The sequence below is a fragment of the Prunus persica genome, chromosome G3 (genome assembly GCF_000346465.2).
Source record: "Prunus persica cultivar Lovell chromosome G3, Prunus_persica_NCBIv2, whole genome shotgun sequence".
Taxonomy (NCBI): domain Eukaryota; kingdom Viridiplantae; phylum Streptophyta; class Magnoliopsida; order Rosales; family Rosaceae; genus Prunus; species Prunus persica.
Genome location: NC_034011.1, coordinates 2,991,496 through 3,120,887, shown reverse-complemented (window position 1 = coordinate 3,120,887; position 129,392 = coordinate 2,991,496). Strand labels below are relative to the sequence as shown.

At 36.1% G+C, this 129,392-nt stretch overlaps 17 protein-coding genes and 1 pseudogene across 36 annotated transcripts; 11 read left to right on the top strand and 7 right to left on the bottom strand.

The window, feature by feature from the left end:
* On the top strand, positions 9,561–13,773 carry LOC18783445 (protein Brevis radix-like 2). The gene is made up of 5 exons (XM_007215502.2): positions 9,561–10,078; positions 10,428–10,807; positions 11,996–12,131; positions 12,546–12,931; positions 13,319–13,773. Exons 1-5 carry the CDS (start codon positions 9,953–9,955, stop codon positions 13,395–13,397), a joined length of 1,107 nt encoding a protein of 368 aa, XP_007215564.1. The 5' UTR covers positions 9,561–9,952; the 3' UTR covers positions 13,398–13,773.
* LOC18781696 (polygalacturonase ADPG1) lies at positions 15,556–16,489 on the bottom strand. The gene is made up of 2 exons (XM_020559269.1): positions 16,323–16,489; positions 15,556–16,222 (listed from the first exon to the last, which is right to left on the bottom strand). The coding sequence occupies exons 1-2, from the start codon at positions 16,487–16,489 to the stop codon at positions 15,556–15,558; spliced, it is 834 nt and encodes a 277-aa protein (XP_020414858.1).
* On the top strand, positions 21,528–30,893 carry LOC18782117. 6 transcript variants are annotated; one of them, XM_020559569.1, is made up of 10 exons: positions 21,528–22,052; positions 22,835–22,890; positions 23,678–23,810; positions 26,148–26,277; positions 26,913–27,484; positions 27,981–28,314; positions 28,674–28,941; positions 29,226–29,318; positions 29,695–30,144; positions 30,391–30,893. In XM_020559569.1, the coding sequence occupies exons 1-10, from the start codon at positions 21,878–21,880 to the stop codon at positions 30,727–30,729; spliced, it is 2,550 nt and encodes an 849-aa protein (XP_020415158.1). In that variant the 5' UTR covers positions 21,528–21,877; the 3' UTR covers positions 30,730–30,893. The 6 variants fall into 6 exon arrangements, with proteins under 6 accessions (XP_020415158.1, XP_020415156.1, XP_020415157.1 ...); XM_020559567.1 differs by having other exon boundaries at positions 21,531–22,052; positions 29,223–29,318; XM_020559568.1 differs by having other exon boundaries at positions 21,613–22,052; positions 23,684–23,810; positions 26,142–26,277; positions 29,223–29,318.
* Positions 37,284–39,444, top strand: LOC18782743 (protein BIG GRAIN 1-like A). Its single transcript, XM_020558830.1, has one exon. The coding sequence runs from the start codon at positions 37,935–37,937 to the stop codon at positions 39,312–39,314; it is 1,380 nt and encodes a 459-aa protein (XP_020414419.1). The 5' UTR covers positions 37,284–37,934; the 3' UTR covers positions 39,315–39,444.
* Positions 48,959–49,486, bottom strand: LOC18782592 (RING-H2 finger protein ATL52). The gene has a single exon (XM_007216034.1). It carries the CDS (start codon positions 49,484–49,486, stop codon positions 48,959–48,961), a length of 528 nt encoding a protein of 175 aa, XP_007216096.1.
* Positions 51,485–54,194, top strand: LOC18782180 (omega-amidase, chloroplastic). 4 transcript variants are annotated; one of them, XM_020558742.1, is made up of 11 exons: positions 51,485–51,580; positions 51,664–51,734; positions 51,925–52,041; positions 52,152–52,373; positions 52,468–52,561; positions 52,674–52,748; positions 52,829–52,907; positions 53,435–53,450; positions 53,538–53,618; positions 53,712–53,794; positions 53,869–54,194. In XM_020558742.1, the coding sequence occupies exons 2-11, from the start codon at positions 51,690–51,692 to the stop codon at positions 53,942–53,944; spliced, it is 888 nt and encodes a 295-aa protein (XP_020414331.1). In that variant the 5' UTR covers positions 51,485–51,580; positions 51,664–51,689; the 3' UTR covers positions 53,945–54,194. The 4 variants fall into 4 exon arrangements, with proteins under 4 accessions (XP_020414331.1, XP_020414328.1, XP_007215938.2 ...); XM_020558739.1 differs by having other exon boundaries at positions 51,525–51,734; XM_020558740.1 differs by lacking the exon at positions 51,485–51,580 and having other exon boundaries at positions 51,587–51,734; positions 52,677–52,748.
* LOC109947802 (putative pentatricopeptide repeat-containing protein At5g37570) lies at positions 54,868–56,907 on the top strand. Its single transcript, XM_020558919.1, has 2 exons — positions 54,868–56,127; positions 56,243–56,907. The coding sequence occupies exons 1-2, from the start codon at positions 55,080–55,082 to the stop codon at positions 56,890–56,892; spliced, it is 1,698 nt and encodes a 565-aa protein (XP_020414508.1). The 5' UTR covers positions 54,868–55,079; the 3' UTR covers positions 56,893–56,907.
* Positions 56,888–61,072, bottom strand: LOC18783788 (developmentally-regulated G-protein 2). Its single transcript, XM_007215425.2, has 12 exons — positions 60,764–61,072; positions 60,407–60,504; positions 60,229–60,296; positions 59,937–60,013; positions 59,654–59,834; positions 59,375–59,431; positions 59,046–59,120; positions 58,762–58,881; positions 58,406–58,576; positions 58,002–58,115; positions 57,708–57,878; positions 56,888–57,430 (listed from the first exon to the last, which is right to left on the bottom strand). The coding sequence occupies exons 2-12, from the start codon at positions 60,474–60,476 to the stop codon at positions 57,335–57,337; spliced, it is 1,200 nt and encodes a 399-aa protein (XP_007215487.1). The 5' UTR covers positions 60,477–60,504; positions 60,764–61,072; the 3' UTR covers positions 56,888–57,334.
* On the bottom strand, positions 61,619–67,740 carry LOC18783461. 2 transcript variants are annotated; one of them, XM_020558918.1, is made up of 9 exons: positions 67,467–67,740; positions 66,844–67,006; positions 65,978–66,149; positions 65,333–65,388; positions 63,923–64,912; positions 63,537–63,674; positions 62,593–62,883; positions 62,419–62,475; positions 61,619–62,060 (listed from the first exon to the last, which is right to left on the bottom strand). In XM_020558918.1, exons 2-9 carry the CDS (start codon positions 66,970–66,972, stop codon positions 61,899–61,901), a joined length of 1,995 nt encoding a protein of 664 aa, XP_020414507.1. In that variant the 5' UTR covers positions 66,973–67,006; positions 67,467–67,740; the 3' UTR covers positions 61,619–61,898. The 2 variants fall into 2 exon arrangements, with proteins under 2 accessions (XP_020414507.1, XP_007217148.1); XM_007217086.2 differs by having other exon boundaries at positions 63,923–64,744.
* On the bottom strand, positions 68,960–74,147 carry LOC18782698 (annotated as a pseudogene).
* LOC18781884 lies at positions 74,694–77,564 on the top strand. Of its 2 annotated transcripts, XM_007215989.2 has the most exons (9): positions 74,695–74,952; positions 75,089–75,175; positions 75,271–75,329; positions 75,724–75,819; positions 75,934–76,011; positions 76,400–76,462; positions 76,588–76,761; positions 76,935–77,030; positions 77,174–77,564. In XM_007215989.2, the coding sequence occupies exons 1-9, from the start codon at positions 74,775–74,777 to the stop codon at positions 77,255–77,257; spliced, it is 915 nt and encodes a 304-aa protein (XP_007216051.1). In that variant the 5' UTR covers positions 74,695–74,774; the 3' UTR covers positions 77,258–77,564. The 2 variants fall into 2 exon arrangements, with proteins under 2 accessions (XP_020414552.1, XP_007216051.1); XM_020558963.1 differs by lacking the exon at positions 75,934–76,011 and having other exon boundaries at positions 74,694–74,952.
* On the bottom strand, positions 80,753–82,727 carry LOC18783734 (protein ELF4-LIKE 4). 2 transcript variants are annotated; one of them, XM_020560808.1, is made up of 3 exons: positions 82,432–82,727; positions 81,547–81,725; positions 80,753–81,345 (listed from the first exon to the last, which is right to left on the bottom strand). In XM_020560808.1, exon 3 carries the CDS (start codon positions 81,309–81,311, stop codon positions 80,967–80,969), a length of 345 nt encoding a protein of 114 aa, XP_020416397.1. In that variant the 5' UTR covers positions 81,312–81,345; positions 81,547–81,725; positions 82,432–82,727; the 3' UTR covers positions 80,753–80,966. The 2 variants fall into 2 exon arrangements, with proteins under 2 accessions (XP_020416397.1, XP_007215169.1); XM_007215107.2 differs by lacking the exon at positions 81,547–81,725 and having other exon boundaries at positions 82,432–82,725.
* On the top strand, positions 84,071–96,853 carry LOC18783623. 4 transcript variants are annotated; one of them, XM_020560487.1, is made up of 18 exons: positions 84,071–84,754; positions 85,558–85,939; positions 86,047–86,121; positions 86,230–86,292; positions 86,793–87,011; positions 87,440–88,042; positions 88,147–88,902; positions 89,546–89,830; positions 90,265–90,420; positions 90,571–90,723; positions 90,871–91,019; positions 92,098–92,578; positions 92,926–93,252; positions 93,467–94,241; positions 94,351–94,409; positions 94,985–95,440; positions 96,160–96,198; positions 96,332–96,853. In XM_020560487.1, the coding sequence occupies exons 1-18, from the start codon at positions 84,381–84,383 to the stop codon at positions 96,515–96,517; spliced, it is 5,538 nt and encodes a 1,845-aa protein (XP_020416076.1). In that variant the 5' UTR covers positions 84,071–84,380; the 3' UTR covers positions 96,518–96,853. The 4 variants fall into 4 exon arrangements, with proteins under 4 accessions (XP_020416076.1, XP_007217094.2, XP_020416077.1 ...); XM_020560488.1 differs by having other exon boundaries at positions 84,072–84,754; positions 87,440–87,491; positions 87,663–88,042; positions 90,571–91,019; XM_007217032.2 differs by having other exon boundaries at positions 90,571–91,019.
* Positions 98,398–104,462, top strand: LOC18783895 (transcription initiation factor TFIID subunit 12b). The gene is made up of 9 exons (XM_007216917.2): positions 98,398–99,283; positions 99,816–100,037; positions 101,302–101,865; positions 101,975–102,049; positions 102,311–102,389; positions 103,057–103,121; positions 103,398–103,433; positions 103,530–103,765; positions 104,106–104,462. The coding sequence occupies exons 1-8, from the start codon at positions 98,594–98,596 to the stop codon at positions 103,704–103,706; spliced, it is 1,908 nt and encodes a 635-aa protein (XP_007216979.1). The 5' UTR covers positions 98,398–98,593; the 3' UTR covers positions 103,707–103,765; positions 104,106–104,462.
* LOC18783352 (myb-related protein 308) lies at positions 108,290–109,838 on the top strand. Its single transcript, XM_020560486.1, has 3 exons — positions 108,290–108,514; positions 108,626–108,755; positions 108,946–109,838. Exons 1-3 carry the CDS (start codon positions 108,379–108,381, stop codon positions 109,547–109,549), a joined length of 870 nt encoding a protein of 289 aa, XP_020416075.1. The 5' UTR covers positions 108,290–108,378; the 3' UTR covers positions 109,550–109,838.
* On the top strand, positions 114,104–116,665 carry LOC18783112 (ubiquitin-like protein ATG12). Of its 4 annotated transcripts, XR_002270567.1 has the most exons (7): positions 114,158–114,324; positions 114,478–114,536; positions 115,206–115,274; positions 115,358–115,420; positions 115,681–115,775; positions 116,008–116,107; positions 116,266–116,665. XR_002270567.1 is itself a non-coding variant. In XM_007216646.2 (6 exons), exons 1-5 carry the CDS (start codon positions 114,288–114,290, stop codon positions 115,738–115,740), a joined length of 288 nt encoding a protein of 95 aa, XP_007216708.2. In that variant the 5' UTR covers positions 114,104–114,287; the 3' UTR covers positions 115,741–115,775; positions 116,008–116,282. The 4 variants fall into 4 exon arrangements, 2 of the variants coding, with proteins under 2 accessions (XP_007216708.2, XP_020414452.1); XM_007216646.2 differs by having other exon boundaries at positions 114,104–114,324; positions 116,008–116,282; XM_020558863.1 differs by lacking the exon at positions 114,478–114,536 and having other exon boundaries at positions 114,156–114,324; positions 115,201–115,274; positions 116,008–116,282.
* LOC18782829 (transcription factor MYB114) lies at positions 119,705–121,218 on the bottom strand. 2 transcript variants are annotated; one of them, XM_020560828.1, is made up of 4 exons: positions 120,964–121,218; positions 120,727–120,931; positions 120,482–120,611; positions 119,705–120,393 (listed from the first exon to the last, which is right to left on the bottom strand). In XM_020560828.1, exons 2-4 carry the CDS (start codon positions 120,899–120,901, stop codon positions 120,030–120,032), a joined length of 669 nt encoding a protein of 222 aa, XP_020416417.1. In that variant the 5' UTR covers positions 120,902–120,931; positions 120,964–121,218; the 3' UTR covers positions 119,705–120,029. The 2 variants fall into 2 exon arrangements, with proteins under 2 accessions (XP_020416417.1, XP_007216465.2); XM_007216403.2 differs by having other exon boundaries at positions 120,727–120,924; positions 121,052–121,218.
* LOC18782725 (AP2-like ethylene-responsive transcription factor AIL1) lies at positions 125,514–129,106 on the top strand. Of its 2 annotated transcripts, XM_020560827.1 has the most exons (9): positions 125,834–126,038; positions 126,161–126,761; positions 126,876–126,958; positions 127,154–127,162; positions 127,376–127,464; positions 127,664–127,737; positions 127,880–127,930; positions 128,155–128,231; positions 128,361–129,096. In XM_020560827.1, exons 1-9 carry the CDS (start codon positions 125,834–125,836, stop codon positions 128,927–128,929), a joined length of 1,758 nt encoding a protein of 585 aa, XP_020416416.1. In that variant the 3' UTR covers positions 128,930–129,096. The 2 variants fall into 2 exon arrangements, with proteins under 2 accessions (XP_020416415.1, XP_020416416.1); XM_020560826.1 differs by having other exon boundaries at positions 125,514–126,038; positions 126,876–127,162; positions 128,361–129,106.

Below are 129,392 nucleotides of genomic sequence, written 5' to 3'. Positions count from 1 at the left end.
TCCTTCTCTTGTGTGTGTATTGTTACAAATGGAGAAGCCCTATTTATAGGCATCAGGAAGGTCTTCATTGGTGGAAGAAAAAGATGGAAGCTTTGAAGAATTTCTCAGCTGGTATTTTAGAGAAGTCCTCGTGCTGATAACGTGTTATAAACTAGAGAATTTGGAGAGGAAATTGAGAGAGATTTTAGATGGAGAGAGAGAGAAGTTTTTCTCTTCTTATGTGTGTTCTCCTTCTCTTGTGTGTGTATTGTTACAAATGGAGAAGCCCTATTTATAGGCATTTGGGCTCCACATTTACAACAGGAAGTATATTGTTGGCTTATTTTTTCAAATTGTCTTTCGTCTTTTCATATAGTCTACTGAAGTGAAGAAGAAGTGGGAGAACACTCTTGGGGTAGGAAACTGATTCAATGAGGGGAGATAGGTTTTTATTTAAATGCTCTCTGGGATATGTTTGCGATATTTTCCTTTTCTATTCAATGACAAACTCATAAATGGCTAATTATTATCACCTAAATTACTATTACCTGATTCAAGGCATAATGGGCAACATTGGAACAAAAAATAATTTTAAAAAATAAAAATAAAAATATTATATCATAAAATATTTAAAAAATGAATGTAATTCTATGTGGCATAAGAGTCAAAAGATTTATATCAAAGTCGCCAAATCCGATGATTAAACCCAACTTCTCAATGAAAATTTGGATCTATATCAACTTTTGTTCCGTCGTCTTTGGGCGAAATAAGTCATTGCACAACTTCTTCGAGGATTATAGGTTTGAGTTAAAATTGTAGAAATAAGTCATTGCAAAATGCTAGCATCCGTCATCTTTGGGCATGTGGCACATTTCCAGCATTAAATGATTGTGATTTGATCTGCTTGTCAGTTTAAAGTGAAAAATGTGTCGATCCAATAATATAATTGCGATTTTAAACAAACAAGAATCATATTAATGAAAAACTCTCCAAGACGAAGAGGAGGACTGAGGTTGGATCATAATCAGCATCAACTTCTTTTTTTTCCAAAGTTAAGAAAGTGGGAGGTAATTTTTTCACACACATTGCTAAGGTGTCATTAGAGTTCGAACATATGACCACACTAGTCCGCAAGCCAAATTTTTTTTCAACTGGATTAGATCTTGTTGGCCAAATTCAACATGTTAGACAGCATATATCCAATTGAAACTGCCGCTACCTAATTGTGATGAGTTAGAAAGAGATCTTCCTTTCCCTTAGGTAAATAATGTATATATCTTCCTTTTTCTTAGGTAAGTAATTCATGTTCCATTTATGTACGGATGCATCTCCAAGACTTCCAATTCATAATTGGACGGTATTCCTAAAGTTGGTCAATAGAAAAAGAAAATGTCACAAGGAGATTAATACGCGTTTGGAAAGAGAGTGGAGAAATGTTTTTGGGTTTTCCAACCACCTTTTAAAAAAGGCATTAAAAGCTAAAGCACTTGAGCAAAGATAAGGCAGCTCCCAACACTTGCCCCTCCACATGGCATTTAATACATTAGTGCCATCTGCCATGGCTTCCATTGTTAAATAAACTAAAACCGGTGTCAATTTTAGTTTAATTTTCTAATTGAGGGTCGCAATTAAAAACAATCACATAGCCTTCCAAAATCTCCAAGAGTTATTGTTTTAAAATATTTGGCTTGTAATGTTTGAATTAGAACCAAGCTTCAATTTTCAAGACACAAAATTTTAGAGTTGCTTGTCTTGATCTAACAAATTAAATAACGATAATATTTTCAAAATTCGCTAATTGATGTTTTGTAATAACACACAAAAACTCAATTAAAAATTATTATCTATATATAGTTTCTTCAAAGATGCAATTTAGCACTTATAGATAAGTATATGTTTCTATTTCATGACTTTCTGATTGAGAATATGAAACCTTAAAATGACTAAATCTAGTATAAAGACTCAAAACTAGAATTTTTATTTAAATTGCTTGAATTGTGATAATTTAGAAAATTTTAATCTAATTACAAGTAAAGGCCGACAACATAATATCCGAATTGTATTTCTCTTGCCCCTTCACTAATATTTAAATCTAACACTTCACTTACATGAAAACTACACTTTAATTAAACTTAAAATCCAGATCAAAGAAATTGTATAGACTAGAGTGCAATACTAATTAGTAGCCAGAGCATTTGAGCATTAGATTATATTAGATTATATTAAACTTAATTATCACATGATAAAATAAGAAGAAAAATAATGGAAGGGCAGAGATTAGTACCATTCTTTCAGTGACCAAAATTCCCATCTTACAAGCGACAAACCCACCCAACCTATGTCCAAGGGCATTGTTGTCATTTTAACGTATTAATTAGTTAATATACTTCTTTTTTTCTGCCTTCATTGTAGGAAGATAATTACTTTTTTTTTCTTTTTTTTTTTTGAGAGAAGGAAGATAATTACATTTTATATAAGCTGAACATGGTCTTACCTTCCATTGATATATATTTATTTCCACTATAATGACAAGCATCATCTTCAAAAACATATTTAATTGAGGGTATTTAAGTCAAAAGATTACTAATTTTAGTATTTTACACCTCATTTTTCCTTGTGGCACTCTGAGTCATATACCCAATAGAGAGAAAATCATAATAAAAGATTCTCCATCCGATGCATCAAGTAAGTTTTTAATTCTTATAAAACAAGTATTTATTAATTAACGAGGTCTATCTCATGTTCGAACCTCTATAATACAATGATAGTCTTTGTAGGTTAAACTATCATATGTATTCAGAAATAAAATTCTAATTGATCAGTTAAATTTTTATTTCAATAATGTTATTCAAATAAACAAAAGAGAGTTTTTGAATAATAGAAAATTCATTAGTTTAATGATAAACGCCAAGGAATCTAACATAAACCAACCAATATAAAATATTGTCTGCCCCCCAAAAAGAGAAGATAAAATACAGGGTTTTCTTAATCAACTTTCTAAAACAGAAATTCATTTTAAATTAGGGCTTATGGGTTATGGCCATCCGTCATTTGGACAACTAATCAACACGTCGCATGCTGATTCTTTGTGAATATAAATTTTAGCAGTAATCAAATCATTTGATTATTGAAATATTATTGTTGCTCCTTATCATTTCCAATCGCTTTGGGTTAACAGGGAGACCTCGTATACATAGAAATTATGTACGATGAAACCGGGCAAGTCAAAAGGAGCAGAGGTCTAGGTCAAGAGATGGAGTAATTTCACCAATGATTATGCAAAAATTTTAGAGTAAATTGCTCTTAACGGTATAATTAGAATTGAGAGAGACATGAAAAGATATGCAAATGAGAGGGCAAGAGATGAAGCATTTGCAAGAGAAATAGAGTATACACACAAACAAGACAAGGACAAGAAGAATTGGACCAATTGATACGAGTCATTTGTCATAGATGGACCTAGCAACACCAATTGATTAAATGATGATAACCATTAGGTTGTATTGAGAAGAGTTGGCATTCATTAATTAGTTGTATAGCTTGTCTTTTATTTAAATATTGACACGTGGCAACCGAGAATCTTATTTGAAATTTGAAATGTGAATTTTATAATAAATATAGATACGTGTCAACTGAAAATTTTATCCAAAATATGAGATGTGAATTTTATAATAAATATTGACACGTGGCAACCGAAATCTTATCTAAATTAATCATTTAAGTATTTAAACTAAAATAAGCTTTTTGCAATGGCTGGCACTATTCACATGAATAATAACAGCCATTGCCTCCCCTGATTCTTTACCATGGCAAATGAGTAGAAATGCTCTTATGTCACTCAAGAAGACATCACAAAAGACAGATAGAAAGATAGATTTTGAGAGAAAGTGACAAAAATTATTAGCTGTTGCCAAAAACCTAAAATAAAATAAAATAAAGTTGTATCACGTTGCATTTGTTTTTAGGATTATGTGCTAATTGATTCCATCCAAGAAAAATTAGTATCTTAATCACATTTGATATTGCGAGTGAAAGATACAAGAATTGAGAATTTGGTAGTGATGTTGGCCTCATGATTGGGTCTCAAATGACATGACAAAATTATCCCATAATTATATCTTTTTTTTAATTGATTCTTGTTAGTTTTTAATAGACAGCTTAAGAAAGTAAGACATGGAGGCAGAAACTTCCTTGGAACTTGGAAGGAGGTGGATTGGTGGTGTTCCCCATAACCTATAAGGACCAAGAGTTAGTCTGTATCAATGTTTTTATTTTATTTGTAGTTTGTTGATATGAATTAGAAAGCGATACGTAGTTAGATTAATTAAGTATCTCTCAATTGCATATAATTGAATGTCACATAAAGAAAGATACGGAAGGAGAAAACAATACAATCGAAATAATTAACTCTCTCCATGCGTATTAGAAGTTTCCATTACCTCTAAAGACATTGCGTAAGCATTGAAGATAGGATGTTTTCTCCAAAGATGCATTTAATACTTGAAAAATCCAAATTAATCTGGATTGGATTGAGCAAGAAACATAAATCTATCTTCAAAAATATCCATTAGCAAAATAAATCAGTAGCGACAAGTCCAGTGACACAGGCCTGACCCTTTATATAGGCCAGGAGGATCCAATCCAGTTTCATTGTCCAATGAGATGTGCTCAACCCAGCACAAAGGCCTCCCAAATTCCAACCCAAAATAAAAAATCTCACCAACTATGAAAAGCCCTAACCCAATTAATCATCCATTATTGAACGCACTAATTAAATCCACTTTCTTTCTTTTGGGCTGCTATATGCTTGTCCCAAATTAATACAAAGCCCTGATAGACTGCTTTTTGGTTTATAGAATAAAATAAACATGCAAGGATTTTTTTCATTTACTTTTTCATACCAGTGATATTGGGAGAGGAGAAAATCGAACCCAGAATTTCGGATGGGGGCGAGTGCGAAAGTAAATGCTCTGAACCACTTGAACTACATATCCTTTACATAAAAAATACAAGTTTTGTGAAGGCAAAAAGCAAAAAGTTCACTTGTTGTTTGTGCTTTTTAGGACTGGTTCTGTGCTACCACTCTGCATTGTGTTTTATGATCTCACTCTCACACAATGCAAGAAAAGCATATATATGATCCTGCAATATTGTTTCCATTTAAATATACAAAGTGTTGCCCACAAAGCACAAACACATAAAGTTGTTAGGCCTGCATAAAATACATATATATATATATATATATATCTCCCACCACAAACAATCCAAAACTTGGGTTACAAGGAGACAGAAAGGCACTCTACAATAGGCTTAGTTGGAAAACTACTTTTCCCTGCATCATATTATACTCCGAGTCTAGCCTCTTTTGTGGAGGAACAATAGGGACTTTCCACATCGGAAGGGGAACACGGTTGGTTTGTTGTCACCATAAAGAAAAGCACATGTACAACACAATAATGGAGCTTTCTCTGCACTCAATGCCATAGGCTTCTAGACTTCAACTCCACAAATTTGCATGTTACGAATCATTTCATTTGGGGTACATAAACTTATGGGTATGTATATAATAATATTATTCGGACTACATTTAGTAACTAATACACTAGATCGATTTTAACAAAAACAATAACAAAATTGACGGCAATGACAAAAGTGAAATACAAGAAAAAGTTCGAGAAATATAGAGTTCAAAAAACCAATTCATGGATTAAAAGACTCGAATAATAGTTCATGGACTATTGATATAATTTCTTCATTTTTATTGCAGGTTTGAGTACATGTGCTTTTAGTTGCTAATTCAGAAATTTTAATCATTTTTTGGGTTGTGCATATTCTCTACAGGTCAATTCAGCTTGTTGTTGCGTTTGGTAATTAGAGAAATTATATTCATATTTGGCACCTTAATTTCTTTATATTTATTTTTATTTATCTTATTAATAAAATACTATCACTTTTTTATAAAATAAATAATAATAATAAGTAACAATTTCCCAAATGGAGCCTAGAATTTGTATGGTTGAATTGTATGTTTCTCGGAAATGAGAAGTCCTATTTGGATGGCATGGTGTGCATGTCGGAAATTTGTTCCACAGTTATACTTGTCGAAGGTTAAAGTTATGAGAGCATGCATGATATTGTGAGCACACATAATTGAGACGTGAATCATTAAAGGGCAACAAGGGAACATGCATGTCGTTTTTGGGGGGCTCCTACACAACATCATAACTTCCCAGCATTGCTTCATCCTGCATGTGTCCTAATTAATGAAGACCATGAATGATTTTTGTTTATGTACACCACGTATGTCGGGATGAGTGACATAAAAACATAACACGTGTTACAAAATCTAAATTACAAAAAAATATGTAATGCAAGTTATGTTAAACTGGACAGTACACATCCAGGGACAGACTCATAAATCTTACCTCATAGGGTTATAGTGTAAAAGTTCGAAATTTTTTTTCAATCAAAATAACATTAGAAATGAAACGTTCATTCATAATCCACATTAAAAAAAACAACATTACAAGCTACAATTGTCCACGACGAGGTTTTATATTTTGAAATCGTAGCATTATAGCTTCATTTTTAATACAAGCACAAAACATCATTCTCAACGTAAACAAGCAAATTATCACTCAACTATTGATCTTCCATTTTATTTCAAAGTAATAACTCATATCAATTAAAGAAAACACCAAATTTATACCAATTAACTACAAAAAATTCATAAATGAAACATCCAATAAATCAAAACAAAATAATAAAATCATAATTTCAACTCTATTAATTTAGGCTTAGAGTTAGAATTTACTTGAATTATGAGGTGGTGGACGCGGCGCCAACAATGGAGGAGATGGGGGTTAAAGGTTTTTTTTTGGGGGGGGGGGAGAGGAATGATTGGGGATTTAGGGTTCAGGACAAAAGAATTAGGGTTTTGGGAGTTGCTGGGATGGGTGGAGGGGTTTTAGAATAGCTGGGGTTGTTTTAATTTTTTTTTTTAAAAGACTTGGACAAAAACGACGTCGTTTTGATCAGGTCATTAAAAAAAATTTATTTGGGCTAAAAAGACGTCGTTTTGGCCAATTCATTTTTTAAAAAAAACTTGCTAGGCCAAAACGACGTCTTCGTTGTGCAGCAGCCATTTTGTTCAGGCCAAACAACAAGCAAGTGGAGGGCATCTATGGGGTCGCATATTCAGCTTAAGGGGACCTTCAAGCTTATTTTCATGGAGTTCATAGGGTTGTTTGACCCCATTGACCCCACTATGAATCTATCCTTGTACACGTCACCCATCTTATTCTGTGACTAGAAAGTTTCTATCCAAAATTTTCACCATCATATGAGGCTCGAACAAGATGAGAAAATAAACTAAGAAAAAAGTTGGGTTCTATAAACTTATTTTGTCTGAATTTTTCTTTTTAACGTTACGTCATATATTCACCTTAATAGAGAAGAAGATTAAAAGAAGAATATTAAATTAGCTTAGGCTCTGTTTTTTTTTTCTTTCTCCAAATTAGCTTAAGCCTTAAGACAGGTAGACAGGACCAATGGGGTCCTCCCAACATGTGATAAGGTAAACTTGAACCTTTTCTTTTCTTTTCTTTCTCTAAATAAATTAATGTAAACTTGTTGATTAAGAAAGTGTTAGGCTCACGTGACATTGTGGTTGTAATTTGCGAGTTGTGAGACGAATCTTGCAAAATTATAGCATGGATTTTCTATCCGTACTGCTTTTCTACAAGCGTGCTCACTATTGACCAAACACAGAATCAAATTTGCTTTCGTTGAAGTTTGGTCGTTAAGCACTTCCTTTTGATCATCTGCTTTTTTCAAGAAGACACCAATTTTTGTTGGCAAGAAAAGAATTGATCTCTATGTACTAAACAATATCACTTTTGACATAAATTAGATTCTAAATTGACATCCTAATGTGTGTTTTGATGCCCTATTTAAAGATCATATGTGTAAAAAAATCAACCAAATTAAAAATTGTTTAGGTGTCTGACTGTTAACAAAATGGACAAACTAATCGAATAATAGTGTGTTTGATTATGAATTTAACATCGATAAACTTAATACCAACAGTATATTTAGCGGTTTAGGTCTTAATCCGACCCAAACCGCACCACACCCACCCAGACAATACCTTTATATGGTCTAAATGAGTAATTGTTTCTTTACAAATCAATCCACTGTTGCAAAACATTCCTTGCCATCCCATCTCATGTCATGACTAAATTTATTCTTGTCATAATTGCTAGATATTTGCGAGTTATATAGCTCACGAGCATTAACTTTTCAAATGAATGCTCTCACGTAAATTGCATACAAACCTACATACACCAAAAATTGAAAAGGTCTAATAATAATGTCCCTCTATATCAATAGGGTCTAACTTAATGAAAAAAAACATTAATTTAGAGCTCATTAATTTAGGACATTAATTTAGGGTTCGTTCGCTTAACAATTACAGCAAAAGACACTGTAGTGAGACATGCTTTGATGAGGAGAATCCAATCACTAGCAAAACCCATTTTTTCCATAAGAACAAACAAAAAGTCTCACTTAATATGATCATAAGCTTTGTTCATGTCAATTTTTATACCCGCTTCAAAAACACCACCAGTTTTTTTCTTCTTTAAATAATGAAAGGCTTCGTGAGCTACAAGGATATTATCTTGGATTTGCCTTCCTGGTACAAAGGCATTTTGATTACCCGAGATAATATCCGGATGAATCATCTTCAACCTGTTTGCCATCTCATTTGCTAAAATCTTGTAAGAGCTATTGCAAAATCCAATTTGTATTAATTATAAAAATAAAATAAAATAAGTATCCCAAAAAAAGATGAGTAGGAAATGTAGCAAAAGTGATAAAACTCGAGGACAAGGGCGTGAGAGAGAGAGAGAGAGAGAGAGAGAGAGAGAGAGAGAGAGAGAGAGAGAGAGTCAGAGCGCTAGCGTCTGGTTTCCACCTTTTTCGCTCGTTTAGGGTGGCGCTGGGGGCGCACGCATGACGCAGACACACACAATGGCCCACACCCATAGGGCCAGCTAGGCTACATTAATTACTATAATAATAATAATAATAATTTTCATTCTATTATTGTTATTATTTTTATTATTATTGTTATTATTGCTGCTTGAGCCCTCACCACCAGTTTTGCAATTTGCCATTGCCCAAATCTCAATGTACCCAAGACACCCCCAGAATCAAGCAAACAGAAAGAAAGAGAGTGACAGATACTCATTCTCTATTTTTATTTATTTTAATATTTGTTTTATGGCAACAAATCACAATTTGCCAATTTTATCATTTTAGACATCATAGTTTCAATTTTATTATACATTTTTAAGTTCAAGTAATCTAGAAACATGGTACAAATTCGGTCAAATTCAATCTAATTATGTTTCGTTTTTAGCATGAGATTTGACATAACAACAAAATTAGAAGGATTTTACAAATCTTTAAAGCGTTCATAAATTGCTAAAATTTAAAATTATATAGATAAAATTTAGAAAATTAAAACTACGGGGACTATAAAGTGATGCATAGATGAAAATGACTTTTTGCCTTTCTTCTAAGAAGGGAATGGGGTTTTGTTTTGTAGGTAATAGGTATAAACTTTACAAGTCATTCGGATCCAAAAGAAAACACACCCTTGCAAATCGCCACTATCACACACACCCTTCCTTGGCCTCTTTCCTTCATTAACGGTCACCTCCTATCCTCTCTCTCTCTCTCTCTCTCTCTCTCTCACTCTGTTCAGTGTACCAACCAGAGCCCATAAGGTATTGCCATTTTTCCATGTGGAGGTTCTGTGGGATTGAATTCACTGAAGAACGAGATCTTCAGCTTGTTGCTTATCGGGTTGGCTGTGATTGTTCAGTGGGGCTAGCTTGGCACTTGGCAGAGGCTATCTGATCCAAATTCTTGTTCTATTCATTTATTTTTCGATTGAGAATCGGAGATGCTTACTTGTATACCCTGCTCCAAGCAGCTCAACAATGGATCTCTCCACCATCAACAAGACGAAGACGATGCCGTGGCTGGGACTCCTAGAACCAAGCAAGCCATCAAAGCTCTCACTGCTCAGGTAATCTCGTAACTCGTAAGTTTTTATACTTCTGTTTGGTTTCACAGAAAATGTAGAGAGAAAAAAAAAAGGAGTTCAATATTGCTTTGTTGAGCCTAATTGACATTTGGGTGATGTGTTAAGAAAGACCCAGAACCTGTTTTTTTCTCTAATTCTCCCTTCATTTTCTCAGGAACCAAACAGAGAGTAAGGTTTCTGTTCTGTTCTCAATCTTTGTAAATAAAACAGTGGGAGTGTAAAAGATTTAATTCAGCTGAAACTTCACAGTTCTGTGAACAAAACCATGGAATAAGTAAGACCCAGATTTTATTTTTCCAGCATTTTCTAAGAACTACTTATCTTTTTTCAGATCAAGGACATGGCATTGAAGGCCTCAGGAGCCTACAAAAACTGCAAGCCATGTTCACGGTCCTGCAATGACAACCGGAACCGGAACTATGCTGAATCCGATACCAACTCGGAGTCGGCGAGGTTCCACTACTCATACCGGAGAACAATGGGGAGCTCGAATTCGACACCCAGGCTATGGGGGAAGGAGATGGACAGTAGGCTTAAAGCCCTATCCAGCGGGGAAGGGACGCCGGCGTCAGTGAGTGGACGGACGGAGTCTATTGTTTTAATGGAGGAAGATGAGCCTAAAGAATGGGTGGCACAAGTGGAGCCTGGTGTGATCATCACTTTTGTTTCTTTGCCCCAAGGAGGAAATGATCTCAAGCGTATTCGGTTCAGGTACTTTCTCTTGTTTGGAGTTGATATGATGGTGAAGATTCTGATTTTGGTGGAGTGTGAATGTGAATGTGTGACCACATGCTTTTGCTATGGTGCTGCCGTTTGAACCACTGTATCTTTTTGTCCATTGTGTTTTGATCTTTTTCTGTTTGTTCTTGATCTGGAAGTATAGCTTCTGATTCTTTGAATGTGACTACTTGTTTTTAGTATGGGAATGTTGATTGGGGTTGGTCTATCGTCACATTGTCCATTGTAGTTGGACTTTTAACAACATAATGAGAGTGTGGGATTGTAGCAGGTAAGTTGCATGTGAACTGTCATTTCTCACTCATTTGTGTGGTAGGTGGCCCTAGATTAAGAACCAGCTGATACTCTTCAACGGTTTGAGCTGTCAAAGAGTTTTATTTTGTTTTTAGGATCTTAACATTCTACCATATTCCCAAGACCTGACGTCCTCATCATCAGCCCACCCTATTGACACTTATCTGGTGGTACTCTCTCCTTTCATGGGTAGCTTTACTCATGGTGTATTCAATGACTTAACATCACGCCAAACATAATACCAGTGTATATTAATCCATTCTATGAGATCGTTCCGTGCTAACCCGAGTGTTGGATGTGGTGTGTGTCAAAGAGAGAAAGACTTCATTGATGAGACTTTAGAATTGTAACACACTTTGTATGGGTCTTAAATATGGGGGAGGCCTACATGTCTATAGCGTTGTTTAATTTCCATTAAGTTTTGCTAGTGATTACAAAGTGGTTAAAAGCAACTCATATGAATATCTCGCCTTTATAAAGAAATAGACGTACAGTAGCTCCACATTATGTGAACTTATGTCCTGTACAGATATACTATTAACTATTTGTTAGGGGACAAACATTATGTGAACTTATGTCCTGTACAGATATACTATTAACTATTTGTTAGGTGACAAGTAAGAGTTCCAAATCAGCAAAAGAATAGTCCCAGTCTTGAATCAATGTCCTCTAATTATATGTTGACATCTTGATCAGTCTTGTTCCGCGGTCATAATCAGCAGGATTTGGTGCTTATCCCAAAGTTCTGTTTGCTTGAGTGAACTCTTATTCACCCTGTGATATATGCCCTACTTGTTTATCTTGTTCTTGTTGATCATGTTGTGAATTTACTAAATCTACTAATCACTGTCTTGTAAATTTGATCAGTCGTGAAATGTTTAACAAATGGCAAGCTCAAAGGTGGTGGGCAGAAAATTATGACAAGGTCATGGAACTGTACAATGTCCAAAGGTTCAATCACCAAGCAGTCCCACTTCCAACTCCACCTAGATCTGAAGACGAGGTGAGCTCATCCCCAATGTAATTATGCAAATATTTTCTTGATGTTGGTAACCAAAGGTAAGTAAAGGTCAGATAAATTTTATTTATCAAGTATGCATTATTGATTCTAGAAGGATCAACCAGAGAACTTCATCTGTCGTAATTTGGGCATGAGGTTGAGACATTTTTTATCACCAGCCAAGGTTGTAATATGGAACATTTTGTTATCTGTTGTATCTCAGATCAATTTAGTTATAATATGTTGCCTACCTCCATCCCTTTCTTTCTCACTAAGTTACTTTGATTCATGAATTACCTTGCTATCCTAACAACATCAACTTTGGTGATCAATTTTGTATGATTGGAATCACATTCTAGCGTTGATGATGTACATTTCTAATGTTTAAAAGTACTTTTTTTCTTCCCCCTCTTCCAGAACTCAAAGGTTGAATCTGCTAGGGAAAGTCCTGTGACTCCCCCACTGAGCAAAGAGCGCTTGCCGCGCAACTTCCACAGACCAATGGGAATGGGGTACTCTTCATCCGATTCACTTGACCACCATCCAATGCAATCCCGTCCTTTCTGTGACACCAGTGGTCTAGCTTCAACACCTAAACTTTCCAGCATCAGTGGGGTGAATGAATCATCATCAATAGATGGTTCTGTAAGGACTAGTTCAGAGGCAGATCGCTCAGGAGAGTTTTCAGTTAGCAACGCTAGTGATATGGAGACTGAGTGGGTTGAACAGGACGAACCAGGAGTGTACATCACTATAAGAGCATTGCCAGGTGGCACTAGGGAGCTTAGACGTGTCCGGTTCAGGTAACTAGGTTTCTATATTGTGAATAGTTATTTTGAGTTGATTTTTGCTAAGTTGTATTTTGCACTGCCTTGCTTGTGGCAATAGTGATTGTTTTGTTCTCCACTGCTGTCTGAAATAGTGAGAACATAGACCGGGTCAGTACATTTTGTAGTTTTCTTTTTTACATTCCGGTGAAGTGTGGATTGTGACACCATTTCCCTATGGATGGTATCACATGCAAACCAAAGCCTTCCTGTTCTTTTACTGTTATTTTTTTTGTTTGACTTGCAAAGTTGGACCTTAATTCCACAATGAAGTGAGGCTTTTCAAGTATACCAATTTATCTTTTGCACTGGTCAAATTGGCTTGAATATGAAACTTATTTTCTGTATCCTTTGCTTATGCAGCCGGGAAAAGTTTGGTGAAATGCATGCCAGATTGTGGTGGGAAGAGAATAGGGCAAGGATTCAAGAGCAGTACTTATGACTTGGAAGTTAGCACATCTTTCAGATGGTGGTGGCTCATGGAAATTGCATTTCCTCTTGAAAATTACATTAAACAGCTGTATGTTCTTAGGCTCAATCTCCTCAACAAAGCTTTCATTTATCGACTGTGCCCCAGTTATTAACTTAGGTTAAATATATCTCTGTGAATTCTGGAATTTCTTTTTTCAATTTCGGGTGGATAATGTTGTTGGTTTCATGGGAATTTGGTAAATGGGTGCATAAAATGGGGATATTGAGAAATGTTTACAAGAATGAAATTTGATCTATAGTGGACATATACTTTTCATTTTACTCAAAATGTAAACTGCTCTCAGTTTCTTAATCTGAAATGCAATGTTCTTGGTTGGTAAAAAGTATTCATGTTTTGTGCTCCTATCAACAGGCTATTACATTTGCTTGAAATTAGTGTGTGGCTTTCTTGAAGAGTTGTCATTCACTTCCCCCCTCCTAAAAGCAAAATGAAGTTTCTTCCTTTATCATCCTCTAAGCATCATAAATTGATGGGTTTATACTTCCATAAAAATGTAGATAAATAAATTGATTTTAGGCCAAATAAATAAATAAACATTAGTGCAAACAGAAAGGCCGAATGCTCATTTTAGTCCTGGGACTTTCACCTCCCAAGCATGGATTTCATTCAATCAATAGGAAGGATAACAAAATAGCGTTGACATGTAAACTGTGGCCTCGTTATAATCTTCCCGAAGAAAACCACATAGGACAAAACCGGAGTAGTCTTTAAAGTTCCTGGAATTTCTCAAATTCTGTTTTAAAATTTGCCAAACATGTTACTCTGACCATATGGGACTTTCAAATTCCACATACCCCAAATCCCATCTGAAAGTCCCTCAAAAATTTTGGCAAAAAAAAAAAAAAAAAGAAAAGGCGCGAGATGTGACGACCCTGGTCTAGCAATATACCAATCACACAGCGACAACTGTCCGTCTGTTCATATAAATTCATTCTTTGTTTTCTTACTTGATTTCCCCTCCAGTCTGAAATTTCGAATTTCGTTGCTGCCATGGACCCAAACCAAGGCGGAAAGAAGAAACGGAAAAGAAAGAGAAATAGCCTGAAAGAATTGGCGGGGGCTCTGGCTGCACCATGCGAGCAGTGGCGGAGCGCCATTATAATTTAGAGAGAGAGAGAGAGAGAGAGCAGTGGGAGGTCCACTTCCTCCTCCGGCTACCTCCACTTCACCACGTGTCCCGATCTCGTGCCTCTGGATCCAAGTACAGAAAGCGATGGCCATTTGAAAGATGGATCTCGATTCTCTTCCAACTCAGACGTCGTCCTCACCGTCTGTTTCACTGGCAAGATTCTGGTGAGTCTACTCTGCCTGTCTCGATTACCTTCTCGTCTTGTTGATTTAATTTGCTATGTGAAATTGTCTTTCAACTGTTTATTTGCGTTTCGTTGCTGTTGCTGAGAAAATCAAGGGAAAGCGAATTGAACTAGTAGTACGATTGAAATTCTAGTATCTTTCATAGCACGTCTCCACCGTGACTAAATTCTAGTGCTGAGAATTTTTCTGATTTTTTTTTTTATTTTTTTGTGTGAAGAATTTATTTGAATTTGAATGGCGTGAGCAAAATGATATAATGAAGAAAATTTGTTACTTGTGTCAAATGTTTCGATCCTTCTGGAAATATCCTTTGATTCAATTTTCTATATTAATTTATCACAAGATTTTACTATCGATTTCGGAAAAAAACTGTACGGAGGGAGTTGTCTTTTTACATTTCCTGGTTATTGGAAGCATTGCATTATTTAACGATCTGACTGATAATCACAATTTGTTATTGAAAAGGTAGTGGTGAGGAATTTTGAGAATTGACAAGTACAATGATGAAGAAAATGATAACTTGAGGCTTACATAACTCAGTTGACAAGTATTTACATCAGTAGCTTACAGTAACTCTTTTTTGGATGAAATTCTTAGATAGGTCTATAATTATTTTTTTAGTACTTTTGGAAGTTATCTAATTGTTGGTGATTACAAGTAGTGAAAAGAATAAAAAAATTTCTATATTTACAACAAGTGAAAGCGATTCGTTTACCCAAATATCTCAAACAGTAGTTTCTGTAACACATACACGATCGCTAATTGATACCAAATATAGTGTTTCTTATGTAGTTTAGTAGCTCCAGATGTGAAGTACATATCTGCCACTCCTGGTTCCCCTGTGAAGGACATTTGTGCTGTTGCTGGCAGAGCTGGTGAAGGAGGAAATGGTGGAGGCGTAGTTGCCGGCATAGGTGAAGATGGCGGAGGTAGAGGCAGAGAGAGAGAGAGGCGGAGATGGCGGAGGTGGAGGCTTATCTGACAGGGGCAGAGCTGGCGGAGGCGTAACTGGCAAGGGCGGAGGTGGAAAAATCAGAGCTATTGGAGGTGTAGTCAGCACAGGCGGAGATGGCGGAGGCGTAACGGGCAAAGGCGGAGCTGATGGAGGCGTAGCTGACAGAGAAGTAGTTGGTTTGTCCCGACTTGAGGCAAGGTACATTGTAGTGCCAAGGGAAGTTCCAATATCATTATTGCAGGAGGCATAAATCTTCTTGCCAAGAACCGCAGAAGTGATATTGATGCAGTCCATTATAATGTTGTGGCAACCTGAATTCTGGTCACAATCTAACTTGATCGCCTCCTCACTCGCAGAAGTTCCTTCAAAATCAATGTACTTCACATAATCCACCGACAAAGCCGAGGGCTGACTTTTGCAGTCGTGATCACGGTCACAATAAAACTGGTCAATGATGATAGGATTTTTAGTTGCATCGAGTGTGATCTTCTCAAAGGTTATGTTCCTAGCATACCCCGATCCGCCCTTGCAGAATAAAATTTTAAGTTAATATGATATTATAAGCGAAACTTTTTCAATAAGGATTTGTGTTAAGGACTACGTACCTTATACCATGGCCTGGCCCGCACTCGATGTTGGCGATATTGAGATCGGAGCAGCCACCATTGATGGCTATACAGTCATCGCCGTCATTTTCTCCTGAACCATCGATCAAGAGATTGCCCACATTCAAAAATTGGAGCCAATCATCACACCCTTTCCATGTATCCATCGTTTTGGGTGCCACCAGTTTGCCCAGCTCCTGCCATGTCTTGATTGGTTTCACTCCAAAATTAATTGGCAATGGGGGGAGTAACTTAACTTCTTATAAGCTCTTGTTAGGTTTTTCAACTTTCCAATGTGGGACTTTTTACATTTACATTCTTACACGCCCCCGCACGTGTGGTGAATGCCCCTGCACGTGTGGTGAATTTTCAAGCCTAACACGTGTACAACACATATTGGGTGACGTGGAGCACGTGTGGCCGTTGGGCTTTCACACGTGGGTAACGTGGCTCTGATACCATGAAGGAAGTTGAGGTTCCATCCCAAAACCAATTGGCAATGGGGGGAGTAACCCAACTCCTTATAAGCCCTTGCTAGGTTTCTCAATTTTCTAATGTGGGACTTTTTATCTTCACATTCTCACAATTGGCTTCATCAACTGCTCCACATAACTCTCCCCGAGCTGTTACAAAAGCCTGTATGACTATGTGGTTTAAAATTCAAAGTTTGATAATATTAACACATCAAGCTAATCTAACAAATGAACATTACTCGAAAAAACTAGACGCATTTGTTACGATAAGTTAATTACCTTGGAATCATCAGTTCTTCCATCTCCAACAGCACCATACTTGAAAACATCAAATATTCTTTGGCTATACACCAAACCAATCAACTGAGATGAAGCAATGTAGAGTATTAACAAGCATGTTCTTATTGTTCACGAAACAATGAAGAAGAAACCAGAAAGATGGCAAAGTCGCTAAAGCTCTCGGGCTCTAGAACAAAGTGATCCTAATAGCAATAACTATATATGATAGTAGGGCCTAGTATATATAATATTCCCAAAGGGGCTACTAATTATAATAAGTTTTGTTTTCCAATTAGGAAATAGGGTTGTTTTAAAGGTTCAAAAGACCTACATGCTTTGAGTTTTGCATGCATTAATTAGACTGCCTTTCCAAAAATAAAATAAACCAATATCTAACCAGGAATTGGATTAGCAATCAGCCTTGTTTTTAAAGCTTCTTTGGTTGTTCTTTAGAGAAAACAACAATATTTTCTAAATTCTAAGTCCGCAAATATTTTATAAATAAAAAATAAAAAATTACAGTAACACATTGTTTAAATAATTTCTTTTAACGAGTATTTTCTAAGAAATTAAAGTTTAATTCAACAAAAAAATATGCAAGCCACCTTACATAATACGATGGTGTACAAGTCTTACTTGCCAAATACCAACCTAATTAAATTGAGATTGGAACTAATACTTACCTATTTTTGCTCAAAATTTGGCTAGGAAATTGCTAATTTTTCTGTGTTGCACTAATAGTGACTAGTAGAACCCTTTCCGCTCAATAATACTGCAAGCATTATAACAATGGGTCATGGGTATAATGGTCTTTTTATTCAACTATTCATTAGTTGTAGATTCGACGTGTCATCGTAATACTACTATCTGGTGTTACTAAATCAAATCTATGGGTGAGACCGGTTTATATTTTAAATAAAATATACATGTGTTATAATGTAAATAAATTAATAATACAACGTGACAATATTACGGTCATCTAAAAATTTCTCTCGATCAGACCTCAAAACAAGTTGATTTCTTATCTCTTAAAAAGAAACAATCTTTAGACCCATCCATTCATAACCTATGCCACTAAAAACTGCTCCAAGAAAATGGGTTTTCATGTTATTTGGTCACGGACTGTTACATTGATAAGTTTTTCTTATTCTAGTTCGTATTTTGTTAAAAAGAAGTCATGATTCAATGAGAAATGAGAACCAATATGGAATATATTTTTATTTTATTTTAATTATTTTAATCTATAGGTTTGTTGAGGGATTACATAATTTTGTGTAGAATCAAATGATTGTCCAAAAAGTACAGAAACATTCATATGTCTAGATTCTTGTTTTCTGAATGATATAAAAGTAATGTAGCAAACACCAAAACAAATCCCACCAACAAAATAATTTGCCACTTTACTAATCTTATCACTTTGTAGTTATGCACTTTAAAATCTCATTCCCTCACTTTCAAAATCTCATCACTTTAAAGTCTCATCACTTCAAAATCCTTTATCCTCACTTCTAAGTGAATTGAGCGAATTTAGTGTTGTGTATGGATTTAGCATTAGGTCCAAAAGAAAATTTTCTATGTATTTTTTTTTCTTTCGTAGTGGTTCTATAGTTAATAAAATACGGTGCAATGCTAGAAACACCAAAATGCCATAAGTTTTTTTTCTTCTTCTCAACATTGGAAATTAAGTTATTATGCGATAAAAAGAAAACTCATTGATTACAATAACAATATATTTATGCAAATAAACATAACTTTACTCATTCTTATATAAAATACTAAATATTCACCTTAAACGTATTGAATAAAATAATTTGAAAAAGAGAAAATAAGACTAGTACATAGTAATAATCACACATTGTTTTACTTCCAAATTGGTTCATAAATTCGATTCGTTGCATGGACCTCAATTTATTTATTCTAATTCTAACTCTCATCAAGTTAAATGTACCTTAAAATATTTTTGTTATTAAAAAAAAAAAAGAACTTTGGAAAAGGCTAAAAGAGGGAGAAATTTTTTAAAAGAAGCCAAAATAGACAAAATTGCCCTTATTTATTTTTGGATTTCCTAAGGAATCCTTTACATTTGCATGTCTTTGGTTTGAAAATTGAAAGGTTTTTCTGTCTTTTTTGAAAAATCTTTAGCTTTTTTCAAAAGTAAAAGTTTGTTTTTTGCTAAAACCTAAGGCCCCGTTCGTTTATGTTTTGAGAGCCCATTTTCATTTTGAGAGAACAAAAACAAACAGAAAACCTGTTCGGTGGGCAAAAACAAAGAACAGGGAGAACGTTTTATGAAAACAAGAACAACTTCACGTCTACTTGTAGAAAACAGAAAAAAAACTGTTTTCATTCTCACAGGAAACAAACTCTGAAAACATGTTGCTTCTCTGGCTCAATCTTCTCTCCCCGTCAGACCAAAACCAGCGTCAAAAGTTGGCAGCAGAGAACCACACGCAGAGCTTAAACCACCACAATCACCCAATCAAAATCACCATCGCCCCATCGAACTAGATTGACATCACTGCCACTCAATCAAACCTAACAGAATCTCTACACAATTGAATTGAACCACCATCATTGAACAAGTAATTGCCGAATCAATTTTCAGTCCAAGAAAAGGAAAAGGAGCTGGGAAGCTATTGGAAGATGAGGTTGCATTGAGAGAGAGACAGAGAGAGGGTGCAGCAGCATGAAGAGAAAGTGGAAAAGATGGGGGTTGGTCTGATTCTTCAATTTTGAAGAGAGAGAGAGAGAGAATGAGAGAGGTATCTAGAGGGGAAGGGAGAGAGAGAGATAGAGGGAAGTGATAGAATTGGGGTGGGTTTGCAGAGAGTGAAAGATAAGGTTGGGTTGAGGTTTCATTTTAATTTAAATAAAAAAAAAGATAATTCTAGTTTTATACTTTAGAATTTTATTCTATTTTTAAATGATATTCTTTTAGATGATTAAAAAAAATACTTTTTAAAAATAATATACGTACTAATTTTTTTTTGAAACTCACATATTGATTACATAATGTTGTATTAAAAAAGCATAATGCATTTTAATTAAAGTTACATATTCATTGTTTTTGTCATTTTCACATATTTCTGCCAGACGCGTTTTCACTGTTTTTGTTCTCTGAGAACAGTTTTCAACTAAGCTACCAGACGAGTTTTTGTTCTTTGAAAATGCGTTTTCATTCTATGAAAACATTCTCTGAAAATGCTCTCTAAAAACATTACCAAACGGGCCCTAAATTTACTATAAAAAATAAATAACTCTCATCATTGTATGTAATAATAAAGTTTTTTTTTTTTTTGGGTTCATTCACTATGGAAGGGATGAGGAGTATTATATTGGGTTGACTTAAGAACACTTCCAATGAAAGGGTTTGCTCAGGCAAAAGGCCCCCCTGGTCTCCCAAAACCCATCCCAGCAGTGCCATCTAGCCCTGGCAAAAGCTGGGCCCAACCAAGCCCGGGCACACCCAAAGACAAGACTTGTCTGGTGGGCTGCTGCCCATGTAAGTTGACGTCAACGGTCAATTTAAATATAAAGAAATTTGAAAAAAAAGGAAAAAAAAAAAAAGCCATGTTCTTTACTTCCCATACCAAAACTTCATATAAATTCCTCTCATCATATCTCATGTGAATAGTGGTTGCCCTTAAGTTGTCATGACAATGGGTGAGAATGCATCATAGGGCAATCAATATTAACGTGAATAATAACTCCCCTTGCCTCCCCTTGTATTTTGCCATTGCAAATGGGCGGAAATGCTCTAAGGTTGTCTTCCTAGGTGAATCAAACCCAGATACACTTTTTTTCGGGGGGAGGAGGCGGAGGGGGAGAGTTTGCCCACTTTTTCACTTTGGTGCCACCCATGTGCATGTGTAATTATAAAGCTTGTGTGTCAATATATCCCTGAAGTTAATCCAAAACTAAACGACGTTTTTATCATAATAGGATTGAGAAATCCAAGTGCTATTTGAAAAAGCCAAAAACACTTAGGTTCGTCAAAAAGTGCTTCTATAATCCATAAGCACTTCCTTATTTGTTCATCAAACGCTATTAGAAGCACTTAACCCTTTTAAAAGCACTCCCAAACAGGCCTAGCCCAAAATATGTGAGTGTGGCACAAGTAATTGTTAAATAACTATATAGATACAAGATATATTGGGAGAAAGGAAAATCAAATATAAGACCTCGTGTGCAGAGATAAATGCTCTTTACAACTTGAGTTAGTGCCTTGGTCAACTAACTGTGTCTGCCAAAGTTACACTTTTTGGTGTAACCTATTTGAACGATTCAGACCTTTTTTACCGACTGCTAAATACAATGTGCAAATTTAAAACTACAGAGACAATACCTAAAATTATACAAACCAAATTTGTAATTTATTCTAACAATAATAGAGAATTAATTAATGCAAAATTTTAAATTAGTTAACACCACGACCCAGCCACTAGTGTAGTGGGATAACTTAGAAGGAAAATTGGGGTTTAAATTCCAAGCCGTACAGTCGGCTGTCTCGTAATTTAACCTAAACATCAAGGGCAACTCCTTCAAATCTCAAAATTTCAGGATTTTGAAGTCTTTGAGTGGTAAAACGTTTTCAAAACCCTCTCTTTCACTCTCTCCCTTTTCTCATCGGATGCTCACAAAACCCTAGCCCTGGCTTCTCTCTCCCGCCCTCTGCTACATTAGGGTTTTGATTCCCTATAAATATTGCATTATATAACGTATATTTATCATATAATATTTGGGTTTTTCTATTTTTCCCTTTTTTGTTTTGAATTTTAATTTGGGACGAAGTAGAGTTTAGAGATGGTCTCTGGTTCGCGAATCGAAGGTGGGACTCAGATAATCTCTGCGGGAGTGAGAAAAACCATTCAATCCATCAAAGAAATAGTGCGTAATCACTCCGATATTGATATTTATTGGGCTCTCAAAGAAACCGACATGGATCCTAATGAAACCGCCCAGAAATTGCTGAACCAAGGTATCTGCCTTTGACTCTGTGATGCATAGTTTTGTAGCTCCGTGGCTTTGTGCGGTGGCTTTTTTTGCCATGTTTTGGGTTTTGTTTGTTTTTGTTATTTTTGAGGTTGGTATTTTCCTTATTGAGAGGTTACGTGGTGCTCACTGAGGCTTTTATTTTGCTTTCTACCGAGTTTAAATTGTCAACGGTTTGGGTTATTTTAGTTAAGTATCTAGTTTGTGAGTTGTTTTGTGGAATGTAGAACTAATGTTTGTGTTATTGAGGTTATGCCAGTCTAAAAATTTCATCTTGAGCTCAGTTTCATGAGCCTAATCATTGAACAGTTTAGTTTTCAGGCTGAATTTTAGTGACTGGGAGTGGTAAACCAATAACTTTTTGGAAAGAAGTAGTGGTTTTCAATCTCCTAGGCGTTTATTCCTTCATTATACTAGTATCTCTTTCAGTTGTGATTATTTTCTCATGGAGTTGGTACTTTGCTTTGCTGAAACCCATAGATAGGTCAACTAAGATTTTGATTTTTGGTGGCTTCTAATGTTGCTTTTTGAGAATCTCCTCCCATTAAAAGTTTCTCTTTAGCTTTATTATACGTACATATTTATATGCTTGCATTACACTTTTGAGACTGTTTTGGAAATTGTATTAGTTTTGCTTTATTTTTGTAGAACCTGTCAACACAAATTTTCTTCGTTGATTGTGTTATACCTTTTTTGCTTGCAGTTTTCTTGTACTATATATTAGTGCAGTTTTCTTACTATGATTATTCTCACTTGTTTTTTATTCAGACCCATTTCATTTGGTGAAGAGAAAAAGAGATAAAAGGAAGGAGGTATCCTCTAATGTAAGTTTTGGTTTGGCTTTGAATTATCATTTATTTTCTTTGTGGATCATTCTTTTCCCACCTTTAGCTTTACGTGACATTATATCTTAACATCATACATGTGAACAACTGGACAGTAGTTTCTTGTTCTGTATGAAGATCTTAAGTCTTTTCAAAATAAGGGTGTAATGAGCTTTTTAGACTACCGAGACATGCATGGGTGGTTTTATACTTTTGGTGTTTTGGCTTCCTGAATAATACAAGTCATCAGTCAATAGTGACAGAGACACACTACTGTACCGCTAATCTACTGGTTTTTATTTGACTTATTAAATTCACAGTCTTCTTGGCATAATGATCCCCAGAAATTCAGTAACTAGCGTATGCTCTTATCAAGGAATTTATGTTTTGTGGAATCAATGGCCCACCATAAAAATGCAACCAATTAATCGATTGTGATATGATGAGCCTTGGTAATCAATTAATGAACTCTGGAGTAATTCAACAATGTGTGTTTCAATTCTTCGAGAAACTTCTTGGTGCTCCTAACTGAGCTTGTTAGTGGACTTCACTTGAATTTTAGATAAATTGTAAATGCTTTCGAATGATCACATTGTGCAAAAGTTATCGTTATATGATTTCTCATTTGTAGTTTAATTATTTGGAGAGAGTCATAAAGTTGTAGGACTCCCTAAGTTCTTATTTGCAATTAATATTATTGTAACTTTTTTAATGTTAAATCATTTTAAATTGTTGCAAGGGGAACTTATTATAAAGCAAAAGTTTTACTGCTTTAGTGTATTTGTAGCTTCAGAGTATGGGGCACACGGTTTCTGTGGAGCCAAGAAGACATTTTGAGAGTGCAGGTCAAGGACCGAAATCAAATACATCTGCTGATCGTAATGTTAGAAGAGGAGGTTATGCTCGCAGTGGTGTAACTGGTAATTCATTTATGCCTGAATTTATTTACAATTTTGTTTATATTTCTCCTGCTATATTCTTTTTTACTAATATTTTTTAATTGGTTGCTTTGTTCAACCCTGCTATTTGAGTTCATGTACCTAGTTGGTAAAGAAAGATAAATTCTTGAAATGGCTTTGACCAATACTTTATCGCGTTTGTTATCTGGTGTCAACTGGGTTCATTACATTTAAAAAAATGTGTGCAGTCTTATGCCTCATTGTTCATCAAGAAACATTGTTTTTTTTTCTTCTGGGAAGTTAGTTACTGCTTTGTGGAATTTTGTTGTATTGGTTTCTTGAGTTGCTAATGTGCTCTATTTGGATGTTTTTGTTTAGTGCAACACCTTTTCACCTTTAATGTAAATTTAATTAAGCTATGAATAGGTTTTTTCTATATTTCCTATAAAAAAGTAAGTATTGAAGAATATGGATGCATGATGGATTGGTGGGCTATGTATTGGAACATTGTGTGATTTAACTAATGTAAAACAAGTGGCCCTTTACTTGGCTGAAAGGAAATCTGTATCTAGATTTAGGAAGTCCAGGGTCTATTTTTCTAGGTTTTATGCTTCTTATATTCCCAAAGCGTAAGGGATTGGGGAACCACAAACTATACAGTGACTATGAAGCGCAGCATAAGGTTTTCATGTTGCAAGTGGATCAAGAATCGTTGAGAGTATCTAGTAAGATTACTGAAATAAATGGATTGTGAAGTTTTTTGATAAATGTAGTTTTAGGAATGGCTTAGGAGTTGAAGGAAAGTTTGAGAGAAGCGGAGATAAGGATTAGAGAGCTTCAAGTTAATGATTCGAAACTGGAAAAGACTTGAATAAAAGAGCCTAGTAGCTGGAAGTAGTGATATTAGATGCGTAATAGATACTATATCATATTTCCAAGAGGTAATGATGCGACGAAACTTAAATGCTGTGAAATTAATGAATGCAATTCTGGCTGGAGAGCGTAATACATTTCAACAATCTCAGAGAAACATAATCAGAGATGTGACTAGGAAAACTAGGTACAATACTATAAAAATGGATAACAAATTTGCTGTCTCTTATGCGATGGTAGTTGGTCTCGCCTTGAACAGAGAGCATACAAAAGATTCCCGTACGTTACGGCAGCGGGTCAGTTGAATCTTTCAAAGCTGGAGAAAGTAGTGTTTGTGAAGAGTGACAGATGGGACTATGCTGGTCTGTGAGAAGATGAAATGGCGTGGTTCATGGTACCAATTACAGTGGTCCCTTCGACATTACTGAATAAGAAGTTAATTCTATATTCCTTCCAAAAACAACAAGCATTATTATTTTGTAATAGCAAGCAGGAGGCAATGGGGATTGGCTACTGTGGTAAATGCTTTCTTGACCATCCCTTCTTGCAATTTCTCTCAATATGGAATCCAGTTACAAATGGGATGAATGCTGAGATGTCAGCTATGGAGGGTAATGTGGAGCCTGAACTGTTGATTCTGATAAGCCTTGCTGTATCCCAAGCAGTTGTTGCAGGAAAAGGTGTTTTGTCTTTTGAGGGAAACACTTGATTTCTAATGTTAAATGGGGTGCTTGGGGGATGGTGGGATGGACTCCGTAGGCCCAGAGTTTGTAAGGAAGTTAGAGAGTGAAGCTAGAACTAATTCTGGTTTCAGGTCGAGGACAAGGCCAAGTCACCTTTTTACTGTCAACCTGGTCCCTGTTTCGTCGACTTGTAATTCAAGGGCTTCTTTTGGGGTTCTGTGGCTTTTTAAAAAGATTCTAAAGAAGCTTTAGTATAAATCCAGTGAACAAGTGTTTTGTTAATATCATATAAAAGCTACTTAAATTAAGCAGAAGCACCAGTTGAGTGTTTGGTAAATTCTATAGTTTCGTAAATTTTGTGATAGAAGTGTTGTGGAATTAAACATTACCAAATGAACCGAGCAATCAGGAATGCATGTTGATTGTTTTGGTGTATTATAAAGGTGGGTGTAAATGTCTAATAAAAAACCAAAAGCATCAGTGGCTTTTGAACAGAATCGCCTGATATAATTAAAAAGCACCTATTACAAGTAGAAAGCACCTGGGCAAGAATTTAACAAACACACGCTTATGTGCTTCCTTAAAAGCACAGGCTCCCTGTTTTTGAAAACAATCCCAAAACAACGGCTGATACTACTAATGTTAACTTTATATAGCCATGTTTACTGTGTTGATTTCATTTCGAAAACTTTTTGCATGATGTATTTCCGAAGAATTTTGTTGCAGTGTTGCTGGCTATGTTACTCTCCTCTGTAATGTTCCTTTGAATTACTTGGTGATGATATAATCTTACTAGGTACAGGAATCAGCAGAGAGTTTCGTGTTGTGAGAGACAACAGAGTTAACCGAAATATCAATAGAGAAACCAAGCCTGATTCACCACAATGTACAACATCCACCAATGAGCAAGTGTCAAATATTTCTGGAAAGGGGTATGTTCTGCTATGCTTTTTACCTTGTGTGTCTATTATATGTATACCTATATTTTAGTCTTTGGGATGAATAATCACCCCCATCTTGTTGTATTTTAAAAAACAGTAGCAGCAGTTAGAGTTTTGTTTGATATAGAGATCTCTTGGGTGTATTGTCACACATTGAAAAATAGAAACTGAGATATCAAGAAAAGGAGAACTGGTAGCATTCGAAGTAATGAAATCTTCTCACCTGATGAAGCTTGGCCGTTTAGGATTTGATGTAAGTGGAAATGACAAAGACGATACAGACTTTAGGGATCTTATGGTGGATTTTTTTCCCCCCTCCTTTTTTCTTCTTCTTCTTCTTGCTGGGGCGTAAAATGACACACGGAAGTAAGGAGGGGTATTATTATTTCTTCTTATTGCGGGATAAAATGACATCAGTAAATATGGGTATTTATTACGCAAAGTAGCAACCCAGAGAAAACTGAGAAGGCCTTAAGTTTCAGCAGTTGGTTTGTATTTAGTACTTCAGTTGTTTAAACAAGAATCTTTCCTGCGTTTAATTTTTTAATAGTTTTGAACAATATGTGTTTGTTTTAGCCGTGTAATTAATGTGTTGATTTATGATGATTGTTTCGGCCTGCTGTCAGCCCAACAGGAAGTTCAAGTAGTCAAAAGCCATCTAGCAGACAGAATTCATCTCAAGTATCAAATGGGCAAACTGATCCTCAAATTAGAACCAGTGATGCTAATGCAACTGGTTCTTTAAGAAAAGAGACATTGGTGGAGAAGCGAGTTACTCTTCCAACTGCAGCTTTGCGGGTGCAAGCAGTGAAGCCAAGCAATTCCCAGCCACACTCTGCAGTGGTGGTGTCGAGCAATTCTGTTGTTGGGTTGTATTCTTCTTCCACAGATCCTGTTCATGTGCCATCTCCAGATTCCAGACCATCTGCTTCTGTTGGTGCTATTAAACGGGAAGTTGGTGTTCGGAGGCAATCTTCTGAAAACTCCAATTCATCTGCACCTAGTAGTTCTCTCTCAAATTCACTTTTGGGAAAAGAGGGTTCTACGGAGTCATTTCGACCTTTCACTGGCATCTCTAAAACTGATCAAGTTGGCCAAACCTCTGAATCTGTGATGCCTAGCGTGTCCGTCAGCAGACCATTCTTAAGTAATCAGCACAATGCCAGGCCGCATCAACAACCTGTGGGTCATCAGAAAGGTATGTTTGCTTTAAGAATGGGATAAAAAAATTAGTGAAGTTCCTTTTGAGTATGAATCTGTCTGCACACAATTACTTTAATAGCAGAAATATCTTAAACAAATTATTTGGTTAATTTTTTTTGGAGGTGTGAAAATTAACCTGTTCTATGCCAAAGCTGAAACAATCTGGAAGATGTTGACAGCCAATGCATTGTTACTAGTCAACCAACAGTAGATAAAAATTGTCATAAATAAAAAACCAACAGTAGATAAGGTGGAATTTGCATTGCTATTCTCGTGGGATGAGAGTGGTACATGCTCACATACTTTCTGTGTGCCGTCATATCTATATGTCCCTTTTGAAAACCACTGACTTACCATTGAAGAAAACTTTGCTGTTTACCAAAACAATTTTTTTATTTAACATATTTTGCATTTTTGTTTGTGAAGATTTGTCTTTACTTTTTTCTAACTTAAAATTCTAAAAAGAGTTTTAATCATGTTTCTGGATGTAGCTTCCCAGCCTAATAAGGAATGGAAACCTAAGTCAAGCCAAAAGCCAAGCTCTAATAGCCCTGGAGTCATTGGAACACCAACAAAATCTGTTTCATCTCCTGATAATTCCAAGGTCTCAGAGTCAGAAGCGGCTAAGTTGCAAGATAAGCTTTCGCGAGTAAATGTATATGATAACTCTAATGTCGTCATAGCACAGAATATTAGGGTTCCGGACAGTGATCGTTTTCGGCTAACGTTTGGAAGCTTGGGGACAGAGCTTGATTCAACAGGGAATATGGTTAATGGATTTCAAGCAGGAGGTACAGAGGAGTCAAACGGGGAACCTGCAGGAAGGTAGGTGTTATCTATTTTTTCGGTCCTTATGTAGTAAGCAAGTGTCAAATTTTGGTAAATCTAAAATATGAATATTCTTAAGATCCATTTTCTGAATTGTATCCAACTCTATGGACAGTAAAGTTTTTGAATCAATTCTGCTACAATAAAGAGGGTGCTGATGTAATTTTAAGAATTAATTTATTAATTTACCATCTCCTTGCTGTGTAGCTGTATTTACAATGCTATCTATTTATAAAAAATTTTTTGTTCTTTTTTTATTCACTTGTGAAGTGGAAAACATGTTTTAAGAAAGCAAAATAAGAGTGGTAAGATCTTTGGGTAATTCCCTTCGGCTTATATATGCCACTATTGTGCAGTTTGTCACTATCAGCTCCACAGTCCTGCAGTGATGAGGCTTCTGGCATCAAGCCAGTAGATTTGTTAGATCACCAAGTTAGAAATTCTGGATCTGATTCTCCAGCATCAGGTGCAGTGCCTGAGCGTCAATTGCCTGAGAAAAATGACACCTCAAGTCCTCAAACTTTGGACAATTATGCAGATATTGGTTTGGTTCGAGACACCAGTCCATCCTATGCACCTTCAGATTCACAGCAGCAAGAACAACCAGAGTTAGAAGGTTTTTCGGTGAGTACACTGTTCATACTAGTGCCACCTTTTATATATAAATTTTATTGTCACCTTTCAAATTTTACTGGCCAACCAATTTTCCTGATCTGATGAGTGTTAAGTGTGATTTTTGGTGTTTTCTAAATCTTCGTTGTTTGGTTTGCTGATAGAAGGCCTTAGTTTGAAAGAAGTATATGTGTGTTATAACATTCTCTTTTTTTTTTTTTTTCTTTCAACATAATACTGTCTTTTTTTTACAACATCTTGTGAATGTCCATTCTGACGCTTTGGGTTTGAAGCAGGCGTTCGATCCTCAGACTAGTTATAATATACCTTATTTCAGACCGCATATGGATGAAAGTGTACGGGGACAGGGTCTGCCATCTCCACAGGAGGTAGGTTAAAGTGGTTACTTTATTGTGATATGTACTACAGTTACTGCTACACATTTTAGACACGCCTTTGGACGCATTACAATTGCTGCTTGATACCTTTGTGATATTGATGAAAGCTCAAGGACAGGGTCTACCATTTCTATGTACATGCCCTACACACTGAACCCTGTTTAAAACACCTGTTTTCCATTTGATACACTAAAACTGCTGCTTGATACCCATTTGTGTGCAAAATCTATTCATGTTTTGTAGGGGACCCTGTAATGAAATATTTGTTTTCCTGGCATTTTTAAAACAATAGTGAAGGGAATATTACCTTTTTCTTCTCCACAACTCATAGCACATCTTTGATAGATGCTATTTTCTATGATTACAGGCATTGAGTTCACATAATGTCAACAGCATCGCTGCATCAACAGTTGCCATGGTTCAACAGCAACCACCCCCTGTGGCACAGATGTACCCACAAGTTCATGTTTCACATTATGCTAATCTTATGCCATACCGCCAATTTCTCTCACCAGTTTATGTTCCACCGATGGCCGTGCCTGGCTATTCTAGCAACCCTGCCTATCCTCACATGTCTAATGGCAACAGCTACTTGCTGATGCCTGGTGGTGGATCCCACCTAAATGCGAACAGCCTCAAGTATGGAGTTCAGCCGTTTAAGCCTGTCCCTGCTGGAAGTCCCACAGGGTACGGGAATTTTACTAATCCTAATGGGTATGCAATCAATGGCCCCGGTGTAGTTGGAGGTGCCTCAGGGCTCGAAGATTCATCTAGAATCAAGTACAAAGATGGCAATCTTTATGTCGCAAATCCACAGGTAAAATTAAACATTTGTTGTAGGGACACAATGAATGCAAAAATTAGAGTACTGTGCATTAAACTATTTGCGTTAAAATAAATTGATTTTAATTGTTGAATAGTATAATTACCTGGGTTGGAATCAATGTTCCATCAATGCCTTACGGAAGAGCTGGAGAGGGTTTGACAATGTCTCATTTGTATTGATTATTGATCACATCAACGCATCTGATCTTAATTATTTTCCTAACATTTGATCTGGCAGGCTGAGACATCAGAGATGTGGATTCAGAACCCAAGGGAGCACCCAGGCCTGCAATCCACTCCATACTACAACGTGCCTGCTCAATCACCTCATGGTGCTTATATGCCATCTCACGCTGCTCATGCTTCCTTCAATGCAGCTGCAGCCCAATCTTCCCACATGCAATTCCCAGGTTTGTACCACCCTCCTCAGCCTGCTGCAATTCCCAATCCACACCATTTGGGTCCTGCTATGGGTGGTAACGTCGGAGTTGGGGTGGCAGCAGCTGCTCCTGGGGCACAGGTTGGTGCATATCAGCAACCCCAACTGAACCATATGAATTGGCAAACCAACTTCTGAACAAAGAACGAACAAAAAAAGTAAAAGGAAAATGTGAATCTAACTCCTTGGTTGTAAGGCCTGAAGTAGAGGTATAGCAGGGTTTTTCTTTGTCAAATCAATATAACCCATAATCTTTTCTTATTTAATGAATCAATGCTTCATGTGGTGTTCCATTTTTCAATTTTCTTCATGTGCCATACATAAGGTCCTATTGATATCAATATTTTCTTATCCTTAAAATAATAAACAATTTGGGGGCTGGAGAAGGGTTCGAACTTGCATGAAACTAATTTTTTCTTTTTTAGATAGTAAAAAATTTGAGGGGTTATAGGTTGAGGAGTTGTACTGTGTGTTCAGTTGTCTACTGAATGCATAAGCCATTTTTGACTCTGGATGTATGTGAAGTGATTTTTGACCGTTGGTGCATGTGAGGCTCACGTACAATGAACGGTCAGAAATTGCCTCTCCTGAAAAAAAGAATGTATTCGAAAGAACAATTCAAAGGAAATCGAATGTAGCTTTCTCTACAGTAAAATAAAAGAAGAGAGAAAAAGGAGAAGGGTGCTTTATTTCCTCTAGAGACATGGGTATGACCTGGGCTTTTGGCAGAAGAAAGAAGGGGAAGAGGTTGGCTTTATTCTCTATCATTCTCCGTTCTATTCTACTAGTGAGAAGGAAAGAGAGAGGCAGCTATCATTCATGCTTTGTGTCATTCCTCTCTTTAAGAGATCTTAGAAATGTTCTCATTACCTCGGGATTGCCAACACAAGTCTTCACTTTTTTTTTTCTTTTTTTGTTATGTCTTTCATGATTCTGCACACATGACACGACAAAGCTATCTACAACCCCACAAGGCTGAAGCTGAAGCTGAAGCCCCACGTTTATAAGTTAGCTAAGCAAATCCAGATGAGCTTTCAGTTTCCCAAGTTGCTGCATCCATTGCCTATGGCCTATGATTTTGCTCATCCAGCCGTTGGGAATTCAGTTGTCTTGTCTACAAGCTTTCTGGCTCAGTTCTCTATAATCTGGTGGTGATATTATCATAATCATTCATAGGTTATCTTCCTCAAAAACTGAATATTTATGTGTGGTTAACCCTATAATAATATTAAAAGTGATATTCCATCATCTGAATTGCGGACTCATTTGATATTGTATTTTAACGGTATGAATCGTTCATTTTTCAAGTTTTTATTCATAAATCATCTTTGAAAAAAATAATTATATAAAAAAACTTAATTGTGATGAAATAAATACACGAAAACAAGGTTTTCAAAGATATAATAACTAGCATTTAATCATAGGTTAAATTAGGTGTGATTTGGATGATTTTTTTACCGAAATACTCTATGCATGAGCACGTTCAAAATAAACGGTCGGATCATTGAAATATAATATATAATGAACTTTACAAAGATACCTTTGGGTTTATTTGAGGAATGCCTCAAAGTTCGTTAAACCCATCAACCATTGGTTGGGGAGATTTCAAAAATCAAATTTGTGGATGTAGTTAATGTTTGTTAGTATAATTAGTTTAGATTTGTAGGTTAGGTACTCTTCTTTATAATTAAATGCCAACGAGGTTTAGTCGAATGAAAAAGGGCATTGATTTGCAGACCAGTGATCTCAAATTCAAATCTTCATGACACCTTGATAGTGTGTGTGAGAAAACCCACCCCCCCCCCCCCCCTTGTAGGGGTGGGCATCTCATCTGAAAAATTCGCCTATCAACCATATTCGAATCGATGGTTTGGTTTGGTAAAATTATTATTATTATTTTTTAATTCTTCCGATTTGATTGGTACTGAAAAATTTGGTTAAAAGACCAAGTAACAGTATCCCTAAATTTGTACCGAACTGATATTTATAATTATACTGATATTTAAATATTAATATACGTGCCAACTTATCAATGGCTAAATATGAAGATTATTAGGCCTCTTTTATGTAGTTTTTGGCTCTTTGAAACTTTGAAACTAATTTCATGGTGTTTTGTAATATTATTTACTATTTTATTATGTATTTTTCATACTCGTTTTTAACTGTAAAATTAATTTCTTTGATTTCGCATTTGGATGAATTAGACTATTGATTTTTTTTAAAAAATCTTTTACATGGATAATTTGGAGTATTTGTTCAATACTAAACCCTAAATCCTAAACAAAAGAGCACTCTACCGTTCCGAACCGACTTGTGCCTATACCTAATTTAGACTATCGCTTGCATTAAAAAAAAATTGCTACATGATTTCGCCAACCAGGTGGGGGTTGACCCAGTGGAAAAACGCCTTGACTTGCAGACCAATAATTTTAGGTTCGAACCCCCATGACACCTTCGCAGTGTGTGTTTGAGAAAACCCCCCTCCCCAATATTGCTTGAATTAAATTTGTTTTTTTATAAAAAAAAACTACATGTTCAGGCTAGCCTTTTTAGGTAATATTCAATTCAGTTTACAACTATAAAATTCTCTCTCGTTTTGTATTTCTCATCACTAAGAAATGAACCAAAGCTTTAGTAACTTCTGCTGGTGGTGGTCATCTCCTCTTTCATACATGCCTTCGCACGCATGCTCCCTTAACCTACCCTTTTTATTTCATTCATGATTCTTTTTTCCTTTCGGGATATAATTGATTCCGAACTTATTAGGTTTTGAAGTTGAGATATTTTCTAACATTAGAAGAGAAATATCACTACACCAAGAGTTAATTGATTTATACGTTAACTTTTTAAAATGAAAATAAAGTTGTGTACACATTTTGCATAAAGATATTGTGTTTCTATAGTTAAAATGATTTCATTCCGCGATTTAAGATCTAGCTGCTACGAATAAGAGAAAATTAAATTGGAGGTTTGCAATGACAGTTTTGAGATCATGCACATTGAATATCAGTACATAACATAACACATAATTAACTAGGACCCATTTGTTAAAGAAAGATCAAACCCTAAGTATAGCTAAGGATTTGAATGATGAGCAATAGTGCAGGCGAGGCATTTTTATATAGTTGTGTTGTGTGTTGTTTATGCAGTTGTGAGTTGTAAATATATGGTAGCCTTGGCTTTACAATATGATGATTGAGATGGGGGCAAAGCAATCTATGGTTTTAGTAGGAGCTACTCGCTATGAGTTGGGTGACCCATGCAAGGTTGAAAAGAAAGATTGAGAAGAATGATGTAAAAGCATGGACCAAATTAATTTACAAATTTCAACCATCCTTTCCAAGTACGCAGGATGGTGGTGTAGTGTTGAGGTGTTAGCATCATTCTTTTTTAAAAGATTTATGGTTGATGATAAATAATGAAAAATAGGGGGTAAATGGAAAAAACAAAGAAAAATGAAGTCGTTTTTTTGGTGGGGTCAAAGTTAAGAAGAAGGAGGGGGTTTTTCACACATATTGCAAAGTGTAATGAGAGTTCGAACCTAAGATCATTAGTGTGTAAATTAAAGTTTTTTTTTCACAAAGCTAAGACCCCATTAGCGAAAAATGAAATCGTTTGATGTGATCAATTTTTCACATCTGTTGTGGATCCACCGTAACACCACTTTGGGGTACATAAGTTGGTGTTGCATGTATAAGACCAAAATATCAAATCAAGGAATATATGGTCCTATTCTGAGTGCGTATAAATATGTGTAGTTCAAATTAATTGATGTGCTATCATACAATAAGCATAAATGTTTAAATCACCATATACAACGCTTTTGTGTTAATATGTCACCAAACAAATTGAATCTTTTACTTTCCAAATCCGAAAATTAGGTTTTCATCACGTACTTCTAATCTTTAAGGACCAGAAGGTGCTACTAGTTCATAAACCATTTTGATTAAGAAAATTCTTTTTTTATTATGAGAATTCATATTTGAAGTCTTGAGTGTGGGGATTAATGTTCTACCTCAATAGTTACAGAAGTTTAGACGTAAAAATTCAGACAATCGTTTTGATTTGAAATATGGGTTTTCACTAATCATCCACCACTTAGTACCATATATGTCCTTGGACATGTCTAATTAATCGATTTAATTGGATTAGATGGTAGTGGAAACTGAAATATACATCCACCAAGGGTATTGTCTTCATACGTTCTTGAGTGGGTGGGGATGATGGTGGTGGGAATGTGCGGTACAGATTGAACTTTTTCTAGGTTAGGCCATGTCAATGTTACATTCAATTGGTTTTTGGGTCCCCAAATTGGTCATTCCATGACCTGAATGGAATCTTCTTGCTTCATACTTCTCACATCAACCCTATGCCCGTGACATGAAATGAAAGGAATCTCAATCCTTTTTCATAATAAGCCTAGCTATTCTGTATTATATACCTAGCAGTAGACCACAGGGGCATGTACCAACCACCTACATTTGATGAAGAATTTGGAAGCTCAAAGTCCTTTTTATTTTTTTATTTTTTTTATAAACAAGGGATATTTTACTTTAATCTAATTTAAACTATCGGAGAGAGAGGATTCAACACGCTCTATATCTATACATGCACTAGTGCAAGTGGGACTTATAACAACAAAGATTTAAGTTGAGAGACGATTTTCGCTTTCCTCATTGTTAAACAACTAAATAATTTGATAGTCAGATTTCTATATATAGCTTGGAGTGTAAATCTTTACCCACCATTTTCTTTTTGTTCATGTGTATGTTTAAACTCGATAGCCACCCCCACCGCATTAGTTGATTAATATGTCAACTTTTGGCATATGAAATGGGATTTCATGGCTGCAAAGCATGATTAATATGGGCAAAGTAGTAGGGTTTTGTGGATTATAAATATACACGAAGTAGAGAATACAATGATGGGGAATTTTCTTGAGCTTGAAGCCTTGAAGGGAATACATGTGTGAGGAAAGGGAGGGGAAGGGAAGGGAAGAAGAGCCAACGGCACACGCACATTGCTTTTGGGAGGCCTTTTTGTTTGTTTAGTGTGTATTAGCTTAATCTTACTTTTTCTCTCTTTTTTCTATCTAAACATTCTCTCTTTGTCCTAATCCTTTGATAGATTAATCAAATCACTTCTAGCTAAGCTCACTTACTTATTCGTTTTGGTGTCTTCTAATTAGATCTCTATCTCTAGCTCACCACTCTCTGGCCGAAAAGTTTAGAGCCACGAGTGCAATCATTGTACAAATTAGCACTACCCACTAAGAACATGCAACATGCTCTCTCTCTCTCTCTCTCTCTCTCTCTCTTAAAAACACATTTTGGCTAATAATAAATCAAAATACTTATAAGGGTTTTTCTTTTCTGCCATGAGACTTTATATTGAATGCAGTTACAACTGTTAAATCCGGCGAGTTCATTCTACTTTATCAGATGAATGGTGTTGTCATACAATATGAATTCATGTTGAACACCCAACTTCTAATCGGTACTTGGGGTTATAAAATTGTTCTGATCAATATATCATTTCAACTTTCAACATAACTAAAAGTTACATACATTCATGAATATATATATATATATATAGTTCTTCTCTTATATGGATATACATACATTATTATCGTGCGGATTCTATTGTAAACAGGCATGAAAGCAAAGAAGAATGGTATAAAATATATAGCGTCCGCATGATAATAATGTCCGAATATCCGCATAGGATAATTTCTATTTATTGGTACAATATGGAAATGTTGGGACCAATAATATACAGCAGGTAGTTGGTAATAATCGATTTGATTTGTTTACCAAAAAGTACAGAAATTTGTCAACGGAAGCCATTAATTTTAACAACTTGGTCGTTTTATTTATGGGCTTTGAGGTGATCGTCGTCATATAAGTCTTAGCCATGGCAGAAGTGAGGCCGCATTAGTTGACTGTCCAAGGCTGACTGAAGCATGCAAAAACAGCTAGGGCAAGGCCAATAATTCTCCATCTCTACTCTATTTCTTAATCATACAACTGTTCACGCCCAATTCCCACCTTCCAAACCCATCATCATCTTCCTCTAATGTTTTTTATGTATTTAAAAAAATGTAAGAAAATCAAAAGTGTACAGAGAGAAGCCTCGAGGCCATCCAAAGGCAAGAGAATCTCAGCGCCAAGCAGAATCTGCACATAAGGGAGGATGTGAATGGGAATCCTGAATGGAATGACCTAAATCCGCAATCTTTTATTACAAAGTTAAAGAACTCCAAAGCCTTTTGAATTTTGTTGGAAAATTTTGAATATTGGTGTGAACTTGTTTGGTAAGTAGGAAAACCTCTACTCCCCATCTCCCTTAATTTTTTATTATAATTATTTGTAATTATAGTGAATTGACAAAAATGCCCTTAAATTAAAAGGGATTACAACAGTTTACAAAGTTCAGGTGGTAAAAAATAAAAATAAAAAGTTTAGGTGCTAATGGCGCACATGTCTAAAAGTTTCGGGTGATATTTATGCTTTATACAAATCGAAAAATTAAAAGCAATTAAAGAGGGAGCTTAATTAATGAATAAAAAGGTGTGTAGTAACGTTAGTATCAACATCTTGTGTTTATGTCCTACACTAGACATTAATCAATACTTAATATCCCTTTATTTTCTTTAAAGCTTTAAAGCAAATCTTGGGGTCACCTCAACTGAATATTTGAGAGCAGCGAGGCGAGGCAAAGCAGAAGAAGAAGTAGAAGCCAATCCAATAATGGCAGAAATTATGAGAATCCCTTTTTAATTTAATTAATCAAATAAATAATATACCACGTCATCATTGTCAAGGCTGGACCCCACTCCAGCTTGGACTCTGCATGCTCGCCCTTTCGCTCCTCTACTCTTATAAGACCGTGTGAAAAAAAAAAGAACCCCCACTCTCTCTCTCTCTCCCTGTCCTATCTCTCATCAGTCTACTTTGCTTTGTGCTCTCTGTTTTCTCTGTTCGAACAGGCGTGGCCTCTGGTTTTCATTACTCTCTCTCTTTCCCTCTCTCTCTCTAACCCATCAAAAACCCATCAAAGCCCATGCCTTCTTTTCTTTGTTTCTTTCTTCTTTAGCCTCACACACAGAGACACAGTGATGAGAGAGCAAAAGCAGAGCAAAGTTAGAGTCTTTGTCTTCAAAATGTCCTTCCCATAATCATCTTTGGCCTTACCATATTCTATTTCTCTCTCTCTCTCTCTCTATCTCTCTCTCTCAATTTACAGCAGACAAAACAGAGAGACCTCCATAATTGAATATCATTGAAAACCCAGTACAACTGTTTCCCAATTTCGTACTTGTACAAGTATAAAACCAGACAAAAATGGAGAAGTGGGATATCAAAACACTGCAAAAAAACCGAGAAGCTCGAAGCAACCGACATAGTAGAGAAAACCCATCTTTCTCCTCCACTCTCCTCGACACCATTTACCGTTCGATCGACGAACCCAACACCGGTGAAGGAGTTTCAAGAAGAGAAGAGCAACAACACCTTATCTTCTACAAAGAAACCACGAAGAAAAAACAGAGCACCACCGCTGCTGCTGCTGCTGCTACTACTACCAGTGGCCGCCATGGCCTCTTCAAAGAAGACCGGGAACATGAAATTATGAGCCTCCGAAGAGCCTGCTTGATCGAAAAGTGGATGGAGAAGAAAGCGACTGATAAGTCCTTACCTGTTCGACGAAATTCCATGGCGGATTTTGACACGAAAAAGTCGAGCTACAATCGTAATGAGTTCCTTTTGAATTCGAGCTCCAGCTCTTCGGACTCGAGCTGCGGTGGTGGGTTTTCTTCATCCGAGTCAGAGTCCATGTACGGATCAAAATCGAGGTCGTCGTCGTCATGCTACAGCATGCACAGGCCTAAGCCAATTCGAACCAGCATTTCATCCGAGAAGGTTCAATTTGAGCAGAGAAATCACCATAATTCACAGAAGACAAAGCACGAGAACAGTTTTGTGAAGACGAAATCGAAAGCGTTGAAGATTTACGGCGATTTGAAGAAGGTGAGGCAGCCAATTTCGCCGGGTGGCCGGCTCGCGAGTTTTCTCAACTCTCTGTTTAATGCAGGGCATGTGAAGAAGTCGAAAATTGATGGTTTGGGTGTGGAGAGAAAACCATCATACGATTTGGGTGCGGAGAGAAAATCATCCTCAAAATCTGGACAACAGGGGCATTCAAACTCGAGCAGCACTTGTTCCTCAGCCTCTTCTTTTTCGAGGTCTTGTCTGCGAAAAACGCCTCTTTCGAGAAGCGAGCTGAGTGGCATCGGCAGCAACAATGGAGATGTCGCAAAAAGGTCAGTGAGGTTCTGCCCTGTGAGTGTGATTGTGGACGAGGACTGTCAGCCATGCGGGCAGAAGACTCTGCATGAAGCAGAGCCGGGTTTAATGGCGGCGGAGAAAGCCGCGAAACCTCCAACAATTGAAGATATTAGGTTTGAGTGCTGTGTAATGGAGGTTGATGACGACGACGAACACCGTCGGAGAGTTGAGCAAGTTGCTAGAGATTACTTATTGTTGAAGAATTATCAGAAGAAGAATGTTGAAGAAGAAGATGATGACGCAGAGAGTTATGCAAGCTCTGATCTGTTTGAGTTGGATACTGCCGGGGTTGAAGAAAGGTACCGTGAAGAATTGCCGGTGTATGAGACTACCTTTTTCGACAGAAATCGAGCCATTTCTAATCGTTTGATTTTGTAATTTCTAGTAGAAGGAGAAAAAAAAAGAAAAAAAAAAGAGTTGGCGAGAATTTTATTAGCTATTTTTTTCTTTTTTTGAGTAAATGGTTTGGGGGTTTACATCAGAAAATAATATTAATTAATTTCTATTATCTCTTGGCTTTTTCTATTTTCCGTTTTGCTGCATATGTAGTAAATGATGTTTGAGCAATTGCATAAAGGCTTATAGTTTTAGCGGCAGAGCATTTCATCTTTCTAATTGCTAATTAAGGGTCTTACACCAAGACAAGACAAGGCAAGACAAGTCACGTCAAGCGTAGAAGGTGAGTGAAAATTAAAAGATGGCGTTGTGTTTCACAAGAGAAATGGAAAAAGAAATAAAGAGATGAAGATGAGGTGAGGTACTTAAAAGCGAAGGCAGATTTTCTACACATTCTCTCATCACCATGTGGGGACCTCCCTTACTTGAACATAACACTATCTTCATGCACTACATACATATATATATCTCATATCTGATACGATATATATGGAGTGATTAATAGTCAAAAAAGCTGGATCTTGTTAATCCACTTTTTTGTTTTTAATTATACTTTGTTTGTACAAATAAAAAAATATTATTCGGTTAAAATTTCTATTAAAGTTATCCACTGGCGGCATGGATTTACCGGCAGTAAAAATGAGGTGAATGATGAGTTGAAGGGAAAGAAAAGAGTGAGATAATGTATGGTCTCCAAAGCTGTGGACAAAAGGATCTAATCTTTGATCTGGTCGATCTACAAGCCTTCATGTCAAATTCGGTTGGCTTCTAATTCTAATCCAAGAGATTGGCTCAAAAAGCATTTTAAAGATATTTTTAAGTATATATATATATATAGCTATTCTCTTATCCAGATATTCGCACGTTATTATCGTGCTAATGCTATTATAAACAGATAGAAAATCAAGGAAGGATAGTGCACAATACATAACGTCCGTACGATAATAACGTTTGAATATCGTATAAGAGAATTTATATAAAACACTGCCCATAAACTTCATTTTCAAACCACCATGCAATATCAGTGTAAAGCAATGTATATTTTATGGTATCTCTCAACTTTTTCCTGCTTTTAGTTTTTACTCCTACGTATCCAGCGCAAATTAATACATATAATAATGGAAGGCAAGGATATCCCAACAACCCCTCTTGTGATAGCTGGAGTTCGTAACTAATAACTAAGAATATTTATCTCTACAATTGAGGTCGCAAGTTCAAATCTTCATTATAATATTATTTGATTGAAACAAAAGTAAACCCATCACATATAAAAACTTACGAGAGTCATACAATGTCATTAGGGTAGTGAGTTTAACGATTCACAAGGCTTCATGCATTCGTATAATTTTGTAATGAAATATTATTTGTTTTGGTTTTAACACCATTGCATGTATTGAAATTAAAAAAAATCGTTGAATTGTTAATCGGCATTGCATGTATTGAAATTAAAAATATCGTTGAATTATTGATCGGTATGATGACGTGGTACAATTTGCATACGCAATTTATTTATTACCTGCTTTCAACATTTGCAGAGCACATTGGATGCATGTTTTATTTTAAATAGTAATGGCCAAAATGATGTTTTTATGTAATTTACTAAGAAAAAGGAAAACCAGATAGACATATATCTTAATTAGCCATGTCTGGTTCTTTTTCTTTTTTTCTTGTTTTTTTTGTGTGTGTCGGTTTTATTGTTGCCTTGGTCTCCATGATTGGTGCTCAGAAGCGCGGCAAGTGCCTCAGATCAAAATGCAAAATGCAAAATGTCAAAAGACAGAAGCTTTAACAGTTGTGTTTCGAACCAATTACACTTAAAAATATATCTTCTGCTACTTCACTTGAACATAAGGTGGTTTGAGGAAAAAGTTAGGAGAGAGAGAGAGAGAGACAACTTTATAGGGAGGCACAAACTTTCTTTGAATTTAATATGCAAACACATGGGAAATTTTTTGGACGATGTGAAGAATTTGGTTGTTGAGAATTTTTGGGAAGAAATTAACAACTAAGCAGAAGAAGAAAAAAAGTTTGTTATCTTTTTTTTTTATAAGCGATAGTTTAAATTAAAGAAAAATGGGAATTTTTCACACAGGGAAAATTAAGATGCTATGAGGATTCGAACTTGAGATTCCTAATCTACAAGTCAAGACCTTTTTTAACTGAATTAGACCTCATTAGCAAACTTGTTATCTTTTATGATCTCTAAAGTATACTACGAAACAAGCCATGTAAGAGACTTGTGAGGACCACAAGATCATAACAGTTTGATATGCTAATAATAAATTATCAAAACATCATTCTAAACTAAAATTATTTTAATTGCGCAATATTATAAAAGCTAGCTTGGACTGTAGGAAAAGAAAAGGCTATATGCCCTATGGTCAAAAGTGGTATAGAGCTGTAATGGCTATAGATTGAAAAACTGGCCGGGATTGGGAATGTAACTTGGTATAATTGATATAAGTATTATGATTTTGTTAGTGCTTTGATCTCCTTGATTAATATTCATCCATAACGATTCCACACTTACTAAGATTCTAACAATAAAGTAACCATTATGCCTTTTGAGCAAGGAAAATATCCATTTGGATCCCAAAATCATTGGCATCAAAATTTCAATGTAATTACGAGTTAAAATTATTAATTTTTTGAATATAAGCGATATTCTAAAATACAAGGAGATGAGGATTTTTCACACACATACTACCAAGATGTCATGAAGATTTAAATATAAGATCACTTATTTGCAAATCAAGGTCATTATTTTGTTAGGAGCTAGACCCGTTGGCACGAGTTAAGATTTTCTAAGTTAAAACATTAGATTTGATTTATCCTGGTTGGAAGAAGGAGGATATGAGAGTTGGGTTTTGATTATGTATGTAATAATATGGTAGGTGAAGTAGGAGAAGTTGTTCTCAATGGAATGATAGTGGGTTATGAGACCACCTACCCACCGATGCGTTGACCAATTTTTTATTGGATATTAACCCTAAATCAGGATCTTAAAACGCTCAGCCCCTAATTAATTACAAACTTTTTCCTGTCTGACCATTAACAAGCCTACAAAAAGGTAAGCTTTCGGCTAGAAACAATTCTGCGTTCGCATGCACATAAAGTGCCCGCAGAGCATGCACAGTATGCAATTTGGTTATGGCTGCCATTTATTTTGCAAGCATAGAATCGATAGTTAATAATCAAGCCATAATTCTTTGAAGGTTGTTTGTTCCTAATAAACCCATATAGCTTTTAACGAGAAATAAACGTGTAGGGAATTAGGAGAGCGTGTTGCTTAAGAAAAGAAAGAAAGGTGGAAATAAAATTAACCGATTAATATGTAAACACAATATAAAGTAAGCGGAAGGTTTAGGTACCGATAAGTACTCTACCACTAGAGTTATAAATCCTCGTCTTACTTCTTAAATGTGTTTTTATACACAATTTGAAGGGATGCCCTAATAGTATAATTTTGATCTTTCGATTTTGATATCCCTAGAACTCTAAATCCCTTCCATTGTAACCGCCCAATTGCTCAAATTTCCAACAAAAATAATAGGATATGGATGGCCCGAGTTGGTTGGCAGCATCCATTAGGAAACATCGATGTTCTTATAAAAACGACTTGTAGCCATCATGAAGCACTAGGGTTAAGCCTTTGGGTAGTCATGTCACTTGCCGACCCTGCACAAGTCACTGGCACAATTAAAACAAATTAATTAATTAATTACTAAGAAATTAAATGCGATCAATCATTTATTTTGTATGTGGCTCTTACCAATTCTGGCTAGGATCCAACCCAAGTATAAGCCACAAACGACTTGATCACTGCGGTTGGCCATGTCCATGTACAAGGGTGCATGTTGGGTCAAGCAAATTAGACCAATAATATGTGTTTGAATTTTGCAATAATATATTGGCTGTCAATAATTTGAGATGTACTCTTTTTAGAGGGAAAGCCAACAAAGAAATATAGGTCATAAAATCTGTTGTGTCGTGATTCTTTGTGGTCTACAAGTTTGTTCTTTTGTTCATGGATTATTCAGATAATATTTACTTGAATTCTGTCCATTACATTTCTTAGGCCTTGCAAGATGGTAATTGAATGGTTAACATTCACCTAAAAAAATAAAAATAATGCATCCGTGGGTTATGTCAGTTAACCAATGCTAATAAGGCCCTTTGCATTCAAATTCGTTGTTAAAGTACCCCACGTGGTGAAAAAAGAAATTTTTTAATGGACTTTTGAAGTGGGAAGATGGTACCTAAGATGGGGAAAATTAATATATATAATCTGATATATCCACAAAAGTGGTTTGGTGATTTCAGCAAATCAAAACAGAACTACATTTACTTTGCTGCATATAATATTTTTATGAGTAGACTTAGTAGACCATGAATTTGTAACAAACTGAACTTGTAAGAATTTAGGTGAAGGAAAAAAGATCTAGCATAATATAAGTCTTTAGCAGAAATATATCAAAATAATTCAGTATGATTAGTTCAAATGGTTTGCAACAAATTTACATCTGGATTTTCTTAACATAGAAGATCAACACTTCTTCTAAGTCTTACAAAACAATTCCCATAAAAATCCAAATTCAACTCCCTCATTTCAAACCAATATATCCAATGCAAGCAAAGATTTTTCCTTTTTTGGGGTCTAAAAGAAATAGCATTTTCTTTTAAAAGAAAAAAAACCTTTCTCCAACCCTTCTCTTTTGCTCATCATATTCACTATCAAATTCAAATTTAAGCATTAATTTCTTATTTGTGGGAAAAATCTTGTTAAGGGCTTATAAGGAGTTGGATATTTTATTTTCACATTCTCACACGCCCCCGTACGTGTGGTGAATTTTCAAGTTTAACACGTGTACAACACATTTTGAGTGACGTAAAGCACATGTGGCCATTGGACTTTCATATGTTGACAACCCACTCTGATATTATGAAGGAAGTTGAAATTCCACCCTTATAACAAAACCCCATATTTTCAACTGTTTTACCTCCTGAATTATGACCATTGTAGAAATTAACCTCATGAATTAAAAAAGCAGTCAATTTAGTCCCCAAATTAATTAAAATCGCCAATTTAGTTCTTGTCGTTCAATTTTTTTGAATTTCAACCATTTTTCCTTCAAAAAAGTCGCGTGACTTACTATTTCATTTATTATTATAAAAACTAAAATAGTTAGAAAATAGAAAATGAAAAAAAACCGACTCTCTCTCTCTCTCTCTCTCTCTCCTCTGTTTCTTCCCAAGAAAAACACCCTCGAAACCCAGATTACCCAGTCCTCCAAAACCCCAATTTTCAGTCGACACACAGATTACGCAGTCCCACCCACTACCTCCTCCCTCCAAAACCCAGCCGGCATCATTCATGAAAAAGGCAATGCTTGAAAATTTTGAACGACTTGTGGAATGGGGGCCATTTATTTTCCGGCAAAGCAAAAAGAATTTCATAAATGAACGAGGTGGGTAAATGCTTGGGAAGATGAATCTTTTGGCAAGATTTCTTGTAGCAAATCGACTGTAAGGTGGGGTTGTGCGTGGGTTGGTTTTTCATTTATTATATATTATTATTTATATTTATAAATATGTTATTAGTTTTTATTTTGCTTTTATCATTATTTTTCTTTTAGTTTTATGTATTTGACTTTATTTACTCGAAATTACAAGTTTATCTTTATAGTTAACAAAAAATTAGATGAAAAATCACAAAACTTAACGACTAGGGTTAAATTGGTCATTTTAATTCATTCGAGTATTAAATTAGCTGACTTTTAATTCATAGGGTTAAGTTCAATTGGAGTCTTAGGGAGCGTTTAGTATCTTATTCAAATATGGAACTCAGAAACTTTTTTTTATTTTTAAAACAAGGAGTTCTTAAATCTATTTTTAAGATTCAAAATTGTTTGGTATGCAACTTGAAAACTGTTTTCAAATCTTAAAAATTTGAGAACTTGTGGATTGTTAGAAAAAAAACTGAAAAAACAGATATTTTTTGTTTTTAATAATTGAGGTGTTTTTTTTGTTATTTTTGAATTTTAGTTTTAAAAATAGGGCTAGCAAACAAGTTTTATTTGTTTTGGACTTCAATTCTGTTTTTGAGTTTAAAAAATTGAATTAAAGTTTAATACCAAACAGACACTTAGTGTCTCTACGATAATATACTATATAAAAAAAAAAAACTCTGTGGGCCCATTAGGGTTTTTTATGCGAACCCACAGAAAGCACTGGTATCCAAGCGTGGTACAGCATGAGCAAATTGGATTTGGAAATTGGCAGGCAGGCAGGCAGGCAGGCAAGCCAGTCTACAGTGACTTTTATAAAAGGCTTTTTCACCGCACGTGGTGGGCTGGGCCAACATGTCGGGCGTTCACACGAGTGCAAGCTCCTCCTCGGTCCTCACAGATCCCAATGAGATCCGCTGTCACACGCCACCACACACAAAATAAATTAATTATAATATCAACTCATCTGCCCCCTACTGCCTAGCAGTAAAATCAACACCACTCATGATCTGACACCTGTACTGCTTTGTTCCGTGTGGCTCTGTCCGCTTTGGTGGGTGAGAGTACGAAATTGACCTTGGAAGTTGTATGGGGTGTCTTCTTTTGAGATGGGTAGTTTTGGGATGGGGGAGTTTTGGGAGGGAGAGGAGAAAAAGAGGGGGTTGGGAGACAAGACAAGGCAGCTTTAGTAAAAGAGAAAAGGAGGTGGTGAGGTGATTAATGGTGTTTGTTTTTGTGTGAGGGAGTAAAAAAGAGAAAGTGGAGAGAATTTTGGTGATCCCAAGAAGATTGTGAAATGGAAAAACAGACTCTGAGAGGATGCAGCCTTTTCTTTTCCCTTTATTTTGAGAGAGAGAGAGAGAGAGAGAGAGAGAGAGAGAGAGAGAGAGAGATTGGATCCAACATACTCTTGGTGGAGCTTTGCTAGATTCACTTATTTATGTTCCATATGAACAACTCTTTAGTTACTTATGGATGTAAAACAAAAAGAATTGAGCTACTGTAAAACTGATCCAACTCAAGTGCATGGTATACTGCTTTGACTAACTGATTTAATTCACATATGTAATAACATTTTAATATAAAAGTTAGTTGTACTTTTGTTCTCGATGTTAGATGAGATCTCAAATTCGAATCCTCATTCCTCTATTAATGAAAAAAATAATTTGATGGAGCTAAATTTATTAGAAATCACCAAACCAATGCGCAGTTCATAATATAAGAGTTAGGCATATCTTTGTAAAAGCCCCTTCATTTTTCAAAATGCCCTGGTCTTCATCATGTGGCCTAAAGCAGAACTCATTTTCTACTTTGAATTGGTTCATTTTAGAGTAACATCCTTTGTTCTTGACTAACTAGAATTGAACCAATGCCTACAGTAAGAACTCTCGCAGTCTCTTTCTTCCTTCTATTTCAGAACACAAAGCTCAACATAGTTTCTGGCAAGAATTAAACTGCGGCATAATCATTCAATGATGACAAAAACTGCAATGAAAACTAGGTGGGATTTGCTGAGCTACAAGGACAAGTTACACTTAATTTGTGCCATAATTTTTTGCAAAAGGGTGGCGTGGAAATTGAATTAAAGCAACGACTGTGATGTTCTGGTGAAAACAACAGGCCTTGGAGAGTTTGCTTGGATACTGAGAAAAAGCCACCGAGAAAAGAAAAAAAAATGTGGCCAGTCACCATTCCTCCAAGATTCTCTCTTTGAATCGTAAGTTTCAGGATAATGTTGACAGATGAGATGAGAAGCCCTAGTGTTGTGTGTTTGTGGACAGTGCAATTCCCACTATACACACCTTTTTAACATTGTGCTAAGTTTAGCGTTACAGTCTCAGTCTAAGCACCATTTCTGGTCTGCCTTGAAAAATTATATACGCACACATGGAAATGTCATTTTCAATTCACACATTCCTCTATAAAGCAGTAGCTATACATACTTTGAATCTTCAAAGCAATCAAAATAAACATTTATTTCTTCCCCATTAACCTAAAACCCAAAACCAATTGGGGATATAGGTGAAGTCCTGGACCATTTACACTAGTAGGCAATATGCTTTGAGATCCCAACATGGGATATGCATACTCTTAACAAGTGGACAACCCATATTAGGTGATATGGGAGCATGTGAGCATCCAACCCAAAACCAATTGGCAATGAATGGAGAACCCGAGATCATTTAAACTATTAAGCGAAACTTTAATTCTTCGATACATGATTCACACTCTCAACGTTTTAAACCTAAAAGTTTGTATACAACAGAAGAAAGGAAAACTTGTGTACCAACAATTTTCCACATTAAGAAATCTTATATTGGACTCACTTTCAAGCAGCACTATCATCTACAGAAATGAAACTTAGAATGGTACAGTGATTACTAGCCGAGTAGTTGCAATCTAAACCAAACCCTAGTGTCCTGCAAATCCAATCAGATTGGTATAAAGATACACACACACTAGCAAAGAAAGAAATGAAAGCAATTGATTTGTTTAAACATCAACTCAGAAGTCATTTTGATTGAGACTAGAACTAGGTTTAGCAGAACACAGTTGAGAACTGTCCTAACTCAAATTGTACAATGACATATGCATGCAATGCAATGCAATGCAAAGCATCTGTGTCAATTACCAATTTACCCTTAGTGGGTTCAAAATCATGTCCCTGTTTACATGAATGGAAGCTCCAAAGTTGCAATATATGATGAGAGGGAATTTAGGCAGGTGTCTTTGTTGCTTGGAATTGAAGCTTTGAAGAAGACTAGCTGCTGTTAGTTGCATTTGCAGGGTGGCTGGCTGCAGCATGCAGGAGGAGACTATGCCCGTACCAAATTATTGTTGTCAGTTTAAGACGTTTTCCCTCAGAATGAAAATGAAGTTGGATGGGATTCGTTGGCCTAAACAGTTGACCTGGCCACCTTCAATTATGACGTGACACACACACAGAGCTTCAACTAGATGCAGCAAAATCACGAGTTAAAAACACAAAAACAAAACGACTAGATTGCAATGTGTGAAATATTCTGGTTTCAAGAACCACGTGTCGTTTGTTCATGGGCTTGTCACTCAAGGCCCATGTTCTTTTGGATTTGGGCTAAAATATTCGTATGGCTTGGCCTAAATTATTTGGTCATATAAATTGGACTTTATTTTTTGAACTAACGATCTCTCTTCCTTCTTCTACCTACAAATCTCAACCTCACTTAAGCTTAAAACAATGAAATTTTGGCCCGGGGGTATAATATGGTTCAGTTGGTTGAGTTCTTCCACTTTCACGTATGTGGGCAGAAGTTCAAAACTCTCAAACACCCAATAAATATTTTGTGTAAATCCCCTTCCCCAATCGCTGGTTTGTACTGAAAAAACAAAACAATAATGAAATTTTGGATATAAGTAGAGAATCTGGGCTGTACATTATTCATCACTTGATGATTGGGTCATGTTGTAAATAAATAAGCCTTCAAAAAATAATAATAACAAGGACATCCTTACTGGAGAAAGACTCATTAACATCTTCCTTGTTAATGCAGAAACTTAGGAATGAAGCTTTCATTTCATTATGAACTTTTCCAACAAAAAAAAAAAAAGAAAAAAAAAAAGCAGAGGGCCATATAATCTCTAGATGATTGAGGTAGATAACATTGAAATTCTGATATTGTCTACTGGTGCCACCTCCTGGGAATTCTTCTCTTGATCAGGAGGTGTAGCCAATGCCACGCCATCATCGGAAGGCAGGCGGTCAATGAGAGTACGGCAGAGGGGGCAGCCATAATGAGAGTGAAGCCAAGTGTCAATACAAGGTGCGTGGAAGGTGTGCTTGCATTTTGGCAGCTGCCTCACGAGTTGCTCATTTTCTAAACCTCTCAAGCACACCCCACATTGAACACCCCGAGTTTCATCACAATTTGAACCTTCTTCTTCATGATCAGTTTGATCATCACTCTTATAATTGAGTGTGATTAAATCCGGTTTCAACCTCCTGTCGACGGTTCCTTCTATCTTCTTCACCGGTTCGTTGCCTGTTGGAGTATACGATAGTATACGGTTACGATATACGTACCATCCAACTATAGAAAGAATCAACACTAGAACTGAAATGGTCAGCAGACCAATTACCACAATGCCTGATGAGAGTGATAGCCGCATGGGGTTTTTAGGTTTAGCTGACCAGTAATGTTATAATTCTTAGGGGGCAGAGGGAGGGGTGCTTAGGCGATATAAATATATATATTTATAATAACTAATTAATCCAAAAGTGGATTAGGATATTGAATTAATATTGGCCATTGATCCGATTTGCACAAAGACATAGTAATGATATGAGAACTTGATTGGTTTCTTGTCGATGCTGACTTACAAGGGGGTGTGAACGTGACAGGGCTCAAAATATTTATACAAGGATGTGTCAACAATATAAAACAAGGAAGTAAATTACTTAATTAACTTAAGAAATAAATCTCTTTGATTTAGACAATAACTATCTAATTGAGTAGTCAAATGGTTTCAGATTCAGGTGATTTTTTGCAGAGATAATCTTTGAGGTAATATCTAAAAACTAGACAGTTCGAATCATTGAAATACATTGTGTGGTGGGCTCTATAAAAATGTCCCTTAAATAAGCTTATTTAAGAAATTCCTCAACTGAAGTTCTATGTATAATATCAATTTTAAATATCTCGCATGTTATGTCATTCAATACTTGCAAATATGTTAGTTTCAAAGAATTCGGCTAGTGAATAATAATATCCAGACATTGACACCATACGCATATGCTACCATGGATTTGTTGTCCTCCTCAATTTGATCGGATGGTCCCATCATATAGGAATCAACATCGATCCAATCAAGATTTGCTACAAGTGGTTTATTTTGATTTTGGGTTAGTAAATGTATGATATTTGTTTTTTGGTCACAATGTATAAAGCATAAAAAATAAAGGGCCAATTAAAGTACAGTATATGCTGCTTAGTGCTTGGTGTGCTGGCCTACATGATTGTTAGACTCTATGTTGGAATTTTTGTGCGTATTTCAAAATACAAAATTATTATTAAATTTATATTTGCTATTATTATTATATTTATTGAATTGAAATTTTAAATATGTGTTAAATGGTGGTTTTAATTCTTTTAAAGTTGAGATTTCAAACTTCTTTTCTTTTGGTATAGTTGGACGTTTTCTATTGATATTAATATTAATCTCTTTTGGCAGTTTTGTTTTGGGTTTTAATGTCTTGAATTGGAGAAAACATGTAGGCCAAATGTAACTGGCTATGATTTGATTGTGTATTAATTTGATATATTTATATTTGGATTTAAACAATATTAACATTGACAATTTATGCTTTTAACTATGGGAGCATTTTATGCAGCTTAATTATTTGTTTAATATATATTAGCCTTTCTGCTTCTACTTCTGCGAGAGGCATTTTTTTTTATAAAAAATTTTAAATTTATTTTAAAATTAAAAAAGACAATGGATAGTTATGTTCCATAAAAATAGGATCCATTATCTGATTTTTTTTTTAAATATGAAAAAGTATGAATTTACCATATTATCCTCATTTAATTAATAATTTCAATTCTTAGTGTTTGCATTAACAGCATTTTCTGGTATTTTGAATGTTTCACCATTCTCTTCTTTTTGCTTTATACATATATAGACAGATATAAACCTTTCAAGCTATACTTTTGAAAAAGAGAAATTAGATTGGCACCTTTCCTCCACATTCTTGAGTTTGTGTTCCAATTTGTTTTCTTTTATCAAGGAAAAGATTCGAGTTGTTCATCCGACCCAAGTATTGTGAGTGTACGCTTATGATGATCAAAGGTTGTTGTATCCTGGAGGGTAGGGCACCATACAACCTTGCTACACAGAGACATTGTCTCCGAAGGGCGAAATTTACTCTTAAGGACAGTGAATGACACGCCTCAACCTAAAACTATTTTTCTACTCAAATATCAGGGAAGATGATCTTCTACATCCAAAAAGATAAGTATCTTGATATAATTTCATTAATTTTATTTAATCTACTATATCAGTGTAAATTATAATTTTCTAATATATATTTTCTATGATATTTTGCAGAAAAAGTAGCATCCGTCAACCAAATTTTCCAACACTCTATCTTGTCCCAACATTTTGTCTTTTACATAAAGAAACAAAACTGGGGTCTTGCATATGTTTAATAATTCAAAATCATGAGATAAGTTAGAAAAATTGCCTGCACAAAATTGTAAAGAGGTTGTCAATTAACAAGTCAAATAAAAAAAAAGGGGTTTCCTTTTGGTTTGATTTCACTAAACTACTTTGGTTTGTGATGGCAGCTCTTTGGAACACCAGGAATCTCACCATGGCTGATGCCCCAAATCCATTTCAACTCCCCAATATTACCAAGGTTTGATTTCAGTACTAGTTATATTGAGCTATAGCTAAGTTGGAAACCTTTCATGTCCAACATTTGAACTATAGCTAAATGTTTCCCATATTAAATGTGTTCTTGATCATAAAAATTGCTCTTTGCTAGTTTCATAGTAGGAAATACATGCAAATGTATGTTAATTAGAGCTGTTTTTGTTATGGGACAGTTTAAGATTGCTCTCTGTCAGTTGTCAATTACTTCAGACAAGAACCAGAATCTTGATCGTGCCTCTCGTTCGATAAGACTTTCTGTCGAGCAAGGCGCAAAGCTGCTTGTTTTACCAGTGAGTTAGCTACCCATGTGGTTGTAGCCAAGTTGTTTGAATAAATGTTTGTTAGAAGTTCCTCGGGACCCTTAAATTCATGTTGGTTTGGTTTGCACTTTTTGTAAAAGGAAATGTGGAACTGTCCTTATTCAAGTGATTATTTTGCAAAATATGCTGAGGATTTTGACAATAGAGATGCCTCGCCAACATTGTCCATGTTATCTGAAGCTGCTTGTTGCCATGGGATCACAATCATAGGAGGATCTTTGCCTGAATGGGATCATGGTCGGTTGTACAATACTTGCTGCATATTTGGACCAGATGGAAGGCTGAAAGCTAAGCACAGGAAAGTAAGCACTTCGAATTCGATATTGTTTGGCTGCAAATTAGGAGGATAAAGTAAGATAAAACTTTTGAAAGGTTGATGATGGTGTTGCTTTGCAGATACATCTGTTTGACATTGACATTCCAGGAGAGATTTCATTCAAGGAATCTGACACCTTCACTGCAGGGGATCAACCTACCATTGTGGACACAGGTAAGCATCTGAAGTTGTCCTAAATTTTTTTTGGGGGAACATAAGATGTTAAACTTTCACATCTCCTATGTCTCTGAGTTAAGCAACTGATTAGCAATTTGCACATATGCAGAAGTTGGTCGAATCGGAATAGGAATTTGTCATGATATACGATTTCCTGAACTTGCTGCATTATACAGGAAAAGAGGTACTGGGTTTGGTTAAATTCTGGTTTTTAGCATCTTAAATCCATATTTCAAATTTCAAATTGGTTGTGGTAAATGCAAGGGGTTGACATCATATGCTATCCTGGGGCATTCAACGTGAGCACTGGTGAATTGTTGTGGGAGCTGGTACAGAGAGCTAGGTAAGATTGATTATATGCCTTGTAGTTGTAGACAGGATTCTGTGTATGAACCCCAAAAGATTGATTCTTTTTCCTCAAGGTTTTCTCAGCCTTATATGACACGATGCACATGATCCAGTTGCATTTCACAAACGCAAAGACATTGCATAGATATTGATAGAAACAAATTATTACTGCCATTCCATAATGCTTGACTTAATTCAGGCCAGACTTTATCACTTTCATACTTCTAGCATCTTTGCTTGTCAATGCTTTCTGGACAACTAAACACTTCGAAGTTGCAAATGTGGGTTAGTCCAGTTGGCTAGGGCAGTGTGCCCGTCTCCTTGCACCCAGTTCAATCCCCTTCCCCATAGATTAGAGTAGTTTAGACAGTTAGAAGTTGATTGTGTTTTTCTTGTTCTTAACATAAGGAAAACTCACTCTTCCCTTCTGTCCTTGCTGCCAACATTCCACATATTCTGAGCTTATTTCGTACAACTACAATACTTCCTCTGCACTAATTACAAATCCTTCCCTTTCTTCAGGGCCGTCGATAACCAGGTGCTTAAAGACCGACTCTGTCACCATAAATTTTCTATTGTTCTGACAGCCTAAAAGTTCTTCTAACATGACCATCCATGTTTTTAGTTATTTGTGGCAACTTGCTCACCCTCCCGAAACTCCACTGGTTCTTATACAACTTGGGGCCATTCCACACTAGTTGGACCGGTACTATAAATTCTAAAAGTTGTCAATTGTTTCCTATATGCATGAACAAAAGCTTTAGCTATTGTTCCTTTCTTTTTTTTTGTGAATTGGCAGTCTGGAGAGATAATTGTTACCTCAGGGCATGAGGAAACTACTGTCATTGCACAGATTGATTACTCTAATATTCAGCTCCAAAGGTGAATTGAAATTTGTAGTTAATGTATTATGTTGTGTTCATCTTTTCTGATAGATGTTCTATGGAATTATGCAGAAAGAGTCTCCCACTTGATGATCAAAAGCGAGAAGACATCTACAAGTTTATCGATGCACATGAATTAAATCCTTGAAGAATGGAAACTCATCATAACATTAGCTTCGCCACAAGAACTGCAAAACCCAAGAATAACTCTGTTTTGTGTAGTAAATTGTTTGGTGGCATCTACCATTTGAGTTAGAAACATATGTTTAAAATATGTTCCCCACATGTTATATTATGGGATATTATGGGAACTGTCAAGTTGGAACAGAGGTCCATATATACATACATGTGAGCTAAACTGGAAATCTAGTATTATAAAATGTCAAATGTTTTTTTTTTATAAATAGTACAGCCGGTCGGCTATACTCGGTGTTTTTATAAAAAGACTATAGCCAGGCGGCTATACTACCTTTTTCGACACGTGGTGAAGCGGGCGCTAGCCGTCAGGCGGGTTCACTTTTTTTAAAAAAATAAATAGTATAGCCGGATGGCTATACTACGAAAATTTTCTATGTGAGGGTATAGCCGGACGTCTATACTATTTTGACACGTAGCGGGTGCTATAACCCAGGCGGGTGGTTTTTTTAAAATTATAAATAGTATAGCCGCGCAGCTATACTTGGGGTTTTTTTCTAAATAAAAAGGGTATAGCCAACCAGCGATACTATTTTGACAGGTGGTGAAGCAGCGCTAGGTGCTAGGCGGCTCTTTTTTTTTTTCCATAAATAGTATAGCCGGCCGGCTACCGGGTTTTTTTCTAAATAAAAAGGGTATAGCCAACCAGTGATACTGTTTTGACACGTGGCGAAGCGGTGCTAGGTGCTAGGCGGCTCTTTTTTTTTTCAATAAATAGTATAGCCGCGCGGCTCTACCCTAGCCGGCCAGCTATACGACGATTTTTATTTAAAAGCTATTATAGCCGCACGGCTATACGAGTTTTGACACGTGGCAGACGTGATACGCAGGCGGGTGTTTTTTTTTTTTTTTTTTCTTATAAAGAGTATAGCCGGTTGGCCATACTACAGTTTTTATTATTAAAAAAAGTATAGCCGCCCGGCTATACTCGGTAGTTGACCCATAGCCATTCATTTGATCTCATATTCCTGAATTCATCGATTCATAACCTTTGTAAATAAACGTCCAGACTAAATAAGCTAGAGCAAAAAAATCCAGTGTCTTAATTCTCACAAACTCCTATGATAGAAGGACATGAGTGAAAATTCATGACTAACAAGTTCATTCCCTCCTTCAAGGTCTCCCTACTTGGTACAAACCAACCCTTTTATAATCTTCTCACCCACTACCTGTACGTTAGCAATACCCTAAACCAACTTAAACAAATCCACACTCTCCTACTCAAATCCCCAACTAAACCCAACCACCGCTACCATATCTTGGTTCAGTTGCTCAAGCGGCTCCTACAACTCCCTGGCGACAACCTTCGTTATGCCCATTACCTGTTCGACCGAATACCCAAGTGTAGGAACCAGTTTCTTTGGACCTCCCTCATACATTCCCATGTGCTTCATGATCATTTTGGTCAATCCATCAGTTTATATGCTAAAATGCACCGGGTTGGCGTATCGCCATCTGGGTTCACCTTCTCTTCAGTTCTCAATGCATGTGCTCGTGTTCCTGCACTTTTTGAAGGGAGACAAGTCCACGCAAGGGTTGTGCAGTATGGTTTCTTGGGAAACAAGATAGTGCAAACTGCACTTCTTCATATGTATGCAAAATGTGGGCTTGTACTGGATGCAAGGGACATCTTTGATAGGATGGATGATAAAGACTTGGTTGCTTGGACGGCCATGGTTTGTGGGTATTCAAAGATGGGATTGATGGGCGAGGCGCGGTGGTTGTTTGATAACATGGAGCAGCCCAATGCAGTTTCTTGGACTACAATGGTTGCTGGGTACGCAAACAATGGTGATATGGAAACGGCAAAGGAATTATATGAAAGAATGGTGGAGAAAGATTCAGTGGCATGGGTGGCTATGATATCAGGTTATGGGAAGTGTGGCAATGTTTTGGAAGCCAAGATAGTTTTCGAAGAGATACAGATGGCAGATGCATCATGTTGGGCAGCAATGGTGGCTTGTTATGCTCAGAATGGCTATGCAAAGGAAGCCATTGAGATGTATAAGAAAATGAGGGAAGAAAAAGTGACAGTCAATGAGGTGGTAATGGTTGGAGCTATTTCAGCTTGTACACAACTTGGGGATAATGAAGTTGCAGCCACATTAGCAAAGCACGTGGAGGAAGGATGTTGTGGTGAGTTTTGATTGAATCAATTATATAAATAATGGCATGCTTTCTTTTCTATCGATGTCATGTTCTTCTTCCCTTTTGTATTGCTGATGTTTCCTCATTTATCAAACACTTTCAGAGAGGACACTCTTTGTATCCAATGCATTGATCCATATGCATTCCAAATGTGGGGACATAGAACAGGCATGGAGAGAATTTAACAGAATGAGTATCAGAGATGTAATATCTTATAGCGCATTGATGGCCGCTCTTGCCGACCATGGAAGGGCCGAGGATGCCATGAATCTGTTCTCAGAGATGCAAAAAGAAGGAATAAGACCGAACCAGGTAACATTCGTCGGTCTCCTCAATGCATGTAGCCATGTAGGACTGATTGAGGAAGGGTGCCAATATTTTGAGCTCATGACTCGGGTCTTCGGGATCGAGCCACGTAAGGAGCACTATGCTTGCATGGTTGACCTACTTGGAAGGGCTGGGCAGCTTGAAAAGGCGTACAATCTTATAATATACAACATTGGTGCTGCTGATGCAAAGGTCTGGGGCTCTTTGTTAGGCGCTTGCAAGGTTCATGGTAATACCAAATTGAGTGAGATCGCAGCAATGCATCTCTTCAAAATAGAGCCGCATGATGCCGGAAATTATGTGCTTTTAGCAAATACTTACGCAGAAATAAATAAATGGGATGATGCTGAGAGGGTGAGAAAGATGATGAGTGAAAAAGGAATGATAAAATCTCCTGGATGTAGCTGGATTGAAAAGTTGAGATAAATAATAAATTCTTAATGTTCTCATGGGTAATATTTCTCTTTCTACAAAAATCTGCACCCAACTTTTACCTCGAAATACATTTATAAAGCTAGATGGGCTCTGAACTTTTCCTTTGCACGACAGCAAGATAAAGCTGAAGAGAGCCTTTTAGAAATATATTAATCATCATCTCCAGAAACACAGATCATGGTACAGTATATCTTCAAAATTCCAAGAAGTTATAAATTAAACCCTAAAGATACAACACATGGACCAAAAAAATCTACCTTTTCTGATAAGCATGACATTCTAACACCAATTCTTCATTTTAGACTAATTTTTCAATGGAGCAAATGATATGATTATGTCATACTTCATAGGCATCTCGACTCTGGATGTACTCATTCACAGATCATTCTTCTGTGCCAGTTCATGTAAGAAACTCAGGTCTCCGTGAATGATATTACTGCTTCAGAGGAGCCTTCTTCTCTCTGTCAGATATACGAGCGGGGGCTGTTGAATGTGACTTGAACCGACCCCTCCCTTCCCCTTCCTTATCCTGGAGAATGCAAATCCCCAAAAAAAATTAGGTTTTCATGGAAAACACATTTCTTTCCCCATCTTGTTGCAAGGAGAACATTAAAAAAACACTGAAATCTAACAAGCATCTGGAGTTAAAATAATCGGAAGACCCCAGAACTCTTTTCCTCTATTCAGAAAATCAATGGGTATATCTAAAAGAAAATAGGAGAGAAATTGTACAACCCTGGTGAAAGTATATTGATACAGCAGAATGACAGGTTTACTTCTAATGAACAACATAAAGACAGGTTTACCTTTTTCTTTACAATCTGAACCACGTCTTCATCATTCAAAACATGACCGAGGCCACAATGCTGTGGGTAGTGCCTTGCACTTGTACCCCACACTAGCACATATTTTACTTCCTTCATCAAACTCCTGTGTATGTGGTTACAAAAGTCTCCAACGGAGCAACCCCCTCTATCCTACACATACATGCAAAGAGAATAAGTGAAAATGAACAAAGGCTCATAAGAATGGAGTAATAACTGATCATAAGGAAGTAACAGAAAAAAAAAAAAAAAAAAAAAAAAAGATTTGCAACTTACAGCAGAAAGAACTACAGGGTCACCGAAATCAGGTTGCTGGCCCTGTGGCTTTGTATAAACTCTAACAAGTCCCATCTCCTCCCACATCTTTGCAAGCAGTCTGTCAAAGTTCAGCTGTTGAGCAACATGAAGAATCAAAGTTAATGTTCCTGAAACCATTTCGTATGGGAAATTCATTTCATCGCTAACTTGTTGATAAATGGTAATTAATTTTTACACGTGTTGCCCATTAGGATCCAACAAAAAAACATATATTTCATGGAAAGAACCATAGTAGACAATGCCTTTTGAGTTCTGACCAAAAGTTGTGCAAAACAGATTGCTCAAGGTTTTTTATTCATAGCACGGTTGCATGCCTCTGTATCTCATTCAAATTTAGTTAAAATAAAAAGTGTAGAACTTACCTTGAGATTGCAGCTAATGACAACAGAATTAGGTTGGCGGGCTAATTTGTCCACATCGTCAATACCAATAACATCTATTTTGTTGTAAACATATACACACTTCATGTATTTCCGGTTTCCCTCAATGACATCAATAAGATCATCCACTGTGGCATCCTCACGAAAGAGCAACTGCATAACATTTATCATACATGAGCATTCTTTCCCGTGGGATGGCTAAGGCAAAGAAAGTATCAACCATATCCAAGAGTGTACATCATGGACTTAAAGAAAATTGGGTACCACTAGTGTGCCCAATAAAAGAATCACCATTAGCTGTGACAAAGGACAATCTTGATTAATCCAAAGTAAAGTACCTCAGCATTGTGAATTTTGTATTCGTGTAGAATTTGATAACAAAGCTTCTCGTCCACATGAGTCAAAGTAAGAGTGCTGTTGAAAGAAATTCCCCCGGTCTTTTTCTTTTTGAAGTATATCTGCACAGGAAACAAAATAAATAATTCAGCTAAAGCCCCTAGAAGCCTAGCAAAGCAAACATAAAAAATAACATAGGGAAACAGCTAAACAATTGCCGGAAACTAAGACCCAAATCAGTCAGTTCTGGAAATTATAAAGTCAATATTTTGAAGATAAAACTTACTTGAGGCGGTCTCTTGTTTAAACGTAAACCAACAGCTTCCAGCTCCTTTGTCAATATTTGCCGATGACCCTCACTCTGAAATATTTATAAAAAAAACAATATATAAAACAATGTGAGGGTTAGACTAAAGTAATTGACAGAAACCATACACAAAATAAGGGAAGCCAACATAAAGTATCAAATCAACAGGTCAGGAACCAAAAGGTCGAACAGGTTGCCAACAATGAAAATAATGAAGGTCTGTAAGCAGACAAGTGGTAAACTTATTTATCAGCTACTAAAATAGCAAAATAGTTACAAATGCATGTTACTACAGAATAGGCACTTACTTTTGAGGCATCAAGGACCATCAACACAATATCTGAAGACTTGGCAACAGCAATAACCTGCAAGAGACAGTCTTGTCAAATTCTAGTCATTTCCATGATACCTGGAAATACTGAGCTTTATACATTGATTTGCCAAGGGACAATTTACAAGTTATCTCTTCTCTATAATGAGGCATTTATTAAGTATCATTTTCTAAATTTCTTATAATATTTTATTGGTAAGATAAAAGAATGATGGCATGTTATCATATCACATGAGAAGAAGCTTAAGGATTTCACCTGCCTCCCACGACCTTTGCCTTCAGAAGCACCTTCAATAATTCCAGGAAGATCAAGCAGCTGAATTTTTGTATCATTGTAATGGATAATTCCAGGAATGCAGGTAAGTGTTGTGAACTCATAAGATGCAGCTTCGGAGTGTGTGCCCGTCAACATTGTCAAAAGTGTTGACTTCCCCACACTACAAACAACAGGAAACAGTCGTAAGGATCGGTCATTTCTTACTGTTTTTGAAGTTACAACATTTCACAATACAGTTTGAAGTCATATAAATATGGCAAACCTTGGAAACCCAATGAGCGCAACACGTCCGTGGCCAAATTTTGTAACTTCAAAACCATCTCCACCTCCACTAGACCCCTGAATTGCGGTTATAGATCATAAAAATGGAAGAAGTAAACCTTAAACAAATGAAGAAGTTGCTTTACACCAATTGAATTAACGTAAGCATCTAACAAGAAGCTCATGACCATAAAAACTCCTAACACTACTAACACAGGAAAATTCTACATTCGCATCAAATTACATTCATATGTATATGTATGTATATGTATGCAGACGGATGAGTTGCATACCTTTGGAGGCTCCAGGAGCTGAGTCCTTAGCTTGGCAATCTTTGCCTTGAGCTGGCCAAGATGATACTCTGCATTTTTCAGCATTGCAATAAAAAATTAAGATATAACCAAATTCTTAAAAGACCTTAACAGATTCAACCACAAAAATAAAAATACAAGTTTTAAACAGGGAAAGAACCTGTGGCTTTGTTTTTCTGAGTCCGCGCCATTTCGGCCTCAATTTCTTTGATCCTTTCTATGATCCCCATTGTTGCTGGATTTTTTCAGCTGCTACCACTAAAAAGCAACAAGAAGAAAAATAAATTGCAGAGAAAAAGAAGCTAATTACTATTTTGAAAGATAATGAAAGCTCTTTTTCGTTGCTGAGAAATCGTTGATTGAACTGCGATGCCTCGGAAACCAAAAGAAGAGTGAATTACAGTGGAGAGAGGGAAAGTTGAATTATTGTAAGGAAGGTTGAATTCTTGATTGAAGTAATGCTAATTCTACGAATTGGATGAAGTAGAATGGTGAATTGCTTCGGTGGATGACTCACCGTGACTCAGTTGGCGACGATGTCTCTGGAGCTGGTAGAGAGAGAGAGAGAGAGAGAGAGAGAGAGAGAAGATGATAGAGTTAGGGCTGAGAAGAAGAAGAGAGGAAGTCTGGGCTTAAACTTAAGGGCCTACTTTCCAAACAGCTCGACAGTTCTTTCTTTGAAAGGTATCGTGGATTTGTGATATGCATCTTGGGCCTCTTTTGTTGGATACCAAATTTTTTTTTCTTGGTTAACTAGGAGTTTTTTTTATTTAATACAACTGATAAATTATTCTAAATTAATCTAATCTACGACATGTTTACTAATTCGATTAAGAGGAATTGAATTGATGAGGAGTTGGATTGAAGAGTCTAATCCAATTAAGAGGAATTGAATTGATGAGAAGTAGCCACAATCCGAATTCCCATTGCAATTGTTTACTAAACTATCTGAAATCAAATTGGAATAAGTGAAGAAATGATATTGATGCTTTAAATTGTTTAGTAAATTCTTATAAATCAACTCTAGTTTGATTACTAAAATGCCCTTCTTGTTGGGTTAAAATTGTGACAAATTTACAAATATCAAATGTACAGAATTCAACCCCTAAGCCGAAAAACAAAAGAGCACATCTAATTACAACAAGGCCTCTGTAATATTTCATTATACATCCCCACATCCATGTTACACGACGCTTCCAGTGAAATTATGTTTCATTTCTAGAGCATCCCCTTCCCTTCACCAACCACGACTATTATCAAATATAAATATGAAAAATAACCATCTGTACGTTCACATCAGGTTAAATCTTAGAAAATCCAAAACATTCAGAAAAGAAAAAGTGTTGCAACGGAATCGCAATCAGCACAAGGGTCATGTTTTTTTCGGTCATCTTGAGACTTGATTCTAAGACCTTTCATTGCATTATAATTTAATATGGCCATAAAACCTACAATGATGATAAGTTGAGAAGAAAATGTCAGAGTCAAGAGAAAATGTATGAAACACTTGTTAAAGCCTACATCCCGCAATATCCATCTGCAGCACATCATCAACTATGTTAACAAGTGAATGGTGTGAGCAGATCAAACTCGTTACAGGTCAGTACCTTTATTTGGGATTCGCACAACTAACATTTTTTTTATATACAATGTTACAAGTAGCCTGATCTCGTTTGATGCACGCTTCGACTAACGCTGGGCAGCTTGCCCGGCCCTAGATTTGGCGGTACCTGAGCGTGCATCTCAGCAAGCTCTCTCACTTTTAACAAAATTGCTGCTGGGATGGGCACTGAAGCATGTTTCCGAGAGTTTATCTGCATAATTGCCAACAGAGAAACCAAGTTAACCCAGAAATTAACAAGACATTATATATAAAAAAACATCAATGATATAGGGTAGCAGAAATTGCACTAGGCAAAGACAAATTCAATATAAGGGCAGAATTTACTGCCAGTCAAAATTGTAGAAAATTATAAAGATATGATCAAAGTTGGGAAATTTTATTTGCAGAATATTGACACTTCTGGGAGATATATTTGAATCCAGAATTAGTAGTGAAAGGCTGACCAAAAGAGTTCAAAGCAAGCTTGCATTCAAACCCACAAAAAGTTGAACACTTCCCATCTCACTAAATCATAAGAGAGAGGGAAGGGAAATGTCATTTATACTCACTCCATCATCAGGAGGTGTTTGGGCAAAGCTAGCTTTCAACAGGTTCCTCCATTTGTCCTACAAAACAATGTGTTTTCTCAGTCTAAAGCATTGCAGTACCTTTTTTTTTTCAGCATATTTGGATGCTACATGAACGTGGTATTTTGACAGTACAAAATGTGAAGCAAAATATACCTTGAGATCAACAGAAGTGCGATAAGAATATGATGCAAAAGAAAGCCTTTTGATTTCAGACCACCTCCCAGTGCCACACTTAGAGACACCCTCAACTAATTTTATAACCTCAACAAGAGTCCAAGCTCGATGGTGTTTCCTTCTCATTCCACCTTTTGCTGTGGGAACTGTTGCAATACCATCATCTGAATTGTCCTCGGATGAATCTGTCTGTTTCAAGCCCAAGTTCTTCCCCAGTTCAATTGTGCTCATTACCGAGCGACGCTTGTCTTTCTCTGGTTCAGCAGCAAACTAAATAGGAAATAAATTACCATGACAAAAAAATTAGTATCCAATCAATTTACAGATATGACATATAGCACTGAGAACAAACGCAAACCATGGTATCAACAAAGCAGTCATTTATGCTCAATGGTTCTCTAGTATTGATAGCCAGGGCACAGCCTTTTGATAGCCACATCTCTCGTCTAAAGAGGACCCAAGTTCAAATCCCCCGCCAAAAAATGTCTTAACTGATCCAAACATATAGAAAAATAAGGTGATTCCTTACTCATGGAAGACTAATCTTAAGGCATTTTGCATGACTGAATTGGTTTGTATAACCATCCATGGATACTTAAACTGAACATTAATGCCATATTTTGCCTTCTTAAACACAAGAGATGGTTAACTGCAGTCTAGCCTATTAATCTAACAAATATAAATGCAGAGAAGCAAAACAACCGAAATAAACACTGTTTTCATCATAAACTTTAGTCCTTAAGAAGACAAAATACCAGTCTACAACTAATTTAAGGAGAAAAATTACAAAGAAACAAGGCAGAGACTATCATCAGCTACATAGGCATTATGTCACATTACTAAATTCAGCCAAATATGCCCATAACCCAATGTCAATTGCCAAGTATGAAAAATTGAATCCAATTGAGCAAAATTTATCTTACCTGTGGTTGAATCTGTTCAGAAGCAGATCTCACTTTCGAGTCTTTATCTGCATGCTCACTCTCTGGTGGAGAACTATGCACACTAAGGGCCTCTTGTACCAGTTTAGCTGCCACACCCATTCCACTTGAATCGAATTTCTACCAATCCAAATCCAAATTCACTTCAGTTATTGTGTCATTCAGAAGTTCTGTAGTGCTATAATATATTCTTGATTAAATTTAACAGATGAATCATGAAACTACTGGTTTTGCTTCCGGCTGGAAGAAAAGGGAAAAATGAAAACATAGATCTTTTAAATAAGAAACTCCCATGCTTGAGGGAAAAAAAAAGCCAAACATAAAGAATAACATGACTCATTGCCCCATTACAAAATGGTTTTACCTACCATAAGAGCCATAATATTTTTTCTTGGACGGCTTCTTCGAACTCGAGAAACAAAAGGAACCTGAACACCAGATCCACCGAGAGAGTCCAACCTGGTGACAATAGTTCTCTCATTTAAAGGGGCATTTCCAGGAGGTCGTATACAATATTTTGGAGATGTTTGTCCTTGTCCTGTATTTTTTGCTGAACTAATCACTTTTGGGGTATAATCTCTTGATTCAACTTCAGAAAGTTCTTCAATATATCTCTTAGTGGGCTTTCTAACTCTTTTGGCACCTCTATGTTCCATTTGAAGATCATCACTTCCACAATCAAGTTCTACACTAAGGTTTCCCAATCTCTTGCCCAACACAATTTGATGATTTTCCATCTGGCTACTGTGGCTAGTTGGTGAAGTTTCATACCCAAGATTCTTTGCTTCACCATCAGACCCTTCAGTGAGCATACCATCTGCATTCTGAAAGCTATTATCTGTACCCTTGTTCACCAATTTGTTATCTATAATAGTGAAAGTTGTGGTTGAAACATCACAAGAATTAGTCAACCCCATTGCGATCCTCCTCTTAAGCCACAACTTGTCCTTAACAGTAGTTTCTCGCCCAAAAGTTGCTCGAAACAATCCATGAAGTTCCCTAATTGATAGGTTGTCCAAGCATATCTCCCCCTTTAATGTATAAAAATCAGGCTTCGAACTATTGCAGATGACAGAAGCTGGTGATCCACTTTCGATTGGTCCATCTGGAGGTTTTGAGCACTCCCCAATTCTCGCAGATTCATTAATATGGCTGTCATCTAAACTCAGGTCTGAAGAAGGAACAATTTCCTGCAAAGGAATTTCAGATTGCAGCTTCTTATCAATAGCAGGCAATTTATCATGCTGATCAGTACACTGGCTGTCTACATTCATAAAAGCAGAAGAATGATCAGGAGATCCACATGCTAAGCGGAGCTTCTCTTCCTGTTTGACCTTTTGCAACATCTCCTCGATGTACTACAAGAGATTTTAGCGGTCGAGAAGGATCCAAGACGATTAATAACTAGATATGCTTAAATTATGCATATGCACATACACAAGAAAATAACAAATCAAAATAAACTATCAATAAGTTAAAAGAAGTGAACAATCAAACTAGTTGAAGAAGAAATATGCCATAGTACATAATACAGAAAAATAAATCCCAAGATCAAGAAATTCTTTTCTAGAAGATTAAAATGTACAGCATTTAGAAAATACAGCTGTTGTACAAGGGCAGACGTAACATGTCCAAGCACTTGAATAAATTTGTTAATCGATGTAAACACCAGATTGTACAAACGAAATATGCTATAACGTGCAACTCTAAATGTTTTTTTTATCCATCTGATTCTAGAACAGAAGAAAAAATTATATCGAAAGAAAGCAAGTCAATACCTCAAGCCGTGCACTTAATTTTGCATCAGGTTCTGTGTTCTCTGAATGTGACAGACCTGGAAATGCGATTCTCAATCAGACATGAAAACTATGACAGAACACGCCCCCTACCCTCGGGTTAGTAGGGACCCCCAACCACATAGGTTGGGCAGCAAACCTCAACATGAAAACTATGACAGAACCAACACCATAAAATATAAAACAGAATGTGTTCAAATGATTTAATAAACCAAGTTCCACGGCATCTAGTTTCTCAAAAAAGCCATATATCATCAAATCAACACTTCACTAAAGTAAGGGAAATAAAAGGTATACAAAACAGAAAATGAATATAACTAAAAAGTACCAAATAAATTGGTCACTTTAGCCATGAATGCAAATCAACCCACAAACCCATTAAGGAAAAAACAAATTGGAATAAGATTTCTCAATATAAATCCAATACAGATTTGGGATACCATCTATGACTCAATCTAATGACTCAATCTAAAAATCAGACCTAGAATGTCCTCTGCTCAATTAGAAACATAAATGCTAGCTGAAGTTTCCAAATTCCCATTGCATGCTCTTAAAGTTATACTCAAAATGACCATAATGATAAACATGGAAGTGAAATAATTAGTTACAACAATAACTCAAATAGACCTTCTGAGCTTTCTTTATGAGACTTCCCAGAGGAAGACTCTTCATTGGAAATGCACTCAACATTTCCAGCGTCTGTAACAACAGGTAATTCAATCTTCTCATCCACAAGAAATTCCTCAACCTCCATTACTTCATCATCTGTTGCTGGCACTAATCTCCCATCACCTTCAACCTGGCATTAGATAAATCATCATTGAAGGATAACATAACAAATGGCAAAGACAATATCAACATTGATCTAACGATGTCCATACTTGTAAGTGCAATGTGATATTAACCTTTTTTCCCCTTAAACACATTATAGAGAGCCTCACCTCGCCAAACAAGAAATGTTATCATTTAATTGAAGTATAAACCTGAAGTTTACAGTTAAAGACTCACAGATACCTCAACGCCCAAGGGGGCATAATCTAAATCCCCAAAAAAAGGCTTCTGAGAAGAAATGCAATGTTCTAGATTCAGTATGTTTCTATTATGATTTTCTTAAATCTGATTCTCCCGGCTCAGATTCCAACAGCACTAACTGATTGGATTAATTGATTGATGGCTTAACTGGCTTCTAACTTTAATTTATGAATGAAATAACCGTTAAAAACACTTGGTAGACAGTCCTTTTTGTCGACTCTAAAGTTACAATTAACACACATTACTAAGCTAATCGTGTTTATTACTAAGCTAATCGTGTTTCCCCAAATTGAAAAGTTGAATCACTCATAACAAATGAACTACAGTTACTGCATCTTGAGCAGCACCAGACTTATACCTCCAAGAAAGAACAAAAAGAAACAGCTCACCTTTCAATTTTATGCGCAAAAACTACTACCACCAACAGAATAGTTAAACTTTTAGTTTAAATGAAAACATACCCGAACGAGCTTGTATACAACAGGATCGGCAATCTGCTTCGGTGAAGACAAAGAAGAGCTACTTTTCTCAACCCCACTTTCCTCACACTTCCCTTCATCACTCCCCTCAACACCAACCACTGTTTCCATGGAAAATCCACCACATGCAACTCAAATACACAAACTGAAACCCCAAAAGAAATACAAAACAAAACAAAGTAAATAAATAAAGTTAACTTTTATAGTTTCCAAAATAAAATAAAATAAAACTTTATCCACCAAAAAATATAAATGCGCCTAAACCCATCTACTAGAAATAAAAACACATGCAAAATTATTTCCAAATCAAATATTCAGAGCTACCCTTCAAAACTTAAAATTTCCCAAAGCAAACCGCAAAAGGAAGAAAATTTATATGCCAAACTATATTGCTACAAACACTGCAAATTTCCAAGCCTAGTTACATAAAAGTACATTTCTTTTAAGGGATAAGTACCATTTCAGGCTAAATTGCAAAGTAAACGAAACGAAACTACACTGAAAGCTAGAATTCGTATACAAAAAGTACCAAAAGACTAGAAATTGGTGAAAATTTTCACATTGGAAGCCAAATTGAATATGAAATTAAGTAAGATGGGGCTCACCATAGGAGTGTGCGAGTGGCGAGCGAGTTGATTCAGTGCTTGCAAGTGGAAAATTCAAAGAAAAGCGACCGATTCGAAACGCCGGAGACTGAGTTGGGAAGACGAGTCGTTTTCTGAAGAAAGCTTGTGAGAGAAGCTTGAAAATTGTAAAAACAAAAAAATTAAACGAAGGGGAAAACAATCGGATTGGTTTGCTTGCTTGCTTGCACCCGTGTGTGTGCGCCTCTGTGTTTTTGGCTCGCTTTTTTAGTACGCTGTGCTTACTATCATACAGTTCCGGACTCCAAACTCTCCTTCCAATACGGTTCACAAATGAGACTTGGGGTCCGGTTAGCTTCGCCTTCTCTTTTTCTATTTTTCCTATTTTCTTTTCTTTTCTTTTCTTTTTAGCAGCTGAAGTTTTTCTTTTTGTTCTTTTTGTTCTTTTTTAAATGAACAAGCAATTCTTGACCCAATACAAGTACAACAACACGACTCTTTCCCTTTTTTTCATTATTTTGTAGCTGCTGGATTTTTCTTTTTCTGTTTTTTTATTCTTTTTTAAGTGAACTAACTAGCACTGGAAATTTTTGAACCAATACAACAACACAACTCTAAAGTAACACAAAATTAGTGAGTTTAGTTGACCATATGAATACGAATATTACATGACCCACTAAACATAATAATAGATGTATATGATTAGTGTCACACTTAATAACCCGTTTTTAACATGATAAACATGTTTAACTAGTATTATATGAAGAAAAAAATATCCAATTTTGTATTTTATCAATATGTATTATATGATAGGTTGTGTAATTGTAGCACTTTTTTTTTTTTTAAGGAAATCATTAGGAGCTTGTGTAAGTGAATTATTATTATTCTATAAACAATATACAAGTGAGTTTTTTTTTTTTTTTTTTTTTAAAGATTTCAAGTTTCTATAGAAATATTCATAAAGGGGAATAAAATTAAATAAGTCAGATTAAGGTCAACGACCCACCACCCCTACTTGAACCTTGTGATCGTTTATAAAAGGGAATCAATTGGAATTATTGCCTCGTCAAAAATAATAAAATTACAATTTTATCCATCACTTATCTTATTATTTGACAAAGGACCTTTGTCAACCGGTATTATATTCGAACATATTCCTATAAATAGATCATTAGACAAAACCTTGGTCAAAGTTATTCAACTTAAACTTCTGTTTGTTAAAATTTGAAGAAGGCCACGCCCTTTCTTCGGGCCTGAAAGGTGCAACAACAGAAACCCAAAAGGAAGCAAAAAGGCCACAGAGAGAAGAAGCAGCCCAAATGTCATTCAATAGCAAGAGTCATTGAGGGCATTATGTAAGGCTCTTTTCTTAATCATTGAATCAAACTAATCGATTTGATCCAACAATTAAGAGATAGGGCACCTCACCATAAAATTCTACAAGAATGGGAAATGATATGTTTAGAATCCAAAGCATTTTGCCCTACTTTAGTTGAGTCTCATAAGATGAAGATTCCAAAACCCCAATTTCGGTGGACAAGTTCATATCAATGGGATAGCATGAGGAACAAAATGCAAAAACATTCCTTTTGACTTTCAATTTCTTTTTGTGAAAATGAAAATCCTATCCACTTAAAACAGATAAAAACACATAAAGACAAAATTCCATATTCTAATAGGGGTACTAAGTCGAAGGGGTATCTGATAATATTTTGGACCCTTGCCCTAACAATGCCAAACCTAATGCTCCAATTGCATGAACGAAGAATTCTAAGCAGCAAGGACTATTATTTCAGCTGCTGCCACAACTGAGGGCCTGATGTAGTCCTCTTCCTCTTTGGGTTGGTGGATGGTGACCAGATCCGGTAGGGGCGTTGTGGGGCCTTGCTTACCCTTGGGATCCCAATCGAGCATGATTTTGACCTTCATCTCAAGAACACCCTGAAAAATCATAAAGGTTTAAGAAATGAAGATCACAGATGAGTACAACACTCAGGCACACTGCCTACAAAAATAATCTCAACCAGTGGCAGAATGATTGAGCTAACTTGTCTAAGAAGCACATGGCGCACAGCAGAGTCAATGTATTCATTAACAGGCTGACCAGAGGATATCATGTATGACCAGCGGCTGAGCCCTGAGTTTGCCACTGACAATGACCTGCATGTTGTAAAGTAGAAATTCATTTTACTATGTTGGCGCGAACCAATAAGGTCAAGTGAAAAGAACAGCTTTTGTTCGTACCTCACATTCCTTTGCTACACTCTCCATGACAAATCTAAGAACACCATAGCATGCCCTAACAAAAGAAGATAAAAGGGATGATTAATAAAAGTCGACAAACCAAGCCCAATGTAATACTAAAGCATAATGGTTACACAATAAAGGAGTTGTTCAAACAAATGTAGGAATTTTCGAACTCCAAGAACCATTAACAATTCAAACAGACTAACAAAACTCCAAACATGTAATGTAAGCATTCTTGAGGATCCTCTTAACCCATTATGGTGAGTCAAAGGAAATAAAACTGAAAGCTATTGCTAATAAAATTGATATGTATTAGACATGTAATGCATTTCCCTTGTCAAAAATTAACCTACATAAAGAATCTCCAAATCAAAAATCATATAGCATTGCAAAGACAATAAATTTCCATTACTAAGTGCTATCGAAATAGTTGGATCATCTTCTTTAGATAGAAAGTATCTAGGGTTATGTGGATTTACTTATCGTAAAATAGTTTTACTTCATTTAATTTCTTCAATCACACTGACATTCACCGATTAGCCCATTAGGTTTAGATAACACAAATGTTCTGAAATGTAGGAGTTCCCGAACTCCAAGAACTATTAACAGTTCAAACAGACTAACAAAACTCCAGCAATCAATGTAAGCATTCTTGAGGATCCTCTTAACCCATTATTGTGAGTAAAGCGATTTATAAGTCATTACTGAATGCTATTGCTAATAAAATTGATTTATGAGTGAGAGTGCATTTGAGTGTGTGTGCAGGTGCACATGCGTGTACGCGCTTAAAATATAATGAGATGCTGGAGACCACAAACCCTATCATCCCAAAAGGACCAGTACAATGTCACACTCAATCAAGAATGAAATTTAATTAGTCAAATCCTTTTACTTAATTTCATTCCCTAATCACACTGACGTTCAGTGACTAGATTGCTATATTTGGATAATGCATGAATGTAATGAAATGAAGGAGTTCCCGAACTCCAAGAACTATTTGTTGAAGAATATAAGTCCTACATCAAAAGTTTGACTAAATAAAATACAATATAATAAATGGTTCCACTATTAATATAACCAATGTCTTTTGGTGATAAAATCTCACACATACTGGGCTTTGTAAGTGGTTAAGTTGAGGACAATATTAGTGTTGCTAGTTGTGGGCCACTGACCCATCTCTCTGAAATGTAGGAGTTCCCGAACTCCAAGAACTATTAACAGTTCAAACAGACTAACAAAACTCCAACAATCAATGTAAGCATTCTTGAGGATCCTCTTAACCCATTATTGTGAGTAAAGGAGATATAAGTTATTACTGAATGCTATTGCACATAAAACAGGTTTATGTGTGAATGCGTATTTGAGTGTACATGTGTGCAGTTGTGCATAAGTGTTACTTGGTGTGTGTAGGCATAAGATATAATGAGATGCTGGAGACCGCAAATTAATATAGTAGTAAGTAGAGTATCGTTCCAACATGGATCAAATAATTTATTAAATATTAGTGATTTATTTCTAATTATATTTGAATTAAACAAAAAGAGAATTATAATGATTAAAATCTAATTAAGCAAGTAAAATAAATTGAGATTAAGGAACCAATGTAAAAGATGAAAACAAAGACGATAAAGCACTAAGGCATCGATTTCACCTAGCTAATCCCACACAAATCCTTATAGCTTGTTAATTCTAATTACCTAACATATTGATAATCGTTTTCCCTTACCTCACCAATACTCTCTTCCAAGTTATATTAGTTACCCACTCTATTCCTAGTTATAAATTTAGATAGCTAAGACATGGAAGACACCGAATTCTCCAAGTAGAATGCCAAGGTTGCGCAAGCTTTCTTCGTATTCTCCTTTGGATATTTCGACTATGAGTATGAAAATGTAGGATGATGGATAATGAAGGATGGAGGATGATGGGTCCTTTGAACAATGACCTAAACTTCCTATTTATAAGACTCATAGAAATCATATCTAAGGTATAATTACAATTGTTACAAAAGTAAGATTCCTTATAAAATAGGGTCTTCTTTAATTCTACTTGTTTGACTTGATAAGACTTGAACCATCTTGAACTAGGAAAATTGACAACATTCCTTGCGACAAAAGGAATGACTTGGCTTCTTGACTTGATTAATCTTCAATCTTCATCTTCTTGCCCTTTTGAGCACACTTTCTCCTATTTCCACAATTCTTTCACAAATCTCACAAAACCAATTAAAACAACCAATTTAAACCAAGAAAGTTAACAAATGAATAAATAAAGCATAAAATATATATAAAATATAGGCTTATCACCTATCATCCCAAAAGAACCAGCATAATGTCACACTCAGTCATGATTGAAATTTAATAAGTCAAATCTTTTTACTTAATTTTATTCCCTCAATTACACTGACATTCAGTGACTAGTTTGCTATATTTGAATAACACAGGAATGTTATGAAATGTAGGAGTTCCCGAACTCCAAGAACTATTTGTTGAAGAATATAAGTCGCACATCGGAAACTTGACTAAATAAAATACAATATATAATGAATGGTTCCACTACTAATATAACCAAGGCCTTTTGTGATAAAACCTCACACCTACTGAGCTTTGTAGGTGGTTAAGTTGGGAATAATATTGATGTTGCTAGTTGTGGGCCACTGACCCGTCTCTTTGAAATGTAGGAGTTCCCGAACTCCAAGAACTATTAACAGTTCAAACAGACTAATAAAACTCCAACAATCAATGTAAGCATTCTTGAGGATCCTCTTAACCCATTATTGTGAGTAAATGAGATATAAGTTATTACTAAATGCTATTGCTGATAAAACTGGTTTATGTGTGAATGTGTATTTGAGTGTACGTGTGTGCAGGTGTGCATAAGTGTTACTAGGTGTGTGTATGTGTGTGTAGGCATAAGATATAATGAGATGCTGGAGACCGCAAACCCTATCATCCCAAAAGGACCAGCATAATGTCACACTCAATCATGATTGAAATTTAATAAGTCAAATCTTTTTACTTCATTTTATTCCCTCAATCACATTGACATTCAGTGACTAGTTTGCTATATTTGGATAACACAGGAATGTTATGAAATGTAGGAGTTCCCGAACTCCAAGAACTATTAATAGTTCAAACAGACGAACAAAACTCCAACGCAATTTAAGCATTCTTGAGGATCCCGTTAACCATTATTGTGAGTAAAGGGAGATAAAACCGAATGCTTTTGATATTTACTAGAAACAGGATTGGACAACTGTTGCATTTCATTTAACAAAGACTAACCTATACAAAGCATCTCAAGACCATTAGTCACACATCATTGTAAAGAAAACAACTTTCATGACTAAGTAAGTGCTATCAACACGGTTGGATCATTCTCTTTAGAAAGTGTTAGGACAATGCATAACATATAATGAGATGTTGGAGACCACAACTCCAAACTCCAAGAACCAAATATTGAATCAAAGAGAATGATCCATTGAGAATTCTCTTAACTCACAATAAAAAAGAAAAGAGATCTAGTCAGTTTTCAGCATACCTCCGAACAGCAAGCCCTCCAAGAAGTTTGTAACGCAAAGACTCTGCTTGAGCAATGGCACAAAGCCCTCAGTTGTTGACTTTCTCTGCATAAAGCTCAACAACCGAGGGCTGTGTGCCATTGCTCAAGCAGATGTCAGTTCTCCGGAAACTTAAAACGCTTCTGAACAACAGATGTCAGTTCTCTAATTCTTCTTCCCTTCTCACCTAAACCCATCAATAAAAAAGTGTAATCAGGCAATGCGAATTTAACAACACAAGTTACAAAATTCATCTCATGTTACAAGTTAAGCAAGTATCCCTTTTCTCCAAATTTCTCTGAAAATATAAGAATGTCAATTTCCATGTATAAATTGAATCTATTATATTATTAAAGTAAACATCTTTCTTTCTGAACCACATAATTAACAAACAAACTAGTAAGGGACAATGATTTAATTTCAATGTTTTCTCAAAGTCACATCTTCAACTGAACCAAGCATTGAACAGAGACAAACACTAGAATCAAAATCAAAGTTACTAAATTTAAGCTAATTATGTGCTGTAAATCCATAATGTAAGCTCAAAACACATAAATCAACCTTAAATACAATCTCAAATACTACCCATCAACCAAACAGGGTCTAAGAAGTTACCGAGGACGTTTTGAGTCTGGATGGCTCTAATAATGATCTCGGTCCGCACTGGCGTAACCCTAACTTCAACGCCAGAGTACCCATCTTCTGCGAGCTCTCTGGTCATCACCTCGTTCAGCTCCGCCAAAAACACTCCGTTGGCTACAAACTATAATAATATACAAAATGAATTAATTGCCAAGACATATTCTGTCAAACAAGTTGAAAACATCGGAAATTTACATTAGGGCGTGTTTGGTCGGTGGCAAGACCTTTCGCTTTTTGCTCGTTTGAGTAGCCATGGTAGGCGCCGCTGGGATTGGAGTTCAACGGCTCTGCAGTTTTTTTTTCTATTTTTGGTATTTGGTTTGGGAAACCCTAGATAGAAAGTTGAAAGATATAGGACGGGAGAGGGTGTTCAAACGACATGTCGCTGTCACCTAAATTTTCGGTTAATTGCAATGTGCCACCTGAAAAAATAAATTTGAAGTAATGGGCCATCTCAGTTAAAGTTTGTTGCAAATTGCAATGTTCCATATACGACTTGACTTCATCTATTTTTTTGTCCTAAAAGTTGTATTTGCTTCGCATGATCCTTCAAAAGGGGTGTATAAGATTTCGAGCATCAAACTATTCTTCACAAGGTTCACGTGCGAATTACGTGCAAATTTTTGAAAAAAAAAATAGATGAAATTAGAATATAAGTGACACACTAACAAAATTTCAATTGATGTGACAAATTAATGCAACAAAGTGGCAAATTGCAACGAGGTCTATGGTTGAAGTGGCATTGGGCTAATTTTCCCATACAAAAAGGGGGTTTGTTGTGTATGGAAGAATTTAATCTTATCTTCTACAGGCTATAGCATTAGTGGCAACTGAAAAAAAAAACGGTTGGATGAGAGAAACGTAACAACGTACGGACAACAATGGCGGGTGTACTTCCTTCTTCATCAACTCTCTCTCTTCTGGCTTCACTCAATTTACCTTATCAGAAGCCATCGTATTCTAGCTGTTTCATCTTAAGAACCCGAAAGCGTCCTCTTGTTCAATGCAAGGCCAAGAAAAAAGTTAGCTTCACAGACCAAATTCTTGATTATATTGAAGGTAATAATCTTTATTTTCATCTCTATCTTGTTCTAACATACTGGGCTTTTCTTCTTCTTTTGGACCCAATTCTTTATTAGTTGGCTGCTTTGTTTGCATTGTGTCTAAGTGATCAGTGTGTTCAATTTATGTGAAGGGGGTCCCAAGTTAAGGAAATGGTATGGGGCACCTGAGCTTCTGCCTAAAGATGGAACAAATGTTGAAGAAGATGATGAATTCCCAGGTGATGTGATGGCATATATAGCAATTTTATGCATGTTTATGGTCATGCTTTATTGGGCTTTTTTAATTAAAAGGTTGTGATATGTTCTTGTGCAGAAGGAGAAGAAACTAGGGATGCTGTTTTGGTAACTGATGGAGATAGTGAGATGGGTCAGGTGCTTTTCCAGCATTGTTCATTTTTTCTGATGTATATTACTTACTTGTCATTCATCTTCCATGTTGCAATTGAAAACTTGATTGAATCTACCTAAATTTTGAGAAAAGAATTGATGTGGTATATGAAATTCAAACTGTCACAACACAAAGATCACTTTAAGTGACATTGTTGCTTACAAATATATCTGAGGAAAAGATGCCAGTTCCACAGAACAATTCATCTTCGGTGCAAGAGCACTCGATCAGTGAGCTATTACGCACTCTGATAACATTTCTTAACATGGTCCTTAATATTTAATCAAGCTGCTTCTTGCGATTAAGTACTGTTTATATTGCTCTTGATTGGCTTTCTGGTATATGGATTCTGATTCTTGTGCTATCTAGCCTATGTAGATGGTAATATTGTCATTGATTGTCAAAAGAGCTCGAATAAAAGCACTGGTGAAGGATAAGCGGGCTGCACTTGAAGCATTTGGGACTTATGTTGAGGTGGGTGGTAATTAGTTCCTGTACTGGCATTTGCTGTTCTCATACTTCTTTTCATTTTTGTGCTTGAAATATTGACTGCATGGTTGTGATTTTGTTGTGGTTTTGTATGCAAAGTCAATGGCTGGAGATTCAAGGGACAAGCCATTTCTAAGGAGAGCTCTAAGAGGAGTTTGCACAGTAATATGCCCAAATGTATGCATATATAGCATCTAGACCTCCCACTTGCTGGTTTTCGTGAAATTTAGCTTCTCAGTAGCGTTATAAACCATCTTGAAAATGAACTGAACAAAATCAAACTTATACTGAAATCGAAATCTGTTCAGCACCTTATATCTGCTAGAAGAGATTGTACACCTTCCACAATAGTTACAGTGAAATCAGCATTTCACGTAAAAATAACTTACATCTGGTTCAATGGACTGAAAAAATGGGAAATTGCACCTGAGAAATTTATGTTCGAACATGTGACGTGAACTCTAATCCACCAGAGCAAAGATTGGTGCCTTCATGTTTTCGACATGACGCCTCTTTAGAAACTCAAACATTGAAGATGTCTTTTAAATGTTTTCTCTTTTGTCAGGAAGGCTTCTTATCTACCGTTGGGAGCTTGAAAGGGGTCAAACATGTAATTCTCTTATCTCAGGTACCTCTCTCTCTCTCTCTCTCTCTCTCTCTCTCTCTCTCTCTCTCTCTGTGTGTTTGTGTGGAAAAACATTAGCAATGGAAAAAGGAAATGTTTGTTATTGTGACTTAATAATAAGGTTGCAGTTGTCTGTTTACAAAGGTGCCAATGGCATTCAAGCTCTCCTGAAAAGCAATGCAAGAAAATTGGCTGAGCAAGATGAATCAATACTGGTGGCCTCAGGAATCCCTTACACCGTGATCCGGGCTGGCTTGTTGCAAAATTCTTCTGGTGGAACTCAAGGTTTTAGCTTTGAACAGGTACTATTCAATACCGAATTGTTTTGCTTTTTCATCAAGGAGCAATAGAACCTTTCTGGTTTAGTTTTGGGAGTAAAAACCAAAAAAGAAAAAACTCATGTCGGAAGTTTGCTTGATCTGTTCACATCATTTGGGAAAAAATTAATGTCTCATTTTGATGTTGTTGTTTATAGGGTAGTTCAGCAAAAGGAACTCTTGGCAAGGAGGATGCTGCCTTTATTTGTGTGGAAGCAGTTGATGCAGTCCCCCAGAAAGGCTTCATATTTGAGGTATATAAAAAATGGAGACATTCTGCAGTGGAAAAAAGATGTAAAATTGTAAATTTGTGATCCCTCGTTGATTTATTTTGATCTGTCTTTTTTCCCTTCTTGATAAGAGAGAAATGAATCTTCATGGCATTGTTTGATAATAGGTGATCAATGGAGGTGAGAAGGTTTCAGATTGGAAAGAATGTTTGAACAGATTGATGGAGAAATCGGAACAGCAACTTCAATAATCAGTTTGTCTATTTTCATTTTTCTTCTTCACAAATGTTTTACATGGGTGTGCTGCTATGTTTAAATAACAAAGTGGTGCAAGGTTTGTCCGTTCATATAAGAAGACCTGCACACCATGGCAAATACATCATCTTCATGCGGGGGTCGATGTGTAAGTGTTGAGCTGTGATACCATTTGAAAAAACTCATTGCCTCTGTCAGATATTCACTTAGGTTTGAAATTGGATCATCTGTATTCAAATAGAACTAAAATATTTATATAAGCGGTGGGTACTTGGTCTCCAAGTTCCTATTTGATTACAATTACGTATAATTCCATGGGATTACAATTACCCCCATACTCATATGTTTAAATAACAAAGTGGTACAAGATTTGTATAACACGTGAACTTAACCCCTTGAACTAATTTTTCAGTCAATTTAACACATGAACTTATATAAATAGCTAATTTAGCCCTTACCCTCAACTTTTTCGAATTTCATTCACAATTCCATTTAAAAAGTCACAAGCTTGGCACATGACTTACTATTTTATTTTTGAGAATAAGTTATTAAAAGTAATATTTAAATAATTAAAAAAAATACAAAATAAAAAATTGAAAAACACTTACAGAACGTATAGCCGCGTGGCCTTAATTTCTTAAAAGTATAGCCGAGCGGAGAAATTTCTTAAAAGTATAGCCGCGCGGCTTTACCCTATAAATAGGAATTTCTTAAAGGTATAGCCGTGCGGCTTTACTCTATAAATAGAATATTTTAAACCATACCACGCTGCCAGCCACCACTCCCTACCCAGATCCATCATCGCCGCCATCACCATCTTCTTCGTCGTCGTCGTCATCTCTCTCTCTCTCTCTCTCTCTCTCTCTCTCTCTCTCTCTCTCTCTCTAAATTTCCAAACACACGCAGACCGTATAGTCTCTCTCTACAGAGAGATAGATATAATAAAATCCACTCCCAACTAGTATTCATGCACTGATCCATCAAGCCCACCATCACCAAAACCAAAAATCCAGCCATCATTATTTTGTTTTTTGTTTGAAACCTTTGGAAATTTCATTGAAAAAACCAGGTCTGCAAAAAATACAACAGGGGTGGAAAATTTGGGTTCATTTTAATTTTCATTTGGACGGTGCGGGGAGGCAGCCAAGGTATATGGTACAGACAAAGCTTCAATCTAGCTTCCTCTCAGAGACACACCTCCATTGCCGCTGATTGTTCGAGCTTCTTGCTGGATGGGGCTGTTTTTTCTTTTTTTATTCACTTAAATGTTATTCTAGTTTTCTTATTAATTATTTATTTTACTCAAAATTACAAGTTTAATCTTGTAGGTGACGGAAACTTGGAAGAAATTCACACAACTTAACGGCAAGGTCTAAATTTGCCATTTTAATTAATTCAGTTGTTAAATTGATTGACTTTTTAATTCGGCGGTTAAGTTTGATTGAGATCCTAATTCAAGGGTGTATATGGCAATTTATATGAAATTTAGGATATCATGTCAGTCATGGTCACTTGAGGGAACGCATTATCATTTTATGATCGTTAGTGCATATGAGTCTCACAATGGGACTCACATGCATCTAAAGTCAAAGAGGGCTCACTCAACGGCGGCAACAAAATCTGTTGTTTAATATTATATGACTTCTTAAATATAACATTTAAAACTTATATTCAAAACCCTTTTTCCATATCAGTCCCGATCTCTTGGACCACAGGAGTCCAAGAGATTGTGGTCACTCACCGTTAGATATTAATCCAATGGTTCAAAAAAGTTTCTTAAAAGGAGTGCAAAAGTGAGTGAACCGTTGAATTTACATCCAACGGTGAGTGACCACAAATCTCGTGGACTTCCATATATATGAACAAGATTACTTTAAACGAGTTGGTGAACATTGGTGTGACTCATAGCTCTCTATTTAGGGGCACAATCTTACATTTCCAAAAGTCCTTGCCATTCCCCTATTTGGGTTTTGTTTTTGGATCAAAGATCAATCTTTGGTTTAAAAATCTACTGTACCTTTTCCATTTGATGGGTACAATTTTAATTTAGGAGATATTATTGGAGAGAGACTGGAACTTGAATCTCAACCGCATGTTTACTACAAATTGAACTATCTCCTTATCTAGTAAACACTTTTATTTGTCATGCCTTCAAAATTCAAGCTCTGATTATAGCAATCAATGATCTCAACCACATGGGGTCTTTGTGCTGGCCTTGATTTGATTGTAAATGAGAAATGACAAATTTAAGTGAGGGTCCTTAACCACCATTAAACTTTTATTTTGGTCAGATAAATGGGCCACTGAGCTCAGACTAAAATCATTTACCATCCCTTAGGAGGAACATCATACATGAACCAACCCCAACCCCACATGTATCTTCCTCAACAATGCTTTGGGAAAATCAGATATTTGCATCACTTCATTTTAAGCTTATATCAATGAATGGATTGTTACCAATGCCAAAAAGTGTTCAGAAACTATCCCAAAACCTACATAGCAATCATCTACCACATGAGAGAGAGAGAGAGAGAGAGAGAGAGAGAGGATACAAAGTGAAAACTTTAAAAAGGATAAGAGAATCAATCAGAAAGAGATAAACCTAAGCAAAGGATAGCCTCAGTTTCAACCAGTTCCATTCCACCTAAAAAAATAATGAACAGCTGGGCCCTACTCTTTCTTACTGTTTGATCAACTTTCTGTCCCTTTAAGTGCTTTCTTGTAAAACTAAGCAACAAGACAAAGTTCAAAAGAACAATCATTTATACTACATATGAGATCTGCATTGGTGGTGTTAGTTCTAAACCCAAAACCATTTCCTTTTTTTCATATCAAGCTATTATTATTTTTAATCCAGAGTTGCTTTCTCCAATTTTCATAAAGCATCTTAAACCCAAAAGCCCCCTATGTCAAGGTCATTGGAGAAGATAGATCAACAAGCACAGGAGCTTCTAAACATACAAAACCTGGCTATCTGGGCAGCAAACAGTATATACCAATCCTCCACTGTAATCCTGAACTAGGGAGGGGAGGGGCACCATAAGAATATCTTTTTGACAAACATGGGAAAAGAATAAAGTGGGTAGCTAAAGTTCCCATCTGAAGCAGATAATATATCAGAAAAATGATTATGAAAACCAATGAGAAAAGATAAAAAAACAAATCAAATTTCAGCTTTTAAGGGAGTCTACAAGTAGAAAGCTGCGATCTCTGAACAGAAATTTCAAACTGATAGCATTTAAGCTTGGGGTAGATTAATGAATATCACCACTGCACTTGTGAACACTTGAAAGCCACTCATGGACAGGTTAAATACATGAAAAAGTGATACATCCAAGACTTTCTTTTCCTTTTATTTTCTTATTCTTCTCCTTCCTAAAAAGAAATGATGAATGCATCCACCACTTGCCAACCAAAATCTAAACGATCTTTATAGGATTAACTATGAAATCCCAGATAAGCACGCACAATTTAATCTAGCAGATCCAGTGTTGAAACTGAAAACTACAGCGCTAAATTTTTATAGAGAGATTTCATGAAAGTTTGTGGCAGTGAATCTGTTGCACAGAGCCTCAAATAGATATAATTGATACAGAAGAGTAACACGAGCTCATCAAGTTCTTCCCTCTGGTAGTACAAACTTTTTCTTATTCAGTAATGAAGAGTGCAGAATCTATAACTATAACAAAGCCAATTTTTGAACAATTACCCGGATCTAATTCTCTTCTCGCTAGATTTTCCATCAGATTTCAAAGTCCCACCTGATTCAGCTTCTGATGAAGCTTCCATTGACCTGGAAAAAGAGCTGGAGAGGTCACCATAGAGATCTACGACCCTTCTAATGTTGCTGTTAAGCTCTCTAATTAAGCCAACATTCCGGCTGAGGTTATCAGGGATCTTGGACTCATGGTTTTGGTTAATCTCATTAATTAGCAATCTGTTCTGATCCAAAATATCTTGCACTTGCACAAAGCTCTTCTGAAATGTCTGCACAACCTTGGTGTCTAGTTGGGTTCCATTTCCGATGCCTGTAAATATACTACCTTCCATTCTAAATTGACTTCAGCCAAGAACAGTTCTTGTCCTGCATCAGAAACAGCATGTATGAGGAAAATGAAATGGAACAAACCAAGCAACAAACTTTACAGAAGATGAAATCTGATGGGTACCCATTTGTTTATTGTAACTTCAAATACTTTTTACATATAAATAAAAAAACACAATGAACGGCCATGACTGAATTAGCAGGAAATTGTAGGGTAAAGCAGAAAGTGAAGTTTCAAACCTTGTTTGCCAGAATCTGGAACCAACGTATAGGTAAGCCACAATTCAACTGTTGCCAATCAACAATTGAATTACCTTTTAGTTTTAACAATATAGAGGTGAATTTTCCTATTCTTTTCTTTTCCTCTGTATTCTTTGGAACCAAACACAAGGATAAGGATATGTCTGCACCACAGACAACTTACCAAGTAGAAAAAAATCAGACATGGGTTTTTAATGACCTAAAAGCAAACGCCCCTTTTACCTATAAAAGGAACCTTTCCCTTCTGTGTTTTCTGAACCAACCTATTCAAAGTTTTGATTTTAAATTTTTAAGTGGAAAAGAATCTCAACAATAAAAGACCCCAGAAACCCAGTCAATGCCAAAGAATAGTCATTCTTTCAGAAGGAAAACAGCAGAGACACAAAAAAGGAAAAAACAAAAACAAAAACAAAAACAAAATTAGTCAATAAAAACCAGATGAAGAAACTTTACTTGCAGAGAACAATTTTGTATTGATTCTAAACTTCGCAGAAAACAATAAAATCAAGGACTCCCCGTACTCTAAAATAGCAATATCCAGGTTGGTAACAAGGCAGTGTTTTCTGATAAACATATGTTGAAAGTTTTGAGCTTCCAAAAGCTAAAGCAAAGAGAGGATTTTCCACAATTAACATACACACAGGGTCACCCAGAGAGAAACAAAGAAGCATAACTAAAATGAACAAGGATTAAAACATACCCATTAACCCAGATAACCCAGAAAAGTCTACAAGGTGCAAAAGGAAATGAAACTCTAAAATGGAACATATTGGGGAAGAGAGAGAGAGAGCCAATATTCTGGAGAAAAAAAACAAAACGGCAAGAAATTTTCTGGAGAAAGTAATACAAGGGAACAGAATTTACTTATTTACGAAAGTGCTGCTGTGCCGGCAGGCCAGAAATCATGAGAGAAACATGGAGCAGATCTTCTGTACATGAGATTTGATTGACAGCCAAGCCAGAGAACCAGAGCCGGAGTCGCTCTCTCTCTCTCTCTCTTAACTCTCGATTGTCGCCTCCTCGTTTTACTTCAAGCAACTTTTTACTTCATTGAATTCGTTGTTGATTGTCCTGTGGGCTGAGAGAAAATACAGTGTGTAAGTGTGCGTAGGTGACGCACTCTGTATCACAAGGACAAATAGTACCCGCCCCCACAAGAAGATAACATGAAGAGAGAAATCAAATCAAGCCCATCACAAAATGAGTGGATCATTAAGGTTCATAATCATAATTACTTAAAATAAACTCGAAAGTGACCCGATCGGAACAAGTAATAAACAATTCAGATTTTGATTCAACGCTAACAAAACAAATTGAAATGCTAATAAATTTGGTTTAAGATTTTAAATGAATCACTAACGTATGATAAAGATCACCATCTTATTAAGGAATTATAAGACAATCTTTTTTCAGCATTTTTTGTAACAAAAATTGTACAATCCTCAACCACATGTCTCCTGCGTGGACATTACATTTTTAACGTTTCAAATGCTTATAAAGAGATATTATCAAAGCCATTTGAACCATGATATTGAAAGGTGGACACTAATTTGATTGAACCAAACAAATTAATCGATTTGAATCGCAATGAATAGTTTAAGTTTGGTTTGATCAATAAAAAGTCAAATGGTTTAAAAACGAATCATACCATAATGGATCAATTCAATTGAAGTTTTGAACTTTTACAAACTGAACCGTCCTTTTGTATGTTTATTTTACTTTTTATTTTGTTTACATGTGTAGTTTTTGTATTGGATAATAACTATATAGATGTTGATTTTAACATTTTAACTATATAGGGATGGCAACGGGTCGGGTAGGGGCCGGGTATGACAATGTCATCCCCATCCCCGCCCCCGTCTCTGAACCCATCCCCGTTTATTAGGTTTCGGGGAATCCCCGTTCCCGTTCCCGTCGGGGGACTATTCCCCATTTATTAAGTTTCATATTACATTATCATTCAACACATCCAAATTAACTATAAAGTTCAACTCAACTATTCAAAAATCACATCAATATGAAATTCCATAAAAAATTAGGAAGAATTATGAGAGGAAAGTTAACTTAGGGTTAAACATAAATATTATAATTATATATATTTATTTAAATATAAACATATATATTTTCGGGTCGAGTTCGGGATGGGGACGCCAATACCATCCCCACCCCATATCCGTCGGGGATTTTTCAAGTTCGGGGATCCCCTGGCCCGATACCCATTTAGCCCCGAAATCTCCCCCCGTTAAGGTCGGGAACCTGACGAAGACCAGCCCCTACAGGGATTTTTGCCATCCCTATGTTTGTTGCCTTTACTTTGTGTCAAAAATATATAAAATATATGTCATTTATTTTTAAAATACATGTGCTATATTCTCTACCTTTGGATTGTTTTTTAATGATGTAGCAGTATTATAGTAAAAGTAAAGTAGATCATAGCAGAGAAAATCAGAGCAGAAAATTCGAATCCGTTTTAGAATGAAAGGGATCCAATTTGAACCATACCCACCCTAATCATATTAATTAATGTGTCACTAAATCAATCAAGCTCACACTGTTAGAACCGATAAAGCCAAAATAGCCCAAAGTCGGACATGTCCAGAATCGGGTTGGCCCGGCCCGGAATATTTTACAGCTTGGCGGGTCAACAAGCTTCGTTTGGTTCCGGACCAAAAAAAGCTTCGTTTGGTGGTACCCGCCTGAAATTACCTCGCTTCTTCTTCTTCGTCTTTCATTCCAGAACTGAACCAAAGATTTTCCCTCGAAACAAACACTGACCAGAAAAAAAGAAAAAAAAATCCACAGATGCTTTCTCCATGGACTCAATTTTAAACTCAGCCTTAGCAGAAATCTGCTCGGAGCTCCAAAACGGTCTCCCTCTCCAGACCCTCTGGCCCAGACTCGATCCTTCTCTCTCCTCCTCCAACCTCGACCTCTCTCCTCACTTCAAGCAAGCCCTATGGGACGCCCTTCGCTCCGTCCCAACTCTCAAGTTCGACGCCAAAAACGCACCGTATGGTCCGGCAGACCCTTCCATTTTGTCCTTCGAAGACGCTGAGAAGCTCAACCTGAAGCTCGTGGCTGACGAGGGTCTCAGGGACAACTTCATGGGCCTCTACAATGTCCGCTCCGCCAATGCCAGCTTGTCTAAGATTCAGCGGATGGCTCTCGAACGCCTCGTGACGGCTAGGTTCTATCTTTTGTTCAAAATCTGGTTTTGTGTGCATTTTCATTATTTTATAATGGTTTTTGTATATAAGCATGTCGGAATACGTATGTGTAAAATTGGTGATTCGATTGTGTATATGTGATTGTTTTGGTGGTTTTGATTTATTGTGTATATGTATGTATGTATGTATGTATGTCTGTGAGCTATCAACTGCGTCGTCATGGCTAGGTTCTCTTGGTTCAGAATCTAATTTTGCATGCATTCACAGTTTTCTATTGCTTTTAAATATAAGCATGCCAGATATGCATGTGTAAAATTGGGAATGTGATAGTGTATGTATGTTTTTATATGGCGGTTTTGGTCAATTGTGTATATATCTGAATAATTGGTGCTTTTGATTGATTGTGTAACTTGTGTATATATGTATCTATATGGGAGTGTTAAATTGTTAATTTGTTTGTGTTTTCTCAGTTTCACTTTTCGGTGTTGGATTGGTTTAGTGAGCCATGAATGGAGTTGGTTTAAATTTGTAATCTTTAATGTACACTTTAGTTCATTGTATTGTGGGTCGAGAACTGTTAATAGTCCAGCTAGAAATTTTTTATATATACATGAGAGGAATATGTTGTTAGACTAAGATGGAAGGTCAAATGATGGTATAAAGGCGGAAGCAGTGGTTATGTGGTTTTTGGGGTTCTTATCTCCCTCTCTCTTTTAGAAAAATGTTGAGTGATTGCAAGTAAACTTTGGGAGTCATGGGGAGAGAAGAGTTTTGTCGGTTCATTTGGTGAGTAATGGCTCATTAACAAATTGGGTTATCACAGGACAAATGGAATTACACAAAGTCAGCTTGCTAAGGAACTTGGCATTGAAGGGAGAAACTTTCATTATGCAGTGAAGAGCCTTGAATGTCAAGGGTTAATTGTGAAGCAATCTGCATTATTAAAGACAAAAGAAGCTGGTGACAGTCCGTTTGTGACTACCAATATGTTATACTTGTATCGACATGGGAAGCATTTAGGTTCTCAACAGAAGATTGAGATCACCAAGGAAGAACAGACTAGGGAGAGTTTTGGAAATGGAAATGAAAGTCCTGCAAGTGGAGATAACTTTGCTGGAAAATATGTTAAAGAGGATGTGCTTGTAAAGGACTATCTGCCAGAAATGAAGGCAGTCTGTGATAAACTTGAAGAAGCCAATGGCAAGGTCACATAACTCAAGTTTCTTCGAAGTTTTGATGGATCTATTTAGTTCAATCAAATTTTTGTTTCCTTCACTTACTAAATTTGTTTCATGTTATTTTGTTTTTAAAGGTTCTTGTTGTTTCGGATATTAAGAAAGATCTTGGTTACAGTGGAACTCCTGGAGGGCATAAAGCTTGGAGAAAAGTAAAAATTTAATTACTATCTATTTGCTCTTACACCTCTGAATCACCAATTTTCGAAGTTATGCTTACTGTTTTTCATTGCATTTTTCCCTACATACTGTGCTGCTAGGTTTGTCGCAGGTTGAAAGCTGCTGGTATCGTGGAGTTGTTTGACGCTAAAGTGAATGAGAAGGTTTCTTATTATTTTTATTTTTATTTTGTTTTACAAAATTGTTTTGCTTGACTATGTTTTTCAATATTGCGTTTCTTTTAAATCCAAATTCTCCTGCTTTACTGATTCACTTTGTTCTTCTTCTTCTTTTTTAAATTATCTTAGAAATAAGTTTCCATTCCTTTTTTTCTAATTAAATTATCTAAGGTACAAGTTCGTAGTCATTTTTCTTCTAATATGATGTTCTTTTCTTGCTTTAGAATTAGATGTTTATGTTCACTTTTGTTTTTGTTTGCAATATTTGTGTTTAATAGAAAACCTAATAAGTTCATTTTTTATATATATTACCTTCCTTATTAAAATCCTGATAAATTATGATCAGAGTTCTTTTCATTGTTATGTTCTTAAATTTTGTTGCTGTTTTTCGGGGTAATAAATAATAAGTTCAATCTGTTCAAGGGCAAGGACCCATCATGTTAGTTCATTGGTCCTGACTTGATATCCCCTTTCACTTTGGACAGGTTGAGTGCTGCCTGCGTTTTCCAGAAAATTCTACTCAAATGAGTCTTGAGCCAAAAAGTCTTTCACATGTAGATGATCATTGTAATGAAGAACAGCAGGTGAAATACGGAAAGAGAAAGAAATGTCAAATCACTGATCAGCTTGTAGAACTTCCAATTGAGCAACAAATTTATGAATTGATAGATTCCACAGGATCAGAAGGTTTGACTAGGAATGAGGTATGTGCATTAATTTCTTGACCAGCTATATTTTCTTTAAAGCATTGCAGTTTAATACAAACTCATTATTATTGATGTTAGCAATGGAATCCGTTGTTATTCTTTTAGCATGGGAAAGCCGAGGGTCTTTTTTTAATAAAGACTGGCGTGAGGTACAATTGCCTTGCTCCTGTCTAAGCTGGCTGCTCATGCAGTCATGTTGGAAGTGCCTAGAAAGAATATAATTAATATACCTAGTTAAAAAGGGATATGAGCATTTCTAAATAGTTATTGTCTATCTAAGTTTCAGAGACCATAAATTTGTAATGGTTCACTTCCATGGTTTACTTTCTGATGTCATTGTTTACTTGCATGGTTTACTTTCATACTTTCATAAAAGATTGTGTTTCAATTTTAATTCTCAGAATTTTCATATTTTCTACAAACAGGTTCTGGAGAGGCTTGGAATTAACAACAAAAAAAATTGTAACCGGCTTGCTGGTATGTGGTCTAGGTTTGGGATGAATATACAACCAGAAATGCACCAAAAAGCCAAGACATATCGATTTTGGACATCTGTAGAACACAATTCTGAATCGGCTAATCCTTTTCTTAATAAATCAGAAAATGCCAATGAAAATAAAATTACTGACCTATACATTGGCAGCTCAGATGCTCTTGACAGGTCAGGTCAAAGTCAAACTCGTTCAGCCTATGATTGTTCAACTTTGAAAGGTGATACTGCTGGTTCCAGAAACATGAAAATTAGATACATTAATACTGAGCCTTCTGGTGGATCTCCTCGGTATAGTGAATCTAACCATATGCTTCTTTGTCCTGGAAATCCCCAACCGTTGTTTCTTGAGCCAAAAGATACTACTTGTGACAGTAAACTTAGTTTATTGAGCACAGTGGAAATAAATGGTGCCTCACTAGAAACACCACCTGCTGCGTTAAAGCCACTTGGTTCTGGATCAGATCCGAGGTATCCATGTCTGTCTTTGACCGAGGATAGCACTAGAAGGGAAAAAAGGATACTTGAGCGGCTACAGGTTCTTGTCATCATCCATGACCTTGAGGCCTTATCTTGGCCTTCTTTTTTATCTACTTGTTGTATATTGACAACTAAATCTATTATTTTCGTTCTCTTGTCTAGGACGAGAAGTTTATTTTAAGAGCTGAGCTGTATAGGTGGCTTGTGAGTCTGGAGAAGGACAAGTGCACAACAACAGACAGGAAAACTATTGACCGAATTTTAAAGAAACTTCAGGAACTAGGGCACTGCAAGTGCATACATATTAACGTCCCTGTTGTCACAAATTGTGGTCGTAGTCGTACCACTCTAGTGGTTCTGCACCCATCTGTTCAGAGTTTAACTCCTGAACTAGTTTCTGAAATTCATGATACATGGAGGTCTTTTGAGATTCAAAGTCGGGGCCAGTGCTCATCTCGATGGAAGAAAAGTGGATCATTTCCTGTACTGAAAGATGTTCAGAGGACTCAGAACCATGTCGGTACAGATATCCGAGCCATGAGATCAGAAGCCATGCGCTCTAATGGATTTATTCTGGCAAAAATGATTCGTGCAAAGCTGCTACATAGTTTCCTGTGGGATTTCCTCTCTAGTTCCACAGGATCTGATGATGCTTTAGCATCTGGAAAAGATGTCATTGAGTTAAAAAATCCTCACAGCAGAAGCAAATTGTTTTCACTAGAGGCAGCAATCAGGGCTATTCCAATTGAGCTGTTTCTACAAGTTGTGGGCTGCACTAAAAAAATTGATGATATGCTTGAGAAGTGTAAGAGGGGTTTGTGTCTTTCTGACCTTTCAGCTGACGAGTACAAGTCTTTGATGGATACCCATGCAACTGGAAGGCTATCATTGGTCATTGAAATTTTACGGCGATTGAAGGTATGATTGTTTGGTTGCATTCAAAATTGGTTCGTTATATGTCTGCTGCATTTAAACCCATAAATCAGCCCTGAATGTTTGGCATTTCAAAGGTCATGCACTGGAATTGACGGATTGGTGGTAGAACTTAAATTTGTTGGGGTTTTGTGTCCCTAAAATCATGAAAGCAGCTCACTGATGTCATTGTCCAGAACATGTTATTTATCTTATATGCAATGGTCCACTATAGAAATCTGATTTGGACTCCAGTGTGCTGAAAATACTACCAGAAATTATGATACTTGTGATTTTTACGTTGAAAAGGTGACAGCCAAAAGCTTTGGATGAGATTACCCAATCAGAGCGTACAATAATCAGATTGCTTATTTTTGAGTTGTTATATTGTTCTGCATCTCTTATTGTGGTTCTTGTGCAACAGATCCTCATATCTGGTTCAAATTCGATTAAATATCTGGAAATAAAACTCTCATCATTCATAAACCCTATTCTTTGATTCCTCACTTCTGTTCATTGTAGTTTGGAGAGAGGGACCCTTTATGTCCACCTTGTGGGTTTGCATTGCGACATGTTGAACAGGCTTGTTTGCTTGCACATTGTAGATTTACGTTAGCATGCTAATAACTAATTTTTGTTGTTGTTGCAGTTGATTCGAATGGTTAGTGATGAACATTTGAAAGATGCAATTAAAGTTCCTCATGCCATTTCTACACATGCATTGGAGTTTAAGCCTTACATAGAGGAACCACTTTCAAAAGATGCAATATCTTTGAGTTTTAGATCTGTTGATCTTCGCCCACGAATCAGACATGATTTTGTCCTGTCAAATAGAGAAGCTGTTGATGAGTATTGGCAAACTTTAGAGTATTGTTATGCTGCCGCTGACCCAAGAGCTGCTTTACATGCATTTCCTGGATCTGCTGTACATGAGGTATGTGCACTTTAAGAATTTTTTTCTTCTTAAAATTTGTAGAGGGTTCTTATAAACTTTTAGTCCACCATAAATTTGATAGTATGCTGTTTCTTTTATATTTTTCAAGGTTTTTCCCTTTTCAGTTTTTGAATTATATGTCTTGCACTGGATTATTGCCTGTAACTCTAGGCTCTCTTGCACACACCCCAGGAGATTGAGTTCGACCTTTTAACTTTTCAAGAAATATATTTCAGTTCAGATAGTACAATTATTTTTTGCTAAAATTCTACACGAATACCTTTACCGGTTATCAGTGGTTGTATCCTTTATTGGGTGGAGTCCACATGAATTTGTATTTCTTAGGATTGCCTTGATATTGGAGTACAAATACTGCCATAGGAAGAACTGGTGGATCAACTTAGCTGCAAAATTATCTTATTTTCTTTCCACAGGTGTCCCTGTACAGGTCATGGACCAAAATTCGAGTTATGACAGCTGCTCAGCGTGATGAGCTCTTAAAGCGAGTAGAGAAGGATGATCCAAGTGAAAAGCTTTCATTTAAAGAGTGTGGGAAGATTGCAAAGGATCTCAATTTGACCCTGGAGCAGGTTATATTTTGCTACGATTTGCTTACGTCTCTTTCTTATCCCTTTCATGCTGTATCAATAATAACCTGTTATGCAAAAATCAACATTTCGATCTGAATCGATATTTTCTTTATCATTTATGTTTGCTTGTCCCTGTAATGTCACTTGCAGGTGCTTCGTGTGTATTATGATAAGCGCCATCAACGTCTTCATGGATTGCAAAATAAAAGGGATGAAGTTCAACCTAAAAAAGGTAGACGTGTTTCACGAAAAAGGAAGAGATCTTCTGAACAAGAGTCAGTAAACTTCACTGAAACTGATGAGGTAACTGCACAGTTGGAAGAGCAGGGGAATGCCACATTATCTGACTCTGTAAAACAATTCATTGAAGAAAAAAGTCTCTTGGTCATTTCTTCAGATAAGCATGACACACATTTGGAACCATTGGCTGATCATTTAGAAACTGGGCAGGAACCGGAACCAAACAAAGATGATGATGGGTGCCATTCAATTATTAGCAAATGTAGTTTTTCAAACTTGAAATCTACACGTACTTACAAAAAAGAAAAGTTGCAGTCCACACGTCAACGGAGGTTTTCGTGGACAGAGGAGGCTGATAGGTAAGGGAAGAAGATGTAGATGATGCATGTCAGCTACTTTCCTTTTTATACCTTTTCCATTTTTCCTGTGTCATGTTGCTCCACATGCATTTAAAACTAAGACTTCAATTATTTATTTTTGAAAACATATTTATCTTTGTTTCCAGATTTTTCCTTGATAACTCTTCCCCAGTAACAATACACCAAAAACTGTTGCTCCCTAAACCCCCAACAGGACAACCAACTGACACAGGTCCTAGTCAACACATATCCATTGGCGTTCCATTCGTTTACATATGTTACAGATAAAAGCTGATAAAGGCTAGCACTGTACTCAATAAGAAAGCAGATATGTAAACATTTTCCGATCATAAGAACAATCTGTTAAAGCTAGAAATGCATTCAATCGTATATTAAAAGCATGGTGGAGTTATGCCTTTATTATGAATTAGAAGTTAGCAGTCAATCATATATTAAAAGTGTCAGTCAATGTCCTAGACCCAACAATAAAAGCTAGCAGTGTGGTCAATCGTGATTAAAGGCATGGTTGGATCTTTCAACTATGGGTCCCTGCATATGATCCTCTATTATTGTTGGCCTAGGAGATTGATCGATGTTTGCACATTAAATTTTCTTGGTCAAAAGATGAGACAGAGCACAATTTTTTAAGACTGAAGGGGGGATTTCAATATTTTCTCCTCCATTTAATACATGTAAGCTGTATACTCTGTTGGCGTTGGTGATTTCTTTGTCGTCTTGATAGATTGTTAAGTAATTTTTGTCTGACATCCAAACAGCTTAAGCTTTTAGGTATAGTGGTAAACTAACAAAGTTTATCATGGTTTTAACCTTCCAATATTGGTTGAATCCCACATATTTGTCTTTAGTGATGTAGAAAAGCTCACTTGTGAATGGAATGTCAGACTAAATAATTGTTGGCTCATTTCCTAACAACTTCATTTGGGAATAGTGGTAATTCAACAAACTTTATCAGGTTTATCTGATCATGAAGAAGAAAAGAATATGATTCCTTTTGTTCTTTGCATTTGAGCATTAGTTACCCATTTGCATTTCACTTATATTGGTATCATCCTTTCAGGCAATTGATTATCCAATATGTAAGACATCGTGCAACTCTTGGGCCAAAATATCACAGGATAGATTGGACTTCACTTCCTGACCTTCCAGCACCTCCTAGTACCTGCCAAAAACGAATGGCATTACTCAAAAGTAACAAAAGATTTAGAATAGCTGTAATGAGGCTGTGTAACGTGATTGGTGAACGATATGCAAAGTTCCTGGAAAAGACTCAGAACAGATCACTAACCAAAGATGATTGTAGGCTGCTTTTGCGAGGTTCGACGGGGGAAGATAATGACAGAAATCTTCCTAATATCAGTAATCATAATCAAGGGACAGGTGTTCAGGAAGAACCATGGGATGATTTTGATGACAATAACATTAAAAGAGCCCTTGAGGAGGTCCTTCACTACAAGAGGATGGCTAAATTGGATGCCTCAAAACGAGTTGGATCTACCTGTCAGGACTGGTCAGATCTTAACACAAATGCTGAAGAATATGTAATTATCGAATCCCTACACCTTAGATTTTATAAATCTTAACGTTGCCTTGTCATATCCGAAATAGATTTTAGTGGAGCGTGATTAGGTTGCTGAATGAGTCATGTGTTTGACTAATTCTCTCTGTGTTTCCCTCTCTCTCTCTCTCTCTCTCTCTCTCTCTCTCTCTATATATATATATATATTTGTGTTCGTGTTCTTTGATATCCACTTGCAATGGTATTGTATCTTATTTGATCGGTTTCTGGTCCCTTTTTTCCTTAGTATCCAAATATCTGTATATCATCTGCAATTTTATTCACTTGGAAGCTGGCCTAGTTCACTGAATACTATTTACCTACCTTCAGGATCCGCAGGAATCTGAATTAATTGCATCAACTACTCCATACGAGGATGTTCAGAACCATAGTGGAAGAGGATTGAAAATTTCTGCACGAAGATCATGCTGTCAACACCTTAATGAAAAGTTTTTTAAGCTTTTGCATGGAGTTAATGTTAGTACACAAGTCTACAAATCTTTGGCCGTTTCTAATGCTGTAGAGCTGTTTAAGCTTGTCTTCTTGAGTATCTCAACAGCACCAGAGGTGCCGAATCTGCTCGCAGAAATTCTACGGCGTTACTCAGAGTGTGATCTATTTGCAGCTTTCAACTATCTTAGAGATAGAAAAATCATGGTAGATCCTTGAGTTTTGTTAATTTTACATGCTCATGTTAGTCTTGTAGTAATAGGGAAGTGAACGTGAAGATCTAAAAAAATTCCCTTTCTATTTTCCATAAATAGTTTCATTCCTAATGTTTTATATCAAACTGTCTCTATGTTTGTATATTCCTGTTTTTCTAATTTATGAGCTGTATACGTTTCATTCCTGATGAAATTTCATTTGGCAGGTAGGGGGAAATGACAGTCAACACTTTTCTCTCTCACAACAGTTCTTGCATAATATTTCTATGTCACCATTTCCTACTAACTCTGGGAAGAGAGCTACTAAATTCGCTCATTGGCTCCGTGAAAGAGAGAAAGATCTTATGGAAGGGGGGATTGATCTCTCTGCAGATTTACAGTGTGGGGACATATTCCATTTGTTTGCTCTAGTTTCTTCAGGTGAACTGTCAATTTCCCCATGCTTGCCAGATGAAGGCATGGGAGAGGCTGAAGATTTGAGAAGCTCAAAACGTAAAATTGACAGCAATGAATTTTTAGATGGTGATAAGACTAAAAAGCTAAAATCATTTGTGGCAGCAGAAGGTGAAATTATTTCCCGTCGAGAAAAAGGTTTCCCAGGTATCAAGGTATCTGTATATCGTGCATCATTTTCTACAGCCGACGCTGTAGATTTGTTCACAAACGATACACCTTGTGTGAAAAAAATTGGTGGGAGTTATCAACTAGATAGTACTTGTGGTCAGAATATTTTATCTCATTCTCACCATATGAAAGAAATCCTTGATTCAAGCAGCACTGTCCGTGTATTAGAGAATTGTAGCAACTCGCCTTGGGAAGGTATGGTGCGGTATGCTGAACATTTGCTGCCATCATGTTCTTCTCAAAATCAATCAAGTCCCATCCATCCCGAGGTCTTCAGGTCCATTTACAGTGCTATTCAGACGGCTGGAGACCAAGGACTGAGCATGGAAGATGTTTCCCGAATAACAAATATCCCAGGTTTGGATTCTATGACTTTTTTTTATGTGTGCATGTTAATTCGTATCTGTAGTGTGTGTGCACTCTTATGCATGCGTTAGTATTGATTATCTCTTGATGTTCCTTTTAGGAGAAAAGATGACTGAGTTTATCATTGACGTGCTTCAAACATTTGAACGAGTCTTAAAGGTTAGTTTCTTAATGATTTAGCAATCTGAGAATAATTTCTCATTGATAAAGTTTGTTGGTTTTTCACTATGTGTGCATGTTAATTCGTATGTGTATTGTATATTCTGACAATCCCCCTCGCATGTGGGCCTCTTTCTACTACTCCTGCTCTGATACCATGATAAATTCATTTGATTTGCCACCATTTCTTAAAAGTTTAGGTTGTTAGGATGTGGGACAACAACTATTTTATATTCCAATTTCTAACTTTGTGTTGTCCTCAGCTGGAATAACCTTAAAGTTGTGTGCCAAATTAAAGTACAATTAGGAATTCTTTGATTTAGGATTTTATTAACAGTGGAGAGATGGTTTTCTTTTTGTTGAGGTATCAACCTGAAGGCATTGTTGTCACTTTTTAAGCGGAGGTGCCAGACATTAAAAGAACTGTTTCAAAATTACTTAACAGAGTTTTGGCTTTAGAAATTAGGATTAGCATATTTTGGCTTAAATTTGGATCTGAAGAAGTTAAAGCGTGTGATTTCAATACTTCAATCAAATCTGATGATTACAGCTAAACATTGCTGCTTTATTCACAGGTCAATGCTTATGACTCCATTCGTGTTGTTGATTCTTTGTATCGTGGGAAGTATTTTATGACTTCAGTGCCAGGGATTTGTCAAAAACTTGAACCACCTTCTGAGAGAAAACCACAAAGAGGCAATGATGGCGATAGTGGTTGTGCTCATTTACAGGGGGATATAAATATGCATGTTGATGATGTTCATAAAGTGACATTTCTTAATTTCCCTGAAGAGGTTTGTGAGCTGTCATATAAAAAACAGACTAGCAGTGAGCTGGAAGGCTGTATGAAAGGCATAGAAGTTTCACCTAGAGGGGATGGTGAGGGTGAATCTTCTAAATCCTCTTCGGGTAAACTATGTGTGCCAATATTACCATGGATAAATGGTGATGGGACCATTAACAAGATTATCTACAAGGGACTCAGGCGACGTGTTCTTGGAATTGTGATGCAAAATCCAGGGATATTAGAGGTACTTTGCATCCTTCGGGTTTATATAATTCTATTCATGGCTAGCAAAACATTTCTTTTGGTAACTTATGTCACCTTTGCCGCCCATAAATCAAATGTTGCGGAGGGTGGAAGCTTCAAATCTGAAGTAACTAGCCATGTCAATATAGATATTTCAATCTTACAATTATCTTGCTGAAACTTTTCTACTTGTACGTTGCTTTAATTTTCATACTCACCAGGCATTGCTAGTGAGCGCTGGATGCAGCAGCGAGGTTCCCTTTGCTGCCTTTACTGTTAATATTATTTTTGCTTACAAGATAAACACATTGGTTATAAAATTGTTGTTGAGGCTGCTTTCCTCTGGATTATCTCAACATTCCTGTTGGTCTGCTTATTGATTTACCTATGAGTTTCATTGTTCTGCTCAGTCAGCCAGCAAAATATGCTAATTAGGGTTATCATAGTTTAGCGAAAGATGTTTTCTTCTCATTAAAGTTTTGCCATTATGTTTGTTTTTCTCGTTATGGATGATTGTCATTCTGCAGCTGTATACAAATGGAACGTCAATGGATATGTGTTGACTAGGACCTGTCACAGTTGGTTGTCCTGTAGGGGGTTTAGGAAGATTTTTGGGTCAGATTGGGCATATCAAGTTTGAACAAATAGCTTTAATTGGAAAGGCTTTACACAGATAATGTAGTTTATTCTCACTTCTTCTGTCTTTATTTTCTGTGTTAGGATGAAATTATCCGCCGGATGGATGTACTGAACCCCCAGGTATTCCAACTCATAATTTGTTGTATGAACTAGTTTCTCTACCAATATATTGTCTGCCTTTTCTTGTTATGGTAGAAATTATGTCTGATTTTTTCTATTTCAATGTAAATGCTAACTTCTAAATTTCTTACAGAGCTGTAGAAAGTTGTTGGAGTTGTTGATTTTGGATAAACACATTTCTGTGAGGAAGATGCATCAAACTACATCCAATGGGCTACCACCAATACTAAGGACTCTCTTTGGAAGCAGCTTCACTGAACGAAAGCTGGTTTTCCGTGAGCATTTCTTTGCAAACCCTACAAGCACGTCCTTGCTGTAGACGTTTAGCGTCTTGTTCTAGATCTATTTTGGAGCTGTACTTGTTGTTCGACGTGCTTTGTGGGTTAAAGTTTCTTGTACAGGATGTGATTAAAATATATGCATTCACAGATTTGGCAATTTCTGTATAGCTCTGCAATGTATGAGGTTCTGAAAAATCAGTCTTATGAAAACATGAAAATGATTTTCCATTCCCAATTCCCTTTTCTCGCGGAAAAAAAAAAGCTCCTCACTGTAATTTTTGTTTCCAATAGTGGTGCCCTGATTGTACTTGTGCCTTTCTTTACCTATGCTTTAGCAAAGGTACAAAATAAAAATCTTGTGCTGTAGCTGATGATGGACTGATTTTATTTTCACCTTCCTACTGCCAACTTGTTGATGCTAACTGATGTGGCCTTCTCTTGTTATATATAAGTCCCGTAGCGCTAACGGGATTTAGCATAGTGGAAAAGGGCATTGACTTGCATATTAGTGGTTTCAGGTTCGAATTTTCATGGCACCTTGATTGTGTGTGTGTGAGAAACCCTCCTCCTCCTTCTAGTTTAGATTATTGCTTGTATTATAAAAAAATAAAAAATTCCATGACGGTTTCATTAGTTTAGATTGTTACTTGTATTTAAAAAAAATAAAAAATTCAACAACAGTTTCAAAATGAACAATTGAAATACTGTCACATCAATTGAGATCTAAAACAATGAAATACGAGTTTGTTTTTTTTTTTTGTAAGGATGAAATAGGAGTTGATGCCTCTAAAACTATATGTCATATAAAATTACCGGGTTTTATAATTCGAGTGGTATTGTGTATTTATCTTCACATCCAAAAGTAATAGCATAACAAAAACTAAGCAGATATCATGCAATTTCAACCAAGTACAAAACAAATACAGATGTCGATCAAGCAAAATGCACCCATAAGAAAATTGCATGACTTATAGTCCAGTCTGTGAATCAATTCACTATGAAAATCAAAGTCAATTACAAATTAAAAGGAGAAAATTAGCTTCATAGACAGCTAAACCACTTCAATTTGAATATCATTAAATTCAAACAACATAAAAAGAATATTTTGTGAAAAGACGAACATTTGACTGGCAAATGACTTTTAATAAATGTCAATAAATATTTGATCATATAGTATGTTGCAAAATCAAATATTTTGAGACGTCTATATAAGATATTAATAAATGATTGTCAACGGTTGATTGATCATTTATACTTTAATGACGTAAGACCAAAACATATAACATGCACATGCAAATTTTACTTTATAAGTAAACTTATATTCTCAACTCTTCTTTTTTCGTAGATTTAACTAAAGTACATCTATTAAGTAGAACCTCTGTGACTATCTTACACTAAAATTACAACCAATTTAGGTTTTGTGATTTGAGAAAGTGTCAATTACAAAAAAGTATATTTACAAATTGTTAATGGCGTTCTAAAATTTATGTCTCAATGACGTAAAACCAAAACATATCATATACATGCACATGTAAATATAAATTCAGATCGTTGGATAATTATTCTTAATGACATTTCAAAATAGTAATCGTGTACTCATTTTTTATCTTTCTAACTTTTTAATCTCATTTGCATAAGGATTGTGATGGAAATTGCATCGATAAAATGAGATTTAAAAAGAAAAAAAAGAAGAAGAAAAGAATGGATCATATGTTGATTTAAAGCGACAATAACAACCAGGTCTCCATGTGTCACCTGCAGATAATAAACGGTCTAGATTTTCACGTATATGATTTGTTTTGCCCGAACGTATATGATTTGTTGACTCCAAGGTCCAAAGTTTCTTCTGCAACCAAGTCACACGTGTGGCCCACCCCTTGGTTGCCCGTCTGCTGACGTGTGTGCACCAGATTCGACCTCCTCTCCCTCTGCCTCTCTCTCTCCAAAGCTGTCCTTCTTCTTCAACCCCTCTCTCGCTCGCTCTCTGAAACTTTTGGTTTCCAGTATCAGAAACCAAGAAAATAAATTTCCAGAATGAATTAGCGTCTTTTTCATCAAGAACAACGAAACCCATCAACCCAATTGTTCAAAGAAAAGCAAACGAATTTTGAAACATGGCTGAAAGTGGCCCATCTTCATCCCCAAAACCCCTGCAACCCTCAAACCCCAACAGCATTGACCCAACTGCAGCATCAACAGCAGCAGCCACAAACATTATAATTAACCAAAACCCATCAAACTCTTCCGCAAACCCACCAATTCCATCCCCTTCAGCTCTCGCCCAATCTCCTCAAATCTCATCCCCTCCCCTCCCTCCTTTGTCCAACATCTCTCTCCCTCAAAACCAGCATATTACACCCACTGTTGGATTAGATTACACGCAAAAATTGAACCAACAGCAGCAGCAACAGCAATCTCAGTCATTGGTGCAACAATCCCAGAATGTGAATGTGAATTCCATGTCCAATTACCAGCTCCAGCAGACCCTGCAGAGGTCTACTTCGATGTCCCGAGTGAACCAACTTCAGCAACAGACTCAGAACCAGCAGCAGCAGCAGCATTTTGGTATGATGAGGCAGCAGGGGGGTTCGTATCCGCAGGTGAATTTTGGTGGCTCCGGTGCTATTCAACAGCAGAATCAGCTGCAACAGCAAAACCAGCCACAGCAGTCGCAGCAACAAATTGGTGGCGGAAACTTGTCGCGATCTGCTTTGATGGCGCAGAGTGGCCACTTACCCATGTTGTCTAGCGCTGCTGCTGTGGCAGCTGCACAATTCAATCTGCAGCCGCAGATGTTGGCCTCGGTATGAGTTTAATTTTCGTCATGAAATTTGCTGTTTTTCTTTTGATATGGACAGGTGAATGCGGTGAGTGTGCGTTTCCAGAGTACTTGTTGAAGGAAGTGGAAATGCATTAGTTGTAGTGTTTTTTGTAACAACAGAAGTTTGTTGATGTGTTTTTCTGTGAATGTTATGTTGGGATAGCCGGTTGCTTCAATAAGGGCAAAACCATGCTACATAGTTATGCTACACTTCCTGACTTAAGTTATTCATATCCTAAATGGTGTAGTAAAGTACATCATTACCATAAAAAATCAAATGCAAACAAATTTTAAATTGTAGAAAACAATAATATTTTTATGGTATATCAAAGCCCTTTTCAATTCCGAATTGAATATTAATGCATCAGTGTTGTTGGAGTGATAGACGTGTTGCTTTGGTTTCTTTGCTGTTGCATAATATATATAGCCAGTCAAGTAAGCAAACCAGTGAACTTAATGCTTTCCTAAAATTGGAAATGTTCTTGTTTAACAATACCAGTAAATTCTTTATGCAGCCGAGACAAAAAGGTGGGCTCGTCCAAGGTTCCCAGTTTCATGCAGGTAATTCTCCTGCGCAATCTTTACAAGGGACACAAGCAATGGGGATGATGGGATCCATCAATTTAAGTTCTCAACTAAGAGCTAATGGGGCGCTCGCCTCTTTTGCTCAACAGAGAATGAATTCGGGCCAACTTAGGCAACAATTGGCCCAACAAAGTTCTCTCACCTCTGCACAGGTATAATATTGCATACTTTACTCTTGCTTGATCTGGTGATTTGGACATCTTCTACTTTATTCCACCAACTGCTACATTTATCTGTTTTTCAGTTTCTTATATGTATATGCAAATTATTATATGAAGTTGGGAATACGGAGTACTCACTTCAGCTGGTCATGTATGGCATGTAATGAGTATTTCTTCAGTTTGAATTTCTCTCAATTGATTTGTCTTAAGTGTTGGTGTTGGTGTTGGTGTTGGACCCTGCAAAAAGGGCCAATGCAGTGAGGTCGACTTGCTTTTGGCTCTGCATTTGTAGTCTGAACTGTTTCAGGTGAATGGAGGTTTTTTGTTCTTGGGTTTGAGAGGAGAAATTCAAACTGTAAAATTCCAGTTTCTGATTCTAAGATGGTTTTGGATATAAGAGAGTGGAGAACCCGTTACCCTAATATTCACCATTTTCTTGGTGAATTTTCCTCTAGTCTTGTTTAAAGACATAAGCCAAAGGTCAGACCATGTATGATGTATCAGGTTGCTCTATTGTTTTCAGGTTGCTCTATTGTTTTGCCTTTCCTTGGTTGATTTATATTTCAAACCTTCATTTAAGATCTGCATGTAACAAATGAATCAGGATCATCTACCACAATGGCACTCCTGCTTTTGTAGCCAACTATAAAATTGCCAAAATACCTGTTTGATTTTACATGTGGGATATCACTTTTGAGGTATGTGCATGCTTTATATTCCCCTTAAATCTTGGAAAGTGTATAAAGTTATAATATAGTATATTGTAGAAACAATGATGTCAAGATGCTGGATTGGTTTCTTAGTATCATGTGCAAGCCTCACCCTAGTACCCAATGAGGTCCTAGGTTTGTACCTAGCAGCAAATGAGAACCCAATTAGGTCCGCCCAGTAAATGTATTTTTCTTTCTCTTTTGGTTGTTGTTGTCATTTACTTGTAGCATCCAACATTAGCCTATTCCATATCAGGTCTAACCATACGTAGGATCATTTTTCGTTTCTTCTTTTGTTTGGAAATGGATTCAATCATTATGCAATGATCCACTTTGTTTTGTAGTGGCTCCCCTTAATGGATAATTGTGTAGAATTCGTGTAATTTTAACGTTGTTGCTACAGTATTACCATCTTTCTTCCATGGAAAGATAGAGATGTATTTATGAAGTTTGACGATCTTTGGCAATGCTGTTACTCTATGCATGTCTTTAATGTATATATTAATTCATGGTTGAGACATTTAATCTGAGTTTATAAAATACAGGTTCAGAGCTTGCCAAGAACACCTTCACTTGCATTTATGAACCCCCAGCCATCTGGGATGACTCAGAATGGACAGCCAGCGATGGTGCAGAATTCTTTATCACAACAGTGGTTCAAGCAAATGCCAACCATTTCTGGCACTGGCTCACCTTCATTCCGTCTTCAACAGCAGAGGCAGCAACAGGTTCTCTATCAGCAGCAGTTGGCTTCGCAAAAGTCTATGCCCTTGAACCAGCAACAGTTATCCCAGCTTGTACAGCAGCAGCAACAACTGAGCCATCCACAGCTCCAACAGCAACAGCAACAGCAACTGCAGCAGCTGCCGCAGCATCAACAACAGCAGCAGCAAATACAGCAACAATCACAGCAACAGCCCTTGAATCAGCAGCAGCAGAACTCCCCGAGAATGGCTGTACCTGCAGGCCAGAAATCTCTTAGTTTAACAGGATCACAGCCTGATGCTACTGCATCTGGTACAACTACACCAGGAGGAAGTTCAAGCCAAGGAACAGAAGCAACTAACCAACTTCTTGGGAAGAGAAAGATACAAGATTTAGTCTCTCAGGTCTTTCCTTCTTATTTACTCAATTTTTTCTTTTGCTTTTTTGGTGTGTATATGGGGTTGGGGTATGTGCTAATAAATTTCTCATTGAGAACCTTTTCTTCCTGCCCAGATTGATTCACAGGGAAGGCTGGATCCTGAAGTTGAAGATCTTCTCTTGGAGATTGCTGATGACTTCATTGATTCTGTGAGGCTCGGTGACATGCTAACATTTTGTACTATATATAATGACGTCTGGTTGCATATCATCTGTAGATCACATTTGGGCAACTGAGATACATCTCAACTTGTCATCTGTAGGATATACAAGTCCTCTTAATCATGTTTGTGTGGCCCAAATCAATTTTTATATTGCTAACATGTACTTTTCTCTTTCCAAGTTCTGCCTCGTCAAGCTTTTTATGACATGTTGCATGGACATTACGTACTTATCCTGTACCTATTTCAGGTGACAACATATGCATGCAATTTGGCAAAGCATAGAAAATCTTCAACGTTGGAGTCCAAGGATGTGTTGCTACACCTAGGTTTGTGCTGTACCACATCTCATCTCCATATTTCTTGTAATTATTGGTGAATTTTTTATGTTATAGAAGTTGCATAACTAGTTTACTGTTCTCCCAGTTTGATGATTAGAGAAAGATCTGTATGAGTTGAAATATGATGCAAAAAGAGAGGTTGATGAATATGCATACTAAAGAAATCATTGAATTTAACTGATCTGTCTCATTGTTAACAAATCTGTGTTCATATACTTAATCTGATTCGTGTCTGAATCAGACCAATGTACTCCTGGCTGTGTATTTATTTGTCTTTGGATTTGTTGTTGGCCCCATGTTGTGCCCTATCGTTGTGCTTATCTTTCCCTGTATTTTTCTTCTTGATTTTACTTATTAGATTTTGAGTTTTCCAAGTATCATCGGAGTTTATTGATTATCAGAAATAATAATAATAATAATAATAATAAGGCTCACGGGTTGGATAGTATCGTTATTTTTTAGTAAATTATGAGTTTTGAAGTTCATTAAGGTCAATTTTAGGCTCATGGGATGAATCTGAGGCTTGTGGAGATATCTACAATAATAGCATGGAAGCTATGGTAGCATTTAACAAAATATTGGGCACACTTATCCTTTATATAAATCATAGTTGGCGCAAGTGTACCAAATTTAATGCATTAAACTAATTTTGCAGAGAAAAATTGGAATTTGACAATTCCTGGATTTTCAAGTGAAGAGAGGAAGTACCAAAACAAATCTGTAAGCATCTTCGACATCTTGGAATAAACATTGGTGCATCTGTTTCAAATAGGATAAGTACTTTTTAAGTTGAATATGCTATGTTTGTTTGGTTGAATTTGTAATCAACTATTGAAACCACAAATCTCTCTCTCTCTGGGTGAAACATTGCCATGATCTCATCAATCCCATATATGCCCTTTTTAGTACAATCCTTTATTTTATTATTATTATTATTATTATCAAGTCGATTGAAGAGATTTATTGGATATCTTGCTTATAAGTTATAACATGCAGTTGTCAAGTGATCTACACAAGAAGCGTTTAGATATGGTAAGCTGCAATTTTATGTGTATATGTGTTTCCTTTCAATATTCCTTTGTTTTTAAGCAAAAGTAAAAGCTGGTCTACAACTAACCATTTGGTCAGATACGGACGCTGATGGAATCATCGCACCTGGAAACGAATACCAATAATCCTAAAGAGATGATGAGAGGGTTTGGCAATCCAGTTGGTGCCAACCACTTAAGACCTTCACTTGGTGCAGAACAGTTGGTTTCACAATCAACTGGTTCTCAAATGCTGCAGCAAATGACGCGATTCTAAGACATCAGTTATCAGTGTTTATTGGGTCTCCTTGTGGATTTAAGTTCTTAGATATGTTGGTAAGCTTCCTCATTCACTAGTTTTATGATTCCCTTTCATCCTTCTAGGCTAGAAACTACAATAGAAGTACAGCAAAACATGATCTTCTCGGAGGAATATAATATTTCATTTTGAATTGACCCTTAGATTCCCTACTTAGGAGTCATCTAACCTAAGAGCCATTTTGACTTGGCCCCTATTGTCCAAGCTATCTAGTTCAGTTTGCATCTTATCTTAGGTCATGGGATTCCCCAAGCTTCGGATTGGTTCTAGTGCTTACCAGACTTTAGTTCATTGACATTGCTTGTAAATCTGGGTTCGTTGTTTGTCGCTTAATCTTTTAACTGTTTTGTACCACAGGTTTTGGCTAGCAAAAGCAGGAGCAGTATTTGGATTGATAGAAGCACAAATCTGTAATTACTTGCTAAGAAAAAGATAATTAGGTGGGTTAAAGTCAGTGTAGTAAGCTACAGCATTGTCTTTTGAATTTGTTGATCATTTGGGTTGGACTGGCATTTTTCCATTTCATAGGCTCATAAGGCCAACTCTCAGCCTACTAGAGTTTGTTGGGTTGGGCTTTGTAATCTAATTTGTTATCTGTAGTTTTTTTATATAAATATTTTCTTGAAAGCTTTTTGGCTTGGATCTTATTTGTATGGTAATCATTTAAAAACAAGAATTGGTTGGACACCTTTGTACATTACATTTTTTTACTAATTTTGCTTGCACCCCAAGTGATCATGCATGGATTATAAAAAGTGGCAAACCAGATATTTACAAATTCATTGTGCAGCTTTGTTTTGTGATTTTGAGCTTTGTGATGTGACCCAAAAGCATAATATATATACATATATACTAGATTTGAATGGTGGGTGTGCGGAAGACACTAACGTTTCATCGTTAAGCTAACAGTCAACTCCAGTCCAGTTTAGCTCTGTTTCTTTTTTAGCCTAAATGATATGAGGTTAGGCAAGTCAAGGATAAGAAGAATTTTGTTGATATGAGAGACACTGCCAGCATTTCCTAGAGTTGTATTGTACGATTATTGACTAGAAAAGTAAAGGATGATATCATCTAATTCGTTCTGAATCTTGATACATGCACTTGCTTCTCCTATTTTCTTCTTATTATTCAACTTCATTATGCAACGTGTTATAACTTCTTTCTTTTTATCTCATTTGTCAAACAAGACTTGCTTTTCTTTTCCTTTCTCGTCTTAAAACCGCATATATGTGGAGGCTTACACGCATGTCCAGCTTCCACAACATGAGTTTCTCTCTATCTCTCTCTCTCTCTCTCTCTCTCTCTCTCTCTCTCTTTATATATATACGTATAGCACACGACATGAAGACACGATTTCATTTTATCAGGAATAAAACGGATCTATATTACATATATGAACAGTTTAAAATTGAAAACAAAAAACTAGTTGAATTAAATAGTTGTAAAGCATCGACACATTTGACCTTCATGCATAAACGTACAATCTGTCTAATATCATAGGATTTGCACAAATCGAATGTGATACCGATAATGGGTTAATACAAACGATATTATTAGAGGGGATTTAAACCCATGACCTTGGGTGCTTAGTTACTGTTCTGAACCAATTTTGGTACAAATTTTTTGCTTTTTACTGAGATAAATAATATCTAGCAAAGTTCTTTTTTTTTTTCTTTTCTAGCAAATCATAAGCTAAGTATTTTCCGTGAGAAATCATAAAGCAAAGTAATTTGGGTGAGAAATCAGAATGCTCTTGAACGTCAGTTGGATGACAAAAACAAAGGAAACTTTTGAATTTCCACATGTTAATAATGAAAGTTGTCTATATACGGTAGTGTGAAATCAATCCAATCGCGTGAGATGATGTTTTGGCCCAAAAAGTCTTTGCATTTGATGTGGTCACACTTTAGTTTTTAGTCACATTCAAGAGCCAGTGACTGTCTGACATGCTAACTTATTGTTGTGGTGCTTACCTTCTGGAATCCATCTATACGTAATCGGCACTATCCAAGGACAATTCTACTCCAAGACCTTGGGAGGATAAGGTTGCTAGAGGCCTCTCTCTTAGTGTTAGGGTGGGCACGGTACGTTTTTTGTTTGGTTTAGGTTTCCAAACATCACACTAGAATTAAAAAAGTTTTAACGATTCAGATTAGTTCTGCTTAAGTCTCAAATTTATATTTTACATATCCGTTAGTTTGGTTCGATTGGTTTCCCTTCTTAAACAATTAAGCAAATTTTCTCGTATATGTATATATAAAAGGAAATCGTTCAAATAATATATCAATACATAACTTAGAGGCGTTTAGGTAAAGCAACATAATAATACTATTTGTATCACATGTTTAGATCATTTACCTTACCGTGTACTCTTTTTTTCCATAAATAAAAATCTAAGAGATGATAATTCGGCTTAACGAACTACATTACATGGTAACCAATTTGTAATTAAAAAAAGACTCACTATATATATATATATGTGTGTGTGTGTAATTAAACGGACAACATACTAAAGTCTAGAAGCTTTTCTTAAGGACGTCACTATATGTGCCAAAAGTGCTAAAAATGAGATCATGACAACGGCGCATTATTTACTAGAATAGTCCCCACCTAAATGAATTCATACGAATTTTCAGGTGCAACTTTTACTTAAATATGAACACTCGAAAACACCCAATGAATTATGATAACTAGAATGAGTGGTAACATTGTATTTTCAAGTATTCATATTGAACTCGATATGATAACAGAATGAGTAATATTGCATTTTCAAGTATTCATATTGAACACCATGTCGTAGACTAGCGTTGATTTTGATTAACCTCCTTGATTGTGATTAATTAGTTTGACAATATAATTAGCAGTTAATAATAAGTACCAAAAAAAGAAAGGTTCACGGTCCTAAGTGCATGACAAATTAAGGAGGTTGACGGCCCCCCACATAAGAGATGTGAGTGATCTGCTGTCTCTACTCTGTTGGGGATGGCAGAGAAAGACTAGACGCACGCACAAATGCGCTTCAGAAAAGGCTAAAGTTGGTGACCACTACATTTATATGCTATTGATTGATTGTCCTCTGCCATGTTGAATGGTAGCAGCAGCCGCCCGCCTCCATGGATGACAAGTAAGTTGGTGCTTCACATTCACGAATCACATCATGGTATCATGTTTATTCATGATTAAGGTCCACCTTAATCATCTAGCATATGTAGGTTTTAGGGCTTAATCTCATATAAGTTATAATTATAGCTGTGAAACACTGCGTTTTGGCATCCTCTCCGAAACTAGGGTTCATCATCGTGTGTTATGGGTAGTAATGGGAAGGACAGCGAGATACACATTTTGGATCGAGAGAGAGCTCCATTGGATTCCTAATCATTATTGGTTGTTGGCAGGGGGAAATTAGACTTGAGTGGATACCTCATTAACAAGGGGTAAAAAGCACAAAGTTATCCTCACCATGGTCATATCACAAGGGGTGAAATGCGTTATTGCAATATCCAATTGATATGATTCTTGAATAATATACTAGCAATATGCACTTCTCGATTCGCCTTAACCACCCACGAGGAACACATTTTTGCCATACTATACTAAAACTTGTATTTACTTTGCTATTTTGTTCCAGTTTAGTTGAGAGAATTGCTAAGTAGGGACTAGAACCACTACAAAATTGTTGGGTTAGGAGGACCAAACTAACTACGATTGGATTAAACCCAACGGCATAATTCAATTGAAGACAACAAAGTATTACTCAAATCACTTCAACTTTTCAACCAATTTTTATTGTACATTGAAATAAATACTTATAATTTCTTATTTTAGATTGTGAATCTGAATCACAAGTTACTTTTCCATGACATGATCGATGACATGATCGAGCATCCCACATGGCCATTAACCAGATATGTTGTGGTCCACGCTTTGAATATGGGCAGATGGCCTCTCCCCAATAATGGTTCCAACAGAAACAGCCAATGCTTTCTTCCCAATTCAAACACTACAAATTTCCTTGCATGTTGGATTGGAGGCAAAATATAACATATTCGGACATAAATTTGTTTCTTTTTCAACCAACTTTCAAGGGCGTGTGAGAAAGTTAGCTAGCACAAAGCAGCAGCCCATGAGAGACATAATAATAAGCTCAGTCTAATTTATATATGGTTTTAATTAATTATTTATTTAGTTTTTAGCTTTAAGGTAGAGGTACGTATCATCATCACCACCCCCACCCCCACCCTGGTTTTTTTTAAGTGCAAAGCATACAAAATAATTGAACCTATGCACAATTTAATTTAATTTCTTGGTAATTAGTATTATACTATTTAATTTGTTCCCTGAATACTAGAAGAACTGTTAGGCAAAAGAAAGTTTTCCTAAATCACATGCAACCTAAACACTTCTGTGACCCCCTTGTTTTCTTTATTTTTTAGGTATAATACTAATATAGTAAACCCAGTTGCAGTGGGGTCCTTAATGATTCATGCCCTTCATTGTACCAATATATATACATATCTTCCACTCTCTCTTCATCTGCCCACAACTTATTAGTATTCCCATTGGAGAGAGAGAGAGAGAGAGAGAGAGAGAGAGGATTTTGAGGTTCCTTAGTTCTATAGGGTGACTATAGATGGGAAGAAGTCCTTGTTGTTCAAAAGATGAGGGCTTAAATAGAGGAGCATGGACAGGTATGGAAGACAAAATACTGACAGAGTATATAAGAGTTCATGGTGAGGGCAAATGGAGAAACCTTCCCAAAAGAGCAGGTGAGATAGCTTTACTGAAAAGAAAAAAAAAACTTGTCTTTTTCTTCATATATTTCAAAGGTAAATGCATAGGGCATATCATTGATTTGATGGAATGGATGGGTTTTGCAGGGCTTAAGAGATGTGGGAAAAGTTGCAGGCTCCGATGGTTGAACTATCTAAGACCGGATATCAAGAGAGGAAACATCACTCGTGATGAAGAAGAGCTCATCATCAGGCTCCACAAGCTCCTCGGAAACAGGTATATAATTTTTGGGTAATAATATAATATCCTACGTCTCACCACGTATTGAAGTTGAATATTTAATTCTATAAAATAAATGCACATTTGTTTAAAACTCAAATGATTAATAGCATTTACCCTAAGTTCGATTCCATATATTATTTTTATAAAAAAGTATATGAGTTTTAATATTGTGTTATTGGTGCAGATGGTCTTTGATCGCTGGAAGGCTCCCAGGCCGAACAGACAATGAAATCAAGAATTACTGGAACACTACGATTGGAAAGAAAATTCAAGGACACCCATTTTCCGATGGAAATCGTAAACCACCAAAGCAAACCCAAGAAAACCCAAAACCCACACAGCCCCCTAAAGTCGATACAAATTCATACACCAAAGTGGTCAGAACAAAGGCATCAAGGTGCACCAAAGTGTTCATACCCCAAGAGGCACAAAATCTTGATGACCAAATTCGGGACGACAATGACCACGTGTCCAATAATGCTCCACTGGTGGCCGTTGACCAGGTCACCGATCAAGTTGCTGGGATTGAGGAACCACTGTCACCCATATTTCCATTGGATGATGAAAACAGCTCGTGTAAGTTCATGGTGGATTTTAAGGTGGATGAGAATTTTCTGTCGGATTTTCTTAATGTGGATTTTTCTGAGCTCTATAATAATGGAAATTATGAGGGAGGTAGCGTTGCTTCTGCTACTACATGTGACAAAGTCCCAGATTTCCAATCTTCCTCCATGGTTCCTGTCGTTGACTATGAATTGGACTGGCTCATAGATAATACAGCTCATTAATAATAATAAAAATTAGCTAGCCCCAAAAACTTCAGCTTATACATGATTAGCTTCTTAATAACAAAAGGTTTCTAGTTGATTTTGTGTGTGCGAGTGTACAAAGTATGACGTGAGTCCGTTTCTTTGTAGAAAAATAATTTGTCATGCACTTGCGGTCGGTGATTACATGAATTTTATAGGGTAGTCAATAAGATCAACGACTGCAAGCATCTGGATGATCAAGTTGCAGTAAAATCTGTGTAATATGTACTTGTTGTCGCAATAAAATCAAGTTGCCAGTCTTGAATTACTTTTTGGTGTCATATCATTTTTCTCCTTTCATTTCATTGACGGATATAAATTGGAATATACTAAGTACTAACAGTGGTGGATTTTGCCAGCTCTACTTACATAATTACGGTTTTGATCATAATATAACGGTATGGATTATGTTCAAATGAGTGATTAATATTATATAATTATATTAAATTATATTAAAAATCGTTAACGGTAAAAATTGTAACAATAAAAAAGGAGAAGGGAATGAAAGCTGTAAGAGAATGTGCAGTCAAGAAATGCTCATATATTAAATCATTCTATGTTATTTTTGTGGCTTTTGGCTCAATTAATCATAAACTTATTATAAATCATAATTTAACAGGGTTCAACCATAATTAACCTTTCATTAAAAAATAATGAAGAAAAGGAAAACAAGGTTTAGCTTAAGGGGAAAGACTTTGACTTGCACATTAGTGTATGTGAGAAAACCTCTCTCCTAATATCACTTGTATTAAAATAATAATAATAATAATAATAATAATAACAAAGAAAAGTAGACTTGATGATAAGATTGTCTAATACAAGTGTGAATGAAAAAATAACAAACCCATTTGATGTAAGAACTTTGTTTATCACAAAGTGTAATTGTCACATAATCTCATGATTACATCCATACTATTTTCAACAAAAAAGAGGAAAAACCCAATCTTTATTGTTGTTAGATGTATGTTAAAGCTCTATTATATGCCAATTACATCCTTAATTAGTAATTTTGGTGTTGATTAAAGAATAAAATATAGGGAAATTTGCATAAATACCATCTGAACTTTTAGGCATGTGCACCATTACCACCTAAACTTTTAATTTTTATTATTAACCACCTGAATTTTATAGAGTATTGCAATGTACCACCTATGTCCAACTCTGTTAAACTTTCTGTTAAGTTTAAGGACAAATTTAAATAATAAAATAAGGCTTAAATGTCAAAATGGTCCATGTGTTTTACCTCATCGGCCAATTTAATCCCCGTGTTATCAATTTGACCAATTTAATCCATGTGTTTGTATATGTTAGCAAATGTGATCCTTTTTGCCAAAATTTTGTTAAAATTGGAAAAAATATATTTCAAATTAATTTTAAAAACTGTAATTAATTATTACATATCCAAATTCAATCTAAAAATAGAATTAAAAAAAGTTTTGCCTCCCCCAATTTCACGCTTAGTACTCAACCATCTCCCAAACCCATAGCCACTCTCACTACACCCACTTCAACCCCCAAAAAATACACATTGTGTGCTGGTAGTGGAGAAGGAAGATGATTGCGACAAGAAAATACGATTGACTATCACCTTCTTTGCTAGAGAATGCAAGAACATCGCTTTTAATAATTAAGTTTTTATTATTATTTGAATTTGAATATTTGTAATTAATTTAAATATTTTTTTTCTTTAGTTTCAACTGAATTTTGACAAGAAGGATCACATTTACTAAAATATATAAACACATAGATTAAATTGGCCAAATTGATAACATAGGAACTAAATTCGCCAATAAAGACCATTTCAACATTTAAGCCATAAAATAATAAACCTAACCTAATTATCGTTCCCCACACCTTCCAACACAAATTCTTCCCCATTGCCTAGTTGCCTCCCCACCCTACTTCATATCCCTATCTCTCATTAGTCATGGTAATGTCTAGAGATGGGATTCCTTGCCCCTACTGATTAAGCTTTTTTTTTTTTGGGGGGGGGTATTACGCTGTCGCTTTATGCTGGTGGTGGCTTGATTTACTGGGAGGCTTGCTTGTTATACTTCGCTGTATGCTATTGCCCTTTCTTGTATGGTTTTTTTGTGTATTTCCGTATTGACTTTTGAATGAAATTTTACCTTATGAATAATAATAAAAAGAACATAATTGAATGTCAAATTAATTTAAAGGGAAATTTGCATAAATCTTATCTGAACTTTTAAGCATGTGCACCGTTACCACCTGAACTTTTAATTTTTATTATTAACCACCTGAATTTTATAGAGTGTTCCAAAATTAAAAACAGGGATGACTTTTTTTGTCTTTTTACACTAATAAAACTTAAGAGCTTAGTAATTTAAATTTGCGGTGAACAAAAAAAAAGTATGAGGTTAAATAGAAAAACTATAATAAGAATTTGTACGGTTGGATTTATAATATAATCGCTTTAAATGAAAAGCAAGAACAAATCATATTTGAGTTTGGCAACAAAACAATATAACTGGTTGATTTTTTTTTAATGGCATTTTAATTGATTGATCGATCGTTCTATGTTATTTTTGTGGCATTTGGCTCAGTTAATCATAAACTTATTAGAAATCATAATTCAACAGGTTCAACTAGAAGTTAACCTTACATTTAACAGAAAAGTTAACAAAATTAACGGCAGGACCATTTGTCATAACGAAAGTGAAGTTAAAGGATCTCGGAAGCTATTTTGGAAATTGAGATACTCAAATACAAATTGGGTCTAAGTTCAGGGACTAATAAAATAATTAATCCATTATCTTAATGTTAAAAGCTCAGCTTCCAATGGATTCTCTATCAACCAACCTACTCTCTTTTTCTACATCCAAATGTCACAACCTTCTCTTCTTATATATATATAAATCCCGTCACCCCCTCTACACCTTATTTTTTTTGCAGTTGGATTGCATTCCTTCAATTCCAAGTGGTCCATATTTTGTATGTATCAACAAAAACATGTTGCAAGAGCCGTGAGAGCAACCAATGGGAGTGCTTTCTTCTTCTGCAACTCCACTTTCCTACATGTGCTTTATGTGCTTTCTTCTTCTGCATTTGCAAGTGCAACCCATGATTGTTTTTATCTAAATTATTCATATTGGCAAATTGTGGACTACTTGGAATTTCAAGAATCCAATCCACTTGAAAAAACAAGCTGTGAAAGGGACGACTGGATTTTTAGAGCATGCGGACGTTCACATTAGAGAAAGACTATATATATACAGAAAGCTTTTATTAAGGGATTCCTCAAATAAATATTTGAGGGACACCTCTTGTAGGGCCCATTCCGGATTGTATTTCACTAATCCAAACAATCTATTTTGTAGATACACATTCAAAGATCATCTCTACAAAAAATCACTTGAATCCGATATCATTTGACCATTCAATTAAGTTATTGAAATTTTAATACTTTCTTAAAGTACAGTGTTCATTGATTTTGTAGGACACAATTGGATGTCGAAACGATTTCCAATTTGTCTAATTTTTTGTAAGGATGATCTATGAATGAAGACCTAAAAAATAGATGGTTCGGATCATTGAAAAAAAATTGTAGGGTATCCTAAAGGGCGTCCCTCAAAAAAAATTATTTGAGGGATCCCTCAATAGAAGGGGACTGTGTATATATATATATTTTTTTTAAATACAAGTATAGTCTAAAGACTACAAGTGGAGAGATATCTCTGACACACACCACCAAGGTGCAGTGACGGACCCACAAAGGCCTAAAGAGATGCACATATACCTCCCCTCGCCAAAAACGCTTTGGAGGTGGTGGAATCTGCACCTCTGCTCTACCATAAAAGTGCCCACAAACTACTTGAGGACATGCCTCAGCAGAACTCCTTTTGTTTGCTATGTTGCTGGGCTGCTGCGCGCAGCACATCGCTCATATATATATATATATATATATATATATTTATAAAGTTTCTGGTCAAAACGACATCGTTTTGAATAAAGACAAAAATAATAATAATAAATAGATGAAGTCTAATTCCACGGAACTTGCTGCCAAAGTGCCCTCAAACTTGCACTTCATCATAATCAATATTATATACTATTATTAATAATTTAATACAAAACATCCAAGTTCCAATCGCAAAAGCCAACGACCCAAATTCGAATCGCAAGGTCTTTTTTATTTATTTATTTTTTTAGAGAGAACTCCGTCCAAGTCTTTACAAAATATCTTAGCTAAATAAAAAAAAGTCTTTATAAAACATCTTTTTTTTTATGTCCTCACCACACCAAGTTTTTTTTATTATTTATTTTTTTTAAAGAGAATTTCAAATCTTTATAAAAATTTATTTGTCAATTAAGTCTTGTGCCTTTAAAAATTGCACATCCGTTGAAAAATTTATGGGTCTGCTAGTGCCAAGGTGCTATGGGTATTCGAATTCCAAATCAATGACCTTTTTCACTACGCTAAACCATGGCCTCATTGTATTTGTAGTATCACAATTATGAAATGATTAAGAAAAACAAAATTAAAACAAAATGGACCGGGCCAAGTCGACAGTGAGCTACTGATCCAATAGGCCCACTGTATTCGGTTGAAACCCAATTTTCCTAATTTCCACCCCTAACAGGATCGAATTGAAATTCCAATTCCATCATCAGCCTTGTTATTTGAAACCCCTGATTCTTCTGTCCAAGTTCAATTGTTTGTAAGTTGAGGCGTTCGAATCAGAGATCGATAGCAATGTCGACCGTGGAGTCTCCGAGCGCTGTTAGAAAAGGTGAGCCTTTTAGACTTGTTATGAAAAACCTATTATTTCTCAATGTTCAGTTGAGGGTTATTAAATTTTCTAAGCTGTTTGATCAGTTTTAGAGTTTGGGTTTTTGGAGCTTTGTTTGATGGTGGGTTTTTTGGGGTTTTCAATTTGGTCCAGTGGTTGTTCATCTGAGAGCTACTGGTGATGCCCCTATACTGAAGCAAGCCAAATTTAAGGTCTGCCCTTTTTCGTTACAGTAGTGTTTTTGAATGTTAAAAACTGTTTTCCACTCGATCATGGTTTATGATGAAGGTTCTGTGTCTCAAGAACAATGTTTGGAATTCTCTAGGTTGGTTTTGGGTCTTGTTTTTGGTTTGATGATTTATATGAGTTTCTACATTTTGGTTCTTCAAACAAGATTATACTTTTGGTTTCTGCTCTTAATGGCCTTTTGCTCTTCAATTGCTTTATTACAAATCCTTAGTTCGTTCTTTGAACTTGAAGTGACGCATATGTTAGAATTTCCAACCAACTCGTAGGTCTGCATCCATACTCCATAGCCATGGGGCATTTGGCTGTGAGATAAAAGAAAAAAAAGTTATAGCCTCATTGGGTGGGTACAATGACTAGAAAGGAATAATTTTTGTGAATTGTAGTGAATGAAATTTCATAGTATAATGAAAAGAATATTGAACGATGCTTTATGATGGGAGTTGAAGCTTTTTCTTATGTCTTGAATAATTTCTACAATGAATTTTAAGAAATAATAGATATCATGATGGGACATCTTGATTCAGTAAGCTGCTTTTATTTTTCGCGAAATTATATTGTGCCACTTGAAACTTTCTTTCTCTATGATTAGTTTTTCTATGGGAATATTAAAGTTAATTCTCCTCGAAGGACAGATTCTTGGAACTGACAAGTTTGCGAAAGTGATTGAGTTTCTAAGAAGGCAACTTCACCGGGATACGTTGGTAAATCATCTCGTCATTTATGTCTTAGATGATTTACAATCGATAAGTTTTGGTGAACTAATCTCATCTTCCTTTTTTGGTAGTTTGTGTATGTCAACAGTGCATTCTCGCCAAACCCAGATGAATTGGTGATTGATCTCTATAATGTAAGTTCGTATAACTAAGAAATATTAGTATGGCTTGATTTTTTGAATAGTGCTCTGTGCATCAGTTCAAAAAGTTCTTAGTGAAGAGGGGTCAAGTTGCATCATCTGTGAAGGGAAAAGATTCTTCAGTTCTTATGTCCTTTAGCTTTTTTTCATATCTGAAGTGTGGTCGAGATTCTAGTGACCTCTGCTGATGTTTATCTTGAAACAGTTTTGGATAAATCTGGGAGTCTATTCACTTATATTTATCAACATTGCAGAATTTTGGTTTTGATGGTAAACTGGTGGTCAATTATGCTTGCTCCATGGCATGGGGCTGACACTCATGTTTCGGCTGACAGTACCTATTGATAGTGTAAGTAACCGATTACATTTTATGCATGCATTCTGAATTAGAATTCGCTGTTTTTATTTAATAAGTACTTATATTATTACGCTATCGAATATGTAAGTGCAATGAGAGGGATATACAGCACTATTTTAGCCCAAACAATTCACATTATCACAACTCACTTCTTTTCATCCCCCAAAAGAAAATGATATTTTTGTTCTTTGATCACTGACTTCTACAAGCACTGCATGTTCAGGTGAACACGAAATTATTCCTTCCGCACACAAGACAAGCAAAGGGAAGATGAGTTGCTGTCCGTTGAAAAAAAAATCGGACCAGGAGATGAAGATATTTCAGTACTTTTTTTCTTCCCATTGTATATATGCTATGATTACTCTTGGTTGGGATGTAACTGTCTACTTTTGTTACTTTTTCCGTAAATCTAGATGTAAAGGCAAAAAATTGATATATACTGGTTCAAACAATTTACCTATGTTCCGTATTTGAATGACAGTGATTTTGTCGCCCTAATGCTTTCCCATCTGTCCAAGAGTCCAAAAGAAGAAGAAAAAAATTCCGATGATAGAAGGGATTGACAAATCCAGTCTGATATCGAGACATGTCAGGTTTGGGATATAGCACGGGCTTCATCTTCATGGCGGTGGCAGATAACTCAGTGGAGAGTGGAAGTTCTAAGAAATTGACTGGAAGTTTTGTAGTTTTCCTTTGGTTTGGGATATAGGCGAATTATTCAGAGCCTAAATGCGACACTATTGTCATTAGCTAAGTGGGCATTAAGAACCGCTGCTTCTCTATCAGTGGTGGACTTTAATATCCAATAATGACAATCAATCCTATCAGCTGTGAACGATTAAATCTGTGTGCGCAGGAATTATCGACTAGTTTTTACTCTAGTAGTACTGCTCTTCTCAATATTGGAAGAGGTTGAAGAGGTCTTCGGTTCAAATTCCTCGTTCCCTCATCGATAAAAAGAAAACGTCCATTTGTTAGACTGCATATGTACTCAATTTCAACAGATTTCCCAGAATTACATCAGAAAATGAAGGAAGCACTGCCGTCAGAAATTTCGAGTTTTCTAATGTGCTTGGAACGAAGTTATTACTATGCACATCCATTCTTAGAAAGACTTAGATGCAGTTTCATAGTAGAATATGAGAAGAATATTGAATGATGCTTAGGCCCTGTTTGGTATATAATTCAAAAAAGTAAATTAAAAAATTATGATTTTTTTAAAAACATGAGTTTTCAAATAGTGATTTTAAGATCTAAAAACTTGTTTGGTATTGAACTCCAAACTATTTTAAAGATTTTAAAAAATGGAAATTAAAATAAGAAAATCATAAACCCTAGATCCCCAAATTGAAATTAACAAAAGAAAAGGAGAGAGAGAGAGAGAGAGAGACAGAGAGAGACAGAGAAAATATTATAAAACCTCCATGTTTTTGTTTTTAATAATGGGGTGTTTTTGAGTTTTTAAAAATGGGCATACTAAATGGGTTTTTGTGGTTTTGGACTTAAAACCTGTTTTTAGGTTTATAAAATTAGATCCAAATATGATACCAAACACGGCCTTAGTGATGGAAGATGAAGTATTTCCTTCTCCTATTTTGGTTTTCGTTTTTTCTGAACAATAATTGTTTTAAAAAATAACACTTTTTCTACCATAAATTATTTTATGCCACTTAAAGCTTTCTTTCTGTTATGATATATTTTGAAGGACAGATTGGTGAAGGGTAAAGTTAATTTCATCATTTGTGAGCGGGAAAAAGGTCCATGCTACTTGGTTCTTGTGTCCCTTGATTTTGTTCCCATGTGAAGGAAGCATGGTTGTTGATAGTGTAGTACCTGAGTCAAGAATGCATTCTGTTTATAGCATTATCTATATCTACTATGTCCTTGCAATATGGGAGAAATATACAGTACTTTTATTAGTTCAAAACAACTCACTTTCTCCCCATCCCTCACTTTTCAACGCCCCCCTCAACCTCCCCAAAAAAGAAAACAGTTCTTCCACACATGCAAAGGGAACATCAGTTGCTGGTAGATCGAAAATTCTGACCAGGAAAAAGGGCATATGGTAGATAAGAAGCCATTTGGCGAGGGGAGTCCAACTTGATGGGATCTCTTCTAACATGGAAAAAAAAATTATCACTAGACCAAAAACTAGTTGGACATTCAAAATCTACTTATATATCGACCTCAGTATCTGTAAGCTTTTTATTTAGCTTTGGGATAGGGTTCAATTATTCAAAGTCTTAATTTGAATTATTGTCAATGATTAAGTGGTGAATAATTTTATTTTCTTCTGGTTATAATGGACGGGAATCGAACTCTTAATTTTACGTAATCCTCATTTTTCACTAGATCACTACTCGGGGGTAATCAAGGGCTTGCAAACTAAGAAAGGTTAGCTTCTGTGTTTGGTGTGGGACTTTAAATGTTTAGGTATGTACATTAAAATCTTAACGCCCCATTTGTTAGAATATGCTTGTATTAAATTCCAATACATATAATATGTATACTGTCAGCTCAGCTGGATAGAGTTTTTGAGTTTTCTAAGGTACTTGCAAAGAGATTATCACTTTGTATATTCATTCTTAGAAAGAATTAATCTGATCATCGTGTGACAGAATAGACAAATCGAATTTATAGGAACTGAAATTAATATGAACAAAATTCTGCCTAACCCGAGTTTTGGACCTATTCTCATGCAACATGAACAATTATTTAGGCAGGGAGGACGAGGACCACATCTCTTTACTTTTCAGTCCTTCAGGGGGTCCTCAAAGCTGCAGTTGATGCATGAAATTTATATTTTAATTGTATGGTGTCCAGGCTCCATATTAAGGAGAAAAATACACCACATGTTTTACCGCTTTTTGAGTTGCGTACTCATGCATGAGTGACCGATGCTATCATAACTCGTATATTGTAAATTAGACTCTTAGTTGACGAAAGAAAACTAGAGGCTTAAAAGTTTCCTAAATATACTTGTATGATTCACAAATAGTTGTGTCGGTGACTTGTTTCGACTGAAATGAGATGACAGTAAAACACAATTTATTCATGCCAAAATCATCGAAATTCTGTGCTGTATAAAAAGAAGAATTTGGGGAAGATCTGGCAAGGCAAATGGTGAACTTATGAAAAGCTCTGAGCCCCATGTAGCCTTTTGTCTCATCATAACACATCTATGCTCCAACTATTGTCCACAATAATACGGACAACTTTCTTTCTCTTTTATTATTACTCTTCACTATCTTTACTTTCAAATCCTCCACTATAAAAGAATCTCTATAACCAACTGGGAACTAAATGACAAATATTCCTGCAGTGTTAAATGCTTCTGTTCATCGTCTTTCAAAGACATTAAAAGTTGCTATCCATGAGCATTATTAGTATTATTATTATTATTTTTTGTTCTTATTATATGTAGCCTGCATGTTCATTGTTTTTAACCAGTTGATATGTAGTGGTGGTGCTAGTTTAGATGACGATGAATATTATAAGTTTGATATACATCGTTGTCGACTCTCTCTCTGACAATTTAATCTTTTGGGGTTAGTGGTTATTTAATATGGTATCACAGTTCTTTTTTATAAGTGGTGGTCCCTAATGGCATGTACGTGAGGCAAAATTGATATACACTGTCAGTTCATTTTCTAACAGCTTAAACTATTAGGACTAGTGATTGTCTAACAAATATGTTGGCCAAAAGATGGTAATCGGGTCCACGATCTCTAGAATTCCTTTTATACTGGAGCATTTTCTAAATGTAATTTATCATAATTCAAACAAATTAACTTTTGAGGTGGCTCTTTAAGATTTGAATTACAATGTGATTATTATAATTCGAATCGGTCTATTTTTTGAGGTACTCTCTCGAAGATCCTCTTTCTAAAAAATCAACAAATTGGAAAATTATTTGCATGTCAACATCACAATCATTCTAATATTTTATTAAAATATTGTGTTCGTCTATATATATGTATATATACGTGTAGTTATGTATGTATAGAAGAGAAGGCAGAACTCGATTCACAAATATGATTAGGAGCATCGAAAAGCCTCAGTGATTTACAGTTTCAGAGCACCGACATAAACTCCACCAGATTCCTCGAATAGTATTTTAAACCAGTAAGAAAGAAAAGAAAAAAAGTTGTCCAGATGGTGAAATATAACATACAACTCTCTGATGATCATGAACTGCACCAAATCCACGAAGAGTAACCAAACGAAGCAGACAACAAAGTGGCATCAGTTAATAAGCCATCTGTCATCATCGAAGTCCAGGAATTTACTCACCCACTCCAAATTCAAAGGTCCCTCGTTGGAGAAATCAAAGAAGTCATCAACATCAATATTGTTCATGTTCTTGCTCGAGTCTTTGGATGCAAAGCTAGCACCTTCTTCTGATAACGAGTCTTCTTTCATTTCTATGTGGACCTTCTGGTGATGTTCTGCTAGGCTTAGTTTCTGGTCTGTGGAGACCATTTGTCTTGTTGGGTTGGCTCCACTTTGCTTCTCCTTCTGGATTATTCTCTTGCTCAAATGAGAGTTCCAGTAGTTTTTTATTTCATTATCTGTTCGACCAGGCAATCTTCCAGCAATCAAAGACCACCTAAGAAGTTAAAACACACAGAGAAAAGGGATCAGTTTTTTTATAAATAATCATGCAAACCAACTTGATCCTAATTTGATTTTTGTACCTGTTTCCGAGAAGTTTGTGTAGCCTAACGATCAAGTCCTCTTCTTGGTCAGATATATTTCCTCTCTTGATGTTGGGTCTTAGATAGTTCAACCATCTTAGCCTGCAACTCTTGCCGCACCGATTGAGGCCTGCATCAATCGAATTAAGACACTTTCAGCTCTTTGATCATGCTTAGATGTAATGTGATGAATGAATTTTGTTTCATCTTATTAATTTGTAGTCTGTAAAGATTATGATATATACCTGCTTTGGAGGCAATTGTCTTCCATCTTTTTGCACCATGTACTTCAATAACCTCTGCTAGTTTGTGATCTTCCTCTGCTGTCCATGCTCCCTTGTTGACTTCCCTTTTTGAGCCCTTCATGGCTTCCCCTGCCTTCACTTTTCTTTTAATGGACTCTTCTGTCATAGGAGCCATTGGGTCGCTTTGTGTAAGTGTGTCTGAGAGTGAGAGTGAGAGAGTGAGAGTGAGAGAGAGAGAGAGAGAGAGAGAGAGAGAGAGAGAGAGAGATGTTGTGAGGCTTTTTGGGAAACTAAGTTATGCAGAGAGGCAGCTCTGTCATCTAACCTTCTTGATGGGAGAGAAGAAACAAAACCCCAACTACCACATAAATATACAAGGGCTCTGGCGCAGGTGCAAGAAAAGAGACTTGAATTTTGATCATAGCGTTGATGATTGAGCAAAGAGAGTGCTGTAAAGGTTGTCAATGCTTACATTTTACTACAAAGGGGCTGCTAAAGAAAAAAGTGTCGGATATTAGAATTTAATTTACTTAGTGCGCAAAAAGGTGGCAAAAGCATTGTGGTGAAAAGGGTAACATAAATGATGCATATCAGATCAGACGGCTGTGGTAAAGTTGATCAGATCCCCATATTGGGAGAGATTGTCATGTAGTGGATATATGTGATTATTTTGTTAAGCTGCACAGTTTCTTTTTGCATGTGCAAAGATATAGTAAATAAAAAGGCATGCAGTCTTTTTAGTAAAAATAGTCTCTGGCAAAAGGGAAGAAAGAATAGTAGGGTTTAGATAGACAAGGAGAGATCAATACAATATTAAGGTTATTAAGTAGCAGTTTTGTCTTGAAAAGAATATGCTATGCTCTTCAGTAAATTCAGAGCCTTAGAATAAAATAAAAACTGAAAAAATCTTATAGAATTTGAGGTTGTTATCTTCTTTTTTTTTTTTTAGTACAAACGAAGCGATAGTTTAAATTAAATAGAAGGGGGAATTTTCTCACATACACAACTAAAATATCATGGGAGTTCTAACTTAAGACCCTTAATTTGCAAATCAAGACCTTTTTTTTCACTCTACTAGATCCCATTAACAAGCTTGTTATCTTTTATTATCTCTAAAGTATAGTGAGTGCATGTAGTCCTAATATGATTGGTTGAAGTGCTTATATTTTCTGAGTGAGGCCTCGAGCACTGGTCTGGTTTGTCACTGCACGTGACCCTCACGTGATTCATAGTAATTTATATGCTTAATTATAATTAGTAGTTAATACCTTTCTGTAATAGTTTGCATCCAATGCAAAAGTGAACCGCTTTGACCACAATAATGAAGACTTTTTGGGATTGACCAATTGTCTAAATGTTGGTCTTTTTGCATAATAGAACTTGCTTTTAGGTGTGTAAAAGCCAATATATTTGCATTATAATAACTTTGTTTTGCTCAAATATAAACATGTGTTTGTTTCCTGATGAAATCAGTGAAACAGGAAGAAATATTAACAAAAGGGGAATTAGGTTTGGGGATTTCTTAATTTAAGGGTTAGGTGGTGGATACAGCAGCAGCTGTGGACCAAAGACAATCAATGCTGACAGACAGACAGATATTTGTTGAGATTCATCTATATGATACCTTGATTTGCACCTGATCTCTTGGGTTATGTTCTTGCAGTTTGGAATTTCATGGCATGCTGCAATCTTCTGAGTCTTAGAGAATTAAATTCCACACATCTCTATGCATAACGCATCTACTATAAAAAAAAATGTGCATCTCCCATGTTGTGCCAGATATTGAACCAAAAAGAGGTCAAGTGAATTACTGAGCAATGGAAAAAAAGGAAATCGTTTTCTAATTGAATTGGATTAGTTCAATGTGACAGCATTTTTAGCCTAATAAGGCCAAACAAATAAAGCCCTTAATTAAATATATTATAGGCCTTATGATGAAGAAGAAAACAAGAATTTTTCCAAGATTTTTGTGCAGAAACAGTTGAGCTTTGAATTCGTTGCATTAGCATTCCAATGAAACCTTTTGGTTCATTGCATTATCATCCTCAAACTAAAATGATTGTGTTCATCAAGATGGATTTTTGGTTTTTGGTTTTTTATATTATTATTTCTAAACAATAATATTTTCGTAAGTTAACAGTGTTACATTGAAGTTAAGTGAATCGACGTATGTGAGCCAAATAGAGAAGGGACATGGAGGGACACTAAATTTGAGAACCGCATATCCCCTCCCATCTTAGTTACCTTATTTAAGTATTGAAATTAGCAACTAAATACACAACCTCTAGCTAATTAAGATGATTAATTAATGAAGCATTTACTAGTTGGATGATAATCATTTCACCTAAATGGAACTTGTCAAATTTGAAAATGAGGTATTTGGTACATGGTGCTCTGAATAATAAGAAAGTCAATGTCAGCAGAGAAAATGGAAAATTGAAAACAAAAAAGGATCCAATTTTTCTAGTGATTTGAAACAAAGGGTGGATGACCTAGAAGGTGGTTGATGGCTTTGAAACGTATTTCAATTTCAATAATACATAGATTTGTAGGATTATCATGCTAGAAGAGTAGGAAGCTAACTCTGCCCATTATCATTTGCACTTTACCCATTTGTAGAAAAAGCTGTAGCCACTTAGATTACAAATGGCCTACCTATAAGTGGAGAATCTGAAAACTAGGGTTCTTATAATATGTGAATCTCATTATTATACCAAATCTAAATAATCAAGTGTAGGAATATTTATTTTGGGAAATTTATATAAACAAACTTTAGGGTGACAGGGTGGGGGGCATGTGGGCTTGTGTGAAGCCAGGTGCTGCCAAACACAACAACTTGGGATGAAAAAATTGTAAAGAAAAAAATGGCGTGCATCAGAGAAGAAGGTGGAGTCACATTGTCAGTGCCAGAAGTTTTATGTAAGACTGAGAGATTAGGAGTTAATTAATTCATTAAACTAATATATTTGGATGTCCTATAATTATGGAGTGTGTGGTACGTCCAAATTTGACCACAACAATGAGGTAGGTATCATATAAGATATACAACAGATCATAGAGATAAATATTATTTCGGTTTGCTAGAAAAATATCGAAAGATATATCGATACCGGTAGCGTGATTAGGATGTGATTAGTGGGACAAGTTAACTAACCAATTAGTGTTAACTATGTGTAGGACAACATGTTCAACTTAATTGACGAGGATTTGATTTCTGTAATCTACAAAAGGTTGCAAAGAGAAATAAAACTCTTTAAACTTATGTTTTGGTACTTGAAAATTACAAAACTTTCTCTTCTACTTAGAGCTGGGAAAGATTCACCATGCAGACAGTGGTGAGGTTGAATTGAACCCATATGACAAAACAACAAAGAAGTGTATGGCCTTGGCTTGTAGGGCCCTTTGGACATGCTAACTAAATCAAACCCACACTAGGGACTAAACCCAGGGAGATAGGAGGACCAAGCCCAAATCAATCCTTTGTTCAGGGTCTTGGCAGGCCTTTATCTGGTGTTTCTGCAACAAGAGATCTGCACTGCTGCATTAGCAACAAAAGTTGGAAAACACATGACTTCTAAAACAGTTGCCCAAACCCAAAGGCTTGAATTAAAGAAGTAAATTGTTACAATGATAATAATAGAAGTTATAACAAGTTCAAAACCCAATCTAATTCCCATATCTCCGTATTTCTCATTAATGTGCATTCATGTTGATCTCGCTATGAGCACCTTTTTTTTTTTTCCAAAGTTAAGAAGGAGAGGGAAAAAACTCACATACACGGGTAAAATTGAATTCCTTACATTCAATGGGCTAAAATTGCCCCAAAAAAAAAAATTCCAAACTATTTGTACATAACATTAGCCCTAAAAGACAAACCACTAAAAAATATGTCTCATGAGGAACCCAATAAACAAGTTTAGGCTCAAAAGGCCCAGTTAGGAGGCCAATAAAAGTGGGTAGGTACTAGGTAGCCAAGGAGCAAATTTCTGAGTCAACTAGCAAAATCTTTTGAGACAATTTTACCCCTCTGAAAACAACTCAAATCCAGCATCATTCGTGCACACATTTAATTGCTCTTAATTAACAAAGTTTAATCAATTGAAGCCTCATTAATTACTACATGGAGTGCATGGATACTGATCCATTTGGTACATTATACATTACATGAATGGGAAGCAAAAGGTTGCAAGCTATGCGGCAATCAATTTCCATATGCCAAACTTGTTCATTCACTATAACTAGGTAGAAATTCATGAATGAAGAAACGAAAAGCCTAGGAAAGTTAAGAGCTATGTAAAATCATCACATCTCTCTATTTCTCCCATAGAGCAAATAGATCCACAAGGACAGAGATTTATTAACAAAGATGAAGATCTAAGTGTGTGCTGACTTTGATTTGATGTTCAATCATTGAAAGTATTTTCATACTTCCCTCGTTACCAGTTAAGTAGAAACTCATATATTCTTGTCAATAACAATATGACATATGTGCAGAAGTTTTTTTTTATTTGTTTTTTATGAATTATTTTTGTAATGTATCAAAGTGTGAGTCGAAAAAAGAGATGTATCTTTTTAGTAGTATCATTTCTTAATTCATTTTGAATTCATGTACCAAATAATAATAATAATAATAAATAAATAATAAATTTGAATTTTATGTTTTTCTACAACATTATGTCCATGTGTCATGGCCACCACTGCAGGAATATGACAGAGAAATGAAAGAAGGGAGGGAGGTGGGGCACAGAGCCCAAGAATTTCAATACAAAACAGAAGCAGAGGTAAGGCGAGAATATAAAGAGGAGGGGTGAGTTTTGGTAGTTTTTCACAAATCTGGTTTTTAGGTTTGCATGTCCATAGAGCAAAGCAAAAAGACCCACAAGGACAAATGAGCCCCTCCTTTCCTTCCATCATCATATGACTCACAAGTAAATCTAAGAATCAAAAGACATTTATGCATATGCAATCAACTCCTTTCCCCTGTTCCCCAAAACCACACAACCATTACCACCTTTGAAAACTTCCCAAAAACCCAAAGGTTTGAACTCTAGACAGTGAAATTAAAACACCAAATTCTTAGATTTGTGGGTTGTTTTCTATTCTCAATATGAGTAACTGGTTGGGGTTTTCTCTCACTCCACACTTGAGGATCCATGAAGGCTATGGTGGGGGAGAAGATCAACAAGACCATGGAGGAGGAGGAGGAGGAGGAGGAGGCTTCACTTCTCAAATGACCATCATGCCCTTGCGCTCTGATGGGTCTCTTTGTGTTCCTCCTGCTGATCCTTTCAGGCGACCCAATGGTTCTGAAGGTATTGCATGTCACTGTTAGGACATGGTTTCTTTGATCTCTTGGTGGGTTTTATTTTTATGTGCAGGTTTTGACTTTTGATAATCACTTTGAGTGTTTTACTTGGCATGGTGATTTTGGAAGATTGGAGATATGAAAACCACATGGGTGCAACAAGTGTCACAGACCCAAATGATGAAGGGGGTCCAAAGCTTGAAGATTTCTTGGGCAGCTGCTACTCAAGCTCTCCCCCTCCAAGTGAAACCAAAGTCTACAATTGCCAAAGTACCCAACAAGACCAAAACCCAGAAACCATCTCTCAGATCAATGTTAATGAGGCCCCAAACTTCAACCCCACCACCAACAATGGAGAAGACAACAACAACAACCACCACCTAATTCAACCATACAGCCATTATTGTACTCTAAACCCACCAAGCCTCATCCAAAGTAATGGCATGTACAAATCTTGGTTGGGCCAAACGGTACCGTTTTCTGATGAAAAATCAACACCATGTGGTGATCACCACCAGGCAAATGGCAACAGCTTTCATCAGTCATCTCTCTCTCTCACTATGAGCCCAAGCTTACAACAAAATGGTAATAATATGGGCGCAATCTCTCAACTGCAAATAGTGGAAAGCAAGAAAAGGCCTGTTGGGAAATCTGCAGCTAGAGAACCAGTTCCTAGAAAATCTATTGACACTTTTGGTCAGCGAACTTCTCAGTTCCGTGGTGTCACCAGGTAATATAACACTACCAACTTTTTTTTTTTCCTTTAAAAAAAAAAAACTGAGTTCTCAAAAAAAAAAAAAAAAACACTGAAAAATACTTTTGTGGGATGAAATTATTGTTATAGGCATAGGTGGACTGGGAGATATGAGGCCCATCTGTGGGATAATAGTTGCAGAAAAGAAGGGCAAACAAGGAAAGGAAGGCAAGGTGAGTTTTTTTTTTTCTTTCTTTTTCTTTCCAGATTGTTTTTTGGTGATGGAAGAAAGATTGTTTCCTTAGTTTCTTTTTTTGGGTACTTTTGTTTGTTAAAGGAATATACTAACGGTCTGGTATTTTGTTTCGTGCAATTTTCTTCTGGGTTGGTGGTCTTTCTTCACATCTTCAACATTATTGCAACTGCAGTTTATCTGGGTAAGTGAATCTAGTAGCTCTGATGCTGTGATACGCATTGCATGCTGTTTCTTTATTGATCTTGTGGACGTACTTTTTCTCTTTGAATTTTGTATATAGTTGAACATTAAATTTTTTATATTTTTTAAAAAATAAAAATATATATGGTGCATTGGAAGGTGTGATATATGATTTAATAACCTTCATATTCCCTTCCTGCAATACGATCATCAGGTGGTTATGATAAGGAGGAAAAAGCAGCAAGGGCATATGATTTAGCTGCACTCAAGTATTGGGGTTCAACTACCCACATTAATTTTCCTGTGAGTTTTGTTATTACCTCAAGAAATTCAGGAAAAAAAAATTCTTGTATTGGGAATAACTTAACGCTATTTTGCTATCTATCGCCGTTGCATGAAAGTCTCTCTCTTAGAAATTAAGTAAAAGCCCTGCTTCACTTTTTGTGACAATATTTAAAACCATTATGCAATTCTATATGCTTTTGATATTGTTGTTGCTCAGCTAAGTACTTATGAGAGAGAGTTGGAAGAGATGAAGAACATGACAAGGCAAGAATTTGTAGCCAATTTGAGAAGGTATATACCCTTTATCATCAGCACTTTTTTCAACTTGATACCTATTGGACCATACTTTTCTGTTACCATTTTTTTCTTTTCTTTTTATGCTTTGTTTTTTATTTATTTTAAAGTCTGAATGGCATCTTTTGATGTTGTGTAGGAAAAGCAGTGGGTTTTCAAGAGGAGCTTCTGTGTACAGAGGAGTGACAAGGTATGGCAGAAATCCAACTTTAATAATAGAGTTGCCATTATTTTCTGCATTTGCAGCCTTTTTTTCAATTATAATAGGCAATAATAGGCAAACATTATTAAAAAAATGTCCATATGATATCAAAACATATGTAAACATAGTACACCATTATTCAAGGCCTCCCCATCCAATTTCCTATCCTTTTCCTCTTGTCTGTCAAAACCTTGTTTTCTTTGTCCTGACAGACACCATCAGCATGGAAGGTGGCAAGCTAGAATTGGCAGGGTGGCTGGAAACAAAGACTTGTACTTGGGAACATTTAGTAAGTTTTTTTTTACCTTCTTGCTATGAAATGATGACCAATTGATCTGTTCATTTAAGAATAAACTCATGGTTAACAACTTCTGATCAATTTTGATCAACTGTTATATCCAATTCCTAAATATGATAGGCACACAAGAAGAAGCAGCTGAGGCTTATGACATTGCTGCAATCAAGTTTAGGGGAACAAGTGCTGTAACCAACTTTGATATGAGTAGGTATGATGTGAAGAGAATTTGCTCAAGCTCCACCCTAATTGCCAGTGAGCTGGCCAAGCGTTTGCCGAAAGACTCTACTCCGGCGGCAATCGAAGACTTCAATTCTTGTGGATCATCTACTTCTGCACAACCCCTTTTGGCCATAGCAAGTGGTGAACCGTGTGATGACATGGCTGAAATGGTGTGGAACGGTAATAATGCAGAGGATCATTCCCATTCACATCATGAGAATTCAAACACCACCAACAATGCAGCATTGGGTGCTTCAAGCAGCAGGAACTCTTCAAGCCCACAAAGCCCCAAGTGCTCATTTGGCCACACTAGTGAGTTTGGCCTTGGTGGAGGAGACTATTCCCATGCTTATTTCTCATTGCAGGGTGCTAAGTATGAAGATGGCAATGGTGGTGGGAATGATCATTCAAGGCTTGGAAATCTTGGTTTGGTTCCACAAGTGCCTATGTTTGCACTATGGAATGACTGATTAGTGGAAAAGAGCTGTGTTTTAATTTTAAGCATAATTAAGGAACACAAATTAGTCTAGGGAGAATTGGTTAATTTGTGGTGGAAGAAATTAAGCAAGCTAGGTAGATGGTAGGAAGTTAAAAAAAAAATTACCTGGAAATGTGGGTTGAGTTGTTCTAAAAGCCCTAACAGTTAATGTTTTGGTGTTGCATCTTGTTAACTGTAACTGATATTATCATCCAAAAGAACAAACAGAAATTAATTAGTGGTGAAAGTTAATTTCTTTGTCACTGTCAGAATGGAAAAGGCTGCATTTTGCTGTGTGATCAGCTGACCAAATCTAGCAGCTGATTTCAGCCCCTTTAATTGTGATGAATGACACTTTGAAAAAGGAAGAAAAATTATAAACAATAAATACTGATCAAGTACTTATTTTTTAGTTTAGTTTTGGTTCAGTGGTTCACCTACCAAAATATTTGCTG

Bases quoted from the DNA above. Each gene is read 5' to 3' on its own strand.
- LOC18783445 (XM_007215502.2), top strand. From the start codon at position 9,953: ATGCTTACTTGTATACCCTGCTCCAAGCAGCTCAACAATGGATCTCTC. The intron at 10,079-10,427 runs GTAATCTCGTAA...ATCTTTTTTCAG, and splicing joins TCAAAGCTCTCACTGCTCAG to ATCAAGGACATGGCATTGAA. The intron at 12,932-13,318 runs GTAACTAGGTTT...TTGCTTATGCAG, and splicing joins CTTAGACGTGTCCGGTTCAG to CCGGGAAAAGTTTGGTGAAA.
- LOC18781696 (XM_020559269.1), bottom strand. From the start codon at position 16,489: ATGGATACATGGAAAGGGTGTGATGATTGGCTCCAATTTTTGAATGTG. The intron at 16,223-16,322 runs GTACGTAGTCCT...GGGGTATGCTAG, and splicing joins GGGCCAGGCCATGGTATAAG to GAACATAACCTTTGAGAAGA.
- LOC18782117 (XM_020559565.1), top strand. From the start codon at position 21,878: ATGGTCTCTGGTTCGCGAATCGAAGGTGGGACTCAGATAATCTCTGCG. The intron at 28,942-29,222 runs GTGAGTACACTG...TTGGGTTTGAAG, and splicing joins CAGAGTTAGAAGGTTTTTCG to CAGGCGTTCGATCCTCAGAC. The intron at 30,145-30,390 runs GTAAAATTAAAC...TTGATCTGGCAG, and splicing joins TTTATGTCGCAAATCCACAG to GCTGAGACATCAGAGATGTG.
- LOC18782743 (XM_020558830.1), top strand. From the start codon at position 37,935: ATGGAGAAGTGGGATATCAAAACACTGCAAAAAAACCGAGAAGCTCGA.
- LOC18782592 (XM_007216034.1), bottom strand. From the start codon at position 49,486: ATGCGGCTATCACTCTCATCAGGCATTGTGGTAATTGGTCTGCTGACC.
- LOC18782180 (XM_020558739.1), top strand. From the start codon at position 51,657: ATGGCAGCTCTTTGGAACACCAGGAATCTCACCATGGCTGATGCCCCA. The intron at 52,374-52,467 runs GTAAGCACTTCG...GTTGCTTTGCAG, and splicing joins TGAAAGCTAAGCACAGGAAA to ATACATCTGTTTGACATTGA. The intron at 52,562-52,673 runs GTAAGCATCTGA...GCACATATGCAG, and splicing joins ACCTACCATTGTGGACACAG to AAGTTGGTCGAATCGGAATA.
- LOC109947802 (XM_020558919.1), top strand. From the start codon at position 55,080: ATGACTAACAAGTTCATTCCCTCCTTCAAGGTCTCCCTACTTGGTACA. The intron at 56,128-56,242 runs GTGAGTTTTGAT...AAACACTTTCAG, and splicing joins CGTGGAGGAAGGATGTTGTG to AGAGGACACTCTTTGTATCC.
- LOC18783788 (XM_007215425.2), bottom strand. From the start codon at position 60,476: ATGGGGATCATAGAAAGGATCAAAGAAATTGAGGCCGAAATGGCGCGG. The intron at 59,432-59,653 runs GTGAAATCCTTA...TGTCTCTTGCAG, and splicing joins GCAAAGGTCGTGGGAGGCAG to GTTATTGCTGTTGCCAAGTC. The intron at 57,879-58,001 runs GTAAGTTGCAAA...ATGTATGTGTAG, and splicing joins ACCCTGTAGTTCTTTCTGCT to GATAGAGGGGGTTGCTCCGT.
- LOC18783461 (XM_020558918.1), bottom strand. From the start codon at position 66,972: ATGGAAACAGTGGTTGGTGTTGAGGGGAGTGATGAAGGGAAGTGTGAG. The intron at 65,389-65,977 runs GTCTATTTGAGT...TCGCATTTCCAG, and splicing joins TCATAAAGAAAGCTCAGAAG to GTCTGTCACATTCAGAGAAC. The intron at 62,884-63,536 runs GTAAGATAAATT...TTTCCTATTTAG, and splicing joins CTGAACAGATTCAACCACAG to TTTGCTGCTGAACCAGAGAA.
- LOC18781884 (XM_007215989.2), top strand. From the start codon at position 74,775: ATGGCGGGTGTACTTCCTTCTTCATCAACTCTCTCTCTTCTGGCTTCA. The intron at 75,820-75,933 runs GTGGGTGGTAAT...TTGTATGCAAAG, and splicing joins CATTTGGGACTTATGTTGAG to TCAATGGCTGGAGATTCAAG. The intron at 76,762-76,934 runs GTACTATTCAAT...TGTTGTTTATAG, and splicing joins AAGGTTTTAGCTTTGAACAG to GGTAGTTCAGCAAAAGGAAC.
- LOC18783734 (XM_020560808.1), bottom strand. From the start codon at position 81,311: ATGGAAGGTAGTATATTTACAGGCATCGGAAATGGAACCCAACTAGAC.
- LOC18783623 (XM_007217032.2), top strand. From the start codon at position 84,381: ATGGACTCAATTTTAAACTCAGCCTTAGCAGAAATCTGCTCGGAGCTC. The intron at 93,253-93,466 runs GTAGATCCTTGA...TTCATTTGGCAG, and splicing joins TTAGAGATAGAAAAATCATG to GTAGGGGGAAATGACAGTCA. The intron at 95,441-96,159 runs GTACTTTGCATC...TTTCTGTGTTAG, and splicing joins AAAATCCAGGGATATTAGAG to GATGAAATTATCCGCCGGAT.
- LOC18783895 (XM_007216917.2), top strand. From the start codon at position 98,594: ATGGCTGAAAGTGGCCCATCTTCATCCCCAAAACCCCTGCAACCCTCA. The intron at 102,050-102,310 runs GTGAGGCTCGGT...TACCTATTTCAG, and splicing joins CTGATGACTTCATTGATTCT to GTGACAACATATGCATGCAA. The intron at 102,390-103,056 runs GTTTGTGCTGTA...CTAATTTTGCAG, and splicing joins GGATGTGTTGCTACACCTAG to AGAAAAATTGGAATTTGACA.
- LOC18783352 (XM_020560486.1), top strand. From the start codon at position 108,379: ATGGGAAGAAGTCCTTGTTGTTCAAAAGATGAGGGCTTAAATAGAGGA. The intron at 108,515-108,625 runs GTGAGATAGCTT...TGGGTTTTGCAG, and splicing joins AAACCTTCCCAAAAGAGCAG to GGCTTAAGAGATGTGGGAAA. The intron at 108,756-108,945 runs GTATATAATTTT...TTATTGGTGCAG, and splicing joins CACAAGCTCCTCGGAAACAG to ATGGTCTTTGATCGCTGGAA.
- LOC18783112 (XM_007216646.2), top strand. From the start codon at position 114,288: ATGTCGACCGTGGAGTCTCCGAGCGCTGTTAGAAAAG. The intron at 114,325-114,477 runs GTGAGCCTTTTA...AATTTGGTCCAG, and splicing joins TCCGAGCGCTGTTAGAAAAG to TGGTTGTTCATCTGAGAGCT. The intron at 115,275-115,357 runs GTAAATCATCTC...CTTTTTTGGTAG, and splicing joins AACTTCACCGGGATACGTTG to TTTGTGTATGTCAACAGTGC.
- LOC18782829 (XM_007216403.2), bottom strand. From the start codon at position 121,148: ATGATCAAAATTCAAGTCTCTTTTCTTGCACCTGCGCCAGAGCCCTTG. The intron at 120,612-120,726 runs GTATATATCATA...CGATTGATGCAG, and splicing joins GACAATTGCCTCCAAAGCAG to GCCTCAATCGGTGCGGCAAG. The intron at 120,394-120,481 runs GTACAAAAATCA...TTAACTTCTTAG, and splicing joins CACAAACTTCTCGGAAACAG to GTGGTCTTTGATTGCTGGAA.
- LOC18782725 (XM_020560826.1), top strand. From the start codon at position 125,834: ATGAGTAACTGGTTGGGGTTTTCTCTCACTCCACACTTGAGGATCCAT. The intron at 126,762-126,875 runs GTAATATAACAC...TTATTGTTATAG, and splicing joins CAGTTCCGTGGTGTCACCAG to GCATAGGTGGACTGGGAGAT. The intron at 127,465-127,663 runs GTGAGTTTTGTT...GTTGTTGCTCAG, and splicing joins CTACCCACATTAATTTTCCT to CTAAGTACTTATGAGAGAGA.